Source organism: Polypterus senegalus, chromosome 1 (genome assembly GCF_016835505.1).
Source record: "Polypterus senegalus isolate Bchr_013 chromosome 1, ASM1683550v1, whole genome shotgun sequence".
In the NCBI taxonomy this organism is placed as follows: Eukaryota; Metazoa; Chordata; class Cladistia; order Polypteriformes; family Polypteridae; genus Polypterus; species Polypterus senegalus.
Window position 1 is genome coordinate 275,291,979 of NC_053154.1, and position 144,179 is coordinate 275,436,157.

At 37.5% G+C, this 144,179-nt stretch overlaps 2 protein-coding genes across 3 annotated transcripts in view; one reads left to right on the plus strand and one right to left on the minus strand.

Moving 5' to 3' along the window:
- Positions 1-10,015: 10,015 nt before the first annotated feature.
- Positions 10,016-97,338, minus strand: LOC120542366 (metal transporter CNNM1). Its single transcript, XM_039774772.1, has 10 exons — positions 95,883-97,338; positions 57,394-57,537; positions 53,765-53,905; positions 42,580-42,749; positions 39,137-39,236; positions 35,903-36,048; positions 18,680-18,935; positions 15,193-15,306; positions 14,995-15,111; positions 10,016-11,452 (listed from the first exon to the last, which is right to left on the minus strand). Exons 1-10 carry the CDS (start codon positions 97,336-97,338, stop codon positions 11,373-11,375), a joined length of 2,724 nt encoding a protein of 907 aa, XP_039630706.1. The 3' UTR covers positions 10,016-11,372.
- A 32,110-nt stretch (positions 97,339-129,448) lies between these two features.
- Positions 129,449-144,179, plus strand: part of hpse2 (heparanase 2) — a 371,766-nt gene continuing 357,035 nt past the window's right edge. For both annotated transcript variants that reach the window (XM_039774786.1, XM_039774797.1), the window contains exons 1-2: positions 129,449-129,812; positions 139,575-139,732. In XM_039774786.1, coding sequence (XP_039630720.1) covers positions 129,553-129,812; positions 139,575-139,732 — 418 coding nt within the window. In that variant the 5' untranslated portion in view covers positions 129,449-129,552. The remainder of the gene's footprint in view (positions 129,813-139,574; positions 139,733-144,179) is intronic.

Genomic DNA, 144,179 nt, shown 5'->3' on the forward strand with positions numbered 1-144,179 from the left:
TATACAGTGCATCCAGAAAGTATTCACAGCACATCACTTTTTCCACATTTTGTTATGTTACAGCCTTATTCTAAAATGGATTAAATTCATTTTTTTCCTCAGAATTCTACACACAACACCCCATAATGACAACGTGAAAAAAGTTTACTTGAGATTTTTGCAAATTTATTAAAAATAAAAAAATTGAGAAAGCACATGTACATAAGTATTCACAGCCTTTGCAATGAAGGTCAAAATTGAGCTCAGGTGCATCCTGTTTCCCCTGATCGTCCTTGAGATGTTTCTGCAGCTTAATTGGAGTCCACCTGTGGTAAATTCAGTTGATTGGACATGATTTGGAAAGGCACACACCTGTCTATATAAGTTCCCACAGTTGACAGTTCATGTCAGAGTACAAATCAAGCATGAAGTCAAAGGAATTGTCTGTAGACATCTGAGACAGGATTGTCTCGCGGCACAAATCTGGGGAAGGTTACAGAAAAATTTCTGCTGCTTTGAAAGTCCCAATGAGCACAGTGGCCTCCATCATCCGTAAGTGGAAGAAGTTCAAAACCACCAGGACTCTTCCTAAAGCTGGCCGGCCATCTAAACTGAGCGATCAGGGGAGAAGGGCCTAAGTCAGGGAGGTGACCAAGAACCCGGTGGTCATTCTGTCAGAGCTCCAGAGGTCCTCTGTGGAGAGAGGAGAACCTTCCAGATGGACAACCATCTCTTCAGCAATCCACCAATCAGGCCTGTATAGTAGAGTGGCCAGACGGAAGCCACTCCTTAGTAAAAGGCACATGGCAGCCCGCCTGGAGTTTGCCAAAAGGCACCTGAATGACTCTCAGACCATGAGAAACAAAATTCTCTGGTCTGATGAGACAAAGATTGAACTCTTTGGTGAGAATGCCAGGCGTCATGTTTGGAGGAAACAAGGCACCGCTCATCACCAGGCCAATACCATCCCTACAGTGAAGCATGGTGGTGGCAGCATCATGCTGTGGGGATGTTTTTCAGTGGCAGGAACTGGGAGACTAGTCGGGATAAATGGAAAGATGACTGCATCAATGTACAGAGACATCCTGGATGAAAACCTGCTCCAGAGCGCTCTTGACCTCAGACTGGGGCGACGGTTCATCTTTCAGCAGGACAATGACCCTAAGCACACAGCCAAGATATCAAAGGAGTGGCTTCAGTACAACTCTGTGAATGTCCTGGAGTGGCCCAGCCAGAGCCCAGACTTGAATCCGATTGAACATCTCTGGAGAGATCTTAAAATGGCTGTGCACCGACGCTTCCCATCCAACCTGATGAAGCTTGAGAGGTGCTGCAAAGAGGAATGGGCGAAACTGGCCAAGGATAGGTGTGCCAAGTTTGTGGCATCATATTCAAAAAGACTTGAGGCTGTAATTGCTGCCAAAGGTGCATCGACAAAGTATTGAGCAAAGGCTGTGGATACTTATGTACATGTGATTTCTTAGTTTTTTTTATTTTTAATAAATTTGCAAAAACCTCAAGTAAACTTTTTCATGTTGTCATTATGGGGTGTTGTGTGTAGAATTCTGAGGAAAAAAATGAATTTAATCCATTTTGGAATAAGGCTGTAAAATAACAAAATGTGGAAAAAGTGATGCGCTGTGAATACTTTCCGGATGCACTGTATACATACCAGTGAGTCAAGAGGTGTTGGAAAAAAATTGAATTACTTTAATGCAATCGTAAATAAAGTGAAACTAAAGTAAAAAGAACACCTGCTATGCTGGTGTGCAAGAAAAATGACATATACGAATAACAGAAATATACATTTGATGCAACTTCTCTTCTTTACAGTTACAGACAAAAAATCCTGTACTCCTTGTTCTGTTTCCTGATAGACCCCCGGCCATATTAGAAAAGCGGCATCAGGTAACTTTATAGTCAGACCCCGTTTGACATGCTCTTGCCTACTAATAGAAATACATCCGCAGCATAAACCCATCGACAAACAGGAGGCCTCTGCTCACTTTGAGACAGAGAGAAAAATGAAGCTCATGCTTATTTGTATTTCAGGCATGCAGATGTACAGTCGATGCACTAATCATCAGCTTGGCATTCTCAATTTACATCTGAGAGAGAGAATTTTGAGGACTAGACAAAAAAAAATGAATTATGGCTTCTTGGCAAATGTATCATAATTATTACTAGTATTATTATGATGTGCCTTTTTAACAACAGACATCTACAGTATACACTGTGTTTTAATCATTGTACTGTATGGTGAAAAAACTTGTCTGCAAAACTGAACTTGCCTGGGTCTTTGGTGCTTGGCATGTTGAGCTGTCCATCCTACCATCAAGATAAGTGCCGTCTCACTTCACAGTCCTTACATAATCACTTTTTCAGTCATTACCATATTGTGTGCAGTTAAACCATTCTAATGAAAAGGAAATCTATGATATTTCCTTGTGCTGCATTCCAGTGTCATATTTATCTTGCCAATATAACAGGAGACTATATCAGAATTATGTGCAATACAAATCTACTGGGCTGTCTACCAGTTTCCTTAACCTTTGTTCCCATTCACGACTGATTCGGAGACACTGATGAAAGCAGCAGCCATGGCAGCACACCAGTCCTGACTATGTTCTTGGGATATTACGCAAAAATAAACACTCCCTTATATTGGATCAGTGGTGACTGGCCAGTTGACCTAATTCCCAAGCTTTGGATTTCATATCCCAAGAGGAATCTCCATGAAAATATAAGGAGAACACTTAGGAGCACCACTCCTTCTATACACTGGAGATCCTCAAGTTCACCCTTGGAGGGCTGCAGTGGCTTCAGGTTTTTGTTCAAACTCAACTGCTTTATTTAAAAGCCAATCTATGCCAATAGCAGATCTTATTTCATTTCATGTCAGATTATTCTTATATTGTTGATATTTCCTTATCCAAATTATTAGTAATTCTCTGTCCTTCACTTGTTTCTCTTTTATTTCTCTCCAGATATTTTATTGAAATTTAAGAACGCACACACAACTATATTAGGGGAATTTCACACAACAATAAACACTCTCATACTCTTGAAGGTGTACGTGGTGAGCTGCTGGTTCTTCTGTCATTTGTATCTCATTATTAATAGCCAGATGATAAAAACAGTAAATGCAGCTGTTTAAGACTAAAATAAGCAATTATGAGTTGGGAATCTTGATGAGTGAGTTAACTAAACTGAAACACAAAAAAGTTGATATCAGCCAACTTGGTTTCTTATTAGGAAATTGAGTTGAGACAAAATCCGGCAGCTATTGCAGCCCTCTAGGACTAAAGCCAAGGACCCCTGGATTAAATTAACCTTCTTTCTATTTTCGGAATCCACTTAATGCAACAAAGGGTTACAAGGAGTCAAAGCTTCTCCAGGTGGCATTTGTTGTAAGGCAGGAACCAACACTAGACAGGATACCCGTTCATAGGGAAACCTCCTTGTACGTACAGCACCAGTCTCGACTCACCAGTCAGCCACAGAACATAGAAGTAGACTCCACTTTTTAACATTCCACTGATGAGAATGTTTGTTTAACACTAATTATGTATTGGTGTTGTATATGTGAACAATGGCCTATGTCTAAAAGTGTCGTGCAGTGATTTAAAGTTTTATTTAAGATTATTAAATTTAAAAATGAACACATTCATTTAAAATGCTTTTTTTTAAAGAAATTTAGCCTGTTTTAAATAATGCCTATTGTTCTCATTTGTACTAGTTATGCAATTTTTGATATGAATGGGCAGCTGGCCATACATTGCAATTTATAATCTGAAAACAAAGCTTTGGACTTTTTCTTGATGCATTCTTCTGCATTGCTGGCACAAAGCTTGTATCCTGAGCGCAGGAGAAATGCCTCTCATATACGTTTAGGTCTTCTTCAGGATCATCTGTGTATTAACCATTAAACAGGGGTGCTCAAGAGCTGCTGGCTTCTCTAATTCCCTGGTCTCTAGTACCAATCAGTCATAAAAGCACCAGCGGTTTTTACAGTTCTATGCCTGGCTAAACATTACTGTTTACAGTAATTACTGTGAGTTGCAGGAGAGTGGCTGCCTCTGGAAGTAAAACAGGCAAGTACTTTGAAGTGTGCTCTTATTTTGTACACTATTTTAAATTGTTATTTTTGTAATAATAAAAAAGAGCAAGTCCTGTCAACAGGTTTTTATATTCCTTTTTCAGACTGAATTATGTCATAATAAATGTGTCTAAAACAGATGGTTCATGTAATTGTCTAACTTTTGTGAACTATTTATCTCTGAAAGAACAAGCAGAACAAATTTCCCTATAACTGCTTCTGGCCATTTTTGGAACCAGCAGCATATGAAGTTTTGGGTAGTTTACACAGTATATATGCTTTCAATTCTTTGGTTTGATATGGTCATTAAATTGTATTTATTTATACTTTACATGATATAGAAATGGGTGGTACTGTGGCACAGTTGTTAGAGAAGCTGCCTCACTGCTTCAGATGCCTGGGATGGGCAGAGTCTGTGCATGCTCTTCCAGTGTCTGCATGAGGTATTCATCCCAAAGAGAGACAGGTAATTTTAACTAGAGACTTTAATCTGGACTGCTATATGAGAAAACTTCCGTTCATGTTGGACTTATGGGCACAACAAGCTGAACTTGCTTTGTTCAAATGCCAGTGCCTTTAAATGAAAAACTGCAGTACAACTGAGCAGATATGACTACGTTTTAGTCCCACCTATAAACCCATGACTGGTAGCAGAAGCTCTCTTATTCAAGCCTATTCAAGTTCTTTGCTATAAAATAAAATATGTATATATATATATATATATATATACAGTATATATATAATATATATATATATTTATATATATTATATAAAAACATCCTTTGATGTGCCAAGACTTTTTGGAAAACAGATTTTTTCAAGTCCCGTGAGAAAAGACTTTTGCCTTGACATTTCTTCAAGTCAAGCCCTCCTCTCAAACATTTTAAAACAAGACCTCAACTCTCATTTGTGTGAATGCTTTTGTTAGACACACTTCCTGCGCTCTCTGCTCTCAATTTTCCTCACTTTAAGTTCCCAATTAAAGAAGACGTATTATGTCCAAATCTTATTGAAGAATTTCATCACAAAGAGTTATCAACATAAAAAATGAGTACACACACAATCCTAGCACCGAGAAACGAGGAAGTCAAATGAATTAATGCCAAAAATGTTGAATGGCTTCACGGCAAATTGGTTAAAGGCATATCAATAGACTATGTTGAAACAGTTGGTGGTGATCATACGGAAGATGGAAACAACAGCTTACAGTATTCCAAAGAATATCTACAACCGTTAACAACGTCTGCTCTTTCAACGCATGAATTACTGCAGAAAGAAGGATGTATCTAAGAACATTACGTAACATTAGACAACAAAGAAGATCTTGATATGCCATTCGTATTGAAACGTTAACAGTTTCCGATTGGAATAGCTTTTGCAAAGCCAATTTACAAATCTCAGAGCCAAATATTCAAAAAAGTAATTTTATTTAATAGAAAGAAAGAAACGAAATTCAATCAAAGGTAGTTATATGTTGCGCTGATGCATACGTAACAATTCCCATGAAAATAAAAATCTGTTTAAATTGTAAATCTGCATCTCCATACACAAGAGGCAGAACCGCAAAGAGGCTAGCACATAGCACAGGCTGGAGGTTTGGCGAACAAAGCTCCTTAGTATACATATATATATATACTGTATATATATATATATATATATATATATATATATATATATATATATATATATACAGTACTAGCAAAATACCCGTGCTTCTCAGTGGAGAAGTAGTATGTTTAAAAAGTTATGAAAAAGAGAAGGAAACATTTTAAGAATAACGTAACATGATTGTCAATGTAATTGTCGTAGGTTTATTTTAGTATTGAGAGTGAATTTGATGATTATGAAGAGTTTGATTTATGATTGTAAATGTTGTATTTGAGAAATGCACATTTTTAGGATGTAAGGATCTTTTTGTCAACAATGTTTGTAGTTTTGCCCTCAGGCTGTAAAATGACCAAGCTGTCTGCTGAGCTCACCCTTGAGCATGCAACGAACATTTCGCCATGTGAGAGGCAATCTTGTGTCAAGTCAATGCTGACGTTTTTTAGAGTCTGCCCTGTGACTTATTTATTGTCATAGCGAAGCATACCCTTACTTACAATTGGAGGCGTTTGAATTGGAATGGGAGGTCAGTGGGTATGAGAGGGATGCGAGGAATAAATACAGTCTCCCCTGAGTCAGTTCCAGTGAAGACAGTTGCCTCAATGAGGTTGTTGTGCAGAGATCTGATCTGAAGCCTGGTGTTGTTACAAAGTTTTGTGGTTGTAAGTTTCATAGTAACATAATTGGTGTGCCAGCCTTCAAAATTAGAGTATGTGGAGGCATGCCCGGAGGATTAAGAGTGTGTCCTTTAGTTCTACAACAGAGTCGACAGACTTATATGTTTTTGTTTCAGAAGTTAGTTGGTGAAATAAAATGGTGCTTATATGTGAAGTCATGTCATTTTTTGGTGTTAGAATAGCTCTCTCCCTCAACCATGGGATGTCTTTATCATGCAGATTTTGTAGGTTGAGGTAAATATTTTCAATAATGGTTAGTAAGGTATTCACCAGAGATTGTTAGGAACATTGATTTTACAGTTCTGTTAAATTGCTATCACCTATTTTGATGAGGAGAGCAGTGAACTCTCCAGCTTTTTTTGTCTCAGTTCAAGTAAACCCTCATGTTTATTCTTAAGGTAAGAACGTTGGTCTTAGGCCATAGGCATGAAGACTTCAGACATGCTTTAACTTTGTTGGCGCGTATTCCTCTTGGGACATAACATAAACATAGTTAATGTTTGTAAGTACAGTGTAAAGGATGAACATGGGAAATTTGGGCTTCCTACATATATTGGAAGTCGCAGAAATAGTGAGGAGGGGTTTCCCCTTTCTATATACAGTATGCAGTTTAGGGGGTACACCCATTTCCCCCTCTTGGGTGTTGCAATAGGACATGAAACATACCTAACTTTTGTAAGTACACTGCAAGGAATGAGCACGTGAAATTTCAGCTTCCCACCTTTATGGAAAATGGGAGAATTAGTGATGAGTCAGTGAGGGCTTTGCCTTTTACTGTATATGTATAGATTTCTTTTTTTCTCTTGAACTTCTATAAAGTTTTAATTTCACCTATACATTAAGGTTCAGCAAAGTTGTACCGTATGTTCCATTTTTAGAAGCTTTCTTCTCAGGGCCTTTTGCATCTCATCTACAGTATCTATGGTTATGAGTGTGTATTTCTGTGTGACAATTCAATGCACTGAACTGCCAGCAGAGGTACGGTCAGATTGTGACTTGCAGCAGATAGTGCTGCCATGTAGCAGTAGCAACTCTCAAGTGAATTAACTCTTTCAGGGCTAATATTGTTTTGATTTTCTCCCAGTTCTGAATATTTTTCCCAAAAACTCACTTTTCTAAAAAGCATACAAAGCAAACACTATATGCATTTAACATTAAACATTAGCGTTCTAAGATCGGCTGTAGCACTGCTTACATACTTACTACATACCTGTTTGTCTAACCATTTATATTCTGAAAGACACTTTCTAGAAAAGAAACAGCTACCCGCCTTTCGTTTTTTGATTTCCAGATCACTTGCATCAACATCGGAGTCTGATGAGTCATAGTCAGATTCAGCAATAATAAGCAAAAAGCAAAAAAATTAATTATGCCCGCAGAGGATTTTGCTTTGCACATTCACTTTGCTCTTTTGACCAACGTCGACGCCATTCTAGATGTTGTTTGCTCTACGCTCCTCACACACACACAGGGATTCGATGTCAAGTCAATTAGTCTAACAGTCCTCCTAGCTATGAGGGTCTACCCGTAACGTGATGGTGAGCTTTGTCGACGTTTACAGCTGATAATTATTACCCTCTACCCCTGGATGTCAACTAAAGAAGACATCCAACCTCAACCCCTGCTGTCGACAAAAGTCAACATCAGCCCTAAAAGAGTTAATTACTACCACAAAGCTCCAAAATCTTTGGTTTAGATCTTGTCCTGATTAGCGTCTATATGTAGTTTCTACATTTTCCATGAGCTTGCATGGGATATATCACTTTTACACTGGTTTCATCCTACATCTTCAAGACTTGAAGGTAAGGTTGTGCATGAGTGTACCCTTTGACTGATTACTTTCCCGTCTAGTGTAGATTCTGCATTGCTCCCGATTGTGGTAGAATAGGTTACAGCTCCCTTGGACCCAGTGTTCGAATAAGTGAGATCAAAAAATGTATAAATGGATAGATGACTATTTGAAAGATGGGCTGTGACTCCAAATCTCTCTTTGAAATGGCTATGCAGTTCGGTAGATGGATTCACTGGAGATGAACAGAAGACTATGCACAAAACCTTTCCCATACACTTTTAGATGAGCCCAACAGTTTATGTTTTTTCTGCATTTGATCCATTTTTGGATTTGTAATGACTCATCTTCTCCATCACCAGAACAATATTTCCCAAACAAAAAGCTCAACAACACCCAGAAATCACTTTGAGCGAGAAAGCAATATTACATTCTTTTCCATTGTTAACAAAGGTGGCCAAGGTAATCTTTATTTTGCTTCTAGATGCCTTATAGTGCACTGTAGTAGGATTTTGTGCCTGCCATGCTTAAGATGTTGCTCTGATGTGAAGAATGTTTTGCTTATGATTTTGTTATTAGCAATTTTCCTTTGAGCGTTCTCTATATTTTGATTTTCACCTTAAAGTATCCATCTTACCCTATGCTTTTTCTTACCCTGATCACTTCAAAGTGTGCAGCTCTATTTTTGAAGCTGGTCACGGTGGGTGCTTTAAGATAGAAAATCATACACATTTATATTAGGTATTACCCAAAAATGGAAAAGTGGCTGCCAAGTGAACATCAAACTCTGCCTTCCACAAAAAAAGTTAAGCTGTCAAACAAGGCAATGTATGTAAGATGTTTATGGGATGCTATGTGTAACTAACATAAATGTCACTTTTCTTAATATCGTAATAAAACATGCAGAAGACACACAGGTTCAAATAGTAGCTAGTTAGCTGTTTCCTACATTGTTAAATTAGACTCTTTATTAATTGACTGACTTTTAGTTAAGAAAAAACGACATTACTGACATTTCTAAATTCCTAATAACCAAACCAAATTAAACTGGAGGACTGATACATTCCTCTGTAGAATTCTCTTGTCCTTTAATGTTCATTTCTGCCATATCCCACGACATGTAGGAAAGGTTGATTAGTGATACAGATTGGCCTGCTTTGCATGTGAGCGTATTTGAGCGTACCCTGTCATGGAGAAGTGCTCACTTTGAAGTTGGTTTCTGCCTTGCCCCCTATGAGAAGCTCTAGTCCCAGCGAATCTGTGTTGCAATACATGTGTTAAGAAAATGAATATTTGATTGGCATGGCCCTGCAAGACCAGAGCTTTTAACCGCATGGGTTATTATTTTAATTGGAACAGAAAACAGTAGCCAGTGCACCCCACAAAGAAAGGAGATGGAGACCCTGACCATAAAGATAATCATGCAGGCTATAGCTATATTCTTCTAGTGAAACATCTAAAGTGTTAATTGTAATATCTAGAGGAAATAGACAGCTCACTTCCAAAGTGAAGTTCTTTCCAGAGTTGAGGTGGTTTTTCCAACAGATAAACTCCGGTTCAAATCAAACCAATCCTGTTAAAAAAGTATTTCACATTTTTTGAATGCATTTACAAAATACCGTCAGTGACTGATACATTAACATCTTACAAAACGCTAAAGGAAATCTGCAATGTTACCCAATCTGGAATCAAGAGTGTCTGCTATTTCTATTAACATTTCCATTGCAAAAATTTTGGAAAGTAAATTGTTAATAACCGTAGTACTTATAGTATTTCCTTAAAAGCAGACTTCATTTTAGTTTGCCCCCTAAACATCAGCTTTCTCATACAAGCTTAATTCAGGCAGAGGGTTACAGACTATCTTGGCAGAAAACAGCCCTGGACAGGGCACCAGATTTTTGCCAGTTTAGAGTGACCAGTTAACCTAACGCACATGTCTTAGGACAGTTGGGAAGAAAACACACACAGACACAGAAAGAACATCCAGGTGTGGGATTTGAATGTTGGATATGGGAGGTGACAGTACTGTCCACTATGCCACTGTGCTGCCCTACTGCCAAAATAATGAGAATAAAATACACAACTTGTGCCCTGTAAGTGGTGTAGATGTCAAAGCAAAACTCAGCCAGTACAGGTACAATGTGCCTTAAGAGAAAAACATGGCACACATTTTTAGCAATAATAGCATTTGTCTCCTTAGTGTAAAGTGCTGAAAAATAGAGAATAAAATACTCATTACGATTAAAATAAATTAATACTGCTCAGGTTAAAACTGGTAAATCCAAAAAGAAGTTAACGTTCGAAACAGTGTACATTAAATAATAACACATAACATAAAATGTGTGCGTTGCCTAAAATGGATTCCAGTATATCCCTGTACCTAACTTAACCAAAAATAAAAAATACATATTTACTGGTGAGATTTTACAAGAAAATACATTTAGACTTCGTTAAAGTGCTGTTAAATTCACATTGAATTACTATTCCGCCATACTTAAGAGGCATTCTGTCCCATTTAGAATATAGTTGGTATGAGTGAAGTCAGAATTGTCAAAGGAAGCTGTAGAATTTCAATAAAGTACATGGTCTCATTGCACTTTTTTTTCCATGTTGTACTATTTTTGCAATTTCCTGCTCCACTCTGATAACAAGGTGATGTTGAAAGTTCTATAAGAAAACTATATGTTTTCAACCAAGCATTCCACCAAAGTGATTCAAGCAACAAAAGTAAATTTATCATCACTCTATTGTAGAGAAGATCCAAAATATTAAAATAGCCTCTAATGTGTTTAATCCTGTTCTTTCTGATATTACCCCATTGTAAATCTTAATTATATTTAAAAATTATAACTGTTCCTACTGTTGATTCTGCTAACCACATATCAAATTAGATGCACTGTTGTTCATAAAGGTATACAGGAAGAACATGTGATGAGAGTAAGTGATAATCAGTAGACTCTCACAGGGCTGCTCCCTGTGTGTACAGCTAAGCAGACTAGCACATGCTGATTTTAACTATGAACCTAGTACAATTCTGTTTAATATGATTATGAGGAGAGTCTACTGACAAGCTTTCAACCACAACAAAAATCTCGCCCTTCTTAACTCATTTACTTGATTGGTCTGGGGCAGGTTTGGACTTTTGGGATAGGTAAGTTTCATTCTTTTGCTGAAGTACCCAGCCCACCTTTCCTGTTTCACAATTCCATCTGTTTTGGCAAACTTAAGTTTTTACTTGGGAAACTGCAGGATTGTCTTCTGGTGTTCTTTCTCCATCACGAGACTTTTTCCTTTTTTTATTGCCTGAAAAAAATACATATATATATCATTATATAATAGCAGCATTAATGTGCCTTCTATTAAAGGGTGAGTTCGGTATTTTTCAAGTTGAAGTAATTTTTTTAAATCATGGTATATATTAATTTGCCACATAAAATTGTGTTGTAAAGTGAAGGTTTTTTTTTAATAAGTTTACAATGGGGCTTCAGGTAACCAGGGTCCAAGCCTTAAAGGTCTGAACTTACCAAATATGCCTATTGTAAAGCAAGAATGTTATTGGATATTAATCCACATCTGTACAAATATTGTAAAACAGCAGATCCCTTTAGAAAGGAATAAAAAAGCAAACAAACTATTTGTGAGATTCTATGATTTTAAAAGAAAATCAGCTCTGCACTTGATCTTGCCAATTGTCTCTCCTTTCACGGCAAGAAATGCAAGATGGCAAATGGGTGTCTGCACAAAATAATTATTTCTAGTTTCTTTTCATTATCACAAGAGTGCCTCATAAATGTGAAAGGCATGTTTTTTTAAACTGAAACTTTTGCTGCTTCACAGTGGGCGTATTTGGTATGTTTTCAGGCTTTTTCATTTACCTTTCGGGCCTTATACCTTTTAGCTCCTTTGTAAACTGCAAGACCCGACAAGGTACTTTTAAAATTTAAGAAAGCTGTTCTTCACTTTAGAACACAATTTTATGTGTCAAATTAATATATACCATGATTGTAAAGAAATAACTTTGACTTGAAAAATACAAAATTTATCCTGTAAATAAAATCAATTAATGTATTTCAATAAATCCTAATTTATCATGGTGCCAGAGAGTATTGGCATGTTGCAGATCGGTCAGACATGCATATAACAAATTCACTGCAAATGTGAAAATGCAGTTACTACTGCTGTGACAAATATCTACAGTATCTGTCTATAACCTATCCTTACATGTACTGTAGAATCTATATTATCCAAATCTACTGTACATAGTGTATACTGTATACAACTCTGTGTCTTTATATGTATGCATTATGTTATTAGTAATGTGGGACATTGTAATAGCATTTAAACTGTGAATTTGTTATTTACGCTTTGAGCCAGCACTAAATGAAAAATGCTATACAAAAATAAACTAAATTAAGTTATTACCCTTAGAAGATTGACAGCTATCTGAGTTTCCACCTAAAATATCATTACACATTGGTATTAGAAGTCCAAAATATTATTAGAACATTCTGAATATTTTAAACATTCTGCTTTATTACAGAATGGTATTGGAGTGAAGTTTACACATTCCCACCTTATACGTGTGGTAATCTGATTTTTTGTCTTCACCCCAAAGAAACATGGATTAGATTGACTAGCAATACTAAAACACATATGTGCATGAATGGGCCCTGCATGAATTGACGTCTCATATTTAGCACCCGATGTTGACAGTTTAATCTTTCATGATCCTGATTTAGGTTTAAAAATGTTGTGTAACTTTAATATTAGTAGTTGCCCAATTTTCAGTTTTTAATTTTTTTTTTCAGTTTTAAAATGTGCATAGAAAAATCAACTGTTGCATTTTACTTTTAATTATATCGTTATTTAGATTTATGTGTAATTTTTAAAAGTACACCATGATGGATTAGAGGTTAACACCTCTAGACTCCAACATCTTAAATTCAAGTCCTAGCCTAGTCAATCTAAGTGTGCCATTTGCAAGTTCCCCCCATATACACAATAAAATGAGATGTGTGTTAGGTTAACTGGTGACTTCTGAGTGTTTGTGTGTCTAATAGAATGCTACATGATAGGCCCCAGTCTCCACAGGCTCCAACTGAATTAAACAGATGAAGTGATGAATGAATTATCAGTTATCATCAATCCATCGATTTCTGAACTTCCTTTTCCATTACTAGGTAATGGGATGTTAGAATCTATTTCAGAAGGATCTGGCATGAGGAAGGAACAAATAATTTTAAATATCAATCTAATGTGAAACACACATCCCTACACACATATTCTAGAACGGGGTCTACAGTGTCAGTCCTGGAGGGCCATAATGGCTACACATTTTTGTTCCAACACGATTGCTTAATTAGAAACTAATCCATGCCAGTAACAGATCTTATTTAATTTTGTGGTTTGTTAGTGTGTTCATTCTACAATGTCCAGTTCCAAGGATATCATTCAAATGATTTGTAGCCTGAAGCAGAGGACCAGTTCTCAGTCCTTCACTTTTTTTCTCTTCAGGTTTCTACCAGGTATTTTATTATGCCAGACAGGTCACAATGAATACACACAGGTATAAATGGAGGCAAATTAGATGGCCATTTGCATCTTGTTGCTAATAAGGAACAATTTAAACAGTCAGCTGCTGTTTAAGACTTAAATATGCAATTAAGGGTGGGGAATCGTAACAATTGAGGCAACTAAAAATGTTGCTTGAGCATTAAGTGCTTCAACAGCTATAACTGACTTCTTATTAAGAAATCGTGTTAGAGCAAAAGTCTGTAGCCCCTACTGCCCTTCAGGACTGACTTTGTAGATCCTTGTTTTAGAATAATACAGAGTCTGAGATTAATCAAACATGTATGTTTTATGGGCATTTATAAAAAGTATAATAATAATCATTGTCATATTTATTGGTAATCAAACCTATTTAATTTAGGCAAAGATCAAATAGCTAAAGCTTCTACCAGCAGCATTGGCCAGAAGGGGGATTCAGCCTTGGAGAGGTGGCACTGCATTCCATTACAGGACACACCCACTCCTGAGGAAGAGTATGGAGTCACCATTTAAACTAAAATATACACGTTTGACATGTAGGAGGATAAACCACGTGGGCAAAGGGAGAATTTAACCTCCACCTACTGTAGGCTGTGACCATGCCATGATTGGACTCCATGACTCTGGAGATGGGAAGAAGCAACTCTCAATTCATAATAGTAATAGGAATAAAAAGGAAATGAAGCAGATGGGTTTAGGAAAAATAAACAATCCATCCTAAATAGACATTATTTGTTCCACCCTCTATATCTCTTTATCCACTCATTTAGCTTGCTCTTCCCTTTGTATTTTTGCCAGGTTTCAAAGCCCATCCTACTAACATTTTGTGCAAAGCAGGAATCAACCAAAGACTTGCTAGTCAATTGCAGGACAAAGTTTCCAACACACCATACCAGTTTGGAGTTGTTGGATAGCCTAACACAGAAGTTTTATTTATGCGATGACACATTGGAGCCTTCAAAAAACACATTCACTTCACACAGGGAGTGAGTAGGTCATTAGTTGAAACCAGGTCCCTTTATCTATGAGGCAGCAGTACTTACCACTACATTACCACCCCTCTAATAATAGCATACTGTACCATGTACAATATTTTTAATGTTTCTGCTTTTTGAGAGTCAACTATAGTTTTACCTATGAAGGAAGATTTTAAGGTCTTGAACTGAAGAATGCCAACTGACCATACGGTATACCCAGCCTGACTTTGATTTAATACCTTAAGGCATACATTTCATGCTCATGTTCATGAGAGAGCACTTGTACTGTAGCAAACATAAGTAAAACAGATTTCTTACTCAGTTTACGAAGCAACTTTTTCCCTAATGTCTCTTCTGACCCACTGAGAGATAGACTGCTGATGAATGGAGAACTGGACACATTTTCCTCAACTGGAACTCCTAAGGTGTCCTCATCTGTGAATTTATTCAAAAGAATATATGTGAAGGATGCCAAAATGACCAAATGTAGAGCTAAACCCCAAGACAGACACTCACTTTGCTTTCCATCTCTTTTAGAACTTTCAGTTAAGTCTTCACGAATGTAAGGAATTTCGTCCATCCAAAGAAATACGGAATCGCTGGGGCTTTTCTGGCCATCTGACTTGCTCCCTGAAGTAATGAAAAAAAATGCAGTCACCATTTTTACAGACAGATACTTTTTGATCTTACCTTCTTCATAGAAATACCTTACAAAATTATTATATGTTAGTCAAAATAGAAGAGACATTTTTGTGCAAGTGAATTAGTCAATTGTTCTGTATATCTTTATTTTACATGTTGCTGCAATAGACTTTGCCACATCTACTGTAGGTTCAGCTCCTGCCAGCCTGAATTGGATTAAACATGTTCATTAAATAGGGTGGCATGATAGCACTGCGTCTAGTGCTGATGCTTTACAGATCCGGCACTGTAAGCACATGTTCGATGTCCACATGGAGTCTGCATATTCTTTCCTATGTCTATTTGTGGTTTCTTCCAGATACTTTGGTTTTCCTCTAACATCTACAAAGATTATCAGAAGACAGCCTAATGCTAGACAGTGTGGCATAGTGGTTAGGGCTTGGGACTTAAAACCTTGAGGTGGTGGGTTCTTATTCTATTACTGACACTGTATGACAACTGAACAGGGTCTGTTAAAGCCCATTGAGACATTCTTTGTGTGATTTTGGACTATAAAAAATACATTGTAGTTGTTGTGTGACAGTGAGCCTGTGTTCCAAATGGAAAAAACAAAATAAATGTAAGAAATTGTATCTCAAATGTTGTAAGTCAGCATCAGACAAAAATAAATACAAATAATGATGGCCTGGAGCATTGTCCAAGCCTGTTTCCCGTCTTGGGTGTGTGCCTAGTATCGTTAGGATAGACTCTAGCTCCGCCATGACCCTGCTTGGGTTAAGAGGGTTTGAGAATGAATGAATGAATGAATATTCATTAAATAAGTGAATGCATAGGCAGAGTGACCAACACTGCTTTCTGGAGCAATTAACATTTCCTTAAAAAGGGTAAAATGAAAGAAGTGTGTATACTGTATGTTACAAATGCATACAGTAAATATACTCATCAGAAAATCAAAGGAAAACATAAGTGAGAAAGGGAAGTAATAGAATGTCATTTTAAGAATGCAAGACTTTAAGCTAGTGTATGAATGAGTGAAATGACCATAAGGCATGTAACAAATGAGAAGAGAATGTCCAGTCCATTAAGCTTATTCAGTTAGCTAAAAGCTAAGCTGTCCTAATATTTCATTCAGACATTTATATATTTAAAAATCCATCAAGATATTAGTTTCAATTTATTCTAGATTCCCATGACCCCTAAATGAAGAAGTCCTCCCTGGCTTTTGTCTTGACAATAATTTCCACCCGTGCCCTCATGTATCCGATTCACTATTTAAATTAAACGATTCTGTGGGAAGAGCTTCACAGACATCAGAGTTAGAACAGATGACAGAGGCACCATTAAGTCCAATAAGCGTTTTACTGAGAAACGTGCACTGACGCTAAGGAACACTGAGAAGCTAGCACAGATACTGAGGTTAAACAGCAAAGTGTGGGGTATGGTTAGAATCAAGACTTTATTCTGGGGTTAGAGGGCTTCAAGGTTAGTCTGGAGGAGACAGGAGGTCAATTAGTCAGGGCGGCTGTGGTTTCACATTTTCATTCTGTTCTGTATGTGTCAAGACATTGATTACTTTCAATTATGCATTCATTTTCTAATCCCAATCCTGATTGAGCCTGTCATGGGGGAAATAACTGCTAGGCAATAACAGAACGTCAAGTCCCTCGCAGGACACATTCAATTGATCACACAAGGTCATTTTTGACTCACTAGGGAACATCCATCTTTGTGTGAGAGAAAACTGAAGCAAAAGCAGAAAACCACCACAAGAAGAACATGCAGATTTCATGAAGACAATACCTGGACCATTGAATGTAGGATTCCATAGATTTGAGGAGGCAGTGCAAACCACTGTGCCACAGTGCCAGCCTTATTATGAAATACTGATAATTATTCTACAAACTACAATACTTTATGTAGAAAATATGTTGGTGGTTTTAGACAGCAGAAATTACTCATGAAAATAAAACTGGCTGTTAATCTATGTTAGTGTCATGGTGTCATGGTGGCTGTGGTATTGCCTCTTGGGTAGGACCCAGATCCTCCCTTCTTCCTGTCTCTTTATCTCTCTCTCTCTCTCTCTCTCTCTGTGATTCTTTATATACTGGCTTCTCTTCCACTCACTGTGTCATTATTTTGAGACAAACCCAGCTTTGAACCCATTCCTGTGCTTTCTTCAGACAAAGGCCAGAATTACAACTGCGGTCAGGGAGAGGTACATAAAATCTTTTGGCCACCAAACCACAATGCCCCTAGTGGCTCCTGCAACCACTGTACTCATGAGCCTTCTGTAACCCTAAAGAGAAAGGCTGCTTAGGTGAATTCTGGGCTGCCTTTTTTTCAAAGGGCTACGTGGTCCCACTCTTTAATGCTCTAGCACCATATGCTACAATCTAACATTGACGTGAAACTAACCTCTGGGTACTTCTTCTGGACTTTACTTTTAAAAAGGCTTCTGAACTGGAAGCATTTTCCAGGGGGTGTTTTGACCTACTGCTGAACCTCCATGATCTTTTGGTCTCCTTATCTACTTCCCTTCTGCATAGTCCAGTCCACTTATAGGACATACCACCTTTATATTGTCCTTTCTTTCTTAGCGGTATGACAGTGTATATTGTTACTTTGGACTCATGGGCATCCGTGTCTTATAGGGTTTTGGTGTACCCTAGCATTGTTCTTAGCTAAGATGACAATCCTGACAATCCTTTACCCAACCAGGTAACCTAACACCCAAGGTACTTGGAACAAATAATGTCCATCCATCCATTATCCAACCCGCTATATTGTAACTACAGGGTCACGGGGGTCTGCTGGAGCCAATTTCAGCCAAAACTGGGCGCAAGGCAGGAAGCAAACCCTAAGCAGGGTGCCAGCCCACTGCAGGGCACACACACACATGTACCCACACACCAAGCACACACTAGGGACAATTTAGAATCGCCAATGCACCTAACCTGCATGTCTTTGGACTGTGGGAGGAAACCAGAGTACCCGGAAGAAACCCACGCAGACAAGGGAAGAACATGCAAACTCCACGCAGGGAGGACACGGGAAGTGAACCCAGGTCTCCTAACTGCAAGGCGAAAGGTAATGTACTTATTATAAATTACTAGTATCTCTATTACAAAGTTATAAAAGGAGAAATAATTATTAGTAAAAATGTTATAAATGTTCTAATGTGCATCTCCACACCTGACAGGCACTTTTTTGTCTTTATTTATTTTTCTGTCACCTCTCTACCTCTATACACTTCTGTTCACTTGCTGCTATTAATCAAATAAACTTCTATTAAATGATATCCATATGTAACATATGGATAAACAGGAACAATTAAAAAATAAATAAACAAAACTGGACTCACGAACTATGCGGTTCTTCTCATTGAGTGCAGTGGTGATCTGTTGGACACTCTGCTCTTGCATCTTATTCTGCGTGGAGTGTGTTGCTCTCTGAATATCTGGCAACGTCAAGGGGCTTTTATTCACCAAAGGCTCCACATCAGGGATGTCAGGAGTCCCATTGCCACTCTCATTTACCTGGGTATCCGCATCTGGAGTCTGAGGAGAGCTGTCCATGCGTGTTGCAGTGAGAGCATTTTGGTAGTGCTGCCTTGTTATCTGGACAAAAAGAACACAAATTCAGAATAAGATGGTTTGTATTTTGATGCCCCAGTAAATACATCTATCTAACAAAAAGTAAATAAAAGGTTCATTCAGTCAAAGAAAACTTATAAAATACTAGCTGTGTAAGCCAGTGCTGAAAAAACCCTGGCTATTAGAAACTATGGATTCTGGCAGTTCAGTCAATCAATCAATTGCATTGTTTGTGCATTAGCGGCTAAGCGAAGTTCTCTTTTTCCGCAGTTTCATTTTGCTGACCTGCTCGCTTCCATTGTCTATCAGCGGCCAAGCGAGTTTCTCTCTCTCCTCAGGGGTCTCGTTTTGCCGATGTGCTCGCCTCACTTATGTATTAACGGCTAAGCGAGTTTCTTTTCTCGGCGGTTTCACTTTGATGATAGAGTCACTTTCTTTGAGCTTCACACTGTAGCCTCGTACTTCAGGGCCGGACAGACAGACACACACACTTCCAAGCATAGACGTTTATATATAAGATGGTTCTCAAACTCATCACCTGCCTCAGGTGTAACATGGAAAGTGATTCAAGATGTCACTGAGCAGAATTTCATATGAGAAACCTATCTGAAAATAGCATGTCACACTACTAAACTTTGCGTGCTTGAGAAGCAGCTCCAGCCACTTTTAGATCTTCAGAAGACTAAAAGTTAAGCAAGGCCAAAAACAACAGCAGCAAGATATAGACTACAACAGATCAAACTTAAACACAAGTATTCAAAGAAGGAGTATGGAAATACAGAATTTCCATCATCAAAAAAAGTTTCTGATACAAAAAGTCTGGAAAAACAAAGTTAAAATGAAAGTGGAGCAATAAAAGGATGTGCTAGTTATTGGAGTACAGTCCGCTTGACATGCTACAAAAATTACAAGTCAACAAAGGTCTGTTGCTTTGCAGCTGTTGGTGAGGGCGAGTGAAGACCCTCCATATATTGTACATTGCAGAGAAAAATCACAGAACCTGGAAATCCAAAATGATTTTGTTTTTTATAAATTCTTCCAGCAGTAGGAAATAACCTACACAATTGGAACTTAGTATTCACTTATAATGCATGGATGAAGGCATGGTGCAAAAATGACTTGACAGCTTCTACAAGTGAAAGGGACACATATTCTAGGCGCTAAGATATTCAGAGAACTGTACATACATTTAAAGTAAAAGGTGTCTGCAGAAAATGTGGTGAAGATATACAGGAATGACCACTCCAACTAAAAGAAAATTGAGCCAAACATTGCACTTTTCAAATTTTTACTTCTTAGTATTTGGAGTATTAAAAAGAAAATTCATGAATTAGAGGCAACAGTATTGGCATGGGACTATGATACTATAGTAATTGTAGAGTTATGGCTAAATGAGAGTGATAGAAATAATATCAATGGCTATAAATCCTTCAGAAAAGACAGATAAGAAAGTAAAGGAGGTGTGGCACTATATGTTAAAAACGATATACAAGTTCATAAAAACAAGACAGAAGAAGGGAATTCACCTGAACCAGTGTGGGCTAAGCTAGCAAGGAAGAAATCCAGAGATCTGCTAATTAAAGGACATTTTCTTTTTGTAAAAACTTGATTGCTTTGTATGGATTGCAATAAAATTAATAAAGAAGTGAATAAAAAAAAAAATAATAATTAAAGGACACGTCTTACTCTGATGCTATCAGAGAAGTAAACTAATTAAAAATTGAACAGAGAAGGCTGAGTGGTGGCCTAATCGAGGTCTTCAAAATACTCAAGAACATTGATAAACTTGATCCACTATAACTCTTTTAATTAAATTAAAATTATGTATTTGACAACACAAGTGGAAGTTAAGGGGAAAGTGTATTTAAGCCTGAAGCCAGGACCTTCTTCATGCAAAGAGTTGTGGAAATCTGAAAGCATTTACAGAGTTATGGAGTTGATGAAGAAACCTTGGCAAGCTTTGAAAATTATCTCGACAATATTTTTGAATAACATAGCTGAAAAAAAAAATGGATGGTTTCCTATTGTTTCTCAAACCTTTTTAGTGCGCTTAACAACTGAAACAGTGAGCATTAATAATTAATTAATTAGTTTATTAATTAATATACTACTGCTAATGAACACAGTGTGGATTACCTGGACTACTTGTAGACTACCTGTGTATTACCTGTGAACATACCTGGCTGATGGATCACTTCATGACAACAATTCTCTTCAATATCCTATGTCCTTGGATTATAATTGCTTGACTTATTATTTCTTTGCTGATCCATTCTGTTACACTCTTAATCCAGTACATGGCAGCTGAATGTTTTGGTTACACTTTCATTCCGTTGAGCCACCCCCGGAATTGCACTGTCACTTGGATATTATTCTCCATGTCTGTTGGAGATACGTCCATCGTGGGTCCTGTCAGATTTAATTACACCAACCCAGTATGGTCCTTTTGGTCTTCCAACCAGCGACACTCAAAGAAATCTGTTCAGGCTGCAGACTACAGTGTGCTAGCTAAGCAGGCCAGATCATTTAATGGTAGGCTTGATGTAAACAGTATCGGATTTTTTAACATCTGTTCACTTTCGAACAAGGGTCTATTAGTTTGTGATCTTTGGACAAGAGTACGATTTCATGTGTCTTGTTGAAACCTGGCAGCAGCCTGATGGCTTTTTACGGCTGAATCAGCTCTCCCCCAAAGGTTTGTTTGCATCAGTCAGCCTTATGCTTCCAGTAGAGGGGGTGGGCTTGCGATAATTTATAATTATAGGTGGAAAGTACCTTCAGTGCCTTTACCTATATACACCTTGTTTGAGTCCATTTTTCTACAAATCAGTGGGCCCACTTCTACTTTACTAGCCACTGTTTACCAACCACCTAAACCTAACTGGGTCTCTTTAGATGAACTTTCTAACTTCTCTCTGTGCTATGTCGTCTAATGTTATGTTGGTGAGTGACTTTAATTCGAATATGGATAATGTTAATAAATATTGTGATGGATTTTATATCTTGCCTTGACAGTTTTGGTTTAGAACAATATATGGATTTTTGTACACATTGTAAAAGTCATATTCTTGATCTCATTTGTTGCACTGCTGTAACTCCTCTTGAATGTACTACATCTGATCTGCCCTTATCTGACCATAAGCTAATGTTCCTTTATGTTAATTTAAAACTACACAAAACTAAGCAATATCACTTTTATTTTGCAACATTAAAAATATTCACGTGCCTTCTCTGTGCAGTGGAATTGATAATCTCCTATGTAAAGATAATTTACTTACAACTGATGAACTGGATTCCCATTATAATGATGGATTACATAGTCTACTTGATAATCTTGCTCCTCTAAAATCTTGGTCTGTTTCCTTTATTTGTTTTGCCCCTTGGATCATTCCTGATCTATGTCAGCATAAAGCTAAAGTCCCTAGATTGGAACCTCCATTTGTTAAAGCAGGGCCTGCCGAACATAAAAAAGTTTACCATGATCATTTACTTGTTTATAAGGGTGCTTGTTCCACTGCCAAATCTGCTTATTATGTGGAACAGTTTAGGGTTAAATGAAGGTGATTAATAAGATTCTGCAACCCCTTAATGCCCTTGCACTTCACCTCTACTCCACTGAACAATGTGATATTTTCATGAATTTCTTTAATTCTATTGTCCCATTAATAACTGACATTATATGAGGGACGTTCAAAAAGTTTCCACACTTTTTAACTCTATTAGGAATTTCAAAAACAAATTACATCACTTTTCTACATAGTCACCTTTGCTTGCCATGCAATTTTCCCAGCATCGTACAAACTTTTTAATGCCCAATTACAACTCCTCCCACCATCCAACGAAAATATAAAAGTGTGGAAACTTTTTGAACATCCCTCGTACATTCACCACTTTCTTCTCGTTGTGTTCCCTCAGCTCTTAAGATGGCTGCTATAATTCCAATTTTAAGGAAACCTGGTTATGATCCCAATAATTTGAATAATTTTAGACTGATTTTAAGCCATACCATTTTTCTCAGAAATACTTGAGAAGACAGTTGCTGCACAGGTACAGTTTCACTATGGTTTCCATCATTTCCAGAGTACAGAGACAGCTTTGGTTAAAATCACTAATGGCCTGCTAATGGCTGCTGATGTTCGACTGTTGACCATTCTGGTGTCACTAGACCTGAGTGCGGCCTTTGATACAGTCTCTCATAACATTTTGTTAGAAAGATTGACCTCAGTTGGAATCAATGGTATATCCTAAACTTAGTTTGCTTCAGCCTCAGGGGATGCACAAACCAGTGTGTTTCTTCATGCCGGTCCCAAGCCTGGATAAATTGGGAGGGTTATGTCAGGAAGGGCACCTGGTGTAAAATTTTGCCAAATCAATATACGGACAACAATACAAATTACCATACTGTATTGGTTGAGCCCCGGGTTAACAACGACTGCCACCAGTACTGTTAGCAAACAGGGTGCTGGTGGAAATTGGGCTACTGTTGGCCAAAGAAGGAGAAGAAGAGGGGGGAGACGTGTCTGGAGGCAGGAGGAGAGGAGGAAGGTAAAGAGAGTGGAATTGAGGGTAGGAATTTTGAATGTTGGCACTATGACTGGTAAGGGGATATGCAGATATGATGGAGAGAAGGAAGGTTGATATATTGTGTGTGCAAGAGACTAAATGGAAGGGGAGTAAGGCCAGGTGGATTGGAGGTGGATTCAAATTGTTCTATCATGGTGTGGATGGGAGGAGAAATGGGGTAGGAGTTATTCTGAAGGAAAAGTATGTCTAGAGTGTTTTGAAATGAAAAGAGTGTCAGGCAGAGATAATGATGATGAAGGTGGAAATTGGAGGTGTGATGATGAATGTTGTTAGTGCATATGCACCGCAAGTTGGGTGTGCAGTGAGTGAGAAAGAAGATTTTTGGAGTGAGTTGGATGAAGTGTTGAACAGTGTACCCAAGGGACAGAATGTGGTGATTGGAACAGATTTCAATGGGCATGTTGGTGAAGGGAACAGTGAAGATGAGGAGGTGATGGGTAGGTATGGTGTCAAGGAGAGGAATGAAGAAGGTTAGAGGATACTGGATTTTGCCAAAAGGATGGGCATGGCTGTGGTGAATACGTATTTTGAGAAGAGGGAGGAACATAGGGTTACATACAAGCGTGGAGGAAGATGCACACAGGTAGATTATATCCTAGGAGAATAAAGACTGCAAAGTGGTGGCAGGGGAAAGTGTAGTTAAGCAGCATAGAATGGTGGTCTGTAGGATGACGTTGGAGATCAAGAAGAGGAAGAGAGTGAGGGCAGAGCCAAGGATCAAATGGTGGAAGTTGAAAAAGGAAGACTGCAAGGTTGAGTTTAGGGAGAAGGTGAGACAGGCACTGGGTGGCAGTGAAGAGTTACCAGACAGCTAGGAAACTACAGCAGATGTAGTAAGAGTGACAGCAAGAAGGGTTCTTGGCGTGGCATCTGGAAAGAGGAAGGAGGAAAAGGACACCTGGTGGTGGAATGAGGAAATACAGGAGAGTATACAGAGGAATGTATGTAGAGCAGTATGGTTTCATGCCAAGAAAGAGCACCACAGCTGCAATGTTTGCTCTGAGGATGTTGATGGAGAAGTATAGAGAAGGCTAGAAGGAGTTGCATTGCATCTTTGTGGACCTGGAGAAAGCATATGACAGGGTGCCTCGAGAGGAGTTGTGGTATTGTATGAGGAAGTCGGGAGTGTCAGAGAAGTACATAAGAGTTGTACAGGATATGTACGAGGGAAGTGTGACAGTGGTGAGGTCTGCGGTAGGAGTGACGGATGCATTCAAGTTGGAGGTGGGATTACATCCAGGATCGGCTCTGAGCCTTTTCTTATTTGCAATGGTGATGGACAGGTTGACAGACGAGATTAGACAGGAGTTCCCGTGGACTATGATGTTTGCTGATGACATTGTGATCTGTAGCGATAGTAGGGAGCAAGTTGAGGAGACCCTGGAGAGGCGGAGATATGCTCTAGAGAGGAGAGGAATGGAGGTCAGTAGGAACAAGACAGAATACATGTGTGTAAATGAGAGGGAGGTCAGTGGAATGGCGAGGATGCAGGGAGTAGAGTTGGCGAAGGTGGATGAGTTTAAATACTTGGGATCAACAGTACAGAGTAATGGGGATTGCGGAAGAGAGGTGAAAAAGAGAGTGCAGGCAGGGTGGAATGGGTGGAGAAGAGTGTAAGGAGTAATTTTTGACAGATGGGTATCAGCAAGAGTGAAAGGGAAGGTCTACAGGATGGTAGTGAGACCAGCTATGTTATATGGGTTGGAGACGGTGGCACTGACCAGAAAGCAGGAGACAGAGCTGGAGGTGACAGAGTTAAAGATGCCAAGATTTGCACTGGGTATGACAAGGATGGACCGGATTAGAAATGAGTACATTAGAGGGTCAACTCAAGTTGGACGGTTGGGAGACAAAGTCAGAGAGGCGAGATTGCGTTGGTTTGGACATGTGCAGAGGAGGGATGCTGGGTATATTGAGAGAAGGATGCTAAGGATAGAGCTGCCAGGGAAGAGGAAAAGAGGAAGGCCTAAGCGAAGGTTTATGGATGTGGTGAGAGAGGACATGCAGGTGATGGGTGAAACAGAACAAGATGCATAGGACAGAAAGATATGGAAGAAGATGATCTGCTGTGGCAACCCCTAACGGGAGCAGCCAAAAGAAGAAGAAGAGTTCACTTCATATCTCTGTGGTCTTATACAGTTTATTCAGGTTGGGAATTTTAGATCGCAGCCCACCCCTGTCACCAGTGGCATTCCTCAGGGCTCTATTTTGGGCCATCTTCTATTTATTATCTACCTACTATCACTTGACAATATTTTTAGGAGATTTGGTATTCAGTTTCACTGCTATGCTGATGACACTCAACTGTAATTGTCTACCAAGCCTAATTCTGCCCTTTCTCCTTTGTTACTCTATGATTGTATTGCTGAAATAAAAGACTGGTTCTTCTCTAATTTTCTTAAACTTTATAATGATAAAACTGAAGTTCTCCTCATTGCTAATATAATCTACTATTGTCAAACTTCACAGTTTTTCTTTGACAATTGACTGAGTGGGTGCTATCATTGACAGCACTCTAACTTTTAAAGTACACATTAATAACATTACCCGGTCTGCATATTTTCACCTTAGCAATATAAACTTGTTTTCGTCCGTGTATTACACCTAATACAGTAGTATTGCTATCCTTTTACATGCTTTGGTAACATCTCACATTGATTATTGTAATTCCTTATTGGCTGGCCTTGCTCATAAGTTTTTGCATAGACTTCAGCTGGTTCAAAATTATGCTGCTTGTGTTATTACCAGAACCACCTCCATAGAACACATTACTCCGGCTCTTTGTAACCTCCACTGGTTTCCTGTGAAATATCATATTGATTTCAAGATTTTTCTGTTATCATTCAGAGCTCCTCATAATCGGGCATCTCAATATCACTCAGATCTGTTTCAGATCTATGTGCCTTGCAAATACTCTTAGATCTTCTTATTCCAATCTCCTTGTTATGCTGTCTGCTCATTCATCTGCCTTTGTTGATCTTCCAATTTGGAACTCCCTCCCTGAACATATCCACAGCATTGATTCATTTCCCAACTTCAAATCTAGACTTCAAACTTGTCTATTCCTCCGATTTTGTTTTTTGATCATGTTTTGTTGCCATTTTTTCATGTAATTTTATTGTAATTGGTTTTATTATACTTTTTTCTTTTACTTATTGTAAAGTGTCCTTGAATGCAATGAAAGATACATTTAAATTAAATGAATTAGTATTATTATTATTATTAGTTGTTCTGAAAAAAGAAACACATCTGCAAATATTGTTGTAAAATTAATAGCCAACCTACATTCTTTTCCTTCATTGCAGGGCATATTCTCCATGAAAAATTGAGGAGCAATCCAGAGGGACACTAGAGGAGAGTTGCATTAACATGACAAGTTTCATTAATTATATTTTATTATATAACTTTGGAATTCCCTAGAAGAACCTGCAAGCTAGGAATACTTCAGTTTCAAAAAGTAGCTCTGTTTTCAAAGTCTTACTTATAGCAAGTCTCATGATCTTTTAATTCCAAACTTCAAACATATTGCTAAAAGTGCACAAATTGGCACTTTCAAAAATATTTTGAGAAAGTAAAATGCAGTAAAATTCCCAGCCATGCTGTAAGCAACATTTGCTCACCCAATTTTAAGAGTTATGCATTAAAGGTGTATATTCCTATTGCTTCGGTAAAGTTTAGCCTGTTGTTTTGTAGTTTTGTCATCTTTAAATTCTCACTGTCGAAATTGAAGGGCAACAGTTGCTGAAAAATAAAAGAGGGTTGATTTTATTTGGGATTTCTCCTTACACCATGTGTCTTTCTTAATTTTGTGATGGTGGCATAAAAATCTGCTTCTTGCTGGTGTTGTGTTACAGCCAGGGTTTCTTCCCTGTCTTATGTTCATATTCCTGCTTTGTTTCTTCTTTGTTTAACTTATTTTTCACATTTATTGTAATTGTGTATTTTTTATTCATATTTTATGTTTATTATTCAGTATCTATATATTGTATTGTGTTCTTTTGTGTTCCTTGTGTTTTGCGGGTATAGCCTTAAGAGAAAGGCCCATTCTGATGTCACCCCAGAAGGACCGTCCTCAGCCTTTTTCTTCAGGAGTTGAGAGCAGGTCCTCCAGTGGGCTCATTGTCATCTGGGATCTGCTGTGTTCACTGTGAGCATTGACTATTCTGGATTTTTCAGTTATTGCTTTTGTTCTTGGATTTTGCTCTCGTTTTATGCATTTAGACTTGTTCATTTTGGATTTCATTTTAGACAAATCCTTTTGCCATATTTTGCCTTTTTGTTCTTCTGTTGTTTTTATGATTAAATTCTTACAGAGTTTCTTTGTGGACTCAAGCCAAAAGTTTTCTTTGCTCTTGAGACGCAATGTGATACAAATTAAAACTTTTAAAGTAATATTAACTTTAAAAGCCTGCTCCCCATTTCTGCAGGCTGGACAGACTTGAAGCCTGCCTGTGAAGTTGGCAGGTCAGGGGGCCTTTAGTGAAGCTTCTGTGGTTCGTCCAGGGAAGGTTCAGGCCTGTTTTTGGGTGTTTCTTGAAGCCTTTCACAATCTTGCCACTTTGTGTGCTGCTCCATTATACCAGCTGGTATATGTAGCCGTATTTATTTCATACACTTTACTAAGAAGCAATATATTTTATTTTACACATGTTAACTGCTGCTATATGTCTGTTAGTAAGTCAATTTGTCTTTCTGTCTTCATGAGACTACGTAATTACAGTACATACATTTCCCCAATGTGCTTTTCTTCATGCAGCTTTTTGATTCTATTTAACCTAAAAGTATTTTTAACAAATAGCCTATAATAATAAAATAATAAAGCTTTTGGTCTGGACACGTTTGTGTCACATGCATGTTAGCACTGAACCCCGGAAATACTGAACAAAAATAGTAACTAGTCCAGGTGATGAGAAAGTATCAAGGTCTGGGACACACAGGACTGGAAAACCAAAAAAGAGCAGAAAATCAAAACATCAATGCTCAGTACACAAGCAAAAAATTCAAGCCTAGAAAAGCATTGCCTAGATTGATTTTGAATAACTAAACACACTGCAAAAGACTGCTCAAAATCTAGAAACTTGGACATTGGTAGTGGCATTCTGCCATCACAGATACTGACATCAGATACCACACTTCTGATAGTCATTGGGTGGTAACTGGGAAACGTCATTAACAACAATATGCCCGTTGAAAAATACACTAAATGGTATTACTCATGATACGAAACAAAAAACAAAATGGCGGCATGATAACATTCATATAAAATACTGAAAAACAATAACAGAGTCAAAACAACATTATTCATCGATTCTGTGTGTTCAAAAGTCCATAAAATATTAAATACAGTAGGCACGTGCTTCCCAAAATTTTAGAAATTAGTAAAGAGATACTCATTTTTGAAGTTTCTCCAATACATTTAGAAAAAGATGTGATGTGCTCTAAAAATAAAAGGGCAGCATTGTGAGAGACACCATATTGAGCATGGGTTCTAAGATTTAGACAAGAGTAAAATGTTCGAATAAAAGGACTCTGGTTTCTGTTTTCCCTACAGTTGTTTTAATGGCCACCACTTTGGTCTATCGGTCCTAGAAATGTGTCCCTCTACTTAACATTTTTTAGTGTGTCAGATTATAATAAAAACACCTAAGCACTTCGTTTCTAAACTGAAACTCCCTGTTTATATTTTTATATTTGTTTTTCTGATATCCTTTGAAGTTCATGTACATTGTGGCTCTTCACATTTTATATGGCTAGTAGTTTCTATGATTAACATTGGGAAATATGTATTTTTTTTATCATCGAACTTCCCCACATAAATAGAAACTTTTAATACATGGCACACACTTTGGTATCAAGACATTCAGACACTTGAATATTGACAGCGTCTTTGCATTATTTGAATGACTGTTCATTATATAATCTTTCACTGTGGTATTTCTTTCACTATATGTGTGTTAAACATTTTACTTGAAGTATCATAATTAAATTTCCAACTCTTCCTCCATTATCTACTACAGAGAATTTATTATAAAGCCACACTACTGTTTAAGGCAATATGTCAAACCATCCTAGTGCTTTAGCAACAACATAACATATTTTCCCTGGTCATACCCTAATTGTGAGAGATATGACCTAGGATTACACTGTACTGGAATATTCGTATGCTTATCAAGTATCATTGGGGATACTTTTGACCCTCATCCTGTAACTGTTGCCTCTCTTTTATCAGGTAGTTTGTCATCACTTTTACTATTCTACTAGCTCATCGTTTCATTTTGCTGAATTCAAAGAATCCTAGATCATCAAATATATCATATTAGAAAGAAAAGAAAATGATTAGTACTATTTAAAATTGCCAAAATAAAATCAATGTGAAATTCTTCAGTGTAATACCCCCTTTAGCAACACTGTGCTTAAACAGCAGTTTTTATACTAATTATGGATTAACTTAACCCTACCCTAACCCTAACTTTCTTTCCATTTTATTAATCTTTAAATTACCTCTTACTATTGTACTTTCTTTTTTTTTACTTTTCTTTTCAGAGGGGATAGCAAACCCAACAGGGACTGGTGTACTGAGTCTAAATGTTTTTAAAAAATTAACTTATCTTCTGATATTTAATAAAGAAACATGTGTTATGCTTAATTTTATATTAGCTAGTTATTTTAATTTACTTGACAATGGTGTTTTCTTCATAAAACAAAGTCTTTAAGAGTAACATAAGGTGTATTCAATATAATGAAAAATGGCAATGAATGTAAACTGAAACAAAAGATATTCAGTTTGCTGTAAGCATGCAAATTATATATGTATATATTTTTTTCTTAAAAATCTTTACTAGGCTTATGAACAATAAGGAAATTCAATTTAATACACTTCACTTACAATGCTTATTTAATATCTTCCCTTATTTCTCACATCCAACAACCATCACTCTCCTCCTCTCATCCTGGTAGAGAAGTCCGGAAGTAGCCGTTTCTATTTTGAAGATTAGCTTTCCACTCACTGCCCTAACATATAAAGATTAGGCCATTTTTCCCCAGTGTTTGGAAACTTAAAACTTTGATATTCAGTGCTTTTAAGAATACGTCTTCACCTTTAGCTGTGGTGTTTCTGCATTAAGGGACAATGGGACACAGCCCCACCAGATATTGTGGAAAAAAAATAATAATCTTACCTCCATATGCCCAATATAATTACTTACCTAGAAAAACATTGCTTCTTGTAGTGTGTGAAATTGTCTTTGTGCCGGGTGATACAAGCCTGTTTGCGGCTGAGGGGCTGAACAGTTGACCCTACACTGTTTTTTACACCCTTGAGTGTGGGATGAGTGTTAAAGGTCATCACCCATATTAAAATGAAGACTGCCTTTTGAGGTCATGCAGCACTGATGAGGCACTAGAAGGTCTAGCACCATTTGTTCCCTTAATGCTATCCAAGTTAATTTAAAAAAGGAGATCAATATCAAGAACACATTGCTCACAAGACATTATGTTGTACTTTGATTTTTAAATTTTCTCCCACCATTGAGGAGGACCGAGCTAAATTTGAAAAAGCCACAGAGAAAGTTTACGTTTGATCCTTCCACTTTGTACAAAAGAAGCCAATAGTATGTTCTTCCTGTTTCAAAGAAGTGTAGCATTCTGGTGCAGAAAGAACAGGTACGGTATACATGTAGAAAATTATTAATTTTCCAGGTGTTTATTAGTTTCACAGTGATTAGAAAACATCTCTCACAATGTGTGTAATTTGAGCCATGCAGTGTGCGAATTTTGTACATTCTTTCCATTTTATTGTTTCTTGTCCTTCTTAACCTCAAAGCTGTTTGATTCTAAACTTGAGATGTTGCCTTCTCAGTTCATACAGTTCATAGTCAAAATATTTTCCTGAACAGTGAGTGGTTGCGAGGCTATTGACCTGGTTAACTTTTAAGTCTATGGGTGTATTTTCTCAGATTATTACCATGTTCAGAGGGTATTGCAATGCTCTGATACCATTCGAGACAGACCATGCATTAGCATACTGTTGTTTGACTGATGTAAACTTGCATGTTTTGCTAGTTAAAATTCAAAAAGGAAAGAAATGCATGAATTACTTCTACGTCACAATTGACAGGAATTATGGTAAATTAAGGTGAGGTCTATAGTAAATTTTGAAATTTTAATCAGTTATGTAACAGTCAATTTTTACTATATATACATATATATATATTATATAGAGAGAGTCTCTTTATGTATATCAGTCTCTCTTTTCATAGTTTTCCATATTCATAGAGAATGAGTAATACTATACAGTGTGTGATTCACTCCAGAATCCACAAGCCACCAACTAATACAACTGAGAGTCCACTAATGCCAAATCTCCTTCTGTCTAAGATCTCTCAATATATTTCTTTTTACAAAAAATAGTCTATCGAAGAAGTCAAAGAACTTTGTAAAATCATATTAATTCTCCTTTACAGTAACTATGAAATATTTAAAAGGAAACTCCTATAATAATAATAATAATAATTTTAATTATAATAATGATAATAATACATTTAGACTTCATTACATTTTCTAAGTTTTATTTGTTACTGTAAATTTATTTGAAAGCGAGCAACTCAGAATGAGATACTTGCAGGATCTAATATACATATCAATCCAATTCAAGTCAGAGGATCTCAGAGCATGTAGTTAACATAACATACACATCTTAGGGATATTGGTGGAAAAACCAGAGAACACAGTGACAAACCCATATAGACAACACAATATAATTTAATAACATCTGATACTTAAGAGTTGTTTATTTGATTTTTTTATATTATATCCACTGTGATTAACCAGTTATGTAGTCTGATTTTCCAAAAAGTGCTTTTCATTTATTCATACCACATCCCCTAAGATGTGCTGGGTTATTTGATTGGTGATTCCAAATTCAACCTGTGTGAGTGCGATGGTGGAAAATAAAGTATATGAAACTTAAAGGACCACATTAGGAACCTAATAGCAATTAGGCAAAATAAAAATTGGATTATTCCAATTGGCTACAACTAGCACATCAAGTTAGCCACAGGGTAAGTGAGTAACCATGATTAGGTGTCTCACACGTCAAAATTTTGTTTCAGGTCACTAACTCAAACTTAGCCTAATTATCTGCACTCAGCAGCACAGCAGTTGAGAATGACACTAAGAACATGCTAATAATTGAAATTTTCATTGTGCATAATGCTAAAATTATGTAAATCCAGCAGTTAAAGTAAAATACCACCCAGGTGCCATGGTTGCTGATAAATTGGCTAAACTGGACTTCTTGGCCAATGATAAAGTGTTCATCTAATTTGTACATGTCAGAGCTAACAATATTGTTTTGTAACAATCTGGGGTATTAAAACGGAACTTCATATTTTTATGCAACAAACTTAACAGAAATTTTTCAAACATTTGGGACCTTTTGTATAACACCGTGTGTAGCATTCACATTAAAACATGGCGTACAGGCAAAAAAGGAAATGTGTGTAAGCACAAAAAAAATTCAGATGCATAAAACCATGCATAAGTCAAATTTCCACGCATTTCCGCTCCATAAATCCCGGTTAGTGTGAAATGTAACACACGTGCATGCACCTGCCGCCCCACCCTGACTCCTCCCATAATTTTGAATATTTTAATATATAAATCAATATAAATATCACCTTCCATTCAGTGTTTGGTTAGGTGGCAATGGCAAAAGCATGTGAAATAAAGAAGAATTTCAGTGAATGCGAAGTGGAGGCAAGGAAAAACTATTTGTTGGATTAAGCAGTGGTATAAGCAACAAAAGCGTGGCAGAGACACTTGAAAGTTCAAGTTCAGAAAGTCGCACAGTGCCCGAAATAAAAAAAAGAAGTGATCAGATGTCAAAGTCAACATGAAAAGGCGAGTTCCAGCCCATCGTTTGTTTATTCTGTTTCAGACAGTATTACAAAACCTGACCCCCTGTGCAATAATGAGGCAGTGATTATGCTACTGTGCTGAGCTCATCTCTGGGTGTTCGCTGCACACACACATCTGCCTCAGAAACTAATGGGTGATCATCTGGCTGTGTGCAGACGGATGCTGTTCTAAATCACAAAATGCAATAGTGGATGCTGTAAAAGATGTTGCCAATGAACCAAGGAATTAGGGGCTGTACTATGTGATATTGACTACAAATTAAATGAATTGGTTAAAAAATAAATGCTGCATCTGATTACCTGTTTTTTTTTACATTCTGATAATTACATTCAAACAAACTTGTAACGCTTTCCGAATTGAGTGATCATTTGTTGGGTCAGGGTCAGGTTCATCATACAGTTTCTCTTCAGGTATGGGCTCTTCAGTTATTGTCTGCCGCATTATATAAGCAGCACGCTACAAGCTTGCACAATGCAACATACTTTCTGTGCACTATAGAGCAACACATTAATAGAGTAGAAATGCTTTCTATTTACATAAACAAATTAATTCTCTGAAGACGCCTTTATAGTGTAGCAGTGGTACCGAGCGTCAGAACAGATTGATTCTCTGCTCTTTATCCTAAAAAGGACTGCTTGCCTTTTACTGCACTAGTTGGACAAAGTACTTGAAACTATGTGGAGCTGCCGTTTTTATAGGCACTCCTGCTATGTATGATGTAATGCCAGCTCATTCTTTTGGTGATTCATCCCTGGCTGGTGTATCTTGTCCAGCGCTCTTGCAAAAGCAATGTGGGTACAGGTGACCACTCCAATTACATTTGGAAAACTGGACGTTGCTGCGGATTGCACTTTGATGTTTCTCAGCTCAACCAAAGTATAAGGAAATCTTAAATACTGTATCTGAATGACAAGCAGATAATACCATCCTACACAGAATACCATCCTGAATAGACCCTGCAAAGGAGCAGGTACAGCACAATTCCGTAAAATGTGCCTTTGTAAAGCTGGTGCCAGTTCAGCACACAGCTCCGAGAGGATAGCTCTTGTAAATCGAAATAGACTTAGAAGCCATTTATCATTGTCTCTAAATATGTGCTCTCTTCTAATTCTTCCATTTGCAATGTCTTCTAACAATGCTCAAGCAGCTATGGTAGTTGGAATAGTTTGGCCATTCTGTGTACCATTATATTGTTACAGAATGATTACAACCAAGTAAATTAAATTTGTAAATGATATTCAATCAGTTTCAGTATATTTGATAAAACCCACATCATAGAAAAGCAAACCACAGAAACAGTAGCACTGCTTTGACGCTGGGTGCCACCAGTTTGCAAAACCAAACAGAAACTTACGTATGCACAGTCTGAGGCTGTCGTGAAAATGAGTGTGGCTTTACGGCAAGTTTAGTTTTTATACATCTTGAAGTAAGTGCGGTAACAGGCATATGCAACATTTTTGTTCATATGTGCCATTCATGCATGAGGCCCCTGGTCCCAGGGGGATCATCTGAACACATTGTGTTGTCTTTACTGCTGATTAGACCCCTGGTGTACAAATAAAAGCATAACCTCTGGTAATAATTGGGGTGATTATTCTAAAACATGGAAGCAAAACTACCTGGATGAATAATCAGAGCCCCACATAGGTTGCTGCCTTGTAAATCACAGACTGTCTTTTATGTCACCTGTTTTACCTCTTTAGCTGCTACCCAAATGCCATTTTGTGGGCCATGCAAAAAAACTAAGCCATGTAACAAAATGAAAAACAATTGATAACCAAACGATAATGAGTATAATTAGACCAAGAATCAACTCTAGCCCTTAAGTACTTACTCTGGTTTCCAGTTAAACACAAACTGATTTAAAAAACATTCTTCTTACAAAGAAACCTTTAAATGGCCTAGGTCTAACTTGCTTATCTGTATTTGTCATACAAACCAAAGCATGCAATTAGATCTCAAGATGGCACTCTACTAAGATTCCAGAGATAAATAAAACAACAGTGGGATTCAAGCTTTTAGCTGTGGGGTCTGCAATCTGTTGAATGATCTGCTTGTATCAGCAGTCTCAACCTTGAAATGCAGACTAGAGACTCACTACTTAGGTTTGATAAATCTCTGTTTGTCCCCATTGTGAAATTGGGCAAATATTAAACAGAATTTAATAAAATTGACACATGAAAGATTTCAGGTACAAAAGGACTGCTAGGAATTGGCATTTGGAGGTTGTTTTCCCAATAACAGGTAAATGTATACAGTATGTCTTATTAGTTATTTATTATATTTTATTCACTTTGCTTTGTGGTGTCTGGCATGCAGCATATTGAATTTAAGTACATACAATTTTAAACAAAGGAAGTATGGTTTAGTACTGTCCCACCCACCTGTTTCCACTAGGAGTGACAGTGGAGTTGAAGGGTTAGGAGAAAAGACGAGATCATACGTCAATAAGGCTGGAGTGAGAAGATAAACAGTGAAAATATCCTTACCTTTATAATCTGTAGGTCTGTAAGTTGCCGAACAGAGTAATCTGGCACATATGCGTTATTGGTGGTATTCAGCTGGCTCATACTGCCACCATAGGTTAATGAGTCAGAACGGTTAAGACCACTACTTCGGGAAGGTGACCTGTGGACTGGACCCAGCAGCCCAAAAAAAGATATAAATGCACTTTGAATACTCATTACTCGCAGATTAATGTGTAGCTTATAACATGTGCTAATTCAAAAAACTCCAAGATTACACAAAAAATTAACTGGATCAAAACAGTCCTGAATTGGATTCAGTTGACATAGTATTCTAGTCCTTTAGAGGACAATTAAAAATACTAATTGAAAGTTAGGTTAACTAATTTAAAAGTTTAAATATAATTCAAGGACTTTTATGCTCCAACCTTATAATGTAATAGGAAGAGCACATGTGACAAACTACATGTAATTCTTTTCACTCTAACTCAAAAATGACATAACAGCACTAGAAGCTGTGCACAGAACAAGCAAGTATATCCAGTAACTATTTTCTTACTCTAACAAGGATTGTATACAGAGAATACCACATGTCACAGACAACACGGGATCAATGGTTTCTTACCTCGCTGGGATGTCTTTATAGTGAAGAGACATGAATGGACAGGCATCCTGGCCAATTTGGTTGCCTTTGCCAGCCAGAAGGCCATGATAACAGAAAGACAGAGGGACTCAAACAGAGGACTACCTCCCCATGCCATGTATTCCCCTGATACGCAGGGCAACATAGGATCTGTAGTCCTGATGAACAGCCCTGCAGAGTTACTTGGGTGCCACCACGGGGAGCAGGTTGCAGGGAAAGGCAACTGCAAACAAATTGGTCAGGATGACGATCCTTTCATGTCCCTCTATTATAATGGTGTCCCATCCAAAACAGGAATCAACCTGTGTTGTCTGTGATTCACATAAGGATCTCCCTGTTAAGCTTATGTGATGTTGTGCTTCCATCTCAAAGAGGATAAGGATCCACACCGGGAAGAAGATTCCATGCTTCAGGGACAGTATATTTTCAAGCAAGGCAGACACGCTGATTGTAATTTACTGGATTCTGGAACCAAGGAGGCACATGCTCCAATAAAGGAGGATTGGGACAGGAATGCGGTAGGGCATAAAACAAAGAAACAAACTAAGGTGTAACCCCAATCTTTTCATATTTCTTCAGAAAAATGTGATATTTTTGCTTATATTCTATTCTATCAGCTTATAGTTACATACTATGTGCTCTTTTATGTAGTGGTGTGTTGAGGTAGCAACATGAGAACTGGAGATGACAACCTATTTAAAAGTTAATCAGGTCTGTTCGGAAGCCTTGCCTGAGCTGGATGTTGGCTAAAGAAATTGTTATCATCAACAATAACTCACACCACTTGCATGACAAACTGGTGAACCCGTGGCATCATTAGCACAAGGCCAATTCTACGATAGTGCCCCAGGAAGCACCATCAGAGGTCTTTTTTTTTTTTTTGCTAGCTGCCATGAGGTATCCCCTGGGTAAACAATACTTTTGTGCCATTTTATTCTGTTAATATAAATATATGGAAGTTTATTTACTTTACCCTTTTGACTTGAGGTTTTGCTTATATCTGACTACTTTTAAGATGTGAGGGCTCCTGTAAAGCTGCAATTCCCCCTTAGGATTAGAAAAGTATATACAAAATTTACAAAATATACACAAACAAATATGCAAAATGTTTTGGGCTCCAAACAATCAAAATTTGAGGGAGCGTCCTGTTCCATAACCAAAACAGATTGCATGACCATTGACATCTCCAAAATGATTTTCTGTTTAACGGTAGGTTCAATGCATATTGCTGCACCTGTAAAATTTATTTCTTATCTATGGTTCTGATGGATGTATGGATAATGTGAACTACAGATACAAGAGCTGTGACTTATAATCAATAGACACTGAGCCCACCCTGGTGTTATCCAATAACAAACAAAGGTTGGAAATGTTTAAATATATATTATGGATGCCTCAGCACAGGTTGGGGAGTACTTTCTTAGTTGAGATTGCTAAAGGAGCATTTGGGGAGAAGATATACCTGAAACATGTCTCTTATAAGAGTCTTTAAGCAACTATTTAGAGTATAATAAATAAGACTGACATAATCGAATGACAGCCTACAATGGCACATTGTACCTGCACCTTTAATGCTGTCATTTCCTTTTTTATCTGTGCTTTATTTTACAGCAGTCGGCAAGAAAGGCAGTCATTGGCTCACTGATGTACTCCCCTTATTTAACATCTGATCAAGAGAAAAAAAGGCTTAAATCAGAGCACATGTTGACAAAGTACAGACGACTCATGAAAGCTTTTATGTTCAATGTGGTTTTCATAAGTTAAAAGCTCGTCAGTTCTGGCAGAGATCATTCTGATAGGGAGCAGAATACATCTGATTTGTACTTCCAAAAGTTCTACATTTTTAATCAGACTTTTGAAATGTTGGATCGCTCATAAGAGTTTTCTCTTTACTTGTAATACATCACACACCAAGTCTAAACTTTGATCTCAATTTTGATACTCTAGAATATATAATAATCAAAAAATGATACTTTAACAAATACAGGCAACTCAATTATTTCCTGATGACCCTTTGTGTTCTTTTTGTTCAAGGGAATATGAAAGTAACTCCTGCGTTTCGTCATGACATACTTTAACAGCTGAAGAGTGTTTTTGGTAATAAAGGGATCCTAGCGGTAAAAACTGGTGAAGACCCCAAGGTTAAATGCTCAGTAATAGCCTCACAATAATCAGCTGGAGCTGTTAGTGTATTAAAATCTATGTTTAGACTCATACTCGGGTATATTAGGAGATGCTGCGAATCTTCATGGTAGGAACTATTTGTACCTAAAACAAATAAAACTTGATTTTTAGTTCTTGTCCCGAAGACATTCAAGGGAGTCATCATTGGACAAAATTTTCATATCTTGAACTCTTTATTTACTGAGTGTTACAATTGTGACTTTGGCCTTTCAAAAGTGCAAAAGAAAATAGAAAATAAATTGTGGATGATGGAACAGCAAGCTGTCTAACCTGATGCAGTGTAAAAACTTTATAAACTAAGGCCCAGTGGAGTTGACTGTTTCTGTTGTGTTTTTTAAAGGTACAATGCTTTGTGTCAACCTCATGCTACTCATTTTGTACCTTTCCTTGCACCTTACATTTAAAATATATAACAATTCTGCCAAAAATACCTGAAGATAAGCTGGTCATAATAGCAGGCACTCCATAATATGTAAATGCGCCATTTTCAAATCTCAGAGCTTCTTTTCCGATTTCAACTTCCACACGTCCCTTGAAAGCAAAGTCAATGACATAATAAACAGTTCAAGGCCTTTAATCCATTTATTTTGTGGATACTTGTACATAGTAAGTATCTTAGTATCATTAATATGAAAACTGATTTGTTCAGACAGTCAGAAAATAAATAACAAAGAAGTAGAGCGTACTTTCCAGCGTCATGACACCTTATCAAATCAATTAGGCAGCATGTTATCACAGATGAATTCGGAGAGATGAAAAATGCAGACAACTGCGTAATACTGGAAAGAAATAGACAGAGCTTGTGCAAATACAAATCATCTGTCTGATTACCAAACCTAAAGTACAGTACTAAACATCAGGTGTACTCTAGTTGTCCTCCCAAATAACCTACTAATGTTTCTTTAATTTTGGGTTTTCTGGTCTAGCATTACTTATAGCAGCTCACTGGAATACTGTCTGGTTCTGTTGTTGAATATATATATATATATATATATATATATATAGAGAGAGAGAGAGAGGGTCATTTATAATTAAATATTGAAGACAAAGAGGGTTCGAATGTGTTTTTAGGAATCTATCTTACAAATGTTTGCTCAGGATCAAGAATCCAAACCTTAAAACTCCTGGCCTAGAAAAATATTTGTCTTTTGCCATCCTCATTAGTTTGGGGGCTCTGATATATTCATGTACTTGCCATGTATTGTGTGACTCATGCTGACACAATAGTCTTGTGCTACAAGCAAGTAATTCAGAACATGTGGGAATCATCTGAATACATTTCATTTTTTCTCAGTCACTTTAGCATTCAAATGCCTGTAGGGAATGTTTATTCCATGTAGATGGGTAGCTAAAATTTAAGTTTAAAGTAAAACAAGTTCTTGCTGAGTAGTGGCCTAATGCAAGTAAAGCATTATAATAAATTCATTCTTGTTATTATTATTTCAGTATTCGTTATCAACAGGCATTCCATTTATTTTAACTTGTTTAATTTATACAAAAAAACCCATTAAAGCTTGTACAGACTTTCAGTTACCATCTTTGTGTTTATTTCATTATGAATTTATTTTTGTGATCATGTCTGGGCCCAAGCACTGTGAAATAATTATGTTTGCCTTTGTGTCTCTGCTTTGCTTGCAGTAGAATATTTATCCATTTATATTTAATTGATTTATTTGTTAATAAAACTAATGTTCATGTAGACTCTTTTTCCTGTAGTTATTAATTTACTGTGAAAGGTAACATTAGATTAATATTTCTCATTAGCTTCTAGTTTAATAAAAAAAAAACACTTTGTGTGTAAAACTGCATGAGCAGCAATTCAAAAAGCTCATCCTACATCTTGACATTCAAGAAGGGAGCTTGGTTGGGACATACCAGTCCTGGATAGTCCAAAACAAAATGTATTGCGAGGTTAAGGGGTCTGCTGGTAAGACAAATGGAATGCTAGTAAATTCCAAGAGGACCTTTAGCCACAGTGTTAACTTTCCAAATGCTCACTCAGAAAAAGAGTTTGAAGTAGTTTAAGAAAGAATCAAGATTAAGTAGGTACTTCATGGGCAAAAAAACAAAGTGTTTAGTGCAAAGCAGTGTGGTAAGACTATCCATTCTTTGTTCATTGTCTTTATGTGTTCTCTCCATTTAACTTTTGGCCAAGTAAGTGGGTGTCTTATTATGATAGCAACTTTCTACTGACTTCCAGCATTTGACAAGGTGTGTCTCCTTCCATATCTTGTTTAATAAGCCATTATGTCTTTCTACTGGATGATTGTGCTTTTCCACAGAGGCTGGCTGCAGACAAAACAAAAAAACAAAACTTATTCTACGATGTTGTAGTTGACGTTTGTATAAAGTCTGCATGTGAATCCGTAATGTGTTTCATTAGTAATGAAATTCAGAACATGTGGGATTCATCATGGAGAATCCACTGCATCCACTGAACAGTATCATCTCCAGACAGAAGAGCAGCTTCAGTGACAGACTGCTGTCACTGTCCTGCTCCACTGACAGACTGAGGAGATCGGTCCTTCCCCACACTATGCGACTCTTCAATTCCACCCGTGGGATAAACGTTAACATTATACAAAGTTATTGTCTGTTATATCTGTCTTTGCACTCTCCACATTGCATTTTTTAACTTGCACTGCATTTTTATTTAATTTATCATTAAGCTGCTGCTGGAGTTTGTGAATTTCCCCTTGGGGATTAATAAAGTAACTATCTATCTATCTATCTATCTATCTATCTATCTATCTATCTATCTATCTATCTATCTATCTATCTATCTATCTATCTATCTATCTATCTAATGTGTATTAAATATAAAATTTGGTTTGTATCTTTTATAAATAACTCTAAATACAATTACTGAAACCATTCAGTGTGAAGATCACACTATTTCCTATATGTGTATGGGATTTTTCCATGAAGCTGTTTGCTATTCCCATTCTAAAGGCCTGTGCTAAGTGAATTAGTGACACATAATTGTCCTGCTGGGAATATGCATGTGTTATGTGAATGAAATTGAGATGGACTGGGTTATCCTGGGTTGATGACTACTTTATCTTAAATTCGGCTCATGTGAATGTCACCTAAAATCACGGCATTTCAACTGCTCCTTTCTGTGAGGTGCCATAACATATTTTTATAGTACATGTTCCTTATTTATGGAGTTTGCAGTTCAACAAAAAACCACTTGACAGTGAATTGCTTCTTGTGAAAACCAAGTACAGTAACTTGCAAGACTCGCTATGTTGACATCTTACCATTGTTTAGTTCAAGAGGTTGATTTTTTTCTTCTGTTTCATGGAAGCTTACTGACACCATTAAACATGCTTTAATGCTTTTGTTTTGCAGATATGGTTAAGTTATTCCAAAATGTATTATGAGCTGTTAGCATTGTCTATGTATGTGTGTGTGCTTTGGTCTTTAAAGCTTCAGGCTCTTCATTTGCACAAACTGTGTGATCCAGTGGTTCTCAACCTGTGGGGCGGGCTTCCCTAGGGGGGCGTGAAGTAACAAAAAGGGGGGGCGCGAGGATGTGAAAAAGAACAAACAAGAATCAAAAATATGAAAAATACATCTATTGAAACCAAAACAAATGAACTTAAAGTACATTCTGATACTAGAACAATAAATATAGTGTTAGATAAATGTCAATAAAAGTTAAGTAGGTATAATAAAATATGCATCTACATTTCAAAAAAACATTAGGGGGGGCGCGATTAAAACTATTAAGAAAACCCGGGTCGCAAATACTTAAAGGTTGAGAAACGCTGGTGAGATCATTTCAGATTTCAAACAACTCATGTTGGTCAGATACACAAGTAGGAATTTCACTATGCAAATCACAATGAATGTGCACTTGAACTTGTACCTGTAGCACTAGAACAAAGTAGTCTACTGGTTTGCCACGCTGGAACAAGAAATGCTCAGTAGATCTTTTATTCCTCTCATCAAACTTGAGATCCTGCACAACACTGGGATGTTTAAGAAGCCTCAGAAGGATTTTTTCAGAAATGTGGCATGGCTTGAATGGCTCCACTTCTAAAAGACATAGGACAGGGAAAAACAAGGAATGAAAGAAGTACAACTATTTTAGATTGAAAGAAACATTAATGTGCTCAGTCAGAAATTATTTCAAAAAAGATCAGATCTACAGCATGTTTGTCATATAAAATTACATTTATCTAAACAGAAATATATTACACTTGTTGCACATGATAAATTTTTTCCACTAATGCAAAGAACTTGAAGCAAGTTGAGCATCTGATTCCAGATTTTTTTCCGTCAAGGCTTTTTGCTTGGGCATTAATTACACCAAAATAACTGACAAGATATTTTCACACTTGCCTGTATTGAAAATTGGAAGCAAATTATTGCCATTCTAATTAATCTTTTTTTTTCTTTTATGCTTCACACGGCTCTCATTTATTACAAATTTTTTGATATCTGACTCTATGCTTTCTTGTTACATATTAAGGTTTTCATGTTTATTTGAGTACTGCCATCAGCCTAAGCAGCAATACGTGCTTATATTTTGTTGGCGCTCCAGCGTAATTATCTTCTTATACTGCAGAAGAAGTCAGTATTGTACAAACAAACAAATCAAAGCACCTAATGCAAAACGTTTAAAACACAGCAATCAAAGCAATGATCTTTGATTACAGCGTTGGCATCTGCATGAGGACACAAGCTGAAACCAATCAGTGTCACAGTGGCATTCCCACCATCACAGATTCCACCTACCATGCAGACAAAAAAGCTAGCAATGAAGTTTCACAGGTGTTTCCAAGAACTTTTACAAAAAAAAAGATACTTTAAATAAAACAGGTTCTGCATGCCAGATAAAAAAAGTGGTTTAAGTTATGTCATGTGAGTACAGCATCAAGTAGACAACTGTAGGCTGTGTACTTTGTACCTTGATCCACTTTCCGAACTAAGGTGAAAATCCCTAAAGAGACCAGGTTTATAGTTCACAGAGTCTGTCTGAATTCTCGTCCTATAGTTCCGCTTTGTAAACTCTTGTGGAGAGCTGCGGCACATCGAGTGATTACTGTTGACAGTAGTTATTGTTGGCTCTTGCCTATAATAATAACAGACTGGAGTCCCTTTGCATTTTTCTGCACTTAACTGCAAATGTGCTTAAATATCTGCACACAAATCAAAATTCTAACCCACCATTTAATGATTCGGTTTGTAATTTTGGATAGCTCTCGGGTTGGTTTGAAAAAATTACTACATCCAAAAATATTTTTCTAATATGTTACTCCATGTAGTTTGTAGTGATGGCCAAGAAAAATCTTAATCTCATATTTCCATGTAGAACAGAGATTTAAAAAAAGTTTCTGATACAATATTAGCTAATGGTGACTTATGTTGGACAACTGCAAACAACATGGAAGCATACGTGAAAAAACCTCACACTACTTGTGTTGCATAATCCACATGTACTCTTTATTCTATGTTAATTAATATTGACTTATGTTTATCTTTTATTGTGTCTTCTATTTTTCTATTCATTTTGTAAAGCACTTTGAGCTACATTTTTTTGTATGAATATGTGCTATATAAATAAATGTTGATTGATTGATTGATTGACATGTGAAGTCATGCAGCAATGTGCTCACAAAGTCCCAAACACAAGTATTTTAACTACAATATTATTAAACGAGTCACTTCTGGAAAATGCTCTTGTGAACTAATATGGAATGTATTCAGACGTGCTGAGGGATCCATCTCCTCCACCTGAACATAAAGTTGGAGGGTAGTCCCTCAGAAGTGATGCCATTGAAGTTCTGACTCTTGAGGGTTCCACCCTCAAAACACAGTGAATGTAGCCTTGAGGCTCATATACACAATGCATTACAGTCTATATATAAAATACTAAGGGCTGTCTGTAACGCAAAAATGTGTGCACCCCTGGCCTGTGAAGCTTAATCTTGGACTCAATTGACAGCTTGTACCAGGATATGCACAGCACGACCAATGAATTTGGACATGCAGCTAACAGCTTTAAGTCCATGAGGTTTAAGTCCTTCTCATGGCAGGCACAAACATGGCCACAAGCATCCACTGACAGGAAGTACACAGGCACGTGCAGAACTGACAAGAAAAACTTTGAATCCTTTTCATGGCAAGCACAGACACGGATAACAGGAAATCCAAGGGCACATGTCCTATTACCAGAAAAGCACAGTGGCGAGCACCATGCGACATAGCTGACGCGAACACAACAGCTAGGCGATCCCACTTTGTGTCTAGCATGAAAACGGCCTCGGTGACAGAACATTACTATTACCTCAGCAGAGTGACTGGTCGTGCTGCATTTTGCAAGAGTGATCGGTCAGGTGAAGAAGTGCAGCAACGGTTGTTGACGCCAGCCTGAGTCATCGCACAAGTCAGACACTCCAAAACCAGTCCAAAATGAAGTCCTGGATGCTGTTAGCTGATGAAAAACATTGCAGCACCATCAATACCATGGCCTGAGTTACATTTCTAGCCGCTCACTGTGAAGCCACAGAACTCCACCGCACATGCAGCCTTATAGTGATGTTTGTTTAGATGAACATTACTTGGGAAAGTTGGATCACCTGTGTGCTCAAGGTGGCGCACTATTTTTTCAGGGACAAAAAAATAACCACTGTGTTGCCAAAATGTAACACTGCTCCTTACACCACCACAAGCATTAAAAGACATTATAACTTCCACAAGAAGTGCAAAAGAAGCTTTTCAAACACACAGCCAGTATCAACAGCTCCTTATCTTTTGCATCCATAGGAGTCTCTGTTACTGCTCTCCCACAACACTTGCCCTATGAGTTCAAAATGAATACATAATCAGGTTTGTCATTATATTGATGTAGTACACCCCTTTCAATTCCTTTTTATTTGAAGACCAGAGATCCACATGTTCCACTAGTTAAATAATATGTACATAAAACAATATTCTTGAAATGTATTTTTGCAAGCCTTTAGTTCCAGACATCAACGGTGATTCACTGTTTATTAGGAAATAAACAGATTATTTTTGTAATCATGTAGTTATCTACAGGTATTTGATGGTACTGGTTACAATGATTGCATACTCATCCTGATTTGAAGAAACAACCTCTAAACATGTCCCAATTTACAGAATAAAAATAATCCTGCATTTTGTCCTCTGCGTCGTTATTCTGGCCCTTTACAATTCAGTTTCTGCTTGCAAGATGGAAGCAGGAGTGTTGAGAGCTGGTCTTACTGACATAGGTGAGGGCTGGGTAGTGGGCAATAAGTGTTTGCCTTCAGGCACAAAGGTCCCAAGACAGAAATCCCTTTCTTAATGTCAGCAAAACCAAGGATATGGTCATCAACATAAGGTAGCAGTAGAGACTCCACACCCTCATTGACATCACTGGCAATGCTTAGAGAGAGTCAACTGCTTTCAGTTTCTTGGAATACCTCCATTGTATAACACAACATACCTCCACAATAGACAAGAAGGTTCACAAACACCTTTACTTCCTTAGATATCTAAGATATGCCTGGAAGTCTCCATCTGTGCTCTACAGACCTCTACAGGTGTTTAGCGGAATCTATACAGTACTGGCTGCATAACATCTTGATATGACATCTCATAAACTCAGAATTGCAAACACCCAGTAAGGGCAGTGTAGGTGACACAAAATATTACTGGGTCATAGGTCCCTTCTCTTTAGAACATTTAACATTATTAGAAAGGCAAAAGTGTTCGAAGACCTTCTAGCGTATAGGCCACTAAATTCAAAGACAGTTTTGTCTCCCCACTCGTTAAGGTAACTTGACAGACACTCATACCTAAACCTACTGCACATGATGGATATATACTGTATGTTTTCTTCAATGTGTAATGTGGTATTCATCTCCTTTTTGTCTGTTGTTGGTGCTATACTACAGTCACTAACTTGTGAGTGACATACAAGTAAGAGTTTCATTGTACTGTGCATTCACTGCATGAAGTCCAATGAAACATTTCCAGCAAGTTAATAGTCATTTTAATTACTGAATTAAGCATTATATGTAATTTTGTGTGTGTGTTTTAAAATGCTTCATGTACATATTGTCACAATAGGCATATTTATTTGCATATTTTAATTTAGGCTATATCTGCAAATGGTTTAAATGGGACTAAAAAATGGAAGATGCACACATCAAGCATCCAGACCAAATACTAGATAGCATGTTGAAGAATCCCCTTAGAAAAAATATTTCTTGAAAACAAGCTTTGAAAAAGTATATGATGTAATTAATTGACCAAAACAGTCTAGTAACACAAAAAGTGTGCTTTGTATAAAAACGTCTGATGAGGAAAACTGCTACTCTATTACATAGTTGCTCTTTATTAAAAATGATACAGTATGTGCAATGAGAATGAATATATTAGACGTGTATTCTCTGATGGTTTAAGATAAAATGTACTATTAAAAATATATGCAACTATTAAGAGTACTCTTTTATTGCTGAGCCAATGAAGAACAATAAATCTAAATGCTTATGATTTTCACCAAGAGGAAATAATTCTCACTTCAGATTGAGTCCTTACCTGCAATAATTTGTCTGGATGTATTCACCTAGTACAAAATGATATTAGAATTGCATCATTCAGCCATTTTTTGACTGTGTCAGGGGTTTAATTGGTTATATGCGTCAACAGGGCTGAACAAAGAGAATCACAGGAGAAGTTTGTATAAATTCACACATCCATCTGCTTTATTCACAGCTACAAAATCACTGCAGAAAATTTGCAGTCCCCGACTTAATCTGTCTACCTTTCCACCCTCTGACAATTCTACACCCTGACCAACTAAAGGACTCTACCAGTTTTTACAGTCCATTCTTGTGGTGACCACAAGCACTGGAAAGCTCAGTAAAAAGTAGTGCTTTGGATTGATGCCATTTTTGCCTTAACACAGCAACAGTTCTTAACGGATCCACTCCGCTGGGGTTTGTTTACATCTCTCAACCCTGTGGCTCGTAGCCGAGGTGGAGAAATCGTGAGAAATGGAAAGTCTTGCCTTTGTCTGTTCCTGCCTTCAGTTCTTTTGAATCTCTTGTATGTCAATTAAATGGACCTATGTTTACTATCATTGCTACTGCTTACCGGCCCCCTAAATGAAATAATGACTTTCTGAACGACTTTGCTGTTTTCCTTACACACTTATCTACTGTTTCAGCAAACATAATACTTCTGGGGGATTTCAATATACATATGAATAATATCCATCCATTTTCCAACCCGCTGAATCCAAACACAGGGTCACAGGGGTCTGCTGGAGCCAATCCCAGGCAGGGTGCCAACCCACCGCAGGACACACACAAACACACCAAGCACACACTAGGGCCAATTTAGAATCGCCAGTCCACCTAACCTGCATGTCTTTGGGAGGAAACCGGAGCGCCCAGGAGAACATTCAAACTCCACGCAGGGAGGACCCGGGAAGCGAACCCGGTTCTCCTAACTGTGAGGCAGCAGCGCTACTGCTGCGCAACCGTGCCGCCCATGGATAATATCAATGTCCCTATTACTAGAGACTTTACATCCTGCCTTGAGAGTTTTGGATTCCAGCAGCATACTGATGTTCCCACTCATTCCAAAGGACATATCTTGGACTTGATTTGCTGTTCTGGAGTTACCCTGCTTGATTGTACTGCAGATGAACTCCCCATAACTGATCACTTTCTTATTTCATTCAAAGTTAATCTTGCACTTTCCAACACTAAGCTTTCCCGTCTCATGTCTTTGTGTATCTTTCCTCTAGTATTGATTCCCTTATGGACATTGATAATTTTTCCACTCCTGAAGAACTGGTCTCACACTATAACACTGGACTTAATGGTATTCTTAACTCTGTCGCTCCATTAAAAACTAGATCTGTTTCTTTCTCCTTTCCTGCTCCCTGGTTCACGCCTGAACTTCGGGTTTTGAAAGCCAAAGGCAACTTGAACGGTTATATAAAAAAACTGGACTCTTTGTTCACAGAGATTTACAAAAACCATATACTTTATTACAAGGATTGTATTGCCCAAATTAAATCTTACTATTATACTCTCATTATTTCTTCCAATGAAGGAAACACTAAGTCATTGTTTTCACTACTTAACAATTTCACACAACCCCCGGATTCTTTACCTTCTCACCTTTACTCAACTGAATTTTGCAATTCCCTTCTGTCCTTTTTTAATTAAAAAATCCAGAAGATTCACCAGTCTCTCTGTACGGATTCCTCCAGTACTTCATTTGAAATTCACCCACCAACTCACTCATTTTCCTCTTTTCAGCTTCCTACTTTCTCAGAAATCTCAGATCTTGTCTGTAAGTCTAAACCATCCACCTGTCAACTGGACCCCCTCCCTACAGTTCTAGTCAAAGTCTGCCTCCCCTCTCTGATCCCCCTTATCTCTGCTATAATCCACTCTTCTCTCACTACTGGTACTGTTCCTTCGTCTTTTAAAACTGCTCCAATAACCCCAATACTGAAAAAACCTGGTGCCAATCTGACTAATTTCAGTAATTTTCTTCATATTTCTAATCTACCCTTCATTTCCAAAATTCTTGAAAAAAAATGGGCATTCAACTTCATTCTCATTTATCTCAAAATAATCTGTATGAACAGTTCCAGTCTGGTTTTCGTCCCCTCCAAAGTACAGAAACAGCACTTATAAAAATTACTAATGACCTCCTAATGGCAGCTGATTCTGGTTTAATTACTGGTCTCACCCTCCTTGATCTGAGTGCTGCCTTTGACACTATTTGTCACACTACTCTTCTCAATAGATTATCTTCGGTTGGCATTACCACACTCCACTAGATTAGTTCAGATCCTGCTTCTCAGGCCGCACTCAGTTTGTTCAGCTTAAAACTTTCACATCCCAACCCACCGCTGTTACTTCAGGTGTGCCTAAACTTAAAACTCATTTGTTTCAGACTGCTTTTTCTCTTTGGTTACAATTGCTCTGTCTGATTTTAACTTTTGTATTTTATGTTTGTTTATAATCTGTGTTTTGTCCATTGTTCGGTGTCCTTGAGTGTTTAGAAAGTCGCCTACAAATAAACATAATGTATTATTATTATTATTAAATGTGGTGTGCCCAGATTGGGACCCAACCCTTTTCTCTGTTTTAGTACTTCTTTTACAACTTCAAGTCACATCATTCAGAAACAGCAGGAACAAAGCAAGTGTCAACATGAACAGGAAACCAAAATCAAAACAATGAAACAATTAGGAGTACAAAAAATACAGCCCAAGGGATAATAATAATAATAACAACAATAATAATAATACATTTTATTTATATAGCACCTTTTCCATGCTCATAATTAGCAAAGCACAAGCTGAAGTGATTCTAGAATTCTAGGCTTCTCCATTTATACCAGAGGTAGAATTAAAAATGGCCCAGGTGTTAACTAAAATGTAAATCCTAACCTATCCTATTATAGTCAAAAACGTATTTATTTGCTTGTTTTTTGTTTTATTTTGATGAAAGAGTTTGTGTACTTAATAATAATCTGAATTGAAAAAACTGAATAATGTTTTGTATTTGTGTACCAGCTTTTCAACCAACTTAATCTGTTTTTGTGTTAACATTTTTGTATTTACAGGATAAAATGTATTTTGCTGGGAATCAGACTTCACATTTATGGACATTGAAGAGATGATCAAAATTATCCATTATGGATTGTTGTCTTACTTAGTTAGATTTTCCATTTATATACTAATAATTATTACTATTTTTTTTAATCTGTTCATTTCCAGACAGGTATACAGACCAAGCAGAAAACAAAACACGTCAAAATTCAACCAGAGGTCAAGAGTCACACAATCATTCAGAGGTCCACTGATTCTGGCAATCTTGTGGTGCCCCACACTACTCTGCATTCTGTGGGTGACAGGGCCTTCAGCTCTACAGTGCCAAGGCTTTGAAATTAGCTACCTAAATGAATTAGATCAGCCAACTCATTACATTCTTTAAAAAACAATTTCAAACTCATTTGTTCAGGAAGGCATTTAACTTGTCCTAACATTCTGACCCGTCTATAAGTTTACCTCTCTGTCCAGATGCTCAGGATAAATAATTTGTATTCAATGTTACATACAGTATAACCTGCAGTTGTTTCTGAAACTCTGTGAAGTGCCTTGTGCATGGGAAAAGCACTATATAAATAAAATGAATTATTATTATTATTATCGTCATCATCATCATTAATAATAATAATAATAATAATAATAATAATAATAAATAGTTTTTGTTTAATTACTTAGGCCAAAACACCACCACTTATTGAAAATGTATACAGTATATATATATATATATTCAATCCGACTTCTCATCAATCTTTATTCACCTAACTAGGCTGACCCGCCTTTTAAGGCGACCGACTTTTAAGTTGACCACTTCTTAAGGCAATTCAATATGTAGATCAATTTGATATTTTATACAAACTCATTAATTTGGTTATATTGCATTTGAGTGGTATTACTTTAATACTCGTAGTTTCTGTTATTTTTGTGATGAAATGTAACCTTTTTTTCTATATTGAGGTCGCCCTTTTAAACCCCCTGATATTTACTACAAGGTGAGGCATTTGTACTCCATCAACATTAATTATTTCCAGAGACATAATGTTGTCTATTTTTCCAGCGCATCGCGCACAAAAGCAAGGGAACGATGGGAGCACCAGAACTCTGCTCACATCATGTCGCGTCGTACCGCAAGCTGCAAGTAGTAAGTCTGTGATAAGCGGAATACCACTACGCTGTCCACTCACGGGACGGAAGGACAATCCCGACTACTTTTATATAGTAAGAAAGAAGAAGAAGATATCCAACAGTCTGGAGTAGAAAATCATCTTTTACCTGGAAAAACAAAACTACAAATCCCATCGTGCATTGCAAAATGGACGGGGCGTGTGTGAAACTCCGCGCCTGCGTAGCACTCACAGGACGGAAGGACAATCCCGACCGCTTTTATATAGAAGGATATTTGCAAAATGTCATGTTGAAATTTGAAGATCCCCAAAAGCACTGTTATCACGTGCACAACTTGCTTTTCATGTATCTACAGTTCTTTATAATAAGCACACAAAGTCAAAGAAATGAAACAAATTTGTGCCCATTGACAACACAGAGTGCACCTGTTCAGTAAGTACCCATCCATCCATCCATTTTCTAACCCGCTGAATCCGAAGACAGGGTCACGGGGGTCTGCTGGAGCCAATCCCAGCCAACACAGGGCACAAGGCAGGAACCAATCCTGGGCAGGGTGCCAACCCACCGCAGGACACACACAAACACACCAAGCACACACTAGGGCCAATTTAGAATCGCCAATCCACCTAACCCACATGTCTTTGGATTGTGGGAGGAAACCGGAGCGCCCGGAGGAAACCCACGCAGACACGGGGAGAACATGCAAACTCCACGCAGGGAGGACCCTGGAGGCGAACCCGGGTCTCCTAACTGCGAGGCAGCAGCGCTACCACTGCGCCACCGTGCCACCCTTCAGTAAGTACGTAATTATTTATTAATAATACTAATAAAACACATAATAATAATAATAATAAAACACATACTGGTGTTTTCTATAGTAACATTTAGAAGATAATCTAAGAATACAGTTGAGCTAAATACTGCCCAGTGAAATCTCGGCAATTTATTGTGACACAGTAATAATGTGCAGCTCCTCTCTGGAAGCTCAGCTGTCATTTGAGTAATTCTGACACATTATTCACCAGGATAAAATGACTCAGAGTTGTTTATGGTGACACATGCACGAGGACTAGCCCTCAGTTCTGTTTTCATATTGTTATTAAATTTAACTGCATCAACAGAAGAAGCAGGTTATGTAGTATAAGCGGCAAACCGATTTTGCATGTATGTCAGAACTTGCACTGAAAATGTCCATTAAAGGAAAAATTGATGAAAATGCATAAGGCTTTATTAATTACATACGTAATAGAAAAAAATGTCAAACTTATTAATAAAAAGACAATGAGAAGTCAAGCAAAATGACATCTTTCATTGGCTAACTGAACAGATTACAATATGGAAGCTTTTAAGGCAGTTAAGGCCTCTTCTCCACTACAATTTGCCTGAAGAAGGGGCCGGAGTTGCCTCGAAAGCTTGCCCATTGTAATCTGTTCAGTTAGCCAATAAAAAGTGTCATTTTGCTCGACTTCTCATTGCATCCATAATGGCTAACACAGTACAGCACCATACTACTATAGCAATAAAAAGACAAAACAGCAATATTATTGTACTTTAAATCACAATTGCAAATAATTAAAACTGCAATGAACCATGGTATGTACTGTACAGCAAGTTTCCTTATGTTTAAACATCTTATGGTTTTTGATAATGTTACAATACCTCATAGTATTGGAAAAGGCATAATGGTTGCACTATACTGGTTGCTGATCCCTCAGCAGAGGTGTGATGATTTTCCTAAAGGATCTCTAAGAGAGTTTCTTATCCATTCAAGCAGCTGTACTACTCATTTACTGCTTTAGTAAACCGCCAGCTTGCTTAGCTGTGACTGAACTTAATACATGGCTGTGTGTTCTGGTGGGTGGTTACCTTCAGTGACATGTGCTGCCCTTGCTGAGGGGCCGCTGAGATCAGCTGTACTCCCTGAAAGGGTAAGCCTGGGACATATGCATAGGATACTGGGAATTACTAGCAGCGGTTAAACAGCTAGCTGCTGATCAAGCTGGTTAAATGTTAAAGACATTATTGAGCAAATGTGTGTGCTGTCATTAATGATCAGCCACAAGTGCAGGCAAAAGCACAAAAATACTCAAAATGGTGACAAACTTTGTAGTGTGCAATGCTGTTCCTCACCTTTAGGGATGGCTGCTGTGTGCTCATCCACATCAAAACTAATCTGCATTTGTAAGTAAAAAAAAACCAAAAAAAAAACGGTTGACACTATAATAAAAGTGAACTGAAATTCAATAGAAAATAAATATTTGTAGGTTTTATGTGCTTGAGACCAGCCTGTAGTTTTAGCACAGTCCAGATTTGTATAGCATTGACATGTACCATTTACCTGTAGCAAGAAAGCGATGTGTTGCAAGGAGAAGTTGTGGGGAGATGTTGATCTTCATTTCATTCTCAGTGACTTTAAACAGTGAAAAATCTTGCTGCTTTCTTCCATGATGAGAAACCTTCCTCTTTGTCCGATTGTCAGCTATGAAAGGAAAAATCATACTGAGTTATTGTAAGGTACTGTATACTCTTCTGCCATTTATTATTAAGTGGACCTTTTACACTGGATCAAAACAGGAAAGTGAGTAACTGTAAATCTTTATTAACATAATCTATTAAATTTTGTTTTATGATTCTGCTATATTAATTAATAGTGCTGTAAGAAACAAATTTTGAGAATTTTGAGTATGCAATGCCGAAACTTAGAAGTCACCTAAACGTGACTACATAAGAACAGCAAGGAGTGCAGGAGTATGCAATGAGTGAATGGACAGCAGCAAAAATCAGAGAAACGGTATGTGAGATTATGAGTGATATACAGAGAGAGGGAGAGAGTAAGCGATGCTAAAGAATTATACTTGATAGCCATCAGAGCACAGTACGCTAGGTCAAATATTAAAAATTGATGCTTCAACTATCCATTTTGAACGAGTCAGAAAGAGAAGGAGAGAAGGAGGGAGAAAATATTTCAAAGTATTATTCTGGCAACTACATCAGTTATTTTCAGCTCTTAACGGTAACACTAGGAAAAAAAGAAAGCAAAAATGAAAATTGATAAAAATAAATATAAGATACATAAAAACAGAAACACATCAGTAGTTTCATTTTTTTACTAGTTTGCAGACTCTGGGTAGTTGTGTTCACCTAGCAATAAACTTTACTGGTTGTTTAGTAGAGGTACTGTCAACTAATTGTGCAAAGTGTAGCTTGTATCACTTCATTGTTAAATGAACTTTCTAAGCCATCTTCTCGGATATAAAATGTGGAATGGTTTCATTTACAAAACAAAAATGTATTAAAATGCCTTGCACCTTGGAGATCACTGAAGAATAGCTTTGAAAGCAGCCCAAAGCGCTCATTAAAACACATGCAGTCAGTAGTGGCATTAAGGCTTTACTGTTTAAGTAAAATCGTCATCTTTGTATGCATCACTGCTATTAGAACTAGAATCTAAATTGCTGTCACTGGTCATTTCTGGAGATTTCTTACTTTTATAACGCAACAAACGGCGTTTTTCTGGCCACAATTTTCTTTCTGACTGCCTTTTACTCAGCTGTCCTGCTGCGGCAAATGGTGCCCAACGGCTGCCCTCAGTTGCTGCTCATTAACTCACGGATGACGGTGTGTGTGTGACTAGCAGTGGACATGTTATCTCAGGGATAACAGTAAAGGGGTTAAACTGGATTAGATCAGAAATATTTCTTTAAAAACAAAGAGCAATTTTTTTTTCATTCATCCCTGTGGGACGATGGACTGCAGCCCAGGTTAGCCCGTGCAAAAGTCAGTGAGAAAGTCGATCAATTTAAAAAAAATAAATAAATTCCTGTTATTTGTTTCCCAAGGCAGCAGAAATTTGAAAATGCTAAATGGAATACAAAGTCTTATAACAAGTGATTGAGCAAATTTTCAACAAAAGCAACACATCAAAAAAAAAATAACTTTGAATACTTTACTAGAAACTTATAATTCTTAAACAAAAACTCTTCTTTTTGAATCATTTTTGAATAGAGTCTTTAATTTATTCTTAAACTACAGAAAGCAATGCAAAAGTATCCTGTTATGTGAAATACAACATGAAACACAGCCTGACATCATCAAAACAGCAGTAGCAGTGGAATATAAAGAGCAAATTAATTAATCTTGAAAGAAATAAGGCACGAAAAATATGACAAAAATCAAATCATCATACTTAACATCGAACTCATCAAGGATCCTGCAGTACCTGTTGTTGTACTATTTTCACATTTTCCTAAGTTTTGAACTTCTTTTCGAAGATGAAGACGCCTTTTCTGAAATATGCGTACTAATACTTTACTTTCTGCTTGTGCCTCTAGGAACGGTTCATATGCAAAAATACAACCTAATACAATATTGTTTTACAGATTTATTTTTACAGCTATTTTTTTTGCTATATTGTGGATTGTTCCTTTTTGATAAAATATTTCCTTATATTACATTACATCCTTACATTTGACTGTGTTATTTTGAATTATTTCAAACTGTACTTGTTTGCTTTACAAATCCAGTTGTGGTAGTTTGTTCTATGAAGCATGCCATATAAATTAAAGGTTAAATAATTGAATTGTTAGGTTTGTTTATTGTTTAATATCTTACTCCATCACAGACAGCACTTTCCCTCTTACCCCATCTTCCTACCTCTCAATGATCACTTTACATCACATTCCAGTTCCAAACTCCAATAATTCTACTAACTCTTCAATCCTGACATAACTTTGGCATCAGAGGTAAGTGTGTAATATTTATGTTCCCTTGGCTCTAACATTTCATAAAGTGCCAGCTCGAAATGGCAGTTTTTGGGCTATTCACTGTAAGCTGCAGTTGAGTTCCTTTGGCTGCCGTCTGTCAGCCTACAGGAGTTTAGCCGACCTCCTGCCACTTCTCCGTAGTCTCTAATTACTTTGGTGCCCTCTAGCCTCCTGGAGGCCCCTGTCCTCTCTGCTGCTTGGTAGTGGTATTCCAATTATTAGAGTAGATTGTAAACCTGTTACAGACATCTAAGTAAGAAAAGAGGAAAAAAGTGCCTAGCCTCCTCCCTGAGGGCTTCCATTAATTCAGCATATTTTGGCCTCTAATTATTTGCCCTGGTTAACAAATTTCAAACATTATGAGACCTCTAAATTGGCCTTCTGCCCCGTCTGACATCAATTAGTGTGCCTACAGTCAACTCAGGACTTCTTTCTTTGTGATCACCTGCTTGCCCTCCAGCTACCCTCTTACTGATCCATCTATAGGGAGCTCACCCTCTCCTTAGGTAAAAAAATATAATTAGCTTTTACCCGCATTGGTCTTCTGTGCCCTAAAAATATCAAGTCAAATGTGTAGCAATATGGCATTCTCCATTTTCCCTGGATCATCCAAATAGTTTCAGGATCTTCCTGACAACAGTTGCATGCCTTCCGAGAGGCAAGCCTTAGTAGCGTATTAAGGATTTTATGTATTATTTTAATGCAGTGTCTTAAATGGCCTTAACCTGAAGGCATATGTTTATCTCCCTGCGTTCAGAAAGCCCACACCTAACTCTGAAGGCATCACATTGCTTATTACAAAGACTGCATATTTTCATTAAAAATAAAGAAGGTTTGTAATTACCAGAAGTTTATGTTCTGCTGCTGATGTCAGGGAAAATGACTGTTTTAACTGAGAAAAAAAAAAGTTCAAATCTGTTCTTGAAAAACAAATCTTTGATTTAAAAAACATCATTATTAAATTATATTTTTATTTTATAGAAATTTGTTTTAACTTTTGTTCAACTGGAGTGGTAGCTCTGGCAGCTTAGTAAAGTCATATAGTTAAGTTACATGCAGAATCTACACCTGCAGTCTTGGGGATGCCATTCCTGTTTTTTAGTCACTATGCCAAACTGCCATCTTGAAAAATATGCATCCGTACTCGAAATTGAATGCCACTTTGTACCAGAATCACAGAAACATTATCAGTTTAGGGACATACTGTAGAGGTCAGTTTCATCCAGAATCTCGGATTTGATGATCTCCTCAATGACATCTTCCAGCGTGACTATACCCATCACCTCATAGAATGGGTCCCCTTCACCTTCATTGTTAACTCGCTGTACAATTGCAAGGTGGGATTTGCCTGCAAGAAAAGAAAACAAAAAAGAAACAAGAACAGAAAGCAGACATGTTTAAATCTTATTATTCGCGGTACTAACAGGCTGTTTGAGTTCTATTTGTGCTATTCAGGCCTTGTCATTTCCAATTTACTTTACATGGTATTAACAACTCCCCAAAGAAAAGTAGGATTCACTCTGGATTAACTAAAAGTTTTATGATAGGCAAGAATCAAAACCGCTTAGCATAATATGCTGTGACTGGTTTGTGAAACACATTTCAGGCTGGACACAACAGGAAATTATTCAAATTATTAGAAATTTCTAACTGTTTTTGGGATCATATTGCATTTTTATGAAGTGAGTGCAAGGCACTTGACGTACTCATGGATCACCTGCAGGCCTGTAACCTTCTGCTTTCAGTTTCAAATTCTCAGCCAATAGGCTGCTCTGTGTGCCAAGAGATAACTATTCTAAAATAGTTTACATAAAGTCGTATCTGTATAGAAGAAATGGAGTGTTATATTAGTACATGTCATATTATAGGCACTGGCTCTAGGGCTGATAATATAGTTTTAAAACATGGATAGATGAACTAGATATTTTCATATTTCCCTTTTAACATGCCCAAATTGGCACTGACACTAAAAACATTGGAAGTTTAGTGAAATATGATTTCATAAAGAAAAACAGAACCAAAACAAATTACCCCCCTTTCAACACAAATATACATTTAAGAAATACTGTTTATCCAAAAACACGATGAGTGTTCACAAAATGCTTATTAAGAGAAAAAAAAGGCTTTTGATTGACAAATATCCATCCATTATCCAACCCGCTATATCCTAACTACAGGGTCCCGGGGGGTCTGCTGAAGCCAATCACAGCCAGCACAGGGCGCAAGGCAGGAAAGAAACCCTGGGCAGGGCACCAGCCCACTGCAGGGCACACACATCCACACACTAGGGACAATTTAGGATCTGATTGACAAATAGTAAAATGTAAATTCTGGAAAGCTGACAGGTGAAAAAAAGGAATTTTGGTATATAGTGAAAAACTAATAATTACTACAGTCTCCTTTCAATCCGATATTATCTGAATATTATTGAGGTAAATCCTGAAGAGGCCCAGCAGCAAAATAGCTGCACTGTAAAACTCCAAAGCTCATTGCAAACATTAGGCCACACATAAGAAAGTGTGCATTTTGACATTCTGTCATGGTAACAGTTGGTGGTATTATATGAAAGAATAAATCAATAATTTAATGATAATATTTAATGTTACGTAATTCAGCTTAACATTTATTTTTCAAAGAACATTAAAAAGTAATTCATACCTTGATGATGAAGCTTATAGCAAGATTTTGTTCATCTACTCAACTATTTTAAATATAAAGGCTACAATTGAAAAAGATTATATTTTCAGAACCTTTTAAGCGACAAAACTCAGCTGTTAAAAACAATCCCTTCATTCACCAATCATAAAGTCTGTTTAACAAAATTACAAACTCTATTCCAGCAGCATAAGGCACAAGTCAGTAGCCAAACCTGAACAGGGATTTAGTCACTCACCCACACAGCAGACTTTCTCACAGCATGGGAACTAATTTAACTTTGGGATTTGGGAGTAAAGTACCTGGAAATAAAAACTTGCAGATATAGCGAAAACAGACAGATGGTGCCTGGGCCAGGATTTAGACGAACGACATGCGAGCTGTGAAGCAGTAGCACTAACCACAGCATCACTAAGTTGCCCAGAAATCTTTTATACATCTGTTTTCAAGCCTATTTAATCCAGTTATAGGGACAAAAGATGGTGGAGCTACACTCTAGTTTCCATGAGACGCAAGACAAGAGTCAGACCTGAATGGGACTCCAGTTCATAGCGGAAAATGTGCAAAGGCATTGGAACAGGGACTTACAGACTCACTAAATAATCTAACCTTCATGTTTCTGAGATATACACATGCATGACGTGGGAAAAAAAACAAATTCAAATCTTAACAATGCATTTGCAAATATCCATTGACGATTGAAAAATATGTGTGTTATTTTAGTTGACTCCATGTAAATCATGGTGAAAGAATAGGTGTGTTTATTTAAACAACTGTGTGCATTAGTGTGAATGAGTAGGTGCTATGATGGAGTGTTTTTAGTGTTTTTTCTGTGTGTCAGATTAGGCATTACTGTCACCATCCCACATCTGTAGTGGAATAAGCGAGTTCATAAAATAGATGGACAAAAATGGACTAATCTGTTATACAAACCTTAAACAATGTAAGCCTCCCAACATTTTCTTAACATTTAAGAGTACCACAGCCTGTGATACTGATGAGCCACAATATGAGTTTTCTTAGTTAGTTATTCATTCTTCTTTACTGAGACCCAAGAAAAGAATAAATAAGAACTAAAAAGTTTAAGTCAGAACTTGATTGATCCACATTTAGTCGATATACCAGCTAGGGGCCAAGATCACCTTTTTCCTATTTTTAAAATACTGCAGTTGTGCTCTACCCTTGTCCTTTGGATCAGTCATTCAGATTTCTTTGTTTTCAGTTTTGAGGCCAAGGGCCTTGAATTTCTTTCCAGTCTTATGCATCTCTATGTCAATTCTAGTCCCTGCTGCCAAGGAAACCCTACTGGTCAAATGATGCTACCACTAATATAAAATGGAGATACTGTGTGTACCTTAGCATTTAATACAGAACATAAAACCTAAAGCCACATATCTGCAGGATTATTTAGGTAATGGTTTACAAGCATTTACTGCACAAGTATATATAGAGTGCAAGGCAGGAACCAATCCCGGGCAGGGCGTCAACCAACCGCAGATACACACACACATATATATATATATATATATATATATATATATATATATATATATATATATATATATATATATATATATATATATATATATATGTCACAGGCGGCTGGGGGTGGAGCTCAGCTGGGACGCCTGAGCGGATCGGAGGAGGGCTGGTGCCTCCTCCCGACCACGAGGGGGCGACCGCCTTGGTTTTGTTGGTGGCCTCGGGTAAGGGGCTTGGAAGCCCAACCCTGCAGGGGCCCATGGCCAACGCCAGGCGGCGCCCCAGTGCCTGAAGAAACCTGGAGCCCAGCACTTCCGCCACACCAGGAAGTGCTGGGAGGAAGAAGACAGGGGACACCCGGAAGGCTTCCGGGTGCGCAGCCGACACTTCCGCCACACTGGGGCGTGTCTGCGGAGGAATGCTGGGAAGCAGCTGGAGCACATCCGGGGTGTGTCATTCGAGAGCGGAAGTCAGGTGGAAGATGACGGAGCTGGAGAGAGGACTGGAGGCGGCCTGAAGAAAGGCTTAAAGGACTGTGAGAGGCCCGGACTTTGGGGGATCGGTGCTGGAGGCACTGGGTTTGTGTGCACTTTAAACTTGTAAATAGTTGTAAATAAACATGTGTGTGGTGGAAGAAACGATGTCCGTCTGCCTGTGTCCGGGTCCCGTTCATAATATATATATATATATATATATACATATATACAGTTAGGTCCATAAATATTTGGACAGAAACAACTTTTTTCTAATTTTGGTTCTGTACATTACCACAATGAATTTTAAATGAAACAACTCAGATGCAGTTGAAGTGCAGACTTTCAGCTTTAATTCAGTGGGGTGAACAAAAAGATTGCATAAAAATGTGAAGCAACTAAAGTTTTTTTTTTAACACAATCCCTTCATTTCAGGGGCTCAAAAGTATTTGGACAAATTAAATAACTGGAAATAAAAAAAACTCTCTGTCCAAATATTTATGGACCTAACTGTATATATACTGCGGGGGGCTGGCACCCTGCCCGGGGTTTGTTTCTTGCCTTGCACCCTGTGTTGGCTGGGATTGGCTATACTATATATACTATATATAACTATATATAAAATATATATATATATATAATATACTATATATAACTTTATTTAGCCAAGGGATTCTTATGTGCCATACAGCAATATATCCAGGCATCAACTGCTCAACCTGCTTAGCCCAGTCATTTATCCATGAGGACCCTTTTTGTTAAAATATTTCAAAATAGGGGAAACCTGAACATCATACTTAATCAGATACTGGTTTCATTTGTTGAAGCCTCAAATGGTCTGGATAATGTTGCCTGAAACAAAGCATTCTGCAGTAGGACAGCCATACCTAGTGGTAGTGATGGCTTAGGAAATTTATATACGGTGAACCGCATTGAGCTCCCAGGATTGGTATTGATGTATTTGTACCTGTCCAAGATTTACCCCAAAAGTGTTGCTACTGGGACACATAACACTCCACCATGGTATGTTACTAGAGAAACCTCAGACCAGGAATTTTTGAATAATACATTTGTCATGTACATTGTCATATTGTTTGCCTTATCGTAACTGATTTGATGAGGAAATGAGGGGTGCACTGCAACTCACTTGCCTGTCTTTGTCCTCTATAGTCAACAATTCAACTACCCAAGGGGAGAACACTCAGTCGCACCTACTCTGAACCTCTCACCTCGCCTCTTACAATCCCCAGGTCATACAAACCTCATTGCATACCAACATGCTGTTTTCATTTTGAAAGACCAAGGATTACAACTTGCCGAAGGCAGTAGCTTTGTCAACCCAGCATCTCTTTATTATATTGTACAACCTCTTGCACCGAAGGCAATAACTGCAGTTTTCCCACTTGGAACCTCAAACTTTTTCACATCTCTTATTCTGATTCCTTTACATCATAACATCTTACATATCTCAGTGTCACATGTGCCAAATACACAGGCTCCAGGGGTCATTTAGCCAGGATTAAATCCCAAAACATCATGTTAAACCCCCTTCCAGTGCTGTCAGGTATATTGTTACCTGTTGGATTTTTGAGACTTTATCCAATGCCCCACTTTATACATGTGCCACCGAGTGTTTCAGTCAACCAAACTACTATATAGCCTGGAACCAGGGCTGCGATTGCATGTTGAAATTCTGTCTCCTTTTCTTTTTCAAATGCTAATAGAGCTTCAGAAAGTCTGGGTTTGCCTGTTTCACCAGGGAATTATTGCAATGGTGTTTATGAATTTTGTTCTATTCTATGCAAAGGGTGCCTCTCAGAACATTTGCAGAATTTCTTTGAACAGTTTCTCTCTTGCATGTTTTAATAGTAATTCAATAAACAGAATTCTCCTTGGGACTTTGCAGTTAATTTTATTACCATTTTTTAACAAATGGGAGATAATGGGTTAGGGTGTCAAAAGAATGGTTGCTCAGCTGCTTGATGAATGTTATGGCTAGAACACATCTCTCAGTGAAAATTCTGGGTTACTTAATTACTCTGTAGAGCGCTCATGTTAAAACTCTGATCATGGAGGTCCTTAGTGGCTGCAGGTTTTTGTTTCAGCCTATTTCTCCATTAGTTTTTTTTTTTTACCTAGCAGTTAAACAGAAATGAGATGCATAATGAGTGAAAATATGACCAGCTAAGAAAGGGGACCTGAAAATCCAACAAATTTCTTAATTAAAGCTAATTCTTGTTGTTATTGAAATCAGTTAAATTCCAAGGTTTGTTAGTGTTCATATGTGGCCACCATCAATATGTTTTATGGATCAGAACAAAGTAATATTTCTCAGACATTCAACTGATGGCCTCATCTTGCCTGAAGAAGAGGCCTGAGTTGCCTCGAAAGCTTGCATATTGTAATCTTTTGTAATCTTTTTAGTTAGCCAATAAAAGGTGTCATTTTGCTTGGCTTTTCTCTACATCTATAATAGCTAACACGGTACAACACCCTAGTACTATCAGGTTAGCTTGTTATGTTGGCTAATTTTACATATCATTATTGTTTGATTGTTGATTAAGGAAAAAAAAAACTATTGAGGATTCTGAATCTTAAAAAGTAAGTCAATTAAAATTAATTTAAAACAACAGTAATTGGCTAGCAAATAAAAAGTGACAGGAATGAAAACCTGCAGCCACTGCAGCCCTCCAAGAGCTGAGTTTGGCACCCTGGTATAGAAGGAAAGGAGAGTGGGAAATGAAGGGAAAAGAGAGGGACAGAGAAGAGTAGTCATGAAGAAGAGAGTGAAAGGAAGGTGTGGGTGCAAGAGCAAGGCTCAAGACAAGTATGAAGGATACAAGAAGTCAAAGGAGTAAAGAGTAGGGTAACGATATTGTTTTATTTTAGAGTTATGCATTGTGGTCCCAAACAGCAGGCTATTGATGGGTTATTTACTGCTTCAGCTTTACATTATTTCAATAAAAACAGTCCCTGCTGACCACCAAATGCAAATTTTGCATTTCACTCTTGTTAGTCACTATAGGAACCTGATCAAGGACTTTGTTAAATGGTGCGACTCAAACCACCTACAACTGAACACCAGGAAAACCAAGGAGTCGGTGGTGGATTTTAGGAGGATCAGGCCCCTCATTGACCCCATGATCATCAGAGGTGACTATGTGCAGAGGGTGCAGACCTATAAATACCTGGGAGTGCAACTGGATTATAAATTGGACTGAACTACCAATACTGATGCTCTGTGCAAGAGAGGACAGAGCCGACTATACTTCCTTTGAAGACTGGTGTCCTTCAACATCTGCAATAAGATGCTGCAGATGTTCTATCAGACATTTGTGGCGAGTGCCCTCTTCTACGCAGGGGTGTGCTGGGGAGGCAACATAAAGAAGAAGGACACCTCACACCTGGACAAACTGGTGAGGAAGGCAGGCTCTATTGTAGACATGGAGCTGGACAGTTTAACATCCGTGGCAGAGCGATGGGCGCTGAGCAGGCTCCTGTCAATCATGAAGAATCCACTGCATCCACTGAACAGGATCATCTCCAGACAGAGGAGCAGCTTCAGCGACAGACTGCTGTCAACGTCCTGCTCCACTGACAGACTGAGGAAATCATTCCTCCCCAACACTATGCGACTCTTCAGTTCAACCCGGGGAGGGGTAAACGTTAACATTATACAAAGTTATTGTCTGTTTTACCTGCATTTTTAATACAATAAAATATAAAACCTGCACTCTTTAATATAATATTGGGTTTTTTTTATCAGTATGCTGCTGCGGGAGTATGTGAATTTCCCCTTTGGATTCATAAAATATCTATGTCTTCCGTTGAAGTGCACAACATTAATAATCTGATAACAAATATTAATGCACGTAAAAAATCTAGGCAGTGCGGCATAAACACCAATAATTTAATTGAAATTACTACTTCAGATCAACACTGCATTAAGACTATAAAAACGGATTGTAGATTAAATAAAAAGTACACACAGAGCGGCGTTAACAAAAATAACTTAACTTTTGTTCCGATTACCAATAACACGCATAAAATTCAGCTCTGCCCTTCAGAAACATTAAATATGGCACTATTAAATGTTAGAGCTTTAACTAACAAGACATTTTTTATAAACGATCTTATTAGTGATAGAAAGATTGATTTTATTGCACTAAATGAAACATGGCTTAACTCAAATGGCGCGGCTGTTTTAATCGAATCTGCGCCTCCGGATTACAGTTTTACTCGTGCAGACCGCCAGGGGAAAAAGGGGGGCGGATTGGCAAACATTTTCTCGAGCTGATTAAAATGTAAAGATGTTAGTTTTGGTAAATTTAAGTCCTTTGAGTATCTCGCCGTTGTTATTCATGGAGATTCTCACGTTCTAGTATTATCCGTGTATAGACCTCCTAAATATAACGCGTCTTTCCTTGAGGAATTCTCTGACTTAATGTCAATTTTAGTTACAAACTATGACACTCTTAATAGTCGCGACTTTAACTTTCATGTCGACAATCAGTGTGACCAAAAGTAAAAGAATTCATGAACCTCCTGGACTCTTTTGATTTGAGGCAGCTCGTTAATCAGCCTACACATAAAGCAGGTCATACGTTAGACTTAGTGATTACTAAAGGACTTAAAGTTGATATAAAGCAGGTCATTGATATCGGTCTATCAGACCATTTCCTTCTACTATTTAATATAGAAATAAAGATAGAAAACACTCATGAGAAGCATTTTGTTAAAAAACGCTTCTTTGACTCATCAGCAGCTTTAAAGCTTACAACTATTCTAAGCAATCAGTCCGTTTATAATGCCAACTATAATAGCGAGGATAATGTAAATAGTAAAGTGGAAAACTTTAATTCTAAAGTAAGAGCTGCTGTTGACATAGTTGCACCTGAAAAGACAGTTAAAAATCCTCTAGTACTGTTATTCCATGGAAGACCCAAAGAGTGTCTGATTTAAAAAGAACATGTCGTAGAGCTGAGCGTAAATGGAGGAAAACTAAACTAACTATCCATTATGAGATATTGAAGGCTAAAATAACAGAATACAATAACACAGTCCGTCTTGAGAGGCTGCTATTTCTCTAATATTATAAATAACAATGCTAGTAATCCCAGAGTCTTATTTTCTACAATTGATCGTCTGTTAAACCCAGGTAACACAAAGGAATGACCCCAGAATACTTCCAGTGAAACCTGTGAGAACATTGCTGTATTTTTCAATCAAAAAATTAATGATATTAGAGATAACATAGTATATCTCCCCAACACTGCAGAACCTCCAAAGCCCGGTACTCCATTATAAACAAATTAAATGCTTTCACCAGGATAGATTTACCTGAATTACATAGTATAATCTCTCAACTGAAACCCTCCACCTGTGTCCTTGACCCAATACCAACCAGGTTTTTCAAAGAAATATCAGGCGTGCTAATTGACAATATTCTGGACATAGTTAATTCGTCATTAGATACGGGGGTCTTTCCAGACTGTCTTAAGACTGCTGTAGTTAAACCCCTGCTCAAGAAAATAATCTTGACCCCTCTGCCTTTGAAAATTTTAGACCCATCTCTAACCTGCCCTTCTTAAGTAAAATTCTAGAGAAGGCAGTCATTATGCAGTTAAATGACCACCTCAATAAACATGCTATTCTTGATAAATTTCAGTCAGGTTTCAGAACAAATCACAGCACAGAAACTGCACTCGTTAAAGTAGTAAATGACTTGCGGGTAAATGCAGACAGAGGCCATTTATCTGTTCTCATCCTCTTAGATCTGAGTGCTGCATTTGACACCATTGATCATAATATTCTTAGAAATCGCCTTAGTCAATGGGTGGGCCTCTCTGGCAGTGTCTTAAATTGGTTTGAATCCTACCTGGCAGGAGAAAATTCTTTGTGAGTTGTGGTAATCACATCTCAAAGACACATGATATCCGATATGGTGTTCCACAAGGCTCTATCCTGGGTCCGCTGTTATTCTCAATCTACATGCTTCCGTTAGGTCAGATTATCTCAGGTTACAACGTGAGCTACCACAGCTATGCTGATGACACACAGCTGTACGTATCAATAGCACCTGATGACTCCGACTCTCGATTCACTAACACAATGTCTTACTGGTATTTCTGAATGGATGAATAGTAATTTTCTCAAACTAAATAAAGAGAAAACTGAAATTTTAGTAATTGGCAATAATGGATTCAATGAGGTTATCAGAAATAAACTTGATGCACTAGGATTAAAAGTTAAGACGGAAGTAAAAAATTTAGGGGTAACCGTTGACTGTAATCTGAATTTTAAATCGCATATTCATCAGACCACTAGGACAGCATTTTTTCACTTAAGAAACATAGCAAAAGTTAGACCTCTTATATCATTGAAAGATGCTGAGAAATTAATTCACGCTTTTGTTTTCAGTAGACTAGATTACTGTAACGCACTCCTCTCAGGACTACCCAAAAAGACATAAATCATTTGCAGTGCAGAATGCAGCTGCTAGAATCCTAACTAGGAAAAGAAAATCCAACACATTTCTCCAGTTTTGATGTCACTACACTGGTTGCCTGTGTCATTCAGGATTGACTTTAAAATACTGCTTATGGTTTATAAAGCCTTAAATAATCTCGCCCCATCTTATATATCGGAATGTCTGACACCTTATATTCCAAATCGTAACCTTAGATCTTCAAATGAGTGTCTCCTTATAATTCCAAAAGCTAAACTTAAAAGAAGTGGTGAGGCGGCCTTCTGCTGTTATGCACCTAAAATCTGGAATAGCCTGCCAATAGGAATTCGCCAGGCAAATACAGTAGAGCACTTTAAAACACTGCTGAAAACACATTACTTTAACATGGCCTTTTTATAACTTCACTTTAACTTAATACTGATACTCTGTATGTTCAATTCATCATAATAACTATTCATAGTGGCTCCAAAATCCGTACTGACCCCTCTCTTCTGTTTCTTTTCCGGTTTCTTTGTGGTGGCGGCCTGCGCCACCACCACCTACTCAAAGCATCATGATGCACCAACATTGATGGACTGAAAGCCAGAAGTCTACGTGACCATCATCATCATCAGGTCCTTCCATGAAAACCCTAAATACAAAGAGGACTGTTTGATTTATGTTAGGTAGATTGCCCAGAGGGGACTGGGCGGTCTCGTGGTCTGGAACCCCTACAGATTTTATTTTTTCTCCAGCTTTGGAGTTTTTTTTTTTTCTGTCCACCCTGGCCATCGGACCTTACTTATTCTATGTTAATTAATGTTGACCTATGTTTATTTTTTATTGTGTCTTCTATTTTTGTATTCATTTTGTAAAGCACTTTGAGCTACATTGTTTTGTAATAATATGTGCTATATAAATAAATGTTGATTGATTGATTGATATCTATCTATCTATCTATCTATCTATCTATCTATCTATCTATCTATCTATCTATCTATCTATCTATCTGGTATATTTTTACAGCATAGATTATGTAGCAGGGAATGGTGCTCTCATATACAAGTTCTGGATTGTTCCCTTTTACACTTGTAGTTCTTCATATGTGTTACATGTAGTGATGAGCGAGCATGCTCGGCTGAACATATGTTCGGCTCGAGCATCGCTATGCTCGGAGCATGGCGCTACTAGAACGAGCACCACCTGTGCTCGTGCGCTATGCTCGAGTCTGCGCCCCGCACGTTTCGAAAGTTGGAGACAGCCAATCAAGGGGCAGGTAAGTACTGCCCTTTACTGTAATGCAGTAGCCATGTCAGGTGCTGGCATTACAGTGATCGGCTGGCCGGAACACGTCATCGGGTGCTATATATGCAGGCACTTTCATATAATGTTTTAGAGCGGCAACTCACCTGCAGGCACTGGCATATTATGTTTTAGAGCGTCATTTTTCCTGTAAAATGTATTTTTTGGGGGGTTTTGGGCGTGTTTTTGTCAGTCTGTTAAAGTGGCGTACAACTCGGACAAACTGGTTCCCAGCAGCGACTTGGGAGTCCAAGATGCATCCAGACATCGTCCCCATGCTGTTCCCGGTCCATTTGGGTGGTGTTTCTGTCACTTTCTGACCTTTTCCAATGGACCAGTCACCCTCCCCTCTTCAGAGCAGGGGGTGCCTGGTTGTCTCCCATTGACTTACATTATACTCGGGTGCTCGGTAGAGCACACGAACATCGCGATGTGTTCGGACCAAACACCCGAACACTTTGGTGCTCGCTCATCACTAGTTACATGTCAATTAGCAGAATTGGACTGCAAAAGTCTCTTTAGTTTGAAATGGTGACTCAAAAAGTATTGAGAGTTGACTAATTTAGAGGACAGAGCTAGACAGGGGAATTTTGTTACGGATTTGAGAATGCAGGCGTAAGCACTAAATGCGCTCTATGGTTCTGCAGAATAAAAGCCAGAAGAAATGCAAATGAGTTTAGACAGCACTGTAAGGGAATCTTACATCAGCCTGGCTGCACACAACAGTGGCATGACACACGGACACCAACGTACAATGCTGCTCTAAGACATCTGTCCCCCAGTACTCCTTCCAACACAATTCACATCACATGTTGTAGCCCATGTGAATTTCAGGTTGAAAGTCAAATATTTTCAAAATTCTACTTTACCTTCCACAGTCATTACTGTTTGATTTGCCCTTTATGGATGTAATAAAACTGTAAAAATGAGTCATTACATAAGCTGAGATTGTCCTACTAATGATATAATGAGCTTTGATGTGTCTACAGTTGCTATGCCTCCAAACACTGTGACCTTAGGTCAGCAGCATCAAATCCAATTTTTTCAGTGAGAATGCCTTCATTCCAATGAGGCTGATAAAATATTTAAGTCAATTACATAAGCTAAATAAGTATTTTTTTAATACATAAAAAAGAGAGGCAGAGGTAGCATAGTACTACAGAAGTGGGCTTTGCTGCATAAAACCTCGAGAGAGTTTGGTTTGATTCCTAAGCCTGGTGATGGTTTAATCTGTGCATTCTTCTCCCACATCTCAAATGATGTGCATTTTGGGTTAGCTGGCGGCTTTAATTTGAGTGTGTAAAAGTGTGTGTGTCATTAGGTGCTTAAAGAACTGGCAATCAATCCAGTGTTGGTTGTAGCTTTTCTCCCAGTGCTGCTAGGATATGCTTTATATCCTTGGTGACTCTATGCTGGAAAAAGCACAAAGAATTTATGGACTGAAATTTGGAAAGACCCAGGAAAGTGTTAATAAAGCACTGCATTCTGCTAAACTTTGTAATTCTTCCAGAAAAATGGAAGTACAGGGATCACACATTCATATTCCTTCTGTTTAAAATGAACTAACATCCTGAATGTTAGACATTAGTAATTGTATTATGTGTTAAAGTATATATCTTTACACTTATCTTGAGTACTAAAAGGAGCTTGTAGTAAAAATTAGCTTATCAAGTCACTTAACTCCAGTATATTTAGTAATGTTCCACATGTATGTTTGCATTTGAAATATTAGCTTTGCTGTTATTGCTTTAGAGATACGTGAACTGTGAAAAAAAAACAAAAACAAATATTGCAGTCCTACATAATGGACACATTTTGTATATTTGGAGCTTTTATAGCTTCCAGAGTGAACAATTTCCAAGATGAAAGGTACATTTTAAGCAAACATTGTGTTAAAGGATATTATCTTTGTAATTAAGTTAAGAATTGTGGCAGATTTAAAACAAATCCAGCTGTTGCCCTGTGCTTATTGTTCAATATGGCCCCAGCAGAGAGAGCTTTTTATGATCAGACTGGCTTGATGTGGAAATTGAGTATGACAGTTGGACTGTATTTCTGCTACTACACCAGATTACTGGTCTAATCTTATAGGACAATTCTTTTTCCTTTATGCATAGTCAATCCTTTCCAGCTCGGCTTCAGTGAATGGTCAAGGATTTATTCCCTGCAGTTGCTTAGGGAACTGTGTAAAGGGCTGATATGCCACTGCTGCTCCTGCTGCTGCTGCTGTTACATACAGAATTACATCAACATATTGTTATATAAGTCCCCCTCCTTCTCATCCCTAGAGGAGACTGTAATCACATGGTAGCCCCCTCTTATTATTCAGCATGTCTACCTTAATATAAGATATAGTATTCATTATAATATTCACTTTAGTCATGAGCTATTGATTACTGCTTCATCAGCACTATCCACAATGCAGAGCTTGATACATGCTGGGTAGTAGAAAATCACCTACTCACTACTGTAAAGTAGTTTGCAATAAGGCAATAAATATGTTTAAGACTCACTGATTCTAGGAAATCCACTCAAAACACTAAGCCTCTTTGATCCCATGGAAAGCACAACACTAGTCGTTATGTGAAAGCTGGACGTTGTCTTTGGAAAAAGAATGAATAAGGTATTTAAAAGAAAATAGTTAAATAGTAACTAGTAAACAACACCCACTTTGCAACAACCCATTTGCAATACAGCATGGCAAAAGGAGAAAATTAGAATGATATGTTTAAATACGTAAGTAAAGGCTTCCTGTTTCTCCAAAATATTGAAATGAAGCTATGGAATATAACTCCGCTCTTGGGTGGGCCACAGGGGCTATTACTTTTCATGAAATGATTTCTCTTTATTAAATGAATAGATTTGTATATACGAATAAGCCATACATAGAGCAATTATGCTTCTCAATTTCTTAACTCCACACTCAAGCCTCTGAACTATAGCATCTTGTCAACATAAGCTATCTTATATCATTTTTGCACATGTAGCCTTTTCAGAATTGTCATGCTTTGATTATAGTAATCCGTGAGATCACAATCACATTACTGTATTGATAGCATGTGAAATATAGCAGAATTGAGTTTATTTAGGTGCAAAACATGGAATACTAGACATTACCAACTCCAGACAACATCATTTCCAACTCACCATTAACCTGACACTGCAAACCACTACACAAATACAATAATATCTTGAACAAAACATTTACAAACTTCAATAGTTAACTCAAATAAATAGAAATACTATACAAAATAATACAGATATCAGATAGTACAAGTTGATCAAGTATGAAGTATTTACACTCACAAACAGCACAGTTACCAGCTATATGTTGCAAAAACGGTTAGGAGTAACCCAAGTAAGTTTATTTAGGATCTGAATAATTTGAGGAAAGGAGCTCCAGAGAAGGCATGAAGTTCAGGTCACAATAGACCAGTACCTCCTCTGTAATAGTAATTTAATGAACAGATGGCTGCTGGGGTGGGTGGAGTCAGCTGCAATCGTTCCTTCTCTCTTTATCGCTCTGGCGATGAACAGATCTTTTAATGTTGGGAGACAACAGCCAATGATTTTCTCAGCTTAACAAATCACCTGTTGCAAATGAATCTTAGAAACAGAGGAGGCAGAAGGAAATCAAACGGTGATGGAGGAAGTCACAATATTCTCAGTGTTGGCTGAGTAATAATTTAACAATGTACCCCATGATATGCCAAGCTTCTGAAGGTGGTGACGGAAGAACAGTCTCTACCTGCAGCCTACACATAAAGCAGGTCATACGTTAGACTTAGTGATTACTAAAGGACTTAAAGTTGATATAAAGCAGGTCACTGATATCGGTCTATCAGACCATTTCCTTCTACTATTTAATATAGAAATAAAGATAGAAAACGCTCATGAGAAGCATTTTGTTAAAAAAACGCTTCTTTGACTCATCAGCAGCTTTAAAGCTTACAACTATTCTAAGCAATCAGTCCGTTTATAATGCCAGCTATAATAGCGAGGATAATGTAAATAGTAAAGTGGAAAACTTTAATTCTAAAGTAAGAACTGCTGTTGACATAGTTGCACCTGAAAAGACAGTTAAAAAATCTTCTAGTATTGTTATTCCATGGAAGACCCAAAGAGTGTCTGATTTAAAAAGAACATGTCGTAGAGCTGAGCGTAAATGGAGGAAAACTAAACTAACTATCCATTATGAGATATTGAAGGCTAAAATAACAGAATACAATAACACAGTCCGCCTTGAGAGGCGCTGCTATTTCTCTAATATTATAAATAACAATGCTAGTAATCCCAGAGTCTTATTTTCTACAATTGATCGTCTGTTAAACCCAGGTAACACAAAGGAATGCCCCCAGAATACTTCCAGTGAAACCTGTGAGAACATTGCTGTATTTTTCACTCAAAAAATTAATGATATTAGAGATAACATAGTATATCTCCCCAACACTGCAGAACCTCCAAAGCCCTGGTACTCCATTATAAACAAATTAAATGCTTTCACCAGGATAGATTTACCTGAATTACATAGTATAATCTCTCAACTGAAACCCTCCACCTGCGTCCTTGACCCAATACCAACCAGGTTTTTCAAAGAAATATCAAGCGTGCTAATTGACAATATTCTGGACATAGTTAATTCGTCATTAGATACGGGGGTCTTCCCAGACTGTCTTAAGACTGCTGTAGTTAAACCCCTGCTCAAGAAAATAATCTTGACCCCTCTGCCTTTGAAAATTTTAGACCCATTTCTAACCTGCCCTTCTTAAGTAAAATTCTAGAGAAGGCAGTCATTATGCAGTTAAATGACCACCTCAATAAACATGCTATTCTTGATACATTTCAGTCAGGCTTCAGAACAAATCACAGCACAGAAACTGCACTCGTTAAAGTAGTAAATGACTTGCGGTAATGCAGACAGAGGCCATTTATCTGTTCTCATCCTCTTAGATCTGAGTGCTGCATTTGACACCATTGATCATAATATTCTTAGAAATCGCCTTAGTCAATGGGTGGGCCTCTCTGGCAGTGTCTTAAATTGGTTTGAATCCTACCTGGCAGGAGAAAATTCTTTGTGAGTTGTGGTAATCACATCTCAAAGACACATGATATCCGATATGGTGTTCCACAAGGCTCTATCCTGGGTCCTCTGCTCTTCTCAATCTACATGCTTCCGTTAGGTCAGATTATCTCAGGTTACAACGTGAGTTACCACAGCTATGCTGATGACACACAGTTGTACTTATCAATAGCACCTGATGACTCTGACTCTCTCGATTCACTAACACAATGTCTTACTGGTATTTCTGAATGGATGAATAGTAATTTTCTCAAACTAAATAAAGAGAAAACTGAAATTTTGGTAATTGGCAATAATGGATTCAGCGAGGTTATCAGAAATAAACTTGATGCATTAGGATTAAAAGTTAAGACGGAAGTAAAAAATTTAGGGGTAACCGTTGACTGTAATCTGAATTTTAAATCGCATATTCATCAGACCACTAGGACAGCATTTTTTCACTTAAGAAACATAGCAAAAGTTAGACCTCTTATATCATTGAAAGATGCTGAGAAATTAATTCACGCTTTTGTTTTCAGTAGACTAGATTACTGTAACGCACTCCTCTCAGGACTACCCAAAAAAGACATAAATCATTTGCAACAAGTGCAGAATGCAGCTGCTAGAATCCTAACTAGGAAAAGAAAATCCGAACACATTTCTCCAGTTTTGATGTCACTACACTGGTTGCCTGTGTCATTCAGGATTGACTTTAAAATACTGCTTATGGTTTATAAAGCCTTAAATAATCGCGCTCCATCTTATATATCGGAATGCCTGACACGTTATATTCCAAATCGTAACCTTAGATCTTCAAATGAGTGTCTCCTTATAATTCCAAAAGCTAAACTTAAAAGAAGTGGTGAGGCGGCCTTCTGCTGTTATGCACCTAAAATCTGGAATAGCCTGCCAATAGGAATTCGCCAGGCTAATACAGTAGAGCACTTTAAAACACTGCTGAAAACACATTACTTTAACATGGCCTTTTATAACTTCACTTTAACTTAATACTGATACTCTGTATGTTCAATTCTTCATAATAACTATTCATGGTGGCTCTAAAATCCGTACTGACCCCTACTCTCTCTTCTGTTTCTTTTTCCGGTTTCTTTGTGGTGGCGGCCTGCGCCACCACCACCTACTCAAAGCATCATGATGCACCAACATTGATGGACTGAAAGCCAGAAGTCTACGTGACCATCATCATCAGGTCCTTCCATGAAAACCCTAAATACAAAGAGGACTGTTTCACTTATGTTAGGTAGATTGCCCAGAGGGACTGGGCGGTCTCTGGTCTGGAACCCTACAGATTTTATTTTTTCTCCAGCCTTTGGAGTTTTTTGTTTTTCTGTCCACCCTGGCCATCGGACCTTACTCTTATTCTATGTTAATTAATGTTGACTTATGTTTATCTTTTATTGTGTCTTCTATTTCTCTATTAATTTTGTAAAGCACTTTGAGCTACATTTTTTTGTATGAATATGTGCTATATAAATAAATGTTGATTGATTGATTGACCTGGCTTTCTTGATGATGGAGGTGATGTGCTTGTCCCAATTTAATATATTAACAAAAGTAGTCCCCAGGAATTTAAACAACTGACCCATAGACATACTCTGGTTATTAATTTGTAAAGGTAGACAGTTAGTGTGACTTTTCAGTGGAAGTCAGTCCTCATTTCCACGGTCTTAATGGCATTGCTCTCCAACTTACAACAACACCATTCTATAAGGCGGCCCACCTCTCTTTGACAGGAAGACACATCATTATTGGAAATGACCCCCCACTACGGTTGTGCCATCTGCACACTTTAGGATTTTTACAGATTTGTCCGTAGATCTACAGTCATTTGTATAAAGTGAAAGCAGGAGGGGAGAAGGAACACAGCCTTGTGGGGAGCCTATGCTAATTGGCATCGGATCTGACATATAAGGGCCCAGTCTTATATACTGCTTCCTTTTTGACAAGAAACTCATAATTCACTGGCAGACACTGTAGGGTTTATCTAATTGGATTAGTTTACTCTGAAGCAACTCTGGAACATCAGTATTGAAGGCTGAGCAGAAATCCAAAAATAAGATCTCCACATAGGTGTTAGGCAAGTCAACATGCTGAAGAGTATAGTGAAGGCATAAATTAAATGTATCCCCCACTGAACAATGTGCACTTTGTTTTACTGTTTGTTTAGCTTAATATCTATATTTCTGTACATTAGTAATTCATATTTATTGTATTATAGTTGTAAATACAGTATGTGTAAGCACATTAGCCTACTCTCAGTGATGGGTGCAATACAGGAGTAAATTTAGCTGAAGTGAATTGAATGGATTTCTCATAAAGATGACACTTCCATATATTATAAGGCAGTCTGCTTCCCATAATTACTCCCATCACAATGCACCATATTAATAAGGGTTTATATATCATTGATGTCTTATGAATTTGCTGTCTGTTTCTGAGTAGTTGTAATAGAAATATGTTCCCAAGAAAAACACAGTCCTTTATGTGAATATAAGAAGAAGACATCACGTTTATGAAGAGGAAAGTTAGCCAATTGGACTTGGTCTTCAGAACTGTGACTTTGTCAGTTATAAACAACACCGGAGGTTTCTTTTCTAAAATAATGTTGTTACCCAGAGTTTTTGTTTTCCCCTTCTCCATTCTCAATTGTCAATTATTATGCTTATGGGATTCCTTTTGTTAATCATCAAAATTGCTCAGTTTTAATATATATTGTGTGTTCAAGTCTATAAGTGTTTCATAATTTAGCAATTTTCTATTATCCTTCATAGCTTTTAAATATATGCTATGAACCTATACTCAGTACAAAGCAGTATACAAAAGCAAATTTAATTAAGTACCTGAAACAATAACAACACTGGGAAAAAGATGGCTTAATTAGTGAAGAAAGTTATATTAAACATTTTGTAATGGAGACTTGAATGACACCTGCAAACGTCACACAACTGGAAATAAACCTGAAAAGCTCTAGCAAGCATTGCTGATAATTTACTTACAATTTTTAGATTTTCAAATTTGCCATTACCTTACACCTCAAAAAATGAATTCCATCATGTAACACTTCCTTTTTGTATTAAAAGGAATACTATATTTTTTAAGCAATTAGATTCAACCATAACCTCATTTATTTGGAACTCAAAACATCCACATATCTAAAGAGCGACCCTACTGGGAGACTTTAATGCTCACGTGGGCAATGACAGTGAGACCTGGAAGGGCGTGATTGGAAGGAATGGCCCCCCGGATCTGAACCCAAGTGGTGTTTTGTTATTGGACTTCTGTGCTCATCACGGATTGTCCATAACGAACACCATTTTCAAGCATAGGGGTATTCATATGTGCACTTCGCACCAGGACACCCTAGGCCTCAGTTCGATGATCGACTTTGTGGTCATGTTGTAGGACTTGCGGCCACATGTCTTGGACACTAGGGTGAAGAGAGGGGCAGAGCTGTCAACTGATCACCACCTGGTGGTGAGTTGGCTTCAATGGTGGGGGAGGATGCCAGTCAGGCCTGGTAGGCCCAAACGTGTTGTGAGGGTCTGCTGGGAACGTCTAGCAGAGTCCCCTGTCAGAAGTAGCTTCAACTCCCACCTCCGGCAGAACTTTGACCACGTCCTGAGGGAGGTGGGGGACATTGAGTTCGAATGGGCCATGTTCCGTGCCTCTATTGTTGATGCAGCTGACTGGAGCTGTGGCCGTAAGGTGGATGGTGCCTGTCATGGTGGCAATCCCAGAACCCATTATTGGACACCGGCGGTGAGGGATGCCGTCAAGCTGAAGAAGGAGTCCTGTGGGACTCTGGAGGCAGCTGATAGGTACCGGCAGGTCAAGCGGAATGCGGCGTCGGTGGTTGCTGAGGCAAAAACTCAGGCATGGGAGGAGTTTGGGGATGCCATGAAGAATGACTTTCAGACGGCTTTGAGGAGATTCTGGTCCACCATCCGGCGTCTCAGGAGGGGGAAGCAGTACAGTGTCAACACTGTATATGGTGGGGATGGTGCGCTGCTGACTTCGACTCAGGAAGTTGTGGGTCGGTGGGGGGAGTACTTCGAAGACCTCCTCAATCCCACTAGCATGCCTTCCAATGAGGAAGCAGAGCCTGGGGACTCAGAGGTGGGCTCCCTCATCTCTGGGACTGAGGTCACCGAGGTGGTCAAAAAACTCCTTGGTGACAGGGCCCCAGGGGTGGATGAGATACACCTGGAGTTCCTCAAGGCTCTGGATGTTGTAGGACTGTCTTGGTTGACACACCTCTGCAACATCGCATGGACATCATAGACAGTGCCTCTGGATTGGCAGACCGGGGTGGTGGTCCCCATCTTTAAGAAGGGGGACCGGAGGGTGTGTTCCAACTACAGAGGGATCACACTCCTCGGCCTCCCTGGAAAAGTCTATTCAGTAGTCCTGGATGGGGGTCCATCGGATAATCAAACCTCAGATTCAGGAGGAACAGTGTGGTTTTTGTCCTGGTCACAGAACAGTGGACCAGCTCTACACCCTTAGTAGGGTCCTGGAGGGTGCATGGGAGTTTCCCCAACCTGTCTGCATGTTTTTTTTTTGACTTGGAAAAGGCGTTCGACTGTGTCCCTCGGGGAATCCTGTGGAGGGGTGCTCCGGGAGTATGGGGTAACGGACCCCCTGATAAGGGCTGTTCGATCCCTATACAACCGGTGTCAGAGCTTGGTCCGCATTGCCAACAGTAAGTCAAATCCATTTCCAGTGAGAGTTGGACTCCACCAGGGCTGCCCTTTGTCACCGATTCTGTCCATAACTTTTATGGACAGAATTTCTAGGTACAGCCAGGGCATTGAGGGGGTCCGGTTTGGAGGACTCAGGATTGGGTCACTGCTTTTTGCAGATGATGTTGTCCTTTTTGCTTCATCAGGCCGTGATCTTCAACTCTCTCTGGATCGGTGTGCAGCTGAGTGTGAAACAGCTGGGATGGGAATCAGCACTTCCAAATCCGAGACCATGGTCCTCAGCCGGAAAAGGGTGGAGTGCCCTCTCAGGGTTGGGAGCGAGATCCTGCCTCAAGTGGAGGAGTTTAAGTATCTCAGGGTCTTGTTCACGAGCGAGGGAAGAATGGATTGTGAGATTGACAGGCGGATCAGTGCGGCGTCCGCAGTGATGCGGGCTCTGCATCGGTCTGTCGTGGTGAAAGAGGAGCTGAGCCGTAAGGCAAAGCTCTCAATTTACCAGTCGATCTATGTTCCTACCCTCACCTATGGTCATGAGCTATGGGTAGTGACCAAAATGAACAAGATCGCGAATATATTCGGCTGAAATGAATTTCCTCTGTAGGGTGTCTGGGCTTTTCCCTTAAAGATAGGTTGAGAAGCTCAGTCATCCTGGAGGAGCTCACAGTAGAGCCGCTGCTCTTCCACATCGAGAGGAGTCAGATGATGTGGCTTGAGCATCTGATCAGGATGCCTCCTGGACGCCTCCCTGGTGAAGTGTTCCAGGCACATCCAACCGGGAAGAGGCCCCGGGGAAGACACAGGACACACTGGAGGGACTATGTCTCCTGGCCAGCCTGGGAACGCCTCGGGATTCCCCCGGAAGAGCTACAAGAAGTGGCCGGGGAGAGGGAAGTCTGGGCATCTCTGCTCAAGCTGCTGCCCCCGCGACCCGATTTCGGATAAGCAGAAGAGGATAGATGGATGGATGGATTATTAAATATATATATATATATAGAGAGAGAGAGAGATTATTTTAAGTTATGCCACATTGGTGCCATTTTGTATTATTATTTTTTCATGATTGCCTATGTTTTTTGTGTGTCTGAAGTTTTCATAGGCATCATCACTTTGTCTGTTATGGTGTTATGATACTACAGTATATGGTTGCCGGGCATGTGATGTACATGCCATGTGACTTGTGACATTATGGCAGCCTTGTTATGAAAGGTGGCCACACATTAAACAGCATTACAATTTTAAAAATCAACTTTGAAATAAAATCAAAATCCTATGTCCTAAGACTTTTCCTTTTTCATTTATTGAGAAGTTAAGCAAAATGACACCTTTCTCATTTACAAAAACATGTTCAAAAGTTTCATAACTTGGATGAATGACATCTGTTATCAATTAAAAACTCCTCAGAAAACTAGTCTGCTTAACATGTTATAATGTCAAAGGCTAACATAAAAGCTGATTAGTCCAAAGTGAATGATAGTCCTCTTCTCTTTCTCAAACCATCATGTCATGTTTGCTTCTAACAACCTCTTAAAATCAAAGACATAAAGAATAGGAAACTTTAATTTAATATCTTACATCTTTATCTGCAGCTAGTTTTCAAAACATAATTAAAAGAAAATGCATTACACATGTCTAACAAAGTTTTTTTTGCATTTAAACTATATAGGGGTGGGCAAAACTACATTTACAAATGTTTATATGGAAAAAGACATGCAGGTTATGATTATTACAATAGCTTTATTAACTCAATAGTTTTATCAACTCAAAACATGTCATAATTGCATAGTGCACTTTTATAATTTTATACGTGCTCAACCTACCTTCTGTACTCACAACTATAAACCTACTTTTGCCCACCCCTACTGTATATATTCAAAGTTTATAGCTGCACCCCTGGTTAATACAAAAGGACAGGGGTTCCTGGTGGGCAACCACAAGTGCAGCTCTTCATTCCTATTACTTCTAGAAAACAAGATACAATAGCGGACTTCCAATGACATGCCTTACACATCCAGCATCCTAGGTGAATCCCTTGGCCATTTGACTTATTAACATCACTCATCTTCTCACATTCCTAGATATCTGCATGTTAAATTGACATTGTGAGTGTCAGTGTGCTTGAGTGGGCTACAATTACAAATGTCCCACCCAAGGCTCCTTGATTAATCTGCTTTGACTTTTGTAATTTTCATCTTCTCAAACGCTAGAGTTGTTGAGAGTGTTGGTTTGTTCTGTGGTGTGAGATTTACTAAAAAATACATTTTGCTCTTAAAACTTGGGTTTTGGTTGCCTCTAAGGAACCGTGTGGGAATTTTAAAGCTTTTTTCCCTTTAGAAGGGTTTTTTGCTTTTTTCATGTAATTATTTGGTTCTTTTCTTGTTATCTGTAAATTAGTTGATCTGTTTAAAGGAAAAGAAAAAGGCCGCGGCTGACTTCAAAGCAGTAAAAGGTGGAAACTAAGCAAGACACCGATACAAATAAGGTAGTAAAGTTTTATTTATTTGTTTATTTTAGATTAAACATCCTTAAAGTTAGCATCCTAATCCCAAATCAAATTTTAATAATGGTGAGTTGTCTATGAGGGCTACATCACCTCGAGCTCAGGGTCGCTGAACTGGAGGAGGAGTTGGCTGACTTGTAATAGAGAATTGGCTTGGCCCAGGTGTCCTTTAGAGAGATAGTGTGCACCCCTAAGATTCCAGACCAGACAGGTAGGAATAGGTCAATAAAGGGTGCACACTGTCCGGCATCAACCCCAGAATTAGAAGTGTCTATTATCATGTCCTGGCGGAGCTGGAACTCTGATAATTCTGAGGTGGTAGGCAGGGTGGCCATTTGACTTATTAACATCACTCATCTTCTCACATTCCTAGATATCTGCATGTTAAATTGACTTGTGTATCTAAATTGGCCCATTGTGAGTGTCAGTGTGTGCTTGAGTGGGCCCTACAATTAACAAATGTCCCACCCAAGGCTGTATTTTTTTAGTTTTTTTCCTTGATACTGCTGGGATAGGCTCCAGCCCACTGTAACCCTGTATTGGATTCAGCAGGTTTGAGAATAAGATTTGCATTAATGTTTCTTCTAGTATAAGCAAACAATCAATAAAGGACAAAATCATTAACCAAACCACAATGCTTATTTAAATCAAATCAAAATGAAACAGTTTGTAATGTTTTAGGACACCAGAATTCCTACAGCCTGCTTACACACACTGGAGATGAGAGCATTTTAATGCCACTCAATAGGTGTCCCATTCAAGAATTAAGCAGGTTCCACTGGTGAAATGACACCACGTTACCTACTGCTCCACTTTATAAAAACAGCAAGAATATTTAACTGTTGGGTTTGGACATGAGTTTTGTGCAGGAATCACTCACAAACCAATGAATTTATTTATAGAATTTCTAAGCAAGCCACTGTTAGTGATGTAGCTGAAAATATGACTTATTTAATTCAACATTTTACCTAATCTGTACCTAATGCTGTGTAATTCAGGCTAAGGTTGCGCAATAGGAAAATAAGCCTAGCATGCTGCAGAAATTAAACTGAAAGTGAAGTCATGCATTTGGGCATATTGGATGAAAAGGAATTGTCAAGCTCTGTGGAGTGGTATGGGTCATATTTGCCAAAACTTTCTTTGTGTTCTTGTATAATTTTTAGATGACCTGTAAAATTCAGGTAAGGACAAAGTGTACTGACCCAGACAATATGAAGTAAACAACAGCATTTTGGTCAGAAATTGTAACAAATCAGAAATACTCTGTCACTGTTCTTAAGTATGATTTGAGAATACTTCTACTTTATTTGAGTAAAAACTGTTCTGTCTACTTTTACTTCACTACATTTTCAAACACAAATGGTCAGTTTTACTCTGATATATTTTGCTGGACATATTTGTTTATGCAATATTAATTCAGAAAACATAAGGACTGCCAAATACGCACATACTCAGTAAATTATTTAACATGTGGGCTTCCCCTGCTGTAGAATAATTTGTGTATGCAAACAATCTGGGATGATTTTCAAGTGTCCGCCGCTGATGCTAACACTGAGTAATTTACAAGTACACCTCACCAGATCCTGCAGACCTGGGCGGCTCTGGATGTCAGTGATATCCAACCTCAGTGGCAGTTATTTCCACAGCTAATACTGACATGTTCAGATGCTGTCCTCACAGTAGCCTGTCAAGCAAAATGGAGCCAGATGTCTGGGGCAGGACTGCATGTTAGAGATGTGCAAGCCGAGTCTCAGTTACTTCCACAGCTGTACCCATCTCCACGTGGTGCCTTCCCCACTGAATTAAGAAATAATCATTAAGTGATTAAGATGTCTGCTCACACTCAAGGTCACTGCTTTAAGTTGCAGTTAATTGCTCATATTTTAGTGATTGTAACGCAAATCGCAAGAAAAAGGAAGGTACTTTGAATTACTTTAAGTCTGTAAGAACTTGTTTTGTCTATACGGTATATGAAATTGGTGTGGCACGGTGGCACAATGATATTGCAGTTGCCTCACAACACAGAGATTAGAGTTCAAGTCCAGGGTGCATCCTGATTATCTGAATTTGGATGTGTCTGGTTGCTATAGGAGTTACTGAGTGATTTGGAAATTGTAGAGGAAGAAATGCTGCCCAGATCAAATAGGATGAAATCAAACAAATCACCGGGACCAGGTAATATTTATCCTCGGGTTCTTAAGGAGGTTAATGAGTAGATACATAAACCCATGACGCATACTTTTATGAAGTCACTGAGAAATTCTGAAGGACTGGAAGATGGCAAATATTATCCCCTTTTATAAAAAGGGAGGTCGGGCAGATCCAAGCATCTATAGGCAAATAAGCTTGATGTGCATCACAGGTAAATTAATGGAGGGAATTATTAAGGAAAAGATTGAGTGGCACATGGCAAGAACAGGAGGTTTATTGAACAGTCCACATGGGTTCAGTTGAGTTTATATTTCACTAACATGCTGGAATTCTAGGAGGAAGCAACAAAAGGATACTATCAAAGTGATGCATACAATATTATTTTTCTTGACTTTCAGAAAGCATTTGAGAGGTTAGGGGCGGCATGGTGGCGCAGTGGTAGCGCTGCTGCCTCGCAGTTAGGAGACCCGGGCTTCCCGGGTCCTCCCTGCGTGGAGTTTGCATGTTCTCCCCGTGTCTGCGTGGGTTTCCTCCGGGTGCTCCGGTTTCCTCCCACAATCCAAAGACATGCAGGTTAGGTGGATTGGCGATTCTAAATTGGGCTTGGTGTGTGGGTGTGTTTGTGTGTGTCCTGCGGTGGGTTGGCACCCTGCCCAGGATTGGTTCCTGCCTTGTGCCCTGTGTTGGCTGGGATTGGCTCCGGCAGACCCCCGTGACCCTGTATTCGGATTCAGCGGGTTAGAAAATGGATGGATGGATTTGAGAGGTTGGGCATCAAACTAACAGAAGTAGGAAATCAGGGTGTAGTGTGCATATGGGTGCAAAATTGGCTCAAACACAAGGAACCCAGTGTTATGGTGCAAAGTAACTTATTACAATTGGTCGATGTTAAGAGTCGTGTCCAACAGGGGTCAGTGCTATGGCCGCTGCCAATGTTAATATATATAAATAATTTGGAGAGGTAAATAAATAACAAGCTGGTTAAGTTTGCAGATGATGCCAAGCTGGGTAGGCTGGCAGACAATCAAAAATCTGTTGAATTATTACAGAGGGACTTACAGATGAAATCCAATGAAATGTAAGCAGATATAAAGTATTGAATGTAGGAAGTAAAAATGTTAAGTTTGAATACATAGTTGGAGGTCTGACAGTTTCAAATACTTTTTATAGGAAGGATTTACAAGTTGCAGTGGACGTGTCACTGTCAACTTTAAGGCATTAAGAAGGCTAGTAGAACTTTAGGTTATACAGCACAAAGTGTAGAATACAAGTCAAAAAAGGTTATGTTCAGACTTTATAATGCACTGGTGAGGCGTCATTTGAAGTACTGCATGCTGGTTTGGTCTCCAGGCTACAAATAAAGACATAACAGTGTTATAAAAAGTCAGAGAGACTGACCAGACTGATTCCAGTGCTACAGTGATGAGTTATGAAGAAACAGTGAAACAGCTTAGCCTTTTCAGTTTAAGCAAAAGGAGATTAACTCTTAAGAGGTGACATGATTAAAGTGTTTACAATTATGAAGGGTATTAGTACAGTGGACCAAGACTGTTACTTTAAAATGAGTTCAACAAGTACAAAGGCACACAGCTGGAAACTTGTTAAGGGCAAATTTTGCAAAAAACATTAGGAAGGTTTTCTTCACACAGAGAACCGTAGACCCAATAAGTTATCATTAGGTGTGGTAGGACTTTATTGACCTTCAAAACTCAACTTGGTCTTATTTTGGAAGAATTAAGTGGATTGGATTGGCAAGCTTTGGTGGGCTGAATTGTCTATACTTGTCTAAATTGTTGAGATATTCTAATATAGTTTTTTTTTTCCCCACAGACAAAGACATGCAGATTGGTGCATTGGTAGAGATAAACTGACCCCTGATATGTGTGTGTTCCCCTTGTGATGTGCTGCTGTTCAGAGCTTGTCCATGCCTGGTGCCCAATACTTGCTGAGATAGGCTAAACCTGCACCCATGACCCTGTTCTGGATCAGCAAGTTTCCAAACTCAGGAGATAGACATAAAATATTTATTTACTTGTGCCTAAGTATGCTTAAGCCCTGCCGTGGGCTGGCTCCCTGCCCAGGGATTTGTTTCCTGCCTTGTGCCCTGTGTTGGCTAGGATTGGCTCCAGCAGACCCCCGTGACCTTGTGTTAGGATATAGCAGGTTGGAGAATGACTGACTGACTAATACACTTAATATGAGATACTGTGAAACATCTGCTAGAGTACAGTAATTTGTTCATGTGCATATTTTACTTGTAGAACTTTCAGAAAGATATCTCTGCTTTTGCTCAAGAATGGCTGTTGAGTAATTTATACAACACTGCTTGACAATAATTGAGTGTGCTTATTAATATCATAATATTTGTGCAGCTGATTAGGAGCAAATTGCTCTATTGTAAAATTGCCCCAGTGTTACTGTTAGGATCTGGATTTTCTGGTCAGCAACTGCTTCATTCTAACTTTAATTGCTTTTAAAATCCGCCTAGCATTCATACCAATTCCTGTCTGCTAGATTGTAAGGAGACATCTGCTGATATTCTGTGTTCTTGGATCATGATGCTGGGTACCCAAAGGAATACCAAAATAAACAGATGGTATATAGCATGAAAGCAGAAATCTTACGTAACATATTATTTCTCTGTACTGCTTCAGCTGTCAGAGATTCTAGGTTGTGCCAAGTGTTTTAGAAACAAGTAATATATATTTTTTAATTATTTTGTGGATTCCCACAGGAGTAGAAGGAAAGTTAAATGCATTTTTCAAAACTGGTTTACATTACTAATACTAATTAAGAAGTAACTGAATGGGATGAAGATACTGCATTGCATACATTCTAGTTAAAGCCACAGGGACCTCAGTTTAAGTCCAACCACTGCCTCAAAGAGTGACTTTGGAAAGTCAAATACCTTGTGTTTATATAATCCTATGATTATGTGCCTATGTAAAGTACCTTTGGTGTGACATTAAAATAACTATTAACTAAAAAAATAACATTCTTTGGGGACTGAAACTTCTTCCAAACGTATCTTAAAGCATTTCTAGAGAGGTTTCATTTCAAGTTAGAACATGGTGTTTCCAATACAGAGTCACAGAAGGCCCTAGCTCTGCAGCATCAAGCATAACGTAGATGCCAGCCATAGAAATGACATCAGGCCAGTGCACACCTCACCCACTCACACATCGGGTCAATTAAGAGTTACTAATCAACTGCACCTGCATGTTTTTGGGATTAGGAAGAAACTGGATTATCCTTAAACAATACAGGCACTGGATGTAAATGCAATCTCCAAACAGAGTGATATTTGAACCCAGGGCTCTGGAGCTGTGAGGCAGCAACATTATCCAATGTGCTGCCATGCAACCCATACTTTAAAACAAACATTATTACACATATTCTGATCAATACATTTATTTCTGTCTATACTGTGTATTAACCTGCTACACTTCAGTAAATAATATCACAATGGGGAGTTTAATTCAAATACCACTCACAACCCATTTCCAAATGCATGTGCCTCTCCTGATATTTACAGAGGTAAATGCCATATGAATAAAAGATAACGAACATAATAAATATTTTAACATTTCCATTTTAAAGCTGCTGGGGGTGAATAATATTCAGAATACCTGTGGAGTGAAATTAGGAGGAATTTCCCAGCATGACAGGAAAAAACAGCTTTAAAGCTCTGAGAACCCTAGCAGAGATGTTTCTAATTACAGCATCACATTGAGAAACAGGGTGCCTTAATAGATTAACTATCACTGCTAACGAAGAAGCATGGATACACAAATATAAAGATATTATTGAAACTAACCGTGGCACCAGAGAATTAATATATGTTGCATAATGAATGTATGCGTGACAATAATGAACCCATGAGCACTATACTTAATGGTGAAAGGCATGTGGACACAAAATGGGTGATAGATCTGAATGACCCAAAGGAAATAGCTCTGTTCTCAAATTTTGGCTCACGTGTTTTACTCTGAGTGACTCAGATACTAAACTGTCTTCTCCCCAAACCTTGTAAAATAGCTTCTGTTACCACAAATGAGACAAAGGGACACTAGCAAATGGATGTAAAACTGAATTATAGCTTCACAGGGTCAAAATAATTATAAATTTCAATATAAAATATAGCGTTGTCCTGGACAGGAAACAAGAGACATTGTCATGTTTGGTGAGATGTGAAAAGGAAAGAGAAAGTTTGGTGAAGTTCAAGGAATATGAGAAGCTCAATGGTTAGCAAACACACTATCAACTTTGAATACTAGTGCCAGGTGCTGTGGCTGTGAGCGTAGGGGCTGCTTTGCTAGAAATTGAAACCTTAACAACCTTTAAAAATAATATGGATGAGATATAAGAACAGCTTAGCTATTAGCTAAACAAATGGGCTTGGTGGACTGAATGGTTTCCTTTTGTTTGTCGTATTTCTTATATTTTTATGTAAATAGGCAGAGAGAGAGAGAAGTAGAGGCTGAAGTGGTATCTTTGGGTCCAAGAGAAGCCTGGACGGAGGCAGTGACATCGGGAGGCTTCAGATTCTTAAGCCCCAATCTATTGCACTCTGTCCCTGATTTTGTTCTTGATTATATTCAATGATCATTACCAGCATGCCCCTGATCTTTTTGTCCTTCATATACAATATAGCCCCCAATTAGTGTTACAGCATTATATGAACATGGACGAAAGCCCAAAGAGACACCCGCCACTCCAGTCTTTGATTTTATACACATGTAAGACTATGAACGACAAACATAAAGGAGGCTCAGACCCTGATTCCTCCAAACACTAGGCCGACGGTGTCAGTTTTAACTTAATGGGTCTTAGCCAATATGAAATACCTGAATAAAAAAGTAAACAAATGAAAATAATTAACACCTAAAAATGATAATAATATATACTGAAAATATCAGTAGCAGGATTTGAGCTGACACTCTCAGAGTTTGAGGTCCTAGGTCCAAAGCCTTAGGCACTGCCGGCTAATAATATTAGCCATTTGTAAAAAAAAAAAAAAAAAAAATAGAAATATTGTATATAGAAGTACTTAGTTGCATAGTGCTTTTGAAATACCCAGTTAACCAAAGGCACTATAATTAAAGCCTATTGTTTTACAAAATTCTCCAGGCAAATCCAAATATCACAGCTAGTTTTAAAATAAATGCAAAATTAACATATTGAAAATAAGGCCATAAAGAGTAATCTTCTCCACTATAATTTGTGTTGTAAAACATTACAAATATAATTGAAAGAAGAAATGAATAAAACTTGGGTATTTCTGGGTTAGCAAAGTTAATAGAGACCCCTTCACTTTCTGCACACTTTATTGTGTTGTTGAATTGATTTTAAATAGATATATTTACAATGTTTGCTTATCAAATTACACTCAGTAACCCGTACTGACAAAGTGAACACATGCTTTCAGATAGGCTTTCAAATTTATTAAAAATCAAAAGCTAAAATCTCTCATTTATTTAAGCATTCACACCCTTTGAGGTGACACGCCAAATTGTGCTGAGGTACATTGTGTTTGTTTTAATTATTCCTGAGATGTGCCGAACCTGATTGGAGTCCAACTGTTGCACATTGAACTGGTTGTACATTGTTTAGAAAGGAACACACCTGTATGTACAGTATAAGGTCCCACTATTCACACTGCATGTTACAACAAAAAACTAAGCCATGAAGTCCAAGGAGATCTCTGTACACCTCTGTGATCAAATTGTAGTGAAGCATAAATAATGGCAAGGGTATAAAACCATTTCTAAAGCTTTCAGTTTACAGATGCTTCCCTTTCAATCTAAAAGAGCTTGAGAAGATCTGCCAGGAAGAACAGGATTCCCAAATCCAGGTGAGCAAAGCTCATAGAGACTTACCCATGATGACTCAAAGCTGTAACTGCTGCAAAAGGGGCTTCTACAAAGTACTGAGTTAAGGGTCTGAATACTTAAATGAATGAGATGTACTCATTTAAAATAAAACCTACAAAACAATAAAGTGTGCAGACAGTGAAGGGGTCTCAATACTTTCTGAATCCACTATATGTTCAATTAAGGAAGGAGTTAATTAGAACAATACTTGGAACAAATATCTGGAGCACTAAGTAAAACTTCAAAATGGGGACTGAGAACCTCAGCTCTTTGTCCTCCCCTCTACTTCCCCATCCCCCTTTATAAATTTTACTACTTCACTTCACCAATTTTGAAACCAGTTGCTGCATTGTACTCTATTCCATGTCAAGCTTCCTGCAATCCATTTCATTGCGACAACATGACCTCTCTCATCCTATGTTCATTTCTGCTCCTTCCAAAATCCAGACTTGCAAATTATACAATTCAAGTTTGTATATTACCCGAAACCACTTTTCTATGGACTTGACTAATGATCCTAATTGTTATCTCTGTTCAATGAAGACCCCAGGCACCTTTCTACATATATTCTAGTAATGCTCATTAGTAGCTACCTTCTGGCTCTCTAATGCTGTGTATTTCCACCATTTTATCTCTTAAAATTCTTTTTTCCCCTGAAATTCCTCTGGACCTCTCTTCTCTCCAACAGGGGCTTCTCAGGCTGTGACCAATTGCTGCTAAGAAAGGTCTGTTAATTCTAATTCCTTTCCTGTCTGGAAATCTGCTTTCTTTAACATCCTCCTTCTTGAACTCTTGGTGGTGAGGATCAATGAGTGATGTGGTTCTTACATTCATAACTGGAGCTATTATGTTGAGCTTGTAAGGGGATAGATGACATATACAGTAATCTTATTTGTAAAGATCTGTGTACTGACACAAGCTGTTAATAGTTCTTGATAAAAAGAATTGTCTAATGTTCCTCTTGATTTCCATTGGCTTCAATTTGCAGTGTTCTAGGGTACGCTAAATTTAAATCATATTAGCCATAAAAGCTCATGACTTACTTGCCATACTGGTTCAATTTTCTTTTGTAGTAAAATGTACTTGTCAGAAGAGAGAGCTCCCTGAAGACTGGTTTGTTGATAAAATTCATGTAAGAAATGATTTAAAATGTACTTCATTGACTGAAATATTTAGTTGTAGAACTACATGGGATCAATGAGTGTGATAAATCTTTAAATGCATTCATAAAAACTAACAGCATTTTTAGATAGATAGATAGATAGATAGATAGATAGATAGATAGATAGATAGATAGATACTTTATTAATCCCAAGGGGAAATTTTAAATTAAATATTAAATATTAAAATTTGTAATATTTTAAGAGATATTATCAAAAACTCACTTTTAAAAACTAATGTTGTTGACTTTAGTACTAAAGAATCCGTCTACTTTCTACATCCATTTTAACTGATGCACAAGAAAGGGGAGCCTGCAAAACCATGAGTGAGGCAGTAATCAACAGCTTATGAAGAGAAATGTCAGTTTCATTCTCAGCTATGAGAGTCAGACTTTGTTTATTAAGCCATAGCATGTTAGCATGAGCCATAAAAAAACTTGTATTGCACTGATTACAAAAGTAAAATATATAATAGTGTTTTGAGTATGGCTGTCTTTGTCCAAGTTGTGCATTGTTAGGTGACACAATGGCACAGAGATTAGCAGTACATTCTAAGAGATCCAGGGACCTCGATTTAAATCTTTACTCACTTTCTGGATGATGATGTTTCTCAATATACCCACAATGGTTTTCTCTAGTTAATCCAGTTTCTACCCACATCACAAAAACAAGTATGTTTCATGGTCACATTAAACGAGTCCACTGTGGTGAGATAACTCCATTGAGCCCTGACTCCTTGCAGCTTTGCAACAGAGGAAGATACCTCTAGAAATGAATGAAAACTTTCTTGTGGAATGCTTCCATATGTGCATATGTCTTATTTTGCACCCTTCTTTAAATAATGACTTATATAATACCAGAGCGGTATAAACACAGCTATTTATGGACTGTGTATATACTGTACATAGGATATTCTTATGGCTTGATGATTGATATACTGTAGACTCAAGTTTTCAAGATAGTGATAAATAAAGTTTTAACCCCCAGTGTACTTCAATCACATTTTCATGGAAACGGTATAATAAAATTGTGCATTTTTTTTAACAGCCACTGCTTAATTTTGAAAAACAAAATACATTCAGGAAAACAGAAGCAGGTTATGTGTTTAGCTGCTGGCCACTTTATTTTGTCTGCCTTTCTGTTAACGAACTTTTGTCTAAGAATAAGAAATGATTGAGAACTTAAACTGCTTACTGTACCAAGCAAGTGAAATAAAGTTAAGGAAAAATTAAGTATAATTTAGCAAAATTTAGTAGTTGAATAGACCCCTTTTTCCTAAATGCTAGTGCACCAATAAGCGTGTTCTAAATTACAAAGAAACAAAAGCATAGTTGTTATTATTTTTGACAGTTTATATATATTGTTAGAGTTAAGGCTGGCGAACTAATTAAACGAGAGATGACGTTAATGACACAGAAACTGGTAGGAGTGAAAGACTGACTGCCACTAAAAATGGGATTGGATAGACTGTACCTGGTGAAAGTGAACATGTTGAAATGGGAGAGAATAAAGAAGGAAACATGTACCATATGTATAGATTTTTTTATTTTGTTTGCTCTTATTATTTGGAGCTCCTTAAATAAATCCATTGAAAGCACTATAATCATTCTGTGAATGCCTGCTTTTTACTCTCCATCACAATATGCAATCCTTATATATAATTTGATACTATCCGTATGTATGGTGTTCGTGTCAATACCCCGTACGTATGGTGTGTTATGGTGTTCAAATACCCCATATGTGTTCGTACCCCGTAGTGTTCACGTCAATACCCCGTATGTATGGTGTTGGCGTCAATACTCCGTATGTATGGTGTTGGCGTCAATACCCGTGGTGGTATGGTATGGTGCGTCAATACCCGCATGGTGTATGGTATTACCGCGTCAATACCCGTACCCGTGCACGTATGGTGTTCGCGTTAATACCCGTGCGTATGGTGTTTGCGTATTACCCGCACGTGGTGTTCAATACCCCGTATGTGGTGTTCGTGTCAATACCCCGTATGTATGGTATTCGCGTCAATACCCCGTATGTATGGTGTTCGCGTCAATACCTCGACTCAATACAAGTTAGAACCAATCAATGGGACTCTGCCTCTGTAGTTAGAACATAACGTGGCAAATGTGGACGCAGTATTGCATGATTGGCTAAGAATGTTCGAATGCTTCAGTGACGCCACTGGACGGCCGAGTATAGTAAGTCGGTGTTGGTTCGAGCAGATAACACTAAGTTTGGTTGGTTTTTGGAACGTTGGTTTGGTGGGGCGTACTTTCCAGAACTAACATCGTCGACTGACTTAAACCCTTTGACAGCTCCGAACCATAAATAATTTAGAACATATCGCCATTTGCTTGGTACATCGAAATCTATCTTTGGGCAGTTTGGTTTTGGCATCCGTCCTTCTGACATCTATTGGCAAACTGAGTAATGACGGATGTTTAAATTTTAGCCGATCTCAGATCTAAAATGACTACACCAACATAATTATTACTCCGACTCTGATTAGAGTCATAAAATACAGTCTGTTTTGAAAATTTGTTTGCCGGAAAAAATCAAATGAGGTGCGCCGAAGAGCTGAGTTCACATCTCGCAGACCCGTTTAAACAGGAAGCTCTTCATTACATCGGCCGAAAAGTTCTATTTTAAGCACAAATCAGTGCCAGGATAACAAAATCATTTCAAGGACTTAAAAAAGCAAATAATTCTTTGCAGAGAAAGTATGGATTTCACAAACGTAGAATTTGTAGCCTGATTCGATCGGGCTCCCAGTCACTACTTTATACATATATACATAATTAATACGCTAAACCAAAAAATAAATATTTTTGTATCATGCAGTGAAAATGTGTTTGTCCCTTCTCTATATAAAAAGATAAAAAGAATTGTCTAATGTTCCTCTTGATTTCCATTGGTTTTAATTTGCAGTGTTCTATATATTTTTCATAGTCGATGTTATCTAATATGCCACAAACACCTGATATAATGCCAATAAGAACTCAAAGTGAATAATTAACACTTGAGTCTCTTGATTACCTACTTGATTAATTACTTATTTATTAAAGAAAATTTCAGTCAGTGTGAAAAATTAATTGCCCATTGGACTCTGTAATATGCTATGCCACCCTTAGATGCAATAACTGCAGCCAGACATTTCCTGTGGTGATTGACCTGTCTCTTGCAGAGATCTGAGGAAGTTATGGCCCACTCCTCCTCGAAAAACTGCTGCCCTCAGAGTGCCTCAGCAGCTGCAGTCTTACATACAAGCCATTTTCTCATTTGAGGTCAATCCCTGCTGCTAACTGAACTTCTCAGTTAATTATATGGCTTGTCTCAACTGTCATTTTACATTCTAAGAAATCACAAATAGTGTGACATTTATTTCCCTGTGAAAGTCAGAAAAAGGTGGATTGTATTCACATATTTCAGTGCACAGGTGTCAAAATCAGATCCTGGAGGACTGCAGTGGCTATAGGTTTTCATTGCAGCCACTTTCTTGATTAGTAACAAATTACTTTTGCTAATGAAAGATACTATTTTTGTATTCATTTTAATTAACTTGCTTTTTAAGATTCAGAACTCCTGTTTCTGGTTTTTCAACCAGCAGCCAAACACTAACAAAATATAAATTGAGCCATCAGGTATCTAGCAAATGTCAGCCCTTTTGCACCCATGCATCTGTCATACAGTCAGTCAGCCCTTTTCCAACCCACTATATCCTAACTACAGGGTCACGGGGGTCTGCTGCAGCCAATCCCAGCCAGCACAGGGCACACACACCAAGCACAATTTAGGATCGCCAATGCACCTAACCTGCATGTCTTTGGACTGTGGGAGGAAAAGCACCGGGAGGAAAAGCAGACACAGGGAGAACATGCAAACTCCACGCAGGGAGGACCAGGGAAGCAAACCCAGGTCTCCTTACTGCAAGGCAGCAGCGCTACTACTGCGCAACCGTGCTGCCCATCTGTCAAACAACATTTGTTTAAAAAAAAAATCTTTCAAAAGAAAAAAAGTGAAGGTCTGGGAAATATTGATAATGCCTGGTCCACAAAACATTTGGATGTTGCAGAAAAAATAAAATGAACAGTTTTGGAAAGGCCTGCTGTGGCAGAATTAAAAGCAGAACAACAGCACCATGAAACAGAATTAAATAATATGTTTTCTTAACTGTAAGAATTGGGCCTCTAACTAAGAAATTGTTTGGAATAAAAATGGTCATCCCAACCCGAGAAATGTGTGCATGACCCTTCAGTCGGTCTGGTAATCAGTTGGCTCAATTAGAAACTCATTTTTGTATGGCTTTAAGTTAAGGAGAAAATAATTAAGAGTTCTGCACCTTAATAAACATCCATCCATACTACAGGGTCACAAGGATCTGCTGGAGCCAATCCCAGCCAACACAGGGCACAAGGCAGGAACAAACCCCAGTCAGGGTACACATACACCAAGCACACACTAGAGACAATTTAGGAATGCCAATGCGCCTAACCTACATGTCTTTGGACTGTTGGAGGAAACCGGAGCACCCGGAGGAAACCCACGCAGACACGGGGAGAACACGCAAACTCCACGCAGGGAGGACCCAGTAAGCGAACCCAGGTCTCCTAACTGCGAGGCAGCAGCGCTACCCACTGCGCCACCCTACCTTAATGTACAAATGAATTAAACTTAAAGCAACATGAGTATTTTTAATTTGTAGAAGCAAGGGGTTGCTTTAGAAAGTGGATGAAATGAATACCTTCCACCACTGTGGACTTCCAATGATCTTAGTCTGACACCCCTATTTTACTGCATAAAGATGACTCTTTCTCTAAATTTTTGCTTAATTGCAGTTAATTCTCTGATTACAATTCTGTCTTCCTAAATTTTAGTTATTCCCTATAAATGGCTACTTAACAATGAAATAGAAATTAAAAAGATGGTCCATAACTAACCAGCTAACTTTTTACAAAATGCTGCTGTAATACTTTCCTAGTGAACATTTTTTTTTTTGTAAATTACACATGAAAGAAAAAAAAAGACTTCTTGGAAAATTAAAATACACACATATTTTAAAGTCGTCAAAATGAAAGCGGGTTCTATTAACTGCATGAATTGGCTGCTGCAATGAAAACCTCCGACCATTGTCAAACTCTACAGGTTTCCCCAATCCCCTTTTTATGAGATCATAAAAATATAAATAAATACAAACTTAAACTAATAACTAAAACCACCTTTAGTTCTATATGTAACTTTTAGATAAGTTACACGCCACCACTGTTGATTCTAAAGTTTGAAATGTAATTTGTCACTGTGTTCAATACAGTTATGTGAATTAACGGAAAGAGTAATGCATGGCCAAAAGAAGAAGGTGCAAGATCCATTGGTACTACATTATTAAGGCTCAGTTTTGCTTCCCTTTCTTTCTAACGTGGAGAATCCAAACGACAACATTGGTCAAGTAACGTCAAGTTTTCCGTAACACCAAGTGTTCCTTAACATGAGACAGTGTCGCTTAATACCCAATAAGATTCCAAAATCAATATTATATATTCTTCGTCTGCAGCAACTGAGTTAAAAATTGGTGAAAGTATTGAAATATTTTATTAACTGTCTGCCTGATGTATTGCTGTGGTATCTACGCCCTTTCTTATTCAATTCGTAATTTGTTTCTCTGTGGTCTAGGAATTATCATTTATTACTCACTTGGGCATTTCTCTTAATCTCGTTTGAAAACAAATATGTGAGAAGCATCGTGTTTTTTTATAAGACTCTTTTGTATCAGTTGCATCTTCCCAGTTTAAAGCTTTCGCGGTGGTATATGAAAAACCTATGAACTGCAATTGCTGACAAAAGAGCATCTGTATATAATCCGATAAAGATCGTGTACCTTTTTTAAACTCCTCCAGCATCGCGTCCAGTTTGGTGTCGTTGAACACGCAATGCAGCGGGTGGTTGTAAAACTGTGTTATGGTTTTCAATGGGGTGCAGTCATCGGGGTCCACAAAAGCAAGGTCTTTGACAAATAAAATGTCAACGATATTAGATCGCTCATTCTCATACACCGGGATCCTAGTGTAGCCACTCTGCATGATTTCGGACATTGTATTGAAATCTAACAAGACGTCAGAGCGAAGCATGAAGCAGTCATTTAGAGGGGTTAAAACATCTTCCACTGTCTTAGTCCGTAACTCCAGGGCGCCTTGGATGATATTAAGCTCTTCTTTAACAAGGTCGTGGTAGGGATCCGTGACCCGTAGCATTTCCAAAAGCTTTTCTCGAGTGTAAAAGTTACTGATTTCCTGGTTGAGAATCACGTCTAGAATCTTGCTAATGGGATATGAAATGGGAAAAGAGATGAGCATTAGTAGCTTCGTTACCCAAATTGTTTTAGATGCGATTGCGAGCCCGTGTCTTGAAGCAACTGAGTGCGGGAGGATTTCACCAATAAAGAAAATACTGAACGTGCAGACAAGGATCGAGAGCCATGTTACACCAAAAGCCTGACACAGCCAGACTGCCAGAGATACGTTCACAAGCGTGTTCCACAGAAGCAAGGTGCATAGTAGGTAGTTCCCGTGTTTTCGGACTGACTCAATGCGCCAGGCGTATTTTTGCTCCTTTTCCGTGCCGCTGTTCTGTATTACCCTGAGTTCTACCGGATCCAAAGCCATCAAACTCAGATTTAAACCACTGAAAAGAGAAGAAAACCCAAGGAATACCAAAGAGACCGCAACCTGAAGCCAGAGGTCAGCTTCGGGCGGTCTCTCTACTACTGCCAGCCAGAAGTCTCTAGTTCCAAAGTGTTCCCATTTAGCCCCATCGAAGGCACACATGGAATAATATTTGATTTTCTCACCTCTACGAAGGTCTTTGGCCAACAGGTCAACCAATATAGAGTTCTGGCTGTATGGCGGTTTAAATGTACCCAGCTGTTCGATATCAGAAGTCCTAGAGTTTTTATCCATGCAGAGATTTCTTTTCCCGTGGACCTTTCCTGAAATAAGCGGCGTCGGTTCTTCAATAAAAGCAATCCACGGTGCAGTAACCCCATCTCCAGTTCCCTGTCTGATACCGAGAGTTCTGTTGAGTCGCTGGGATGCTGCATAGTAAACACGAAGCCTAAATCGCGTCCCTTCTGTAGCTTTCAGCACCCCGTCTTCTACGGACAGCTCTCCTCCCGTATCTTCCGGACGAAAACCCAGCAGACCCAGAACCGATGTTGGTAAGAAAACGGCGAAAACAAAAAGAACAGATAAGACGCCGGTTCGACAGACATAGAGTGGAGCACTTGCATCCGCAGCATCCGCAGCCATGATGCTGAGAATGTGGTTGTTAGGAGACATTGGAGAGAGTCTAGTCACGTGGTAACAGCTCTTTCCTTCAATTCCCCCATTCATTCGGCCGCTTCTTACCTTGGCTGCGGACACTTAAGCAAATGCTGATCTAAATCAAAACATTCTTATATATAAGAATCTAAGCACACCGAATGCCTGGCTGTATTACGGAATAAAAGGTATACCGCATAAACGTGTGCATCTATTTACGTATGTATGTGTTTATAATTGTTCATTGGTTTGTGTGGGTGGGTTGTGTGTGTGTGTGGCGCAGCAGTTAGTACCGCCGCTGTCTTAACTGCGCCTACTAATTTAGCTTATGATGAAATTAGTGTAAAAAATTAGATGTATATATATATATATATATATATATATATATATATATATATATATATAAACAATTTTTTGGAGAAGGAAACCCACGGGGAGAACATGCGAATTCCATGAAAAGAGAACCCGGGTCTCCTAACTGCGAGGCAGCAGCGCTACCCACTGCGCCACCGTGCTAAAATAGACTCACTCTCGCTCTATTTAACTATCCATCCATTATTTAACCTTAACATTATTTTACATTAAATATTTGCAATGTGTGCTTATTTTCCTTGCATTAAACTTGATAAATAATAAACAATATCGATACACGTCCACTACTGAGAATGAGATTTAGTTAGCAATATGCCCAATATAATTTCATTTTTCAAGTTTTTTGATTCTTTTTGTGGTTTTCAGATATTTTTGATGTTTTTGTGTAACTCAGGATGCTATTTCTTTGATGTTACAAGTCATCAAGTTCACAGGACATGTTTCAATTAATATTTGAGGCCATGTACACTTTTAAAAATAAAGTGGCCAGAGTGGCTCTTCCAGAGCAATGCCATAGGGCAGGGGTCCTCAATCACGGTCCTGGAGAGCCGCAGTGGCTGCAGGTTTTTGCTCCAACCCAGTTGCTTAATAAAAAGCACTTATTGCTAAAGTAACACTTCTGCTTCACTTTAGTGATTTTGAGCCCTTATTGCTTAATTTTGTCTTAAACAGCTATTTTAATTGCTCCTTATTATCAATAACATGCAAATGACAAGAGAGAGCAGCATTTCTCCATTTAGCTTATTTACATTTACACCTGTGTGTATTTATCTGCACTATTGAGTTTAATTAAATACTTGGAAGAAAAATGAAGAGAAAAAAGTGAAGGACTGAGAATTACTTGTCCATTTTAGCCTTCAAATCATTTGCATGATAGAAAGGGAAAGAAAATCTAGGATATGAGAATGACCTGACATAGCAGAGTTAATTTAATTTCATAGCTTGTTAGTGCTTTATTGGCAAGAATTGCTTTCTAATTAAGCAACCAGGTCAGAACAAAATCCTGCAGCCACTGCGGCTCTCCAGGACTGGGATTGAGGACCCCTACCATAGGGGAATCATTTTTAGTTCCCAAAAGAACCATCTATAGATCCGCAACAAAGTCCCCACAGTAAATAACCATGAATAAATGGTAATGGAGTTGTGAAGTACCAATAAGTTATGATTTTAAAAGGACTCCTGCTGCATACCAAGACACAGGCTAAGTCCTGGTTTTCTTAATTGATTAGTGTCCTGTTATGTTGCCTACCATACATTCAAGAATTTTTATTTCATTCCAAATATTGGGAAGTTTTTCAAAGATCAGAGTACCCACTTCATATGCAAAGAACCCTTCCCAGAATGAAGTGGTGCTTTGTCAAGTAATGGTTCTACAAGGAATCTGGTAAAAAAAAAAAAATGCTATTAAACAACTATTATTTTATAATATAATGGTGAGGATTTTTTTTAATTTAAAGGATCAGTTGGTGCAAGGCATACATCTTATAATGATGATGATATAAACCATCTTATAATATGTACATTTTTAAAAGGCTGGAAAACATGTAGAATGAGATTTTAAAAATGATCATGATGACCAGCTTAAGAGGAATTAGTTAAATAATTATTTTTGTCAGGATTCTTTTAAAGGTTTTAAGCAAAAAAAAAAAATAATAAATAAAAAATAAAAGTATAACAGGCTAATGCAGTTTTGTATTGATATTATATACTTACCAGTACACAAGAAGGTATTCTTAGTAAACACAGGCTAAATATAGATCGTAAATCTGTGTACTATAATGAGCATTTACTGAAGTAGATAAACTGTGTTTATTTTTTGGACTCTGCTTTTGCTATGGTCATGGGAAGCTTAAGTCTTAGGTTTAAGTTTAGTTTAGTTTAGTTTAGGTCCTCCTGCACCATGTGGAGCATTGGGCAGCAAGTTCTCTCCAATGTCTTTGGTCAGTTGCAATATTTGGAGCATCTTCCCACTCGATATCAACGGCTTTAAGATCTTCTTGGCAGGTTGTTCACCAGGTCTAAAATTGGCATCCCTGTTTTCTCTTCCTGTTTCTGTGCTTCCAGTTCATCACAGCCTTGGGGATTCAGTGGTCCAGTAGCCGGAACATATGGCCCATAAGGTGCATTCATCAGCCATTGACATTGTTTTCTAATTTTGGTGGGCTGCTCCACTGCAGCACTTCCTCGTTGGTAATGTGATTGTGGTATATAATGCAGAGTATCTGTTGTAGTTATCTTTGGTGAAATACATTAAGGCATCAGGTGATCCTTTTCATCACTCTCCATGTCTTGCTATTGTATATGGTGGCTGGTGTCATGATGCTGTTGTAGAGTCGAATCTTCGGTCCGTGGTCAATTGATGATGTCAACCAGATTCAGGGTGTGTATTGGCATACTGCCACCACCTGGCCAATCAGCTGTTGCCCATTCTCATTCACAATGCCATTTCCATTTATGGTGCTCTCTAAGTGGGTGATTTCGGTGAAATCTTCCACAGTCTGTCCTCCCACAGTGACGAGCAGTTTTATGGTTCTGTTTATGCTCATTGCTTTTGTCTTTTTTTTTTTTTTGCTGTTGATCTGGAGGCCAATTTTTCCTACCGCTTCTTTGAGTTACATTTTTATATTCTGGAGAGCCGACTGTGTTTCAGTTTGCAGAACCGTATTGTCTGTGAAGTCTGGATTATGGAGTCAGTTGTCTTCTGTCCACTGGATGCCTGTTCGCTTGGCAGCCATTGCCTTCTGCATGGTGAACTCTAAGGTGAGGATGGACAGAAGTGTTGAAAAGATGCACCTTTGCTGTATACTATCCTTGATGGCAAAGTTGTCTGTGAAGCCCTCCTCGATCTAGACACAGCATGTAGAATTATGGCATAGATCTTTAAAGATATAAACATAACAATGAAATTCCGTAGTGCCATAGGATTCACCATAATGATTTGTGGTGTACACTGTTGAACAAAAACAACAATAGCATTTATTTATTTAGCACATTTGCATAGAAACAATGTAGCTCAAAGTGCTTTACATTATGAAAAAAGACAAAATAAATAATTAAAATTAGGGAACACTAATTAACATAGAATAAAAGTAAGGTCTGATGGCCAGGGAGGAAAGAAAAAATAATTCCAGATGGCTGGAGAAAAAAAATAAAATCTGCAGGGGTTCCAAGGCCATGAGACCACCCAGCCTTCTCTAGGCATTCTACCAAACATAAATGACCTCAATCAGTCCTCATTGTATTCAGGGTTCTCATGGAAGAATTTGTTGATGACGGTCATGTGGACTTCTGGCCTTTAATCCATCAATGTAAGGACATCACAGTGTTTTGATTAGGTGGTGTTGGCACAGATCACCACCACAGAAAACCAGAAAGAGAACAGAAGAGAGAGTAGGGGTTAGTACGAATTTTGAAGCCACCATGAATAATAATGATAATTAATTGAATATACAGAGTATCAGGATTTAACTAAAATGAAGTTATGAGAAAACTATGTTAAAGTATTGTGTTTTCAGCAGTTTTTTTAAAGTGCTCCACTGTATTAGCCTGGCGAATTCCTATTGGCTGGCTATTCCAGATTTTAGGTGCATAACAGCAGAAGGCCGCCTCACCACTTCTTTTACGTTTCACTCTTGGAATTACAATACAATACAATACAATATCTAAGTTTACGATTTGTATAGGTGTCAGGCAATCACACATATAAGATGGGGCAGATTATTTAAGGCTTTAAAACCAGGCCCTGCCTTTTAAAGTCAATCCTGAATGACACAGCCTTGACTCTCTGAGAAGACAAGGAAAAACTCCCAATAAAAACCTTGTAGGGAAAAATGGAAGAAACCTCGGGAAAGGCAGTTCAAAGAGAGACCCCTTTCCAGGTAGGTTGGGCGTGCAGTGGGTGTCAAAAGTAGGGGGTCAATACAATACAATATACAGAACAGAACAATTCCTTAATACAGCATAATAATAAAAATTTTAGAAGTACGGTTTAACAGTAGATGATATGACATAATTAGGTTTCTAAGGCACATAATTCTAAGGAGACACTCATTTGAAGATCTAAGGTTACGATTTGGAGTGTAAGGTGTAAGACATTCCGAAATATAAGATGGAGAGAAATTATTTAAGGCTTTGGAAACCATAAGCAGTATTTTAAAGTCAATTCTGAATGACACAGGTAACCAGTGTAGTGACATCAAAACTGAGGTGATGTGCGCGAATTTTCTTTTCCTAGTTAGGATTCTAGCAGCTGCATTTTGCACTCGTTGCAATTGATTGATGTCTTTTTTGGTAGTTCTGAGAGGACTGTGTTACAGTAATCTAGTCGACTGAAAAAAAATAATTTTTCAGCATCTCGCAGTGTTATAAAACGTCTAATTTTTGCTATGTTTCTTAAAATATAACTAAAAATAAAATATGATGACCTAGTAATCTGATTAATATGTGTTTTAAAATTCAGGTCAGAGTCAATAGTTACCCCTAAATTCTTTACCTCCATCTTAATTTTGAATCCCAATGCATCAAGTTTATTTCTAATAACCTCATTATATCCATTATTGCCAATCACTAAAATTTCTGTTTTCTCTTTATTTAGTTTGAGAAAATTACTACTCATCCATTCGGAAACACAAGTAAGACATTGTGTCAGTGAATCAAGAGTGTCAGGGTCGTCAGGTGCTATTTATTGATAAATACAGCTATGTGTCATCAGCATAGCTCTGGTAGCTCACGTTTTGCCCCGAGATAATCTGACCTGGAAGCATGTTGATAGAAAAGAGCAGCGGACCCAGGATAAAGCCTTGTAAAACACCATATACAGTAGAATATCATGTGTCTTTGAAGTATAATTACCACAACTAACAAAGAATTTTCTACCTGCCAGGTAGGTTTCAAACCAATTTAAGACACTGCCAGAGAGGCCCACCCACTGACTAAGGCGATTTCTAAGAATATTGTGATCAATGGTATCAAATGCGGCACTAAGATCAAAGAGGATGAGAACAGATAAATGACCTTTGTCTGCATTTACCCGCAAGTTATTTACTACGTTAACAAGTGCAGTTTCTATACTCTGATTTGTTCTGAAATTTATCAAGAATGGTATTTTATTGAGGTGTTCATTTAGGTGCATAATGACTCCCTTCTCTAGAATTTTACTTAAGAAAAGCAGGTTAGAAATGAGTGTAAAATTTTCAAAAGCAGAGGAGTCAAGATTATTTTTCTTCTGCAGGGGTTTAACTACAGCATTCTTAAGACATTCTGGGAAGACCCCCATATCTAATGACAAGTTTACTATGTCAAGAAAGCTATCAATTAGCATGCCAGATACTTCTTTGAAAAAACTTGTAAAGCCATGATAAAGTAGACAAAGTAGAGCAGCAATGCCTTTTGATACCTGACACTCTGTTCGATAATGTTCTGCAGCACAAATATCTGCTCGCTGCACAACCGGCTTTGATGGAAGCCGGACTGTTCTTCTCACAGCAGAGCATCAATTGCATCATGAAGGCATTCCAATATAACAAGGCTGAAGTCTTTCCCAGGAACCAAGAGCAGCATGATACCTTGAATATTTATACAGTCTGTGGCATTCTGACAGTGACTATGAGAACAGTTGCCTCTTGCCAGCACTTGTTGCATAGCTTTGTCAGGGTTTCTTCCAAGTCAGCACCACCATGCCTCCACAGCTAAGGTGTCACTTGAAGTTGTCCAGGAGCTTTGTTGTTTTTCAAAGTCTTCATCACCTTATACACTTCATTTTTTGTAATCTCACCCATGTTCACTGTTCAGCTCTGGGTTGTATGGTAGTAAAATCATACAGCTCCCTGTTGAGGGTTGGTTGAGCATCTTTTTGAAATGTTCGACCCACTGAGCATCTTGGGCTTCTTTTGATGTTGCTGCTTTTGTCTTTGATAGGGCCACTACCCTGCATTCCTTCTCCTGTCAGCTCACGAATGATCTGATAGAGCAGCTTGCTGTCATTCTTGGGCTTCCACACCCTTCTTTTCTAGTCATTCCCTATGATTAGCTTGACTGCTAAATGTAACCTTTTTATCCAGCACACGGTATTGTTCTTCAGCAGAGGCTTTCTGTTCTTGGATTTTCACTTGATTGTGTTGCATTTGGATCCTCTTTCTTTTGTAGTTCAGGTTTCATGTCCAATCTTGTATCCAGCATTCCTTCCTTGACCTCACCCAACCACCATTACCACACATTCTATGACCGTGTCTTTGATTTGTCGCCACTGCCCATTGATGTCCATGTTGGGGAGGCCTTGTAATGACTTGAAGCGATTTTTAAGCCCGTCTTGGAACTGTTGTGTAATCGCTTTGTGCTTTAGTTTCTCCACATTGAGAGGGGTGCAAACTCTTGTTTCAACACTGGCACTTCTTAAGACAGAGTTTTAGACTGGCTCTCACAAATTCGTGATCAGACCCAATGTCTGCACCTCTTTGCACTCACACATAATGTATTGCAATGTTGATTGCCCTTGTTTATTGAAGCAAATGTAGTTGATCTCATTTTGCGTGATGCCTTCATGTGATCACCATGTTTTGATGTGGATGGCTTTGTGCCATAGGTATTGTCAATACACAAGTTGTTTGTGCTACAGAGCAGCAGTAGCCTTTCGCTATTGTCAGTTGCCTTTATCGCCAAGTCGTGCAGTCCCATTATGTGTTCCTGTCCATAGATTTGTGTGTTCATGTCACCGATGAGTAGGACTAGATTGTGACTTGAGGTATGTGTCAGGACGTCCTGAAATCGATCATAGAACGCATCCTTTTCCACATCATCTGCATCTTTGGTTGGTGAATAAGCTTGAATGATGGTTGTCTTCATATTCCTTGATTTGAACTGTACTGTAATCCCATCCAATAAGCGCATCTGCCGCCTCTTTGCTCAGATTCATGCTGATGCCACAAATGTATTGCTGGTCGTTGCAAATGTATAAGATTGTTTTCCCTTCACTAATCAGATTCCCACTTCCGTAATTCATTATTGCCCAAGATGTTCGATGAGTAGGTATCCATAACGGGTAATAGCTGCACTAGTTTTCCACAATGATATAGAGTATGTGCATTCCACGTTCCAATTTGAGTGAATGCTGGCCCTGCGCTCAATCTCCTCCGTTTGGGACTGTCCATGGGGGAGTTATTGTATTCAAGACTTTAAACACTCCTGGAGACCCTAGCTGCACCATGTTATAGTTCCTGGTCAACCTGCCAAGGAACACCTTTAGGATGTGGGAGAAACCCAGAGAGAATATAATACCTCCACATAAACAATTTTGGGGCCAACATTTGAATTATGTTCTCTTAAGCAATGAAATAGCTCCAAATACAACTGCATCAATGTAACCATCTAGATAAATGTATTTATTTTTATGGTGGATTTTGTATGATAAAATATAATGCATATTAAAAGTGGTTTAAATTATTTCTGTTTGAAATTTAACATGTTTATGAAGATTTTATTATAACTTTTGGTACTGTATTGTGTACTGTGTTCATGACAGGAACATGTCTTATGCTCTCAGCAGTAATTTGATGATTTTTACACTGTTCAAAACTGGTTGAAAATTTGAGAAAATATTTGAAACAAATACTGTAGATGCTTTTTTTCATACCCTTCTTTTTCTTTCAATAAGCAGAGTTGTAGTGCTTTGAATAAAATGTGTGGACCTTTCAATCTTATATAACTTTTTAATTTTTTTCTAAAAAGTAACTCTTAATGGCACTATGTAAAATCAATCTAAAAATGAAAATTGTAATTAGTAAAATAGAAAATACCTGAAATCATTTTTATCAGTATTTCAGGACTGCATTAAGAGTGCCAGTTATCACATGGTTGATCATTTTACAAGTTAATACGCATCATATACACATGCACAGATAGACTCACAGACACTCAGACGTCCTGCTGAAAGTGGTCAAGTGACATTTACACATGTCTAAAAGTTTCATTCCCATTATAATACATCCTCCCATTTATTGTATGACAAATGAGGTATCCTAAGAGCATTGTAACATTATGCTGTCCTTGTTTCAAGCTGCTCAATTTTGAGAAACTGTTTCTATGTTGAAATGTTGCACCACTGACTTTTTAAACTTTTTTTTTAATATGTTGAAGATTTCTCCTATCTCTCTGTGTATATAAGGACATTAGGTTACTTTGTTGACCTCATATTAGCCCAGCATGAGGAGCTCTCAATATAACCATAATTAATGATGGTAGTATATACAGTACAGTATATATTTAAGTCCTATATGAATGTATATCTTTTGATTTTTTTTTAGATCTTAATGCTAATCTAAATTTACTCTGAAATGAATTGATTGATGCCTCGCAGTTAGGAGACCTGGGTTCGTTTCCCGGGCCCTCCCTGCATGGAGTTTGCATGTTCTCGATGTGTCTGCATGGGTTTCCTCCAGGTACTCCTGTTTCCTCCCATCGTCCAAAGACATGCAGGTCCCTAGTGTATGCTTGGTGTGTGTATGTGTGTGTGTGTGCGCCCTGCGGTGGGCTGGCACCCTGCCAGGGATTTGTTTCCTGACTTGCGTCCTGTGTTGGCTGGGATTGGCTCCAGCAGACCCCCGTGACCCTGTAGTTCGGATATAGTAGGCTGGATAATAGATGGATGGATGAATTGATTGATTTACTATTAGAACAAAACTAATAATTTTCTATACAATCTCTTTTTAAGCACATTTAAGAACATTGTCTCTACTGCACATTTTATTCTTTTTATCAGTATTTTAAGCTGACATAAATAGAATTATTTCTAAAACTACCTCTCACTCTTTTTAAATAATATGATGATATTAATAACCTTTGGCATTTCAGTGTTTATATAATGAAATTCTTTTATTATGAAGCAAGGATTGTTTTAATAAAGTGAGATTTTGGACGGTTAGCCAAAGCATGCACAAAGTGTTTACACGAGCTATGGATCACACTGGGAGGTCTGTATTGTAACCTTGTAAGAAGCAGTACATATAATATATAATACAGTATGTAAACGTGTAATGTTATAATGTAATGTAATAAAATTAGCTTAACTGTGTATTAGACTAATATTAATTATTTTCTGTTACAAAGTGCAGTATATTTGTGATATACATGCTACCAATAATCAAACAATGAATTCCATTATATACTGATATTCAAGGGAGGCAGACTTTAAAAAGTTTAGAGGATTTAGGTCTATTGTTGGTGTAGTCATCTCATGTACATTTCAGCTGCTATGCCTCATCCATAAGAAGATACGATGAGTTGCGCATTCTTACTTATCTTCTTTTTGCAGTAGTGCTGTACTCACGTTTTCTGTTGATTGAATGGAGTCTGAGTGTTACACTGTACAAGCTGGGTCAGAGTCCGAGGACCCCTTTCATAAACAGTCTGCTTCTTCACAATATAACTACCATTACTTTATGGTTTCTGGGTATTGACCCTTGCTCAAGGCAAGTGAGACACTGTTATGCATGAAAACCTCAACTGGTTGCTGTTTCTGATACTTTTATTCTAGTGTGTTTATCGCCACCAAAATTGACACATTCAAAACAATTTAAATCTGTAGTGTTGCTCATTCTTTCTTAATTGGAGCCTACCTGCATGATTTAAATTTCACGTGAAGCACATATTATGTAATGTAGTCATTAAGTAAGCAATCAACTGCCTAAATAAGACAGATGTAGAGGAGTGGCCACACCTTGTATATTCCATCATATAAATCTTGTGCTTTGAATTTTAGTACACTTTTCATTCTCTAAACTTAATTTTGCAACTTCATATTGTCATGTCTGTCTAAATTGGGATGTATTCCCTGGATGTAAAGTGCCACCAAGAATATCAAAAGAGTATAGGTACTACAAGCTTGGAGGGAGACTTGTCTATGTTTGAGGAATGGCTATAATTTTTTTTTCCTCTTTACATTAAATGAGAGAATGTTGGAAAAGGAGAATCTGTAAAGTGAAATATGCAATGTAGAAATAAAGAAATAAAATAATGTTACTAACGACAAGATCCTGGATTTGAATCCTGACATGGAAATTATCTGGATGGGGTTCTGAAATTCTCCCTATTATTCTTCAAATATTATGATCTTCCTTCCACATTCCTAAAACATGAATATTAAGATAAACAGTCTCTCTAAATGACCCTGTGTGAGTGGGTGTGGCCTTGCAGTGAACTGGTGGCGTCCATTTCAGTATTGGTTCCCGCCTTGCATCCAATGCTGTATGCTCTGGCCCCAATTATCCCCTTAAATGGATTAAGTGGATCAAACAAAGACAGATGAGTATACATAATGTCATGTTTGTGAAAGGAGAGTCATTTCTTTTTTGAAGTAAAGGGAGATCTCTGCAATATGAGAAATGTAAGGTTTATCCTTTGTGTATGGTTTAAATCATGTAAACACATTTCTAAGTACCTTGCTTGCCATTTTTGTATTATAAAAATTCAAAGCAATGCCCTTAGTTTACATTCATACTGTATAGATCATATCTGAAAAATCTGATATCTGTAGGTTGAAGTATCTGTCGCATTTTGAATTGATTTTACATTTGTTAAATTTAGCTTTCTTCACTAATTGTTAAATTGTGTTCACTGACTTTAATGTGTTTAATAATAAACTTTGGGCTTAATTTCTTGCCTCCTGTGGCCCATTAGGAAATTCCCCAAGCCTTTGCATGTTTCAGAGGATGAGGCCCAGTATAAGTCGGAGATGAATCAAAGGCACGGAAGAACAGATATGTGGAGATAAAAAGAAACAGAACCAAAAAGAACAACAACAGCTAATCCTTGGGTTGAGGGACTAAACTCAAAGGAAAACATAAAAAATGAGTGCAAGAGGAGAAATGATAAAGTGGATAAATTCAAAAAAGATAAACTGTTTAAAATTGTTATTTCATATAATTGAGAATTATACAATGAAGCAAAGAATGAAAATCAGGAAAGGCATATACAGTTTAGAAAGACATCAGAATATTTTCACTCATAGGTTGTTAGATTTTGGAAGTCAAATTTGGCTCATATAAAGATATGAAGGAAGATATACACAAAACTAGGTGTTTAGGTCATGTTCAGGCCAGAAGAATGGTAGTGGAAGTTTTATACACTCTTCAGGTTTACTCATTCATTAACACCTGCTTCTTTGAAAAAAAATGCCTACCAATATAGAAAGAATTATAATTTAATAGCACTTATTACTTGCATGCTTTGCAAAATAGCCATTTTCAAGGTATGTTTACCATGTACTGTAGTTAATGAATTTATTGGCTGTAATACTTTGGGATGACATAGTGGCTAGGGCTACTGCTTCATAGCACTGCAAGAGACTAGGTTGAAGCCAAGTTAGGCAGAAAAGAATTTTGACTATCATTTCAGAAATTTTATGACCACTAGCTTAAATTTTGACACAAAATGTAATCAATGGTCCATTTTTCAAAACCACCATGAACGTATTATTACATTATTTATTATACCTCTTTTAGTTTGTATAGATTCCATTCAGAGCAAAATGTTTCTAATCATGCACGGCCTGTGTGGCATTTGCAAATTCTCTCCCTGTATAAACAGGTTTTTCGCTGTGATACTTCAGCTTAACTAGAGAGGCTAAATGGATGTTGTGACATGTGAGTAAGTAAGTGGTACCTCTTCCAGGATTAATTCTACCTTGTGGCAAATGCTGTCAGCTTTCAAATTGGTCTCTTTTGCACTTGATTTGAATCAACTAGTTCACAGAATCTTTTGTTAAATAGCTTCAGATATAAATTTACATCACAAGGCATAAGGGTATTTTTAATATTATTTAAAGCAATGCAAAATTATAGTTACATATTTCTGTAGTACTAAGGTGTTGTACCATTTTAGCCATTATGAATGTAGTGAGAAGTCAAGTAAAATGACACCTTTTATTGGGTAGCTAAAAAGAGTACACTATGCAAGCTTTCGAGGCAACTCAGGCCCCTTCTTCAGGCAAGAAGTACTTACATCTTGCCTGAAGACTAGTAATATATTTCAAATGTTTTATTGTTTCAAAAAAGAATTTATTATTTCTTACATAATGAATGTGAATTTCCCCTTGGGATTAATAAAGTATCTATCTATCTATCTATCTATCTATCTATCTATCTATCTATCTATCTATCTATCTATCTATCTATCTACTGTATCTATCTATCTATCTATCATAATGAATTATTTGATTTGAGATGCTTATCATGACATGTTACCAATTTGGATGACTTTCCAAAAGTCACCAAATTATGATAATATCGTTAATATCAGAGGGTAATAGGAGAAAGTTAGGCATTCTATTAAGTAAATCTGAGGTAGCTTTATTAACAAAACAATTCAAGAAGAGTCCCAGGAAATTAAGCATTATACTTAAGAAAAGGAAGTATCGTTCTTGTGCAAGTAAAGTCTGAAACGTATGAGTAGCTCAAATTAGTTAAATCTCTTAATTACTTAAGCCTAATAAAACATTCCCTACAATTATCTGCATGTTTGCCACTCCTCCTCAATCTCTGCAATTGTTTCATCACTCAGTGAAATTGGGTAGCCTTGTCCCTGCTAAAGTATTTTACCGTGATTTTTTTCCCTGCTGCATAAAATTAATTCCATCTTTCATCTGCCTCTTCAGGAAACAGAGAGAAGAAGATTTCAGAAGATAAGAAACTGAATTGATTTCTGCTTACCTAGAAACAGTAAAGGCAAGCTCAGAACAGATACACATTGTCAAATGCACATTTTACTACCAGGAAATAGAAAAATATGAAAACACAAAAGCAGACAACATTCAAATGAATGGCAAATATGGGTCAGTGATGAAGTACTGAACACAGCATAGCATCCTATAAAACGTCAAAGCCCAATAGCAAGGTGTAGGCTGTTTTAACAGGAGTCCATCCATGGAGATCAAAGTCAATTAAAATTCACAACAAAGTGATGTATTAAAATAATTTACCTGTGAACAGAAATATATTTATCATAGGCAATTATCTAGTTCTTTTTATAGATGCACATTGACGTAGCACTATAATTTTAGTTAACAATTGCGCATCCAAAAGCCAGTAACAAATGTATTCTTTATCATCTGCATTTGGATGGTTTGTTTTGCTCAGATTCTTCTTCAATGTATATATGAGGCATATGAAATCCTTATTTACTTTTTAACCTGGATTTCTCCATTTTTGATTGTGAAAGAAATTTATTCTGCCAAATATTAAGAAAATTGTGGCTGGCAGCAGAAAATAGTGAAGTTCATGTGAAATGCATATATTTTACAAACAAACTAACTATGCTTTCTTGAACTACTCCATATAACTTTAATGCTTTTGATTTTTGATGTTGCTAACAGGTACTCAAAAAGAGAGAGTACCATGGTAAAAGTGACCCACACTGCTAACTTTTATTTACAGGATCTAACTTGTCTCTTTGAAGGTAAGTGTACTTAAAGTTAAGTAGTCCTCCACTTGCAGTAAGGGTTTCTACTACGTGGTATGGTTCACTCTATTTGCTTTTATATAAGAACATAAGAAATTTGACAAAGAAGAAGAGACTATTCAGTCCATAGAGCTTGTTTGTATATGCTCTGGGGCCAAATCTACCATCAGGTTATTCTGGGGCCTTTTCACCAACACTGAAACATTTGAGTATCCGCCAAATGAAATAATCAAGGAGGATCAAAGGCTTGACAAAGTGGTCAAATGTTGGGGACCACAGGGGTAATCATGTCTTGTGCTGAATCTAAACCAATAAATACAATACTGAATTAAACGACCTGATGTATCCACACTGCATTATTAAAAGTATGATAAACTCTCTGTAAAGGAGCTAAGTCACAATGGGCTGAGGGGTCTTACTCTTTCCTTGCTAATAGCTAAACTATCCCTTTATATCATCCAAATACTTTTCAAAGGTTGTCAAAGTTGCTGTTTCAACTTTATGTCTTAGTGTTTTTGTGCCGATACTAACAACATTCTGCTTAGACAAGTGCTTCCTTACTTCAGTCAAAATGCACTTCCCCTTAATTTCATCTGGTGTTCTCAAGTACACGATTCACCCTTAAGCTGAAAGAATTCTGTTGAATCTACATTGTCAATACCTTTGATGATTTTGAAGACCTTGATTGGGTAAGCTGTCTCCTCTGCTCGAGACTAAACAGGTTTAATTCTCTGAGTCTGTCAGTGTACGACAAGTCCTTACGTCTTGGGATGCACCTTCTTGTTCTCTTCCGCACAACTTCAAGTGGTGCTTTTTTTGCAGTGTGGTGAGCAGAACTGCATACAATACTCCAGTGGTCTCACATTAACCTAACGTTTTACTTACCCTTTTAATTGCTTCTTCACGTTGTTGTGTCAACAAGTCAAGTCAAGTCACAGAGCATTCACTGGTACAGTGCGTTGCCGCACCCACTACATGACAAAACAACTCGGGATCCCGGTTTGCAACCCCCCAGGCAGACACGCAGTCCAGTCCCACCCTCCGGAAATGACCCCCTATCTGTCAGCCGTTACGCGGGCGACCCCTTGGCCTGGTCCAGCCACTCAGGTCCCCAACAATGAGGATCCTGTCAGCTGGATCACCCTCGGGGAAACGAGCCACATGGCCGTAGTACTGTAACTGACGCTCCCTCACAATGCAGGTAATGTTCCTCATTCGGGACTCCATGAGCAACTGCTCATTCAACACAAAGTCAAACCAATGGTACCCAAGGATTTTCCAGAGAGACACTGTACCAAAGAAGTCTAGTCTTCATCTCAGGTCACTGGATAGCGTCCATGTCTCGCAACCATATAGCAATACAGGAAGCACCAGGACTCTAAAGACTTGGACCTTTGTCCTTTTGCATAGATATCGGGAGCACCACACACCCCTTTTCAGCGACCTCATGACCCCCCCCATGCTCTCCCAATCCATCTACTGACTTCAAAGGAAGAGTCACCAGATACATGAATGTCACTGCCAAGGTAAGTAAACCTATCAACAAGGTCAATACTCTCTCCGCAAACAGACACACTGCTGATGGCTGTGCCCAAGAGATCATTAAAGGCCTGGATCTTGGTTTTTATCCAGGACACCCGCAAGCGCAGACCCTAAGATTCCTCACTCAGTCTCTCGAGCGTCCTGATCAGAGCCTCCATTGACTCTTCGAAGATCACAGCATTGTCAGCAAAGTCAAGATCCGTAAACCTTTCTTCACCAACAGATGCCCCACAGCTGCTGGACCCCACGACCTTGCCCAACACCCAGTCCATACAAGCATTGAACAAAGTAGGAACAAGAACACACCCCTGATGAACCCCAGAATCAACTGGGAATAAACGCAGAGCTCCTGCCTCCACTCTGCACAGCACTCACAATACCAGTGTACAGGCCGGCCATGATATCCAGCAACCTCGAGGGGATCCCGCGAATCCTCAGGATGTCCCACAGGGCAGCTCGACCAACTGAGTCAAATGGTTTGTGAAAATCAACAAAGGCTACAAAGAAACTCTGCTGATATTCGCATTTGTGCTCCATGAGAACCCTCAGTGTCGGGATGCGGTCGATGGTAGACTTCTTAAGCATAAAACCAGACTGTTCCGATCGCTGGTAGGTGAGCAAGTGATCACAGATCCTTACCCAGGACAACCCTAGCAAGAACCTTACCTAGCACAGAGAGCAGTGTTATCCCCCTGTAGATGCTGCAATCCAGGGGCCTCATGCATAAACAGTGTGTACGCACAGAAATGTTGCGTAAGAACGTTTCCACGTTCAAATCGCGATGTATAAAACCTACACTTGCCGTAAAGCCACGCACTTTTCCACGGTACCTCATACCAGGTCGTACGCAAGTTCTCCGCTCGGTTTTGCAGACTAGCGGCACCCAGCATCAAAGCAGTGCTACTGTTCCTGTGTGGTTACCCTTCATTTCTTAGAACCACATTTCTGATGCAGCTTTATAAATACACTGAAACTCACTGCATATTGTTTAGTAGTGCAATGCATCTGATTGTAGATTACCCGTAACGATATAATGGCCCAGGGAATAGCCATAGTATTCCAAATACCATAACTGCTTTAGCGTTGTTACTCTCACTGCACCATCTTCTTCTTCTTCTTTTTCTTCGTTCAGCTGCTCCCTTTAAGGGTTGCCACAGCGGATCATCTTTTTCCATATTACTCTCACTGCACCACTCGGAGTATTTATATCACTGTATCTGAGTGGGGAATCACAGCAGCAGCTGATCAAAAAGAGAATTATCGGTATACAGCATCAGGCACACGCTGCCAAAGCCACAGCAAAACATTTCAAAGCCTTTCCTTTACGGACTTCACGGTTCAGAAACAGTTTCATCCCAAGAGCTAAAAACGCACTCAATCAATTGCTCCTTGTAGAACTGTTTGTACTTATAAGTACAATTACTCCACTGTAAACTTGCACTACAGTTATAATATTACACAACCTGCACCACTTTATAAAGCATGTATTTACATATGACGACAATATCATTTTTAAGATGAAATGCAGAAAAATATGTTGATTATATTATACAGATAAAACTTTAACTTAATTTAAATAAATTTGTATTGTTAACAATTAAACAAGTGAGGACACTGCCTTGCGAGCTGTATATTTGCTGAGGCTGGAGCAACACTGGAAGGATAGATGGATAGAATTCAACACGTACTATGAAGATATTTCAGTGTTCCTTATAAGTTTTGAAGAATTGTCGTTATAAGCTTACAGATGGCTTAACGTCTATTACAGAGCTGATTGTGTGGAGATTGGGTATTTGGGGAAAGAAAAGTAAGGACAGAAATTGCAGGTTAGTATGTTTGAAAGAGACAGTACTGTTACAATAAATTATTTCATCGAAGGTCACAGTGGCATCTTGTGTGAGACATGACAAATCACTGCGCCATTGTGTTCTTAATAACATGCTTTCACTCAAATCATCATGAAAATGATATCATGTATACATCTCAGTATTTTAATTATTCAGAGAGCTGTAATATCACGAATGTAATGGATTCTGTGTCCTGTCGGAGAAAGAGAAAGAAAGGAAGCACGTAGTGATTCACACACATAGAGCACATTGAAGATCAGTACAAAACAAAGCATTTAACGTGCTACTTTAGTTACGATGAGATTTGAGAAACTAGTAAATTAAATGAATTTAAGATGAAGTTTATGATGTTCTACTTTAATGACAAAATAAACTACATGATTAAAGTGGAAATTTTGAGATTAAAGTTGACATTTTGTGCTTTTTTCCCACTGTGTGCCTATTTTTTTTTTGTCTGTACCCTAATAAGCTCAGACAGTGGGCTACAACTCACCTTTTCATGGCGACTTTGATATCTGACAACTTCTTTTTTAGTTTGGCACTGTGTGGCTTTGTAAACTTGAGCTTTCAAGTTTCTACAACACACTATGTCACTCGATCAACTTCCATTTGTTGATTATACCGCTGTTTAAATCAACAAATAGTGTGTTTTTCCTTTGCCTCCACTTGGTATTCGCTGAAATTCTTATATTTTCCCCTGTGCTTTTGCCGTTGCCTTTTCACAGAATGCTGAGCTTAAGGGCTATTTATATTGATTTGCATATTCAAAGAGGCATAATTCTGGGAGGAGACGGGGTGGGACAGAAGGTGCGTGCACGAGCGTTACTTTACACGCTGACCGGGATTTATGGAGCGGAAGAACGCGGAAGTTGGAGTACGCACAGATTCCTGCATCTGGATTTTTCTGTGCATAAGCACATTTCGGCTTCTGTGCTTACGTCATGTTATAGTGCGAATTCTATGCACTCTAACAACGCCTCTTTATCTGCCCTCAGAGCCCTCGCAGCCATCCTTCTAAGTTTCCTGTACAGACCAGAGTTGCCACTGAGCCGTAAGCTACAACTCCTCTCAATGATATCCAGGGTGCCCTGCGAGATTAAACACCTCCTCCTGGGAACATCGGTAACACCAACACATCCCTCAGCAACCTTCAGGGTCTTGTCACGGAAGGTCTCCCAGATCACATTAGGATCGGCAGTCGTATCCACATCTGAAAGTTCTTCACACAACTGCATGTAAACTCATTAGAAACAGCCTGGTCTTGGAGTCTGGCCAAGTCCAGGCTCATTTTCCTAGTAGGTGGTAACCTACTGGACCTAAGCTGGATCCTAAGAGTAGCAACAACAAGTCTGTGGTCAGAATTCACAAACTAGACACTTCTGTAGACCCTGCAGTTTTTCAAGAGCCTCCAGCATTTGCCCATGAGGATGTGATCAATCTCCTTCACCGTACCACCAGTATTGGAGTACCAACTCCAATGATGTGGTTCAGGGCGCTGGAACCAGGATCCAGCAATTCACAGCCCCTGACCTTTTGCAAAGTTAAGGAACATGGAGCCACTTTAACCATGGTCACCAGACCCATGGGGACCGAGACAATCCTCATAGCCAGCCCTGTCAGTTCAAGTGCCTGCATTGAAGTCACCCATGACCAGAAGAGTGTCACCTTGTGGGCACCCATCAACCACAAAACCCTAAATCCTTTTCAGAGGTTGCTTCCTAGATCCAGTGTCTCCAATCTTGTATTCAGTCTGGAATTTCTTTGGCTCACATGTACCTCTTCGAACTCTTCTAAATCAAAAATATTTTAGACCTTGTAATTGTCTGCCAACTGTTTTTTTTACAGATTTACTAACTATACAGGAATCATTGTCATTAATATAAATCAGAAAAAGTAACAGAACCAGGACAGACCCTTGAGGGGACTCCAATTGTGACCTCACTGCACAAGGAGCATCGCCTCTTATCTGTACTCTATGTCACTTGTCAATAAACCATCTTGTGATCCAGTTTTGCAGGTTTACCTGTGATGCCTACAGCGTCTAATTTTATAATTAATATTTGGTGTGGCACTATATCAAAGGGTTTTTTAAAGTCTATGTAAATTATGTCACATGATTTGTTTTTATTAGCTATTCCAGTTGCCTATTGAAAAAATAAATAAATTGGAAGGATCTTACTTTCATAAACATGTGCTGACTGTTATTTAGTATACTATTTACAGTACATTTAGGCAATTTTCTAAATTCTTCTAAACTCCATACTTTTGTATGATGCAGAAGTAAGGTTTATTGGTCTTTAATTACCAGGATCCATTTTGTTTCCTGTCTTGTCTCTGTTTCACAGTGATGTTTCCACGCTTCTTCAGAACCCCAAAAACTCAGACAAATATGTTTCTAGGACACCTGCAGATCACAGTTATGCAACCACAAAGAATTATCATGTTTATAGTAGAATTCATAATGTCACATTGGCTAAATTAACTCAAACTAATACCTTTTATATTTAAATAGACTAATTGCTGACATACTGATTGGGACTGCTCTCAAAAGGGTACCATACTTATTATCCACTGAGGACTTTTTTTTACAACTGTATTGTTTATTTTTCTATATGATTAAGGAAAAAGGGGGAATGTAAAAGTGTATTGTATAGTATTGTTTACCAGTAATCACCATTGTGCAAGACACTATATCAATTCCACAATTACTAACAAGAAATCCTGCTGAGCAATGTGTTGAAAAACAAAAACTATTATGATATTTCTGAGGATTATGTTGGGTGCAAAGAACATAAACATGGTACGCCTAGAACAAGGGACATGCTTAATATGAATTGTTTTAATTAGTATGAACTGTCAGTCATAGCTACCATGTAATTAGACAGCCTGTTGAATAGTGATATTTTGTGAATACATTAACAATATATATGCTTTGTTTTAATAAGATAAAGGTAAATTTTATCACTGGTATTATTGCTGTGCTGGTGCTGTTATCCACATGACCAAGTACTTTCCGACTTAAACTGCTAGACATAGAGTGAAGCTGATTTCTTTCATGCAGCTTAGCCAAGTTTAAGAGTTATGACCAGAAAAGGTGACATTTCTATGGCCGATATCTCCTTTTGTGTTTAGAATTCTTAAACCATCTCAAGTGACATAACCTGGACATTCTATCTGGATTAAGCAAAGCAAGCTGTGACAAAGCTTTCCCCAACTAATAATTTCATTAACTTAATTTTTCCTGTTGTGTAAAAATGAAGACTGAGCCATCACCATCATCTCTTTGTGGTGTCTGACAGGTAAAATGACAAACAGAAACAAAAGTGAATAAAGCAAAGTTGAATAAGATTGTAAAGTTTTGAAGCAAGGAATTCACTTCAGAGGACATGAGAAAGTCCATGAATCATGAATCCATCTATGATCAATCAGTTTGAACTATGACAAATACATTTAGGGAGATTCAAACCTGAAATCCCACCTCTCTCACCAGCATTGTCTACACCAGTGTTGTAGACTGTTTAGCACTGTTGCCTCACAGTTATAGAGTCTATTCTACAGCCATAAGTATGGCTTTTTATTCAAACCTCAACCAAAGTACTATGTGTGTACTGTTTTCACATTGTCTCAGTGCCTGTGTGAAATTTTGGTTTTGACTTTATACTCCAAAGATGTACAAGATATATTAAAAACCAACTCAAACCTGCTTCTTTGTGATGAAGTGGAGGTCAGCGTGGAAGTGTACCCTGTAATGGACTCCTGACCTGTGAGATTAATGTCCACTGTTCCCAGAATAATCACTGGCTCTCCAGCTCCAAACCCTAAACTGTATAAGTGGGTTAGAAAATGGGCAGATGGATGGATATAGGTGCCTGAGAAGAATAAACAGAATATAATTTTTCAGGGCTCACAGAAGCAAGAGATGCCAATGAAAAGTTACATACCTTAATTGTGAATGTCACACTGAACTCACTCGTTTTAAAAGCCAGAACACTTAGACCATTCCAGGATGACAGATATTGCTACTGCAGTGGTTATTCCTGGCTGGCCTTTAAGAAAAAATAAATACAACTGCAAAGAGGGAGGCATTTCAGTAACATGTAGCCGTAAAAAGAAACATCCAAGAGGCAAACAGATTGTTAGTGTTTAATATACAGTTCTGATATGTTATGGATGTTAGTCATCATAACTTAATTTTTATGAAAACATAACCTGTACAGAGGGCAAAATAAAACTTCAAACCTCATTAGAAAAGTTAGGCAGACAGTCTTTTACTATAGCTACAATTGGCCATAAGGCATGCCAGGTCTGAAATCAAATTTCATTGCTTTTCTCTAATGTATCCTATACGCTAAATGAATTCACATTTAATAGCCCAATATTCTTCATGGATGGCTGCTTTTAAAAGTGTTTCAAGGTGGATGCCAAGTTTTAAGTTTTCATGGAAAAAGAAGTAATTGACTAAGTATTTGTACTACTCATAAGTATATAAACTTTTAAATAAATATAAAAGTATACAAGGTCATGTTACCTCACATTTTGAAATAACATTGCAGATTACCTGTAGTACATGCAGAGCTTATTGATGAACAGCAATATAATATACACATTGACATCAATGAAGATATTGACTAGGCTGTAAAGACACAAAAATAGGGAAAAATAGGGAAATGCTTAAACAGTTAAGCAACATAAACATTTATTAGTGACTCCTACCTTCTTAAAGACAATCCAGAAATGGTCATGAAATGTAGTCTAACATATTGTGAAATCTGTGCCCATGGTGCTGTGCAATTAGTCTAAATGGAGCTGTTGTTGTTTAAAAGTTTCGTGCTTATTTCTCTTAGTATGCACTTGGTTTTCATGGTGTACTACAAAGAAATTCTATAAAAGGAACATCAGACTTCTGGTCACCATGTTTTTCAATTTAGGTCTTTCCAACCCCCATTCCCCCAAAACAACTCTCTCTCTAATTTGGCCTTAACTCAGTCAGTCTGTCAGTCATTGTCCAACCTGCTATATCCTAACACAGGAGTACAGGGGTCTGCCTGAGCCAATCCCAGCTAACACAGGGCTCAAGGCAGAAACAAACTGCAGGGCGCACACACCCACACACCAAGCACACACTTGGGACAATTTAGGATCGCCAATGCACCTAACCTGCATGTCTTTGGACTGTGGGAGGAAACCGGAGCACCCAGAGGAAACCCACATGCAAACTCCACGCAGGGAGGACCCGGGAAGCGTCTCCTTACTACGAGGCAGCAGTACTACCACTACGCCACTGTGCCGCCCCTGCAATCTTAAAAATAAAGTTGCCAGAGTGATTTTTCAGAGCGCTCTTAAAAAGACTATCAATATAAAGGTTACAGAACAAAAATGTCACAGGCACCATAAATAGATTATAACAGATTTGAGAAAAGAAAAAAAAAATCAGGTTCCTAATTTTTAAAAGACTTGGTGTATACAATAACATTGGCAGTTCAGTTTTTGATGATCTGTTTGTATCATGTCATGAAGCCCACTACACACTTAAAAACAAAGGTACCCAAGAGGTTCTTCAGGGCAATACCATAGGGGAACCATTTTTGTTTCCCAAAAGGCCCATCTGCATGAAGGTTCTAGAAAGACCCTTTATTTATTTAGAACAGTGACAGGCTCCACACAGTAAATAACTATTAATAGATTTTAACAGATTCTCAAAATACCAATGGGTCATCATTTTCAAAGGAATCCAGGTTTTCTTAATTAATTAGTGTCCTGCTAGGTAATGTACCCTACATAAAATATTTCAGGTTTTTTTCCAACATATTACGACATTTTTCAAAGCAAGAAGAACCAATTTCATATGCAAAAAACCCTTCCCAGAACCAAATGGTGCTTTGTTAAGCAATAGTTTTTACAAGAACCACACCACCCAGTAAAGGACCATAAAATGCCATTAATGAACCATTAGCAAGATGCAGAGGACAAGAAGATACAGAAAAAGATGATCCATTGTGATGACCCCTTACTGGAGCAACTGAAAGAAGAAGAAGATTTTTAAGTGTGTTGATGTTGATATTGATAGTTCTGATTTGTCCATATTTTAGGAACCCTTTCAGACCCCAAAGAGAAAATTTCATATAAAAAGAATGTTTCCCAAAATGAACTGGTTCCTTGTTTATTGATTGTTCAACCAGGAACCACAAAGCCCAGTAAAGTACCAATTAAAGAAGTACTATTTTTAAGAATGTATAAAAAAAGAGTATAAAATGCTGAAGTGAAGATTTTTCTGCCTATGCAAAAACTTTCCTTTCAGTGTTTTAAGATGAATTTAAGAAAAAAAAAGTTTTTTACTGTCTATATAGTTTTTAAATACATTTGCTGAAAAATATTCATCCTCAGCATCAGCATCTTTTAATAATCCATACATTTTATTTCAGGTTTAAGTGCTTTTTCTATATTCAACATATTATGAACCATAGTGTGAAAAGACAGTTTCTTCTCTGGGAAATATTTGTATCGTGCAGTGAAATAAAGGTACATATAATGTATATATGTATATTTATGTTTCTTATACAGGATTTAATCTATATGTTTTATTAGTGCTACTTGTATATAACACAATAAACTTCTTCCCTTAGGTGTTAGTTTTATGTATGAAATTTCTATTTCTTATTATTTCATATAATAATCTAGTGTACATGAAACAACCTGCACTCGATGTTATCCGTTTCAGCAAGATGATAATCAGCAGAAGTCCACATGGTGGCGGTATGTACACTTTTCTTTAATACTAAAGCCACGGAAACTAGTTCACAAGACTCTATGCTACAACAAGCGCTCAAAATCGAATCGTGTTGAACTCAAGTTATTTGAATTCACAAACCAATCGCAACATTGAATTACGTTACTATAGTGTAAAATACATGTTAACAAATATCTGTATCAACGATACTTTTTATATTTACATGGCGAACTTTGATCGTAGAAAATGGTGAAAATCATGACCCATTGGTATTGTAAGAACCTGTTATCATCTGTTCATGGTTATTTACTGTTTGATGCCTGTTACAGATCTAAATAAATAATGGTTCTTCCTGGAGCCTTCATATGAATGGGTCTTTTGGTTTGCCGTTATTTGAAGAACCGCTCTGGCATCTTTGTTTTTAATAGCGTATGAATACCAGAATTCTGAAGCCCACAACTAAATATAACGGCAAACCTTAAAGACTAAAAACATGTTTATAAGGTGAATTTTTTCATATTTCAAGGTGCACATGCATATACTACATATCCGATATCACTTCCATCATTAAGCATTAATGATTAAACATTAAACAGACCATATTTAAAAATAGATGCAGATATTAACTCTAGCGTTAACCAGACTATCTTTAAAAATATACTGGATGTTTGTTTTTTTTCTAATTGTATATGGTATTAATCGTTCGTGTAAAGTGTTCTTGCTAGTTTTTATTTCTGCAGTACAATATATACATTTAAATATATGTGTATTATTCTAGCCTAAATATTGAAAAATTACCGCACATTTCATCGTATGTAAAAACCGATAGACTCTTGTGGTCCATTTTAGAGGATACTTTGTTATTTCGGATTTGTTCTAAGGAGTCTTCTTGACGATCAGGAACCTGGAATAAATTCTAGAATTACAGTCTATCATTTTAAAATCAAGTAAAGCAAGTCTAGCATAATATTTACGTATCAGCCTTTCTAACACAGTACGATTTTTTCCTCGTGCATCATCTGAGTTTCCTCCAGTATACAAATGCAGAATCACTTGCATTACAATGCGCGCATCATTCACAGTTGGCTACTATGGGAATGGTACATCGCCTGTTCAGCTTGTCGGATTGTCCTAAAACTTATTTTAAAAGCTGTAGTTCTAGCCAGAATCAGCATTTTTATTGTCAAGATGATTTGATTTTAATGATATAAACGGCAAATGTGTTGCACGATTACCTCACAGCATTTTTGTAGTTTATGAACTAAAAGGTAACCCACAATGGAATGATATTAAAAATACGTTTTTATTTTATTACAGATTTTTAACGGATGCTTCTGGATTTAACATAATCAATTCCATTATTCCACTGAATTACGTCCTAAATGATGCATTTTGTAGTGACTTTCCCTGTTTATATAAAACACACAATGAATTTAATGCCACTCAATATATAGTTAAAATGTTCTCACGTGTTTACCTGCAACACAAATATATAAATAAATATCAAGAGTAAAGTGGAAAAGGAGGTGTGTCGCCTTTAACCATTGATGACAGTAGTTCTCCTTTAAACGTTTTCATATGCGAGGCCCTTAGGCCCGTCTGCTTACAGCAACCAGTAGTCTGGCGCAAAAGGAGGCAGCAAACTTGCAGCTGAAGAGGACTGTTGTGCATAAACTGAAAGGATGAAAGCATCTCAGATCGGTAATATTAATTATTCAATTGCAACTTTTTACTTGACATTGTGACACACACGGGTACAAATGTACTGTGTGTGTGTGTGTGAATATAGGTGTGTGTTTGTCTCTGTGTGTGTGCTTAAAATGCAGTTTATCTATTGCAAGTTTTAACAACGAGGTTTGACTATATGTGCCGCTTTCTACTCTGCCTTGAAAACCCGTTCTCGACGCAGTATAGTATATAACGTACTGCACGGATATGAAGACAGCAAGATCTGAATGTGTTCATTTATTTATTATGTATTTATTCGTTGAGTGCAAGATGTTCTACGTTTTATTTTATAATCAAAAGCATTCTAACCCACGTTTAAAAAATATAACAACACCCTTCGGCAAATTCTGCCTTCTGCTTCGTTTTTATCAAAACACCATTATTTTCCTTTCCTCGTTCAGCTGCTTCCTTTTAATTCGTTTTACAAGCTACGTATACTTGCTGAAATAGAATAGTTAGCATAGATATATCCGAAACAGGGGACTGCCTGCTGAGAAGATGCGTTGTAAATTAGTCATCAAAGTTAGAGGACGGAATTTTTGTGGTTAGTTTAAGTACCAGTAGTATAGGCATGGTGTGGAAGTAAAAAGTAGGTGAAATCATTCCTTTCTTTGTCGAGTTTATTCACAAGTTCGCACTTAAATTCAGTGGATCTTATTGCCGAAATAGCACGGTTTGACAGAATTATGCTGGTATACCGTTTCTAGTTTACAGTCTCCAAAAAAGAAGAGAGGTGTATTTGCACATACTGTTATAGCTATAAAGTTAAACTCAAGAGGTATAATTATTTTGACATTCAAGATTAATGGAGTTTGTTTTTCAGAAATGAAACTAATAAACCCTGTTCTCCGTATTGTATGACATTCGTATGTATGTATTGTAAAAGTAAATATACAAATCAGAAGAAAACTATACTGTAAAAGGTAGAGGACTGTTTTTCATGACCATATATTTTTATCATTTAGATTCTTTTTGACTTTTTATGAAATCGATTTAAAGAGGCTGATCGCCTTAGATTAGTTTGTGTTCACTGATTACGTTGCTCAAAGTAAACCCCTAAATATTTACTTTGAGATATAGCAGTCTTCAGAGCGTCTTAGAGTGTTCGGTAGTAAAATAATAACATGATCCAGAGCATTTTTCATTTAAGTAACTGAACTTAAATGAAACAGAGTGCCCTTGGTGTATACATGTCGTTTTAATAGGTCGCCGTGTTAATGATACCGTTGCTTGTAGAATAAACATTGTTACACACACACACCACACACACACACGGTTTTAGTTCTAATACTGTCAACAGTTTTATCTTTATAGGAAGAAAGAAAGGTAGGCACTTTAATTAGAAAAACATGCAAAAAGTAAAAGAAAAGGGAACAGATAACAATTAGTTACTATAAATGAATGATTATATGTTTGTTTAAGTAACTGTAAAAGCGCTTGCCCTTTCAATAAACCGTGTTACATGAAAGCCGTGATCTTTAGTGCCTCATTTGCTTGCAGATTGAATACGCAGAAACTTAAGCAGAAAGTCTAGTTTCGAGCGCGGTCATTTTTATAAGGTTTTCTTTGGTTTGTAGATGTGAGGGCTGTTAAGAACAATGGTTATCAAAAGGCTTAACTATAAAAAGTGTTTGCGTTTTACATTGCCATTTTTTCGACTTCTTTGTTACTCCCGGTTTCTTCTGATACGCATGTATTTCTGATAAATAGGACGTACTGTACATAAGTATAACAGTAATTGGACACGACTTGGATGAATTCGCTGTGATAAGATTTTAAAGACTATGTGAAGAACAGATGTAATTACCTAAAGATATATGTGTATTACTGAATTAGTTGACAATCTTGTTTCTATACGTCATAACAAGAAAACTGTTGTCTCAGTTAAAATGTTAAATTGATGCACTGCATTAAATCAGGTTCGTATAAAAGTCGGCTTAATGTTTTCTCTCTACAGTCGCGTTTATATATTAATTCATTTCAATATTTTTCATATTGAGTTCTGTTGATTTTTATTTTATTTTATTTTTTTCAGATGTATTGTGAAGCACTCCTTTTCCAATCTCCTTTATATGTATACGTTATACCCAACTTCTCTCTGAAGTTTTAAACCCAATCATTTATAAAGATTAACATTAACAAGGTTTCAATATTAATTGAGCTTAGTTAAGGCGGAAACATTATTACGTCTTTCACTTAAATGTGAAGTCAGTGGTCGTGTCACGCGATGGGCATATTATCACTGATACTATACTATACTCTTAAGTGTTAAACATATTTAGATATCTTGATTTGCATCTGCTATAGAGGTTTTGTATCGTAAAGGAAAACTTTAAGAAAATAAATAAATACATTTCCACAAGCATATTTTTGTTTGCTAGACACTCATGTATAAGTACTTGTAAATTAGATGTTATGTACTTCGTTTAACACCGCATTTCATTATTTGCTTAGTGAAAATGTTAATCTCTATTTTAATAAGTATTTAGATGCTACATGCGAGTTTCCTTTATAAATGCAATATTATGAAATAAAAACAATAATATATACACTTATAAATTGTCTTTCGTGATAGACCAAATGATTCAGTTTCATCCCCTGCAATTGTTTCATTTTGTCTATCCATTTATACAGTTTATTTTCAGCACTTTATTCTTTTTAAATAAAATTGTCGTTTTCCAAATCAATTGTATTATATATTATATAATTATATATATATAATTTAATTCGCATTTTAAATAAAAATGTAGGTCAAATGAATTTGCGATCTAATGATTAAGTGATACCACTTGAGGTCACATAATTACTAAATTTTATTTCTACAAACAGTTTTTAAACGTATTGTTTATTGTCAATTACCATAAATTTACATATCTTTGCATGCAAGATGCAGGTGAATGTTAAATGCTTTTGATTTTTATTTGTATTGTGTTTGTCATTTGCAAATCAATATACACGCCTTTAACCTGTCTTCTGGCAACAAGGTTATGTAAATTTGTTTTTAATTATATCAAATCAATTTTTATATAATTACAAAATTACAAAAAAATGGTCCTACTTTATATTGCATGCAAACACAATATTTCACTCCTTCAGAATTATGTTAACCTAGGTGAAAAGTTTTTTTACCTTCTAATATACTTAGTTTTAATTATCTTTTAATTAGTTTTCTTTTCTTAAAAGTGTCAATAAAAAATAGTGTTACCTGCTGATTTTTAGGTGTTCCATAATTTAAGCCACTGAATTATCGCAGAGATTCGACTAAAATTTAGTTCGAATGGCTTCTATTAACCATTTGTATATTACGAGAGAAAGTACATGCACAGATAGATAGATAGATAGATAGATAGATAGATAGATAGATAGATAGATAGATAGATAGATAGAGAATTAATGTATACAAAGTATAAGTTCGTGTGCAGATACTCCTGCCTCGTGATGTGCTCAGCAACCATTTCATGCAAAATTGATAATATCACGCATTATAAACCCTTTAGTACTAGCTGTCTTCAGTGGACGTAGATCTGTGCTCTTTTAGATATGCTAGATGTTATGAACTTACTATCTACAAGTTATCAGTCTAGACCTTTAGAAAAAGTGTCATTAATGATTAAAAAACATTAAGTGATTAACCTAGGTGAGTACGTTGATTTTTTTTAATGATAAAGTTTTTACAAGGGACTCTATCTTGATTTCATTCGTTCTTTGGCTTGGCTTGACGTTCATTGAGACTTGCTTTGTATTTAAAATAATTAAATTAGGGTATTAGAACAATTCGATAAAGACAGACACATACTATGCTAGACACATGCTATAAAAGCAGTGACATTAAATAAAGTATACCATTATTACTCATTCCCCTATATTCTCATCCTGTCGAAACAACAAGGAAATTCAACAAGAGTTTCCTGAAGGTTTTGTTGAATGAGTGATAAATGCTACTTTTCAGTATAAACAGTTTTACAATACGTAAAACTGGGGAATTCTGTTGTAACCAAAACGGTATGGTCAAATTTAAACTTCAGCAGATTTTTTTTTTTCTCTTTTAGATATACATCATTTTGGTGACACGCTGAAATCGGTCGTAACAAAGAAACGTTATCAATGTTCAACTATTTTTAATTTTTAGATTTGGCCCTTTTTAATCACAACGATTGGATTGTGGTGCTCGACGATTTGGTGTCTCTAAAGAGGTTTTCCGCCTACAATGGGCGAAACTCATGGAGAAACAAGTTAGTCTGGACAATCCATCACACAGCACCATCAGAGGCGTGCACCTGCGCTTACTGACACTTGTTTAAAGTCGTAGCCTTGCTTTTATGTATATCTTCGACTGAGAAAAAGCTATGAACATCGGAAAATACTATCTTTCGATACCAAAGCGCCTATCTTAAATAACGTGTGCTTATAGAGGTTTCAAATAGGACAATACTGCTAAGAAAAAGAAAGAAAGAAAGACAGAAAAAGGCTTCCTATAAAACATTGTCTTTTTCGCTATACGTTTAATCAGTCTATTTTTAAGTCTTTCTTCTTCGTATAAAACCATCCATATACCTTTATCTGCAAATACAATTTAAGGGTCGCGGGCAACGACATTCAATCTTGGTGAGTTAAGGAAATAAAACCAATCATGAGTCAGACACCAATTCTCTACAAAAAACGCAAACAGCTAATATTCTCCTGCCAGATTAACAGCTAAATGTGTGTTGTTAGACTAAGACAACAAACTAGATTTCACGGATCAATGTTATGTGAACAGATGACATCCAGAATTCACATATAAGGCGTCCCGGTTGTAAAACTGAGTGCATAATCGCTGTAAAGACAAAAACACCTGCTGTGCAATGCTGTTCCACTGTACTCTTGATAGCGTCTGCCAGTTGACTAAATGTGTTTTTTTTTTTGTATTTACGATCGCGATAAATCTACTTGCTCCGGTAGGGATGGATGCAGCGCAAGCGATGTGTATAAATAGGACACCGGTTAAACGGGTAGAAAGCATTTAAATAATAGAAACAAGGACCAGTCAGTTTTTTCCCCCAAAATCCATCTATCTATCCATTTTCCAAACCTCCTTGTCCTGGTTTGCGTGGAGTCCCTGGACATGCAGGACGTCACTCCATGGCAGGATGAACACACACACACACTTAACTGAAAAGAAATATGCAGAAGATAAGGAAAAAATAAATATTTAATAGATAAAAATCAAATTATTTTCTTTTTTAAAGTAATAATTTAGCGGTTGAAAAATCAATACAGCAAAATAACCTCATGAAAAGAAAAAGACCGATGGACGCAAAACTGCACTTTCGAAATGTGTTTTTAACGTTACTTTCCTATGGTTTTCGACAAAAAACCCATCTATCAATGAATAACAAATATACATAAAAAATATTAAATAATATAAAATTAATTATGATGAAAAGAAAGTACGACTGCGTTGTAGTTGAAAAACCTTGTCCATGTTCTCAGATAATATATGAGGCCAAGTATCATTTTAATGAGAAAGTGGCTTATGGTTTCTGCTTCGCATACAATAAAGCGTTATATAAATAAAATGTATTATTATTATTATTATTATTATTAAGAAGAGGTCGCAGGAAAATGAACTAGTGATAAAATACCTTTACCCTAGTTAAAAAAATCATTTAAAAATCTTCCAACATGGTACATACATTTAGTTAATATAGGCAAATTCATTTCAATATTTGGTCCTTGTACAGAAAGAAAAAAACTCGCCAGTCTATTCACATTCACACCCTCTATTTACAATCTGTATCTTAAGATAGCGATTTTTCAAATGTTAGTATTATAATTACCGATACCGTGTGTAACAGGGGTGGTGCTGTGGCCTAAGCACATATGGTATTCAAATGAGTTTTCTCCTTTTCCCTAGCACTTGCGTGCTTGTGTATGCATGAATGTTCCCTGCGATTGACTGGCATCTTGTCGATGGCTGGTTCCTGTACCCTTCTCCCGATGATGCATCACATAGGTTCTGGACCATATTTTGGAACATAATTAAGTATGTGTATTTGCAGCAGCACGTTAAAGCCTCAGCAATCTTTAAACTTCTCAAAGCATAACTTTTCCATATTTTGTTTTTGTTTTTTATTTTCTGTTTGTTATTTATGACAAACACTGTCTTTCTCCCAATCTAATAATTTTCTTGTCCGGATTTAACGTGACACGATCCTAATCACTGCTGTGTTGCATTCGCTCCACTCTTTTTCTATGGGAAAGTGGAGGAGTAGTGGTGATATAAGTGTATATAGGTTAATCCACAGACACTTTACCTTGTACAAGTAAGCAGTTCTTAGAGCTCTATTTTTCTTAAAGGGGCGGCGCTGGGAAATATCTGCTTTTGGCACCAATTCCTGAGAAGGCTGGCTAGGGGCGTGAATCGTATCCACCAGCTCCAAAACATTAGGGAAAAGAGGGAGAGAGAGAGAGATTGAATAAGAGATCCCTACAGACACATAGACAGAAATTGATCCAAAGAAGAAACACTTTGTATATTTGCTTCTCCGTGTATGTTTCATTAAGACTTCAAATAGTTGTACGAAAACTATGCTCTATCACCGTATCTACCCCATAATTGGGTCTGCACTATGGCTGGCATCCATTGCTTTGATGGTGCAGCTTCGGGGATTTTCAGCAGCAAATTCTAGAAGACCTCTGAGAGAAGGAAAAGTGCAAGGATTTACAGAGAGGACACTTATTCTTCTTGACGTGAACACCAGAAGTCCGAAAAAGACTCTAAATGAGAACTTCCTTTCTCTGCAGCTGGACCCTTCTGTCATTCACGACGGGTGGCTCGACTTTTTAAGGTAAGCATATACAACAGGAATGAAAAATCCACTATACCTCCCTGGCTCTTCTTCACACTCTCAAGAAAATTCAATGATTTTACTTGACTTTAACATGGGGGAAAAGTCGCAGAAAGTACACGCTTCTCGTTATAGCATTGCAATGTGTTCCTTGTTAAGTAAAGTACATCGCAACACGTAACCTCGTCTGTAGCTTGGTCCCCGAATTCCAACCTAATATTTAGTGAGAAGTACATGTAAATAAACTATAAACACACATACTGTGGACAGCTGTGCTTATACTTGTGCTTGTATTATCTTTAAGTCTTATAAATACGTGGCAGTATACGCGTATTGCACAACACAGAAAAGAATTTAAAATTAGCCTCGGGATTATCGGAAAATAATATTGCCTAGTATTTGTGAAGTACCTACAGTTTTAATCATGACATATGTTTCGGGGAGTTTCGGTATTGTTTCAGATATCTTGACAACGGGGTTTAAAAACATCAATCATAGCCCAAGTGCGCCAACAGCTCTTCAGTAATTTATCCAATTAGACTTAAGGGACCGATGCTGTGCCCCAAAACCTGTTATCAATTTGCTCTTTCTGCATGAAGAAAACGACTTACAAAACGTTGACAGTGTAACGTTTTACACTCTATTATCAGGTTCTCAGTCTGGTAATTAATACATCTTACAGGAAGACAAAACTGCCAGGGTTCAGTGTTACGAAAGAATCAATAAATGGTTTAATTCAGAAGTTAGTGGACTTTAGTAATAGTCATAGGCCTACTGGTCAGTTCGTGTCCGGTAAAAATTTAGCAGGCTTGCCTAAGTGCCATTTAAATTTGACCTCATATGTACAATGAAGGCCAACTTAAGTTATACAAGTAATGAGACCAAGGCAAGCAAAGCACATCGACGATGAGGAAAATTAGGATTAAAAGGTACTTTTTGGAGTGATTATATCTTAACTGGAAAGCGGATTAAAAGTAATTCTTTAAAAAAAGACAGTGATAAAGATATTCCTAAAAAGAAAAAAAACTTGTTCTGTAGTTAATTTGGCTTTATTAATGAACTTCGAGTTTATTAATCCTTTCTTTATGTAACGTGTGTGACCGATCAAGGTCTGCTGAAGGTCATCGGCAGCAGGTAATTCATTTACTCTTTTAGGTCCTTTCATTTTTACTTCAATTTACATTGCCCTAATAATACAATTTAAAATATTATCTCCCTTGAGTCTGCAATAATTTATCAAAGAACAAGTAAACAAATTCACAAACGGTATACGAAAAAATGTGTTTTAAATATATTTCAGAACGTGAAGGAAATGTTTACTGTAAAAACCAATCAAGCAAATTAACTGGTTTGAAAGATTAAAAAAAGACTCAAGATCATTGATGTTATTTCAAACGAATAATGTTCCTGTTCTAAAACACCTTCAAAATGTGATGAGCATTCCTTCCAAAGCCAAATCGGTTCTGGCCTTTAATGAGTTTATCTAGGTAATTATTTAATTGAAGCAGATAGAAACTATAGCATTTACAAACTTGAGATACAGCATTTCGACAGTAACACTTAAATATGGCATTGCACTTTGAGCTACAAAGCTTAGAAAGCTATGACATAATATATTAAGGTGAATACTGAAATGCACAAATCGCTCCATGGTAACTTTACATTCTTAAACTATGTATTTTTGAAAACCATTACATACACTTAAGAGAGAGGGAAGTAAACTACAGAATTAAAAATACGCAAGTATTTTACAGGAACGTTAAAATGCTTCTTTGCACTGGTTATGAGCTACAAAACCATAAAATTAGGCTAAAATATAAGAAGCATTACGTAAATATGGTAATGAAATGTATTTAACTATTGCCATTCTTATGGTTGGGGGTTCGTTTTTACCCTTCCTTATTTTCATATAGCAAAAGCGCTGGAATGTTTTATGTGAATATATACAGTATATGCTGCAAAGACATTTACAAAATCAGACAGAATAAACATATCAGCCAAATATACCATGCACATGTAAAAAAGTTTTCTTTTCCGTCCTGCAATTTCTCACCTAATTAATATCATTTAATATACAAATATGCATAAGAATCCTTTTGAATCCTGTAAATCACATGTTTTAGCTAGAATTTTGTATCACTGAAATGTTGTGAAAAATTAGGTTTAGATCGGTTATTATTTTCATCTTGTACTTTTTGGTTTGGCTTCCACTTCACCTAATGGTAATAATCAAAGTGACACAAGGGCTGCTTATTGAGAATATCTATCAAGGGCTGCTTATTGAGAATATCTATCTGTCTGTATATAACACAATGGAAGAGAAAGATGTCGACTTTTTAATACCTGAGATAGCCCTAAATATTTTTGCACTAAAGATTAACCTAAAGCAGAATAATTTGCTGCAACACAAATTCACTTTAAATAATCGTTAAAATTATTTTTAGAAGAGATGCCACTATCTTTACCATTTGGCAAAAATCAATCAAGTAACCATTCAATCAATCAGTCAGTCAATTAATCTTTATTCTAAATAAGGCCTCTGACAGCAAACGTGAGCATATATATAAGGCTCGAAACATTAACGTTTTTGTTAACGATGTATGCCAAATATGCATTAATAGTAATAACAAAAATATAATGATAATTAACCAGTCTTCTTTATTTGTTTTACTGTTTCATTGAAAAAAATGAAATGATGTTAAAACAGAATCATTTTAAAAATGCCATTATTTTAAGTAAAACTTTCATCAACGTAGCCCTTTTTAGTATATAGTCGTGCGTGACATCTCAACGAAAATGTCTTTTTCCATTTGTTATTGAACCAACTTAATACACAGACGCAAGGCAGGAAGTAACCCTACAGGCGCAAGTCCATCAGCTTGGCCAGTAGCCGTCCACAGTCAGTCCCACTGCCGCTAACTTACATGTTTTGTGAAGGCAGAATTAAGTTCAGATGAAAAAAAGGGTCGAAAAAGCGTAAAGTACGTGCATCTGTAGATTTCGACTAGTCTGAGATTAGGCTACTTAGGAAGGGTAAGAGGTATTACCACCGCTCCACTATGCGGCATTTTCAAATGAAACCTCTTATTAAATATCCTAGACAATAGATAATGAATTGCTCAGGGCGTTTCACTTATTACAAAGAAGGAAAGTCGTAAGAAGAAAACTTACGTTGGATAGCAGAAGTGCCGGCGCTGGGATTTCGAGTCTCTGCTCACCATGGGTGGTGCATGACTTGTTCTACCCTGAACACGAATTACACTCTATGTGAATCTTTATGAGGTTCTTTCTGAAAATCTATAAAACGACTTCAGTATGGGTCAATGTATTTAACTGTGAAATACTTTATTAGTCAAAGTTTTACAACACTCAACTAATAGCTCTGTCTACTCTGACTACTGTCAAAAATTTTAAAAATGCATAAATAAAAAAAGATTTAAAAAGAAAGCAATTGAAGGATTTTGACTTTTCCTATTTTCTGTGCTGTTTTAATTAATATTAGTGCCTTAAGAAAGGATACAATATATAAACAAATTTTTATACAGCATTCTTACTTCTTATATTAATGCTTAGCAAAAAATCTGTGCGTTATGCTGTATGCAATCACATCAAATTCATTTTTCAGCAGTTTAAGTCTCTATGTACAGGTGGAGGAAATTGTTGATTTGTGTACTCAGATTTATTGTTCTTCTTGATTTTTACTACAATTTATGTTTGAAAACAACATGGCAATATTAAACATTAAGATCCCTTCATTCATTCCGGACATACTTGATCTAATTCAGGGGGCTTTCCAGCAGCACCAGATGAGAGGCAGGAATGAACTCTAAATAAGGCCTCAGAAATAGTAAATACTCAAAATATAAGTGTGATTTTTGAACATGCATACTAGAAATAGTGTGCTCCAGAGTTCCTTTTTGGTGTCAGTTCTTGCTCTGCAAACCCAGATGTGTTTGCTATCCCATTTGAACACAGTACATGTTTATCTTAAAAGTGGCTTGTAACACACAATATTAAAAAAAAGTTTTAGCCTTTGGATGCTGAGAAGGATGGATGAAGTTTAATGTCTTACAATTAATGACAAAAAATGCACTCATCTTTGTTTTTGAGAGTCGCTTTGGTTCATTTCTACAATTGGTGTTTTATACCTCAAAGGATCTGAGATAAAATCTCAACACACACTTACTGCCTGTACCGAGTGTGCACATCCTCTGTGTCTGTGGATACCTCAGTTTCCTCTTACACCAAAAAGAAATATGTAATAGTTTAACTGATATTTCTTAATTGGCCTGATAAGAATGAGAGTACACATCGCTGTGTATAAATGTGCTTTGAGATGAGTTGGTGTTCCATATGACACTGCTATCTGTCTTGCACTTGCTACTACCAGCAAACACTCTGGCTTTACTGTATGTAAAAGTGTAATAAAAGGAGCAGTCTAGCTAAGAAAAGGTTTTTTTAATTAACTTTTTAACTTGCCTTGTGCACTGACGCAGTAGGTAGTGCTATAGCCTCTCAGATTCAGAATCCTGGGTTTGAGTCCTCTGTTTTTCTCCTTGTGTCCATGTGGATGCTGGTTAGTGTAACTGGCTCTTTCAAACTGGTTCTGTGTGAGTATGGGATTGTGATGGGTTTATAAAGCTAGTTCACCACAGTATATGTAAAAATTAAGCTTGTCCACTGCATTCACAAAAGAATCCTGAAATATATACATTCGAGATTTTTAAATTTGTTTTTGTTCAGCTTCTTTATGACCTTCCTTTAGTGTTTATTGCCCTTTTCATATTTTTCTTTCTAATTCTTCTTTTCTGTCTGTTAGACAACACTGCTGCCAATCGGTTAGTGATGCAGCTAAACTCTGAAATTATCACTAAAACTTTATGGTAAGAAAAGGAAAAACAAACAAAAAAAAAATGTTGCTACAGTACAGAGAATATATACGCAGTAGATTTCTCTTTTGTAGTTGTTAGAATGAGGCCAATGCTCCTCCCTAGCCTCTCCTTTTATGTCCCGCTTGCCTCTGGCCTTGCCCATCTTTCACTGTAGTCCACAATGATGCACTAAAGAGAAATTCTGAGAGAGAAAGAAGAAATAAAAACCCTGCCACAGAGTACTGACACATTTTCAGTCCTCTAACACCGTGTTCATGTACAGTTGAGTAATGATCTAGTGTCTAGTGTCCTTTTGGATTTTTTCTTTCTTTTTTTACTTAGTGAACCAGATAATATAGCACATTTTTTGTCAGTCTTTTTGTGTTTTTGTTTCTTGCATGTTGTTTTCACCATTCCTGTCTGGATTTGCTTTGACAGCTTTGTCTCTTATATGCAATTAAAGACGTTGCGTGCAACATTCTCAAAAAAGATGGTCATTCAGTTCATACATGGAATGTAGTCAACCATAAGGAAGGAATAGTAAGGGAAAAATAAAAGAAAGAACAGCAAAATAAATAAAAACACATTCCGTTATGTACTCATCTTTCAACATTTGCCTTTTTAAAATCTTTTATAGTTAACCATTTTATCTGAGTGTCATTGGTTGGACCTCTTTTTAGACAACATTTGCCAGTTATAATGATACAGAGGAAATCAGGAGTTTCCCCAAAGGTGAACTGTGCATTGACCCAACTATACATCAGCACTGTGGCAAACTTGATGCATTGAACCAGCATTACAATATATTTATGCAATTAAGGTTTTCAAAAAAGTATAAAGGTGAATTGAACATTCAGGCTTCAAAAACAACATTTGAGAGTCATACCAGGTGTCACGTATTGCCTCCAAATTTAATCAAAATAGCAAGAACACTATTTAAAGGTTGGGAGGTGGAGTAATGCTCCATCACATTTGGCAAACACTGCATGTCTGATTAAAACTGAGATCAAAACAAGGAGGTAAGAAAAGAACTATGGCAAGAAAGTAAGAATTTTAATATTTATTTATATCAGTATTCCATAAGGGGAATCAACAATCAAAATATGTACTGAAATAGTCAAAGTATCAGAAAAACACTAGACAAAAAATCAGAATCCAAAAAAGAGAGCAAAAGACCAAAACACCAAGTAACAAACAACAAGACTAAAGACTTTAACAAAGAGCACAGTATTAAAAAAAATGGTGCTTCACAGACTCATGTTTTTATTTACCTTGCCCTCCTTTTATGTGCTTGTTGCATACTTAATGTTGCCATGCAAAATATTAAATTGGTAGGGGCCAGGGAAAATTTCAAGTGAAAGAATTTGTCAGGGACAGAGGCTATATCCCATGCTTAAAATAGGATGTGTGTCTCATTGACTCAGTGACTGGATTTCAAACATTGTGTGGTGAGTGCCTGGGGGTGGTACCCCGCTGGGACGCCCAAGAGGACCAGAGGAGGGCTTGTGCTTCCTCCAGACCACGATGGGGCGGCCGCCCTGGTTGCTTTGGGGACCACAGGTTGGTAGCTTGAAAGCTCAACCCTGTAGGGGCCCGTGGTCACTGCGAGGGGGCACCCCAATGCCTACAGAGCCCTGGACCTCAGCACTTCCGCCACACCCGAAAGTGCTGGGGGGAAGAGGATCGGGGACACCCAAAGTGCTTCCAGGTGCACAGCCAGCACTTCCGCCACACTGGGGAGTGTCAGTGGAAGATTGCCGGGAAGCACCTGGAGCACATCCGGGTAACTATACAAGGGGCCACTCCCTTCATTCAAGGCAGGAGTCGGGTGGAAGTGGACAGAGCTTGTTAGAGAGGATTGGAGGCGGTCTGAAGAGTGAGGCAGAGAGTGTGAGGCCTGGACTTTGGGGGAGTGAGGGGTTTGTGGTGCACTTTATTATTCTATATAATAGTGTAAATAAATGTGTGGTGGTGCTTAACAACATGTCTGCCTGTCTGTGTCCGGGGCTTAGTCCACAATTGGTAAGCCAATATGGTCACCATGAGGTGGCAACATGGTTCAATTACTTGCTTTACCCTGGTTTCAGTTGTGGCCTGTGTGTATATGTATAGTTTTTTCTGGATACTCCATTCTTCTGTTAATTTCCAAAGATGTGTATGTTAAAGTATGCCATGAACTGGCAACATAATCAGGGTTTGCTAATGTTGTAGCGATTGTTGGATTATTTGTGTTCTGTTTTGTGTATTGTATTTACCCCATTTTTGACACTCATTGCATGCCCAACATACCTCGAATGGGGTCTCTCCTTTAACTGCCTTTCCCAAGATTTCTTCCATTTTTTTCTCATAGAGAGTCAAGGCTGGTGGGTTTTCAAAACACAGGATTTGTTAAAGCCCATTGAGATATTCTTTGTGTGATTTTGGGCTATACAAGAAAAAAATGTGTTGTTTTTGTGTCCCTGATGTTTCTGAAATAGGCTCCTACTTTGTACAAATCCAGTCATAGATGGTTTAGTAAAATGAATGGATGGATGGATTACATTAATAATTTCTCCTTCTTGCTTCATATCCTTAATTTGTAATGTTTAGCTCTCTAGCTTTTAAAATCTGAGATGTCAACTATACCGTTTATTGTGCCCATCAACATTGAGTTTGATGCCGCTTCTTCATAACTCCACAGACCTGAGCATGAAACTCAGAATGACACGTTGTGTTGCATGTGCCTGTTCCATGGATATCTACATGAGATTTTTTCTTCACACACTCCAGTTTTATCTCACATTAAAAAGATATACATTTTAATCTAACTGGTATCTCTAAATGGACCCTCAATAGTTATGTGAAAGAGTTTGCCTAATGATGAGCTGACACACATCCAGTGCTGTTTGCTGTCTGGGGTTCAGGGCTTCTGTGGCATTTTCTAGTTCTAAAATAATGAAATATGTGACACAGAAAATGGACAGATAGAGGAGAAAGTGTAGGAAATACATATTTCTTTTTTGCTGTAAAATGACTTTTCTTTTTTGTTTAAGGTGGCAAAAATATTGCATTAAATATATTCCATATTTAACAACCCCTTTTTATTGCAAGTGATTATCCAGGTCCATGAAAACCAAGAACTTAAACTGACAAGTGATGTTACTCTCCTTTCTAAACAGGTTCCTCCTCTGTCCTCTCGACATCAGTGCTAGTAATTTAGAACACAGGATTATCCATACCAAATTGTATTTCTTTTGGTGATAAAAATTCAGCAATTGCTATTTATGGTTTCCCTTCCTATTTTTTTAAGACTGGCTTTTATTCTGGCTTGCAATTTGAGCATTGTAGTTCTGCTGTTTTTTGTGGTTCAGTTGGAGACTGGTGATTTTTCCCTAAGTTCTGTGACTATTTTTAAAAGTAAATTCTTTGGTCTTTAGATGATAGTTATTAAATGCTTTCCTAATACTTTCCAGGCTTGCTTTAAATATTTAAAGAGATTATTACAATTGTTCCAATTATAATAAAGGGATTAGATCTGCACAGTCACACCATCATTATTTGCACACCATTAATGAATTTCCTCAGGCAGGATTAAGCACAAATATATTTCTTTCAGTGCCTTTTGTAGTCATTTTTCTTTCACGGTTTTTAGTCTAACTATATTGTTCTTGTACTCAATCATGGCATTCCAGATGTGGAAAACTGATTAACAGATTTTTCCGAATGATCATGGAGTATAACTACTTTTCTATTGCAGCTTTGTATCATTTACTCATCTCCTTTTCTTAGGCTATAGTCACATATATAATGATATATTTTTCCATGTCAATGTCTACAGAAAATAAATAATTGCAAAGGTTTGTGATGAAGCACTGGGGTCCATTGTGGAAGCCCCATATAATGACATGGTGCCAAAAGAAAAACAGTAAGAAAAATGTAAAGTCCATATAAACTATAAAATTCCACTTATTGAGTGTAAGGTCAACAAAGGCTCTTGAGGAGGCAGCTCTGTCCTTGTCAAATGTCCTATTCTGAATGCTGACTACCTGCTTGGTGCTTGCTTAAATAGTGGTTGTGCCATGAAGAAGGGGAGCTTCCTTTGCAGGACTGGAAGTGAGCCAGAGGTCCTCAGATGAATTATCATTCATTTTAGGGTTTAAAAAGGGAAAAGCAATCAACAACTGTGTCATGCCCCAATCCTTCCTCATCCCACTTATCTGAACAGAGTTCCTGAAGCACTCACTAATCGGGCTGACAATAAATATATACACATATATAAGCTTGAGACAATTTGTGACAAAATGTTTTCATTTATGAATGGGTTATGGTAGTAGAAATAATGACTAAAACATTAATGAAAACTCACCACAGTATTAAAGTCAAGCCAGTATTTCAGGTTTTCATAATCACATCTTTTGGTTCCATATTGTAATATGTTGTAGTTTTGGCAATATGTTACAAAAAATCCTAATTTATGTTGTTCTCAGCTTGTATTTAATTTATTTATTTTACTCCTTTGAAATCATTTTGATATACTACCAGATTATTAGAAGCTGTTATTTTCTAAAGAGGCACGAGAGCGTAAAGTGACCCTATTCTATCTCATTTAATTTTTGTGATTCTAAATCCAGAGGATTAGTTCTTTCAGCTTATTTCAGTTTAACACAGTGGTCCTTGATCAGAGTAGGTGCTAATTTCTGTCCATTACTGTCAGTAATAAAGCCTCTATTTTCTGCTTTTATATTTAGTTTTTTAGCACCTAAATATACTACATTTTCAAGCTTATTGCTACCAACATGCTCAACCAATATTAGTAATTAGCTGTGTCACTGCTTTTAAGATTTGTCTTGATTTATTTACAAACAAATTCAGTACAGATCATTAATATTCCCTATTATTTCTCCTTTTGCAGCTCAAAGCGCTTAGTAACGTTGGCAAGGGGTCTTGCCCCAGCTTATCTTAGGTTTGGTGGTAAGAGAACTGATTTTCTTCAGTTTCACAATCTGAAGAATCTTGCAAAACACAGAGGAGGTCCTGGGCCAGACTATTATCTGAAAAATTATGAAGATGGTAAGTCTGCATAAATTATATTTTAAAGATATTTAAATGTATTAATTTTTATTTGTGTGATACTGTATATACCCATTGTGCTATTGTCATTCTATGTAGTTTAGATCTGCAGCGTTCTTTCTGTATTTGCAAAATTTTCAGCTGTGAACTATAGTTTGCTTTTTGAGACCAATTTATATATTTGGTTTGTCCATACTGAGGAAGTGTAAGAGTATGTTCATGTATTTGTAAGCAATCTGCAATGTAGTGGTGTCCAACTTTGTTGATAGTTCTGGCTGGTAGGTACGTAAATAAATAGGCAGGGAAAATGTAATTGATTTTAGGTTTGCTTGATTTTTCTAACTAATTCTACATTCTGTACAGTTTCTCTATCAGAAATAATGAATGTCCTGATGAAGCATTATTTATGGAATTGGAGATAAAGAAAGAAAATGCTATGCTGATTCACATAGGTCTTTCTCATAAGGATCTTTCTTTTATTAACCCTCATATTTTGTATGTATACCCACATATCTGTGTATTACTTTAAACCTACCCTCTTATAGGTGTTTACCCCACAAAATTAGAGAACTCCGTCATCTCTCATACAAAAAATGTTTTGTACACCCTCAAACTTTGTATTTTGAGTTTCATATTTCAGTATTTAATACTCACATTTATATTTCAAAACAATTTACTGACAATACATTTAATTTGCAGGAGACTTTAAAATAGAAAATTTTGTAACCCAATGGTAAATCAGGGAGCCAGAAACAGCTGTATGAAATCAACACCTCTTACGTGAAGAAACACACGCTTTTTGAGATTTACACTGTGAGCAGCTTCATTTTTCATTGGGTACATTGAAAAACAATACCAGCTTTTTCCTGCAGTATTAAGATGGCATGACAGAAGGAAGAAAAGAAGGAACCTAATAAAGTTAATTAGGGATGAAGACAAAAGACTACATGGCCAAGTTCACAAGGTTCTTGTCTATGGCAAGTCATTTTACAAATTAATGTAAAGGCCGATTTCTAATTTATATATACATGCAATTACATTTTGACTAAGAGATACCTGTAATTAAATTTTGAATTGGAGGCTTGTGAAAATACAAATTTCAAATTTTATTCCGACAAGTCAAAATTGGAATTACAGATATTTTTAATGTGCTTAAAATGAAAATGTCTAAAATGTAATTATGAACACCTAAAATTCACTGGCACAAACCTAAATTTACATGACGATCTAAAATAGTGGAAATGCAAAATATGTTAAAATTATTTCTGCTAATTATGTGGAGAGATTATTTCTAGTTCAAAAATTAGTCAAAATGCAATTGCACACATTGAAGCTTCATATTGTGAAAAGTACAATAGTTGAATTGTATTTGACTGAAAGTACATTTCAAACAGGTCTAATTTATGCAGGCAATCAACACTATTAGAATTGATTAGATAAACTTTACAGGGTGGTTCAGATCTAATTATGCAGATCCAGATCGTCTGGATGACTTTGATTTATGCGGGGACGATTCCAGTTCGGCGCGAAGACGATTCTTCATGTCGTCAGTTTGCACACTTCTCGATGGTCCAGGATTTTTCAGGTCATTTTCTATGTACAGTAATAAACTTAATACATTATAGCGTAATGAAAAATGCATAATTAGATCTGGACCACCCTATATTTATTCCAATGAGAAATTCAGATGCAGCAAAACGTAAAAAAATCAAGATACAGACTCACAGGAAAGATAATACGGTCAATCAATCAGACGATAAGTAAATACATACATACATTAATTCAATAATGAGCAGATATTTCAGAAAAGAACTTTACGAGTACATCAGGAGGGAGCATTAAACAACTGCCTGATAGTAGTGGGCAGAAAAGGCCCCCAGAAGCGCTTTTTAGGTTAACAGCGCTCCAAGAGAGCGCCACCTGAAGGCGATTTTTCATGACTGCATTCGACTTTGCCAAATTCTCTTTTCCACAAACAGCTTCCAATGGGTCCGCCTTGAGATGGATTAGGCTTTCCTGATTTCGTACGAACCAAATAACAATTGACATACTATAGTAAAGTTTCATCAGAAAAAACAAAAACTGTGTAGTTAGATAATCGCAGCCAGTGAAAATGTAAAAATGCACTTACAGGAGGAGAGAGCAGACCTAACAGCAAAGCTACCCAGTGTTGGATCCACTGCGTTGCCAGCCGCTAGTCGTCATTTCCCGCCTTCCCAGACCTTCGACCTAAGACGGGAGTCCTGTCTGAAATTGAATCACTCTGCTCTTTAATTTAATAAAAGACGTTCTGAAAACCTGTGTAAAAAGGTAAGCATATCAACTTTGACACAAAGCTAGCGATGTATGTGAGAAACAATTTTAGGCTACATTTACGTCCACAACGTAGAGTCCTTAAAGCAATGAGGCGTGTGACGTGGCTGGTCACGCATTTTTATTCCAAAACAATTACAGTTTTCTTATTCAAAAATATCTTTAGAAGTAAATGAAATATCGTAAAAGCACTTGAGAATTCAGAATGTAAAGTTACAATCCTGCCTCTGCCTTGCAGTAAGACAATTTGAATGAGAGTGCAGCTGGAAAGTGCAAAATACTAACACGATAAAACGGCACCCCGAAGAAACGCAGTTTGAATGCACTATGGATTGAGAATGTATTTCAATCAAATATTACTGATTATGGGGAAGAAACTCGGCAGTGTGTGTATGTGTCTCTCAAATTTAAATATCCTTAATTCTGTTTAATTTTTACTCAACAAAGTAGTTAAATAAGCTCACAATTTTTGTCTACAATTTCACGAGAAAACTATTCAATTGTTTATAAATGTCTCTTTATGAAATTTGCACGTAACGATGTGGAATCTGAAAGCTGTGTAAGGGGCAATTAGAGTCTTACTAGGAAGGAGTTAACGATGAAGACGCAAGTTTGGTATTTGTCCCCTATTGATCACATCGGTACTTTTGCTTAATAGTCATTAAAGGCATTGTGTATAAATTACCAATATTATTAGTAACATAACATGGTGCCAAGTAGTTCAAAATAATGTGAAAAGCTAAAAAACACAGGTGCAGATCTAGGGGTTCATTCTTTACGCTAAATAAATAAACATGTCAAAGATATTTGTTCAGGTAAAAAATATGTAAACGACTATTATACATTTTGATAAAGTATATTCATTGTAATGAGCATAAATTATTTCATCAACAGTTATTGATTCAAAAACATGACAAGTCTGCTGAAGAATACGTTAGGAATATGCATGACCTTGCAGATATGTGTGTCTTTAAGAGTGAAAAGAATCAGAACAGATGTGATAAACTGGTGAATGCTAAAAGAAGAGTACTAAACAGGAACTATTGGAAAAGGTATTTCGAATTCCAGATTTTAGGGTGAATAAAGTGGTGCAATAGTGTGAGCAGATCCCACATAAGTAAAGGAGTAGCTAACAGAAGCAATGCTAACTAAGTCAAGTAACAGGCAAGAATAAAGCACAAAAAGCAGTCTTGGAAAGTGTTCAGCAACAACAATGTTCAGCAAAAGGTGTTAAAAACAATGAAAATGCAAAATGTGTGATAGATGAATGACATAAGGAAAAAAAATACTCCGTCATTCAAAAAATATAGTGTAGAAAGTGTAAGGAAAATATATAGATTTTCCTGTAGTTTGTTGTGGTCATGAGGTCATCTAGATAAACACACAATTTTAACAAATGCAACACGAAAACAAGAAGATTTTCATATTGTGATTATGATTCATATTCAGCTTTCCTCTGTACAGAAACATGTGCAATTAGAAAAAAAAACATATTGGAATAATTATCTTAAAAAAGTAAACCTATTTAGTCTCACCAAATTGTAAAGAATTTATAATCCTGAGAGAAATAAATATTGTTATGAAACATCCATCAATGCATCTTTTCAGAATTCATTTATAACAAACTGTTGATAGATATTTGCAAATCTAATTACAGACTACAAGAATAAGAGACAGATTCACTTGTTGAAGGCTGATGGACCCCTTTCTATAAGTATAAGGGACATGGACAAAATTAAAATGCACAAACATCACTTTATATAACATTTTCAAATAATAAACACAATTCTAATGTGCTTTATAAATATGAAAAGATACCATTTTTTGTTTTATTTATTCACTTTATTTTGCAGGTTTACTGACTTACTCAGGGTGATAAAAATATCAGTGGCAGGGACTGAGTGGGTAATTTTGTAGATTATAATCTTCTTTCAATTGGTCACACTGCCTGCTACATGATGTTTATTTAAACCCACAAAATAATCGATTCCATACAACTCAAAAGTCTAATCATGAAGCTATTAGGTGAGGGAATCAGCAACACAAAACAGTACTTTTTGGGCGTGAGGAAATTTTATGGACATCTGGAATTCCTGGAGAAAAGTAGGAAGTTACTATTATTTAATTATATTGA

Bases quoted from the DNA above. Each gene is read 5' to 3' on its own strand.
- LOC120542366 (XM_039774772.1), bottom strand. From the start codon at position 97,338: ATGTCTCCTAACAACCACATTCTCAGCATCATGGCTGCGGATGCTGCG. The intron at 39,237-42,579 runs GTACAAGTTCAA...TTTGCTTTCAAG, and splicing joins ACTTTGTTCTAGTGCTACAG to GGACGTGTGGAAGTTGAAAT. The intron at 18,936-35,902 runs GTAAGGATATTT...CTTTTTGTCCAG, and splicing joins CAGACCTACAGATTATAAAG to ATAACAAGGCAGCACTACCA.